This window comes from Mustelus asterias, chromosome 7 (genome assembly GCF_964213995.1).
Source record: "Mustelus asterias chromosome 7, sMusAst1.hap1.1, whole genome shotgun sequence".
NCBI classification, from domain to species: Eukaryota; Metazoa; Chordata; class Chondrichthyes; order Carcharhiniformes; family Triakidae; genus Mustelus; species Mustelus asterias.
This window is the reverse complement of record NC_135807.1, coordinates 87664558-87786453: the sequence shown is the minus strand read 5'-3', so window position 1 is coordinate 87786453 and position 121896 is coordinate 87664558. Positions and strand designations below refer to the sequence as shown.

Below are 121896 nucleotides of genomic sequence, written 5' to 3'. Positions count from 1 at the left end.
AAGGGAGTGGGGGTTCCAGCCAGGTCAGAGCATCGGGCTGGGTGTGAGGTTCTAGCAGGATCAGGAAAGGTGGGGGGGGGGGGGGGGTGGTGGAGAAAGGTTTTCCAGTCGGGTCAGAGGTTCAGTCAGGGGGTGGCAGCCAGCAAGTGTGAGCCAAGGGGAGGGGGTGGGGGGTCCACCAGGTCAGGGGGTCGGGTCAGATCAGGTTGGGGATGAGAGTTGGGCTCATGGTTGAGAGGGTGGCGTCGCATGCAGGTGGGGAGGGAGTCAGGGGTGCGGAGAATCCCATGGGAAATTAGGTGTTGGGGAATACAATGGGGGATGATTAGTCAGGGTGCGAGGACTCCCTGTGGGCGGCGGGGGGTTGGGGGTGTGGGGCGAAGTCCCATGCAGTGATCAGTCTGAGTATTTAAAATAGTTACGTAGAAGTTGAAAATGGTTTTATTTCTGTAACGCTCTCTGAGTAACTATTAGCGCAACCCTGGCAGAACTATCTGAATGCAAAAAATTGACTTGCTTTGTCAGATGGTTCCAAACGCAGTGCAATTGCCCCGGGGGGTGAGGAGGGGGAGTGAGGGTGGTGGAGGAGACTGTTAGTGCCATGGAAATGCCTACCTGGGAACTTTGGGAACTTCCAGGATGGATTCCCCAGTGCATCTTTGGGGTACAACCCAAAATCAACACTTGGCAGCCAGAAAGTTACTGGTTATGTTTGATAAAGTTTCTGTGTAATGCATTGGGATATTTTACTACGTTAGTGATGCTATATAAATGAAAGCTATTGTTATTGTTACAGTTACTACAGTTATTACTATTTAATAAGCCTATTAAAATACTTTATTGCAAAGACAAGCAAACATATTATTGACATAAATCAAAGAAAAACTGCTGAAGCTGGAAATCCGTTTCAAGCATTTTCTGTTTCTGTTTTACTTCTGCAAGTTCACGATCGTCAACAGAGAGAATTCTCAGAGGAGATAACGGGACGGATTCTCCAAGCTCGCCCGCAGCCCAGATTCTCCTGTCCTGCAGCAATGAATGGGGATTTGGCTCAGCGCCAAGTTCTCCATTCTCACCAGAAGAAGAGGAATTGCCCAATGAAAGTTAACATTTCCCAGACAATTCCCACAAAGGTCAGCAGCTCTGCGTGATCCCGACACCCATCTTGGATCATACATTCAATTTCCGATGATCCGCAGGCTGGAAGATCTGAGCCTAATGTATCCCAGAATTCTATTTGTTTTTATTGTCTCTCCACCTTGGCACTGCATGTGAGTAGCATCATGGTACTTTTCTGTTCCTTTTTGGATGTTCTGTGCCAATTCTATAGTAAACATCCAAGAACTGACCTTTCAGATTACTGTGTCAAATTCCTAAAACTCACTCCCTAACAGCATTGCAGATATACCTATACCACATGGACTGCAACGGTTTCCAAAAGGCAGCTCACCATCACCCTCTCAAAGGCAATTATGGATGTGCAATAAATGCTGGCCTTGCTAGCAATGCTGACAAGAGTTGCACAGGGTAACAAACTCCCACCACTTCCATCCCACAAGTCTGACAAGACACCTAGGGCGGGTTTTTCCGGCTGCGTTTGCTCCAAGGTCGGAAACTCCCGCCCGAGGTCCATGAACCTTTTCATAGTCCGTGTCCCGCCCGCTCCGATTCCCATGGTGGGCGGGACAGTAGAATTCTGCCCCTTGTCTAACCTCTGTTCCCTCCTTTTTGTCCAACTATTTATATTCTATGTTAGATTTTAGGTTTATTGAAAATCTTTCATGTGGAACCTTGCCAAAAGCTTTAAAAATCCAAATAAATATACCATCAGGAATTTTAATTCCTTTATTTGTGATATATTCAAAGTCAAGATTGTAAATCCGTGCTGGCTTTTTAAAAAAACTACTGATTTATGTCTCCAACTTAATCCTTAAAATGGTTACTATTGATGTATCCATTATTGATGTTGGACTAATTGCCTGGATTAGATTAGTTCCCCACTTTTCAAATGCAAGTTCCGTATCTGCCTGCATCCAGTCCAGTGGAACTCTACCAGTACCAAATGATTCTTCCATGGTTTTTGAAGTGTGTGAAAATGTCCCTCCATAGTCTCCTTCAATACTCGAGGAGGTTTGTTATTTGATCCAGGGAGTTATTAGTTCTTTATTGCAGAATTAATAGAATCTTGCTTTGCATATTCTACATCACAGAACAAACTGATTTTGCAAAAATACTGAATTTTGACACATCAATAAGTCACATTGTCATAAATATTCATTCTGTCGCTGCTAGAATTTGAAATATTATTGGTGTATAACATCTCACATAAACTTTATATTTAAACGTGTCTATCACGGTAATCAAGAAATAGGTAGGACAAGAAAATTAGATCTGTAAAGTATAATATTTATGAAAAAATATATAGTTTTTTAAAAATTTGACCAACAATCTACACAATCCGGACCTGACCACCAAGCAATTCCAAAATTAGATTTTAAATAATCACAGTTTAAAAATAAGAAATGCCAGTCAGTTCCATCATTCTCTCTGTGCAGTCATGACAGTTGTCTGTTAAAACATCGTAATCTTCACCACAGGCATAAATAAATTCAAGCATTTTTCTTCTATATGTTGGTCTTTCTTCCTCCACCTGCAACAGACAATTAAAATAAAAAGTTAACAAAAGAATATGCAATCAAAGTTTTCATGATGCTTGAGTTTGTGGGCCTAGAGTTTCAGGCTTGCACAGTGAGGGAGGTGCAGCATACAATCCCTACGTCTGAATGGTGAGGCATGAGGTATCGCTGCCTTTAGGGCCTCATTCCTCATTCCCATGGAGCTGGCAGAGTTTCCAGCAAAGCAGAACTGAAGACCGGTCCACTGCTGGTATTGTAGCAGCCTTCATGTAAGCAAGGAAGGGTTTGTCACTGGGACAGGAGGAGATGTTGGCTGAGGAGGTGAGTGAATGCAGAATGTTGCAATAACAGGCTGACCCATGTTTGCATGGTGTAGGGTCAGCAGCAACTGCTCCTAGAATCATAGAATCCTACAGTGCAGAAGGAGGCCATTTGGCCCATCGAGTCTACACTGCCCACAATCCCACCAGAGACCTATCCCCATAACCCCATGCATTTACCCTAGTTAGTCCCTCTGACACTAAGGGGCAATTTTAGCATAGCCAACGCACCTAACCCGTACATCTTTGGACTGTGGGAAGAAACCGGAGCACCCGGAGGAGAATGTGCAAAATTCGCACAGACAGTGACCCAAGCCGGGAATCGAACCCGGGTCCCTGGCACTGTGAGGCAACAGTGCTAACCACCATGCCACTGCGCCACCCAGCTTCCCATCGATACAAGGGCCTTTCTGTCAGTTAGAGCAACATTGCGAGTTAAACAAGAGAATCCCTGGAAAATTGAAAATGAGTTCCATAAGATTCCATTTGACTAAGTTATTTCAATGCAGTTCTGCTATTGGTACATCTACGTTACCCAAAATGGCTGGAAGTGCTCTTCTGGCTAGAAGTCAATGGCTTGCACTTTTTGAATGCTCTATTCGGAGTTAAGCAACCAGTCAGTGCCCAAAACAACAAGAGCTGTGTGAATCAATTCTGAGGCCATGGTTTTTAGGTTTACGAGAGATCAAGAAAGGGGTTCAACTCTACCTTCCAGGTATGTGCCAAGTGCTTGGCGTCCTCAACCACTGTCTTAGATTTCCCAATCCTCGCAAGTATTTCCACTCCCTTGTGAATCAGACATTTTTGTCCACCTGCTACTGTAACCCTAAAAACAGAAACAGCTTCAGTTTGAACATAATAAAAATCATGGCATTTTTATATGAAAGATAACCCGTGAATGCTAAGATTATTCTGAACATCAATGCCAGTGGTGCTTAACAACTCATCTCAGTTTCTTATTCAATTGTTAGAATTGGATTTTCCAGAAAGGGATTTACCTGGAAAATCTCAGCTCAGCAACAATGAGATCACTACAATTGAATCATGAGTCCTATCTTAGAGAAGGAATAATCAGTCGGTGTTCTCACCCTGGATATGACCTAGTGACATCAGGAAAGTCCGGATTCAGATGTACTTGTGACTTCAAACTCTTTTGGTTAAATAGTCTGCTGATAATTCATGCCACATCAAGGTTCATAGGCAGCGGGCATTTTGAGTGAGATACTGGATGGCCAGTGGCGGATTAACCATTAGGCTGGGTAGGCTTAAGCCTAGGGGCCCGGAAGGGAGGGGGGCCCCGAGAGCAAAAAAAAATCACTAACTGTTCAGGTGAGCGTTCATTTTCAGCACTGAAGAGGATCAAAATCTATTTGCGCTCAACAATGAGCGATGAGAAACTTAGTCATCTGGCGTTCATGCACATTGAATCAGACATGCTTCGATCTGTTGATTTACATACTGTTATCGACACTTTTGTAAACCAAAAAACACGGAAGCTTTTTAAAGTACAAATGTAAAGAAAATGAAAAATAAATGAATAAAAGGGCTGTATTTGATTCATATAACTTTATGATCGTATACATGTAGTACATTATACATAGTACAACGATATAAGTTATCTAACATCACTTAACGTCACTTTATTCTATTCAACGAAGGGTGGGGCAGGGGGCAAGGTCAGGGGGCCTTACTAAAGCTCAGTCTAGGGGTCCGGGAGGTAGTTAATCCACCACTGTGGATGGCAACTGATGACTGTGCTGTGTACCCTAACAAGGAATCAGGGGAGGAAAAGTGTTGGATCGCTACTTTTTAAAATCAAGTACGAAGTGGGACTGGCAGGGCAGATGAAGAGCACGAGTGGAATTTTGACTTGAACTTTTAATTTTGCTGGGCTGCTGGCTAAGATTTATTGGGGATAAAAATTCAGCTTCAGTAGAAATGCAGAAATGCAAACCAGGCAATGAAAACAACAGCATCTTTCAGTTATACAGTGCCTTTAATATAGTAAAACATCACAAGGTGTTTCACAGGCGCATCATCAGGTGGTGTCAGATTGGTTATTGTTATAGCACGGTGGCACAGTGGTTAGCACTGTTGCCTCACAGCAAGAAGTCTCACAACACCAGGTTATAAAGTCCAACAGGTTTATTTGGCAGCAAAAGCCACAAGCTTTCGGAACAGGCTGTCCCTTCGTCAGGTGACTGGGAGTTCTGATTACAAGCAGGGCACAAAGACACAAACTCAATTTACATGAATAATGATTGGAATGTGAGTCTTTACAGCTAATCAAGTCTTAAAGGTTGATGCACCTCAATGAGCACCCGGAAACAAGGCTTTAGAACTGAAGGCTTTAATACATTAACAATGAAACTACTAACACAAATTCACCCGTTCAGACTGAAGGGGTCCTGCCGGAGCAGGGGGTCTTATACCCTGCCACCGGAGGCGGGACCCCACTGGAGTGTGCCATGATAACACCCAGGACAGGTAAACACCCTATCCCAACAACATAGTACAACCCCCATAACAACAACACCCTAGCCCAACAGTAATACAATAACAACCCCAGTGGTGAACCAACGATGGTTCACCACATTCACCCCTCCTTTAGGAACCAAAGGTGGCGGGGTGGATGAAAACAGACAATGACAAAAAAAATAACAGGATTCACAAGTCCAGACGGTCTGGAGGACCACACCGACGCTGCGATCTTCTCAACACCGGTTGCGAAACCGGAGCAGGTGCTTGCGGTGGCTCTCTCAAAACAACATCTGGCTGTCCCCTCAAAGACTCCCGGGCCGGCCGGCCCTGATGAGGCGATGGTGTAGGGGATCCTGGAACGTTTGGTGGTGGTGGTGGTGGTGATGATGGTGGCGCCGATCTCCGAGTCTCAGGCAAGCTGTACATGGGAGTAAAAGTGTTATGCACTGGTCCCGGTGCTGACCGCGCCACGTCTGGGGAAGTAATGAGGAGTAGTGGATCTGTGACTGGGGGAATAGGAGCGACAGGAGTTGCTACGTCCCCTGCGGGCGCCAGGTCTCTAATGGAGACAGTGTCCTCTCGCCCGTCAGGATATGCCACATAGGCATACTGAGGGTTGGCGTGGAGGAGTTGGACCGGTTTGACCAAGGGGTCGGACTTGCGAGCCCTCACATGGCGCCGCAGAAGGACGGGTCCTGGGTACGTCAACCAGGCTGGCAATGAGGTCCCCGAGGACGACTTCCGAGGGAATGAGAACATCCTCTCGTGGGGAGTAGCATTGGTTGCCGTACACAGGAGGGAGCGGATAGAATGGAGCGCAGTTGGAAGGACCTCCTGCCACCGGGAGACTGGAAGGCCCTTGGATTTCAGTGCCAGTAGGACAGCCTTCCAGACTGTAGCATTCTCCCTTTCCACCTGTCCGTTACCCCTAGGGTTGTAGCTCGTGGTTCTACTAGAGGCAATCCCGAATGAGAGCAGGAATTGCCTCAAGTCGTTGCTCATGAACGACGAGCCCCTGTCGCTATGAATATAGCAGGGGTACCCGAACAGGGTAAAAAGCTCACTGAATGCCTTGATGACGGTGGCAGTCGACGTGTCCGCACAGGGGAAAACAAACGGAAACCGGGAAAATTCGTCTATTATGTTAAGAAAATAGACATTCCGATCCGTTGAGGGAAGGGGGCCCTTAAAATCTACACTCAGCCTCTCAAAAGGGCGAGTGGCCTTGACCAAATGTGCCCGGTCTGGTCGATAAAAGTGTGGTTTGCATTCTGCGCAAATCCGACAACTTCTAGTAACTGACCTGACCTCCTCCACCGAGTAGGGTAGGTTGCGGGCTTTTATGAAGTGGTAGAGTCTGGTGACTCCAGGATGACACAGATCATTGTGGAGAGCCTTCAAGCGGTCCTCCTGCATGATGGCGCATGTTCCGCGCGAGAGGGCATCCGAGGGCTCATTGAGCTTCCCTGGACGATACATAATATCGTAATTATAGGTGGAGAGCTCAATTCTCCACCGCAAGATCTTATCGTTCTTGATCTTGCCCCTCTGCGTGTTACTGAACATAAACGCCACGGATCGTTGATCCGTGATCAGGGTGAACCGCTTACCTGCCAGGTAATGGCGCCAGTGTCTGACTGCCTCCACAATGGCCTGAGCCTCCTTTTCCACCGCTGAGTGCCGAATCTCTGGGCCTTGAAGGGTGCGGGAAAAAAACGCGACGGGCCTGCCTGCCTGGTTTAGTGTGGCGGCTAGGGCGAAGTCCGATGCATCACTCTCCACCTGGAAAGGGATGGATTCATCCACCGCGTGCATCGTGGCTTTCGAGATGTCGCTCTTCAAAACCTTGAAGGCCAATTGGGCCTCCGGCGTAAGTGGGAAGGTCGTGGACTTAATGAGCGGACGAGCTTTGTCCGCGTAGTTGGGGACCCACTGTGCATAATACGAAAAGAACCCGAGGCATCTCCTCAGTGCTTTCGTGCTAGCGGGCAAGGGAAGTTCAGTGAGTGGGCGCATACGGTCTGGATCAGGGCCAATGACCCCGTTTTCCACCACGTATCCGAGGATGGCTAACCTATGCGTACGGAATACGCACTTCTCCCTGTTATAGGTCAGATTCAGGCGAGATGCAGTGCGTAGAAAGTGTTGGAGATTCGTGTCGTGGTCCTGCTGGTCATGGCCGCAGATGGTGACGTTATCCAGGTACGGGAAGGTAGCCCGCAACCCGTTCTGGTCCACCATTCGGTCCATAGCACGCTGGAAGACCGAGACCCCATTGGTGACACCAAATGGAACCCTGAGGAATTGGTATAGACGACCATCCGCCTCAAAAGCCGTATATTGTCGGTCCTCTGGGCGGATGGGGAGTTGATGGTAGGCGGACGTAAGGTCTATGGTAGAAAACACTCGGTACTGCGCAATCTGATTGACCATATCAGAAATGCGCGGGAGAGGATACGCATCCAGCTGCGTGTATCTATTAATGGTCTGACTATAGTCGATGACCATCCGAGGTTTGTTCCCGCTTTTGACTACCACGACCTGCGCTCTCCACGGACTAGCACTGGCCTGTATGATCCCTTCCTTGAGGAGCCGCTGAACCTCAGATCTAATAAAGATCCGGTCCTCAGCGCTGTAACGCCTACTTTTAGTAGCGATGGGCTTGCAGCCAGGTACCAGATTTTTAAAAAGGGATGGTGTCGTGATCTTCAGGGTGGATAGATTGCACGCGGGGCGCTTTGGGCAATTTGGAGGCTGCGGCTGGTTCCCTACTGCCAGTGAAGGGAGTGGCCCACCGTACTGTAGGATCACACTCCTCATGTGGGCCATAAAGTTTAGTCCGAGGAGAATTGGCGCGCAAAGGTGAGGTAGCACAAGGAGCCTGTATTGCTCGTAAACTGTGCCCTGTACCTCAAGAGTTACCATACATTGTCCTTGGATCGGTACAGACCGGGACTGTGATGCCATGGAAATTGTCTGTTTGGCAGGGAGAACCCGGAGTCCACACCTTTTAGCAGTTTCAGGGTGTATGAAACTTTCGGTGCTCCCACTGTCAAACAGACAATTTACAGTTCTGCCACTAACCTTTACCTCCATCATAGAATGTTCCAGTCTGTAATGCCTGGTCTGATCCAGAGAGATCGACGCCACCGTTGGCCCCTGGGCGTCACTGCATGCTGCCGATGTGGATGCTGAGGACCCCTGCTGGTCGCTGCTGCATGCTGCCGATGTGGATGCTGAGGACCCCTGCTGGTCGCTCCTAGTCGTCGTGGACCATGATGGCCGCCCCCATGAATCGCATGTGGCCGAGGGCTCCAAGCGCAGCGACTCCTGGTGGTCTTCCTCCTCCTCTGTCTGCCACGATGGCGCCGTCCTGAGATCGCACGTGGTCGGACCTCGTGGGTACTGCAGCGCCGAAAGAGATGGTCTCCGTTCTGGAGGGTTACAAGCTGCACTGCCGTTTTTAGGTTTGGACCTGCAGACTTTGCCGTAGTGGCCTTTTTTACCGCACTGGCTGCAGATTGCCGTTCTTGCCGGACACTGTTGCCGTGGATGCTTGGCCCCACCGCAAAAATAGCATCGCTGGCCACCTGGAGCTGCCGCCGTCGTCGAATCGATCTGGGAGCGCGGGTTCGCGGGGCGAGGAGGGAGCAGAGCTTGCTCCAACCACGTTGACTGCACGTGGTCCTCGGGGTACAGCGCCAAGCTCTTCGACGCCGCCTCCAACCTCACGGCCATCCCCATTGCCTGGGTCAAGTTGAGTTTCCCCTTTTCTAATAATTTAAGTCTGATGTACGAGGACCCTACCCCTGCTACGAACGCGTCTCGGGCGAGGTCTTGCATGTACTGCTCGGCGGAGACATCCTTACAGTCACAACCCCTGGCAAGCTGCAGGAGTTCATTGGCGTAGTCTTCTATGGTCTCGCCCGACTGCCGACGTCGTGTAGCGAGGAGATAACGAGCGTGAATCTCGTTGGGTGGCGTAATGTACCTATTCTTTAGGAGCTCGACGGCACCCTGGTAAGTGGAAGCTGCACGAATGGCTAGGTAAATCGTGTCGCTTACCCTTGCGTGGAGGACCTGGAGTCTATCACTGTCTGTAGTGATAGCTACCGAGGCTGCCAGGTAGTCCTCGAAGCACTTCCACCAATGTTCGAACGTGTTAGCTGCACCGACCGCACGTGGGTCCAGTGTCAGACGATCCGGTTTTAGGATCTGTTCCATATTCTCAGTTAATGTATTAAATTGATGCACCTCAATGAGCACCCGGAAACAAGGCTTTAGAACTGAAGGCTTTAATACATTAACAATGAAACTACTAACACAAATTCACCCGTTCAGACTGAAGGGGTCCTGCCGGAGCAGGGGGTCTTATACCCTGCCACCGGAGGCGGGACCCCACTGGAGTGTGCCATGATAACACCCAGGACAGGTAAACACCCTATCCCAACAACATAGTACAACCCCCATAACAACAACACCCTAGCCCAACAGTAATACAATAACATCCCCAGTGGTGAACCAACGATGGTTCACCACAAAGGTACAGACAATGTGAGTGGAGGGAGCATTAAGCACAGGTTAAAGAGATGTGTATTGTCTCCAGACAGGACAGCTAGTGAGATTTACCAGGGACCTGGGTTCGATTCTCGGTTTCGTTCACTGTCTGTGTGGAGGCTGCATGTTCTCCCTGTGTCTGCGCAGGTTTCCTCCGGGTGCTCCGGTTTCCTCCCACAGTCCGAAAGACATGCTGGTTGGGTGCATTGACCCGAACAGGCGCCGGAGTGTGGCAAGCAGGGGAATTTCTCAGTAACTTGATTGCAGTGTTAATGTAAGCCTTACCTGTGACTAATAAATTAACTTTAACTTTTAACTTTAGTTCCTGTCTGATTTCCCTTTCCATCGACCTCCCTGTGCCTTATACCCCTGCTGTTCTATGTGATTATGCGATCAGCCGAGAAAAAACAAGATTTTTATGTTCCATCCACACCTCACACTTGAATGAAATATTTCTTCAGTTGTTCCTGGCTCCCTTCCAAATGTATCATCTATCTCTGCATCTTGCAGCCGGCAAGTCCCATTTTTTTCTCTCTTAAGCACGTGTTTGTTCATCTCATTAAAATTGTAATTGTTGAAAAACATGGAAAGTCCTTAATTTTAAGAGACACAGCCCATGTTATTTAATCTTGGTTTTGTAACAGCTTTGCAGTACAGACAGCCAGACCGAATGCTGAATAAAGTATCACTAACGGTAAGGTGGCTCGGTGCCAGAAGACGCCCGGCATGCTGTTATGTCTTCTCTTGCACTTAATGGACCTTAAACAAACAGCCAATTTTGTATTTAAGCTGTGACCAAAATTACCACTTCAAGCAAGTTGGAGAAACACCTATGACAAAGGCATTCAACTGTATCTATCGTTCGCCGGGAGGTAAGGCATCTGGGGCAAGTACTTCATTTCTAATGGGCTGAAAGCCCTACATTTCCGGAAAAAGCAGCTTGTGTTGCTCTGCAATAGGCTGTGAGTTGGCATTCTCTGCCTCAAGGAACAATACAGCACAGGAACAGGCCCTTCGGCCCACTAAGCCTGCACTGATAGTTGGTGGAAATAAAGTAATTGACCTTTGCAAATAAATGTGACAGTCTCGAGTGGTGACAGTAACCGGCATGGAATAGGAACCAAAATCAAATTCCACCACACCACCTGCCAGTATGACACCCAACCGAGGCCTACGACTGTCACTGGATCACAGGCCCCCACGTCAGATGGAGGTCATGATTTGGGGGGGATCAGGGGAGTGTGGTCATTAGTAAGGGATGCGGGGTGGGGAGGGGGGCTGCTCTCAGCAATCCTCCCCATTCTTAAGCAGGTGCTGAGTCCCTTTGAACAAGGTACTCCTCACCTCCTCCGGGAGGCTGCAAACAACCCTGTACAGGTTTGCTCGTCATGCTCCGGTGTGGCAGGCCACCCGCCCCTCGCTGGGCTAATGCCCTGGGCCCTCCCAAATACAGGCTGCTGTTGTTGAGTCGATGCAGTGACCTCCAGTCTACGGTGGCACAGTGGTTAGCACTGCTGCCTCACAGCGCCAGGGACCCGGGTTCGATTCCCGGCTTGGGTCACTGTCTGTGGGGTTTGCATGTTCTCCCCGTGTCTGCGTGGGTTTCCTCCGGGTGTTCCGATTTCCTCCCACAGTTTGAACGACGTGCTGGTTAGATGCATTGACCTGAACAGGCGCCAGAATGTGGCAACTAGGGGAATTTCACAGTAACTTCATTGCAGTGCTAATGTAAGCCTTATTTGTGACTAATAAATAAACTTTGCTTTGAGTCCAGAGGAGTAGGAACACTTTGTGCAGGGAGAACTGTGTAAGGGGAACGCACAAGCTACCAACAAGAGGAAGTAGGCTCTCCCAAATGTAGGCACGATCCAATATACCTGCTCACAATCATAGAATCTTATAGTGCAGAAGGAGGCCTTTCGGCCCATCGAGTCTGCACCGACAATCTCTTTCTAAACTGTGGAAGTCTAACAGACCTAGTTTAGTCCTATTTGTTAAGATTTAATTTATAATTAGCAAATTAAAATTATAAATATTTAGTTTACCTTACTCCTGAATGTTTCAAAGGTCCCATCATTATCCAAGGAAGGTATTTCAAAGGCCGCACAACCTTTTCTGCTTTTACCACATATTGATTGTACATTGTGCTGCACTGAGGTACTCTTTCGAGGTAACTGGGGAGGTGTTGATCTATACAATTAAAAATATAATTATCAGAACAAATTCATTGTCTTCGTATTTGTTAATAAAGTGGCAGAAACAGCTAATCATCAAGCAATCAAACAACGTAATTAGCAGCTCTGGAAAGCTGTATTCATTGGAATTATATTGCAGCAAGTGGCTTAAATTAAATCCCAATTAGCCGAGATGAAAAGAGTCAGAAATGTAATCTTCTTTTACAAATCACTGTGATTTTACAATATAATGATTGTTTGCAAGCTTGTAAAATTTTAGGATTACCTTTAACACAATGGGTTGGATTTTAGGGTTTCCGTCAGGATGAGGGAGGTGGAATGGGAAGTGTATGGTCCAGTCATTTCAGCATGGTGACACAAGCATCGGCTGGCCGATTAGCAGCCACCCGGTGAATCATAGAGCCAATCGAATGTGTGGGTGAGATGTTTGGTGGGAGTGGGGTTAGGTCATGAACCGGAAGTGGGTCACAGCCACCCATTTAAAGACACGTTGGTTTTGAGCTAGTGGCAGATGCATGAAAAATCCAGTATCTCATTCAGCACCCTTGAAACACCACCTGAGAATACCTGTCCCATTCCCCTTCTGGATCAGAAATGTTCAGGAAAAAGAGCCCCATTCTACCTTTTAACTTGGTCACTCCACAGAGGCTGAAAAATCATCTATTCCCAATGCTTTCTGCGTTGAGTCCTCACCACCTCTTACAGCTGCCGGCCTAACTGGTGGGGCTCAGAGCACAGGCAGCCACACAGTTCATTGGTGACTTCCTGCTCATCCTCAGACTCTCCTGAGATTCATAGTCAGTGGATTTGGCTTATTTCATTAGAATATCTCTGCCCTCTGGAGTGCCAGGCTGCATATGGCATGAAGATTAGTGAGTAACAAGCCAGGGAATGTTGCAGATGCCTGGCTCCTATTGTACCACATATCAGACTCTGTCTGTGGAGTTCTCAATGAGGTCACAGCCATCTCTTCAGTGGTTGTCCCGTCTCTCCAAGAAGCCATCCCTTCAGTAGCCCTGGTGGACAGAAAAGCCTTGGCATCTGGGAAAATCTAAGGATGTAAAAGTTGTGACTACTCCCAGGATAACAGGCACACACTTATATGACCCTGTAACGATGGTGACAGACAAGTTGGACATTGATGGAATGAAAACTTTGTGATTGACACACGGCTCCAGGCTGGCCTGATGGAGCTTTGATAGCCATGTGTGTACCATCTATAACACCTTGAACTTTGGTGAATCCAGCCACACACACAAAGCTTCTGTCTCTCTCAACTCGACTTAATGTCATTAGTGGTGAAGGAGATGAAGTCATTCACTCGTTTAGACATTGCATCCAAGATTATATTTACACAATGGTAATCTGAAGCTTGAGATATGCCATAAAGTTTTCCAGCTGATTCCTGGAATGACCCCAGTGCATAGGGTGGCCACAAACACAATTTCAACTGATCTACCCAACCAGCAATTCACCAAGGGAGGTCACTGTCTCCCAGGAGAGATCCCGGCCGGAATTTTACCGGCATGCCCACCCGAGGCTCGTAAGATCGTGCCCGAGGCCAACAGAGAATGCTGTTCTGCGAACCTCGCCTGCCCCGAAATTGGGACAGGCGTACTAGTACATCTGCAAAGGCACTGGCACTCATAGCTGAAGGTCATTCATCCTCTGCCTGTAGACTCTCCGCACAGGGTAGTGCTTTCTGTTACCATGGATCCCCATGGGACAGTGATCTCTGGTGCACCTGCTGGAGTCCTCAGTTTCCAAGGAAGCCCTGTCTCCAGACTTCTTTCCTTCTCATTCTCTCCTCATTTGTAACATCAGCCTATAAAATCTTAAGAAATAAATTCTACTGACAGCCAGATGCCGCCACCTACAGCAGCAGACTCTGCTACTATAAGCAGCCATTATCCCACTTGTAGGCTTTTTCATCAGCCCTCGTCTCCTTATAACTGATAAATCACTCAAGAGGTTTTCCTCTTTCTCAGAAAAGAGATAGAGAATCTGGTGAACTGGTGCAACAACAATAATCTCTCCCTCAATGTCAACAAAACGAAGGAGATAGTCATCGGCTTCAGGAAGCATAGTGGAGAACATGCCCCTGTCTACAGGAATGGGGACGAAGTAGAAATGGTCGAGAGCTTCAAGCTTTTAGGTGTCCAGATCACCAACAACCCGTCCTGGTCCCTCCATGCCAATGCTATAGTTAAGAAAGCCCACTAACGCCTCTATTTTCTCAGAAGACAAAGGAAATTAGGCATGTCAGCTATGACCCTCACCAACCTTGATGTGGAGATGCCGGCGTTGGACTGGGGTAAACACAGTAAGAAGTCTCACAACACCAGGTTAAAGTCCAACAGGTTTATTTTGGAGCAAAAGCCACTAGCTTTCGGAACAGGCTGTCCCTTCGTCAGGTGGGTGGGAGTTCTGATTACAAACAGGGGGCACAAAGACACAAACTCAATTTACATGAATAATGATTGGAATGTGAGTCTTTACCGCTAATCAAGTCTTAAAGGTACAGACAATGTGAGTGGAGGGAGCATTAAGCACAGGTTAAAGAGATGTGTATTGTCTCCAGACAGGACAGCTAGTGAGATTTTGCACATCCAGGCAGGTTGTGGGGGTTACAGATAGTGTGACATGAACCCAATATCCCGGTTGAGGCCGTCCTCATGTGTGTGGAACCTGGCTATCAGTCTCTGCTCAGTGACTCTGCGCTGTCGTGTGTCATGAAGGCCGCTTTGGAGAACGCTTACCCAGAGATCAGAGGCTGAATGCCCATGACCGCTGAAGTGCTCTCCAGCAGGAAGAGAACAGTCTTGCCTGGTGATTGTCGAGCGGTGTTCATTCATCCATTGTCGTAGCGTCTGCATGATTTCCCCAATGTACCATGCCTCGGGACATCCTTTCCGGCTGCGTAACAGGTAGACAATGTTGGCTGAGTTGCAAGAGTATGTACCGTGTACCTGGTAGATGGTGTTCTTGCGTGAGATGATGGCATCCATGTCGATGATCTGGCACGTCTTGCAGAGGTTGCTGTGGCAGGATTGTGTGGTGCCATGGTCACTGTTCTCCTGAAGGCTGGGTAGTTTGCTGCGGACAATGGTCTGTTTGAGGCTGTGCGGTTGTTTGAAAGCAAGAAGTGGGGGTGTGGGAATGGCCTTGGTGAGATGTTCGTCTTCATCAATGACATGTTGAAGGCTCCGGAGGAGATGCCGTAGCTTCTCCGCTCCGGGGAAGTACTGGACGACGAAGGGTACTCTGTCCACCGTGTCCCATGTTTGTCTTCTGAGGAGGTCGGTGCGGTTTTTCGCTGTGGCGCATCGGAACTGTCAATCGAAGAGTCGAGCGCCATATCCTGTTCTTATGAGGGCATTATGACACCATCCACCAGGTATACGGTACATACTCTGGCAATTCAGCCAACATTGTCTACCTGTTACGTTGCAGGAAAGGATGTCCCGAGGCATGGTACATTGGGGAAACCATGCAGATGCTACGACAACGGATGAATGAACACCGCTCGACAATCACCAGGCAAGACTGTTCTCTTCCTGTTGGGGAGCATTTCAGCGGTCACGGGCATTCAGCCTCTGATCTCTGGGTAAGCGTTCTCCAAGGCGGCCTTCATGACACACGACAGCGCAGAGTCGCTGAGCAGAGACTCTTAGCCAGGTTCTGCACACATGAGGACGGCCTCAACCGGGATATTAGGTTCATGTCACACTATCTGTAACCCCCACAACCTGCCTGGATGTGCAAAATCTCACTAGCTGTCCTGTCTGGTGACAATACACATCTCTTTAACCTGTGCTTAATGCTCCCTCCACTCACATTGTCTGTACCTTTAAGACTTGATTAGCTGTAAAGACTCACATTCCAATCATTATTCATGTAAATTGAGTTTGTGTCTTTGTGCCCCCTGTTTGTAATCAGAACTCCCAGCCACCTGACGAAGGGACAGCCTGTTCCGAAAGCTAGTGGCTTTTGCTACCAAATAAACCTGTTGGACTTTAACCTGGTGTTGTGAGACTTCTCACCAACCTTGACAGATGCACCAAAGAAAGCATTCTTTCTGGTTGTATCACAGCTTGGTATGGCTGCTGCTCTGTCAAAGACCCCAAGAAACTACAAAGGGTCATGAACGAAGCCCAGTCCATCACTCAAACCAGCCTCTCACCCATTGACTCTGTCTACACTTCCCGCACCTTCAGAAAAGCAGCCAGCATAATTAAGGACCCCACGCACACCGGACATCCTCTCTTCCACCTTCTTCCATTGGGAAAAAGGTACAAAAGTCAAAAGTCTGAGGACCCGTCCCAACCGACTCAAGAACAGCTTTTTCCGTGCTGCTGGTAGACTTTTGAATGGACCTACCTCGCACTAAGTTGATCTTTCTCTGCACCCTAGCTATGACTGTAACACTACATTCTGCACTCTCTTGTTTCCTTTATGTCCAGTATGCTTTGTTTGTGTAGCACATATACTGTATATTAATACATGGGACAATAATAAATCAAATCAAAAATCAAATCAAATCAAAGGTTTTACCCATGTGACTACCGATAAATGGAGTGAGCAATGTAAAATTGCAGTCAATTACCTCTTTAACACGTTTGTTTCTGCTAATTGTTATTTTCAAAATGGCGGGTGGATTTCCAATTTTGGCGCCTGTTCGCCTTCCATTTTATGGGAAACTGGCTGGATGACAACAGATTGCCGACCCAATGTCATTACCATATTTAATGTGAGTGCAGGGGCTCTGATTTGCAGCTGTAAAATCCAACCCAATATGATTTTCAGCACAAATTTCCAAACAATCTTTAAATGCACCAAATTAACAGATTTAGAATCATAGAATCCTACAGTGCAAAAGGAGACCATTCAGTCCATTGGGTCTGCACCGACCACAATCTCATCCAGGCCCTATCCCCATAACACCATGCATTTACCCTGGCTATTCCCCTGACACTAAGGGGCAATTTAGCATGGCCAATCCACTTAACCCGCACATCTTTGGACTGTGGGAGGAAACCGGAGCACCCGGAGGAAACCCATGCAGACACGGGGAGAATGTGCAAACTCCACACAGACAGTGACCCAAACCAGGAATCTAACCTGGATCCCTGGCGCTGTGAGGCAGCAGCGCTAACCACTGTGCCACCGTGCCGCTCACAATTTAAAACTTAATCTAGAACAGAACCTTATCATCAAATTAAATTGTGTTCCTCAGAAATGATACAAACTTTATAATGACCATAATTCTGGTAAGGTGGTAGAGCAGAAAATGTGTTTCCTAAATCTGTTTCGATTTAAGAAATGACCCCAGCTCTGCTCTTTTGGGATTGCTTCTTCAGACAGTTGATCTTTAGATTGAAAGATTCATCTTCAGTTATTTGCATAAGCAAGTTGGACAGGCTGTTCGCATGATTCACACATCCTGTCAGTGGGACCAGTGGTCCACATTTAATGTGACTCCTCAAGGTGTCCTAAGCACCTTACCAGGCATTGTCGTCCCGCTAATAACTCTTGAGGTCAGAGGAATCGTAAGCATTCCCAACAGCATGTAGTTGTCTAGTTAATGAAAGTAGAACCATTGCAATTTACTCCAATTTTCAAAGGTGGAATGGCCATGCTGAATCGCCCCTTAGTATGCAAAGATGTGTAGGTTAGGTTGATTAGTCACCATGGTAAATGTACAGGGTTACAGGAATAGGGCGGGGGTTGGGGTCGGGGGGTGGGGGGGGGGGGGGGGGGGGGATGCCTGGGTGAGTTCCTCTTCAGAGAGTCAGTGCAGACTCGATGGGCTGAAGGGCCCCTTTCTGCATTGTAAGAATTCTATGGTTCTTTGCTCCTCTCGATTCTTTAAAATGTTCTACTTCAGTGAATTGGCTTAATTGCAGTTTATCATTTTAACTAACTTAGTAACTTATTTTTCATTCCTCTCTCAGAGTTACTAAGCCAATGTGCAGAGTGGATGGGGCAAGCCCTGAATCCATCTACTTGCTCCAAAAACCAATTCAATTCATGGTCCCCAGGCGAGGGACATACCAGATCCAAGCTGACAAGAACAGGTAGTACACCTGATCACAAGCGTGATCTTACGCTTGACCTTAGCCCGATTTAACCAAGTTAACAAATTAATTTTTACTTCCATAGTTCATATTAAGTATCTGCTAAATGAAGTTTGCTGAGTGAGCCAGCTGTTGACATCGGAATATATTGGTCAGTGTTGGATTGGATAACTAATGTCAACAAAGCAAAAACCTGAGGGTGCAATTCATTGAAAAGATCATTTGAATTGGTCATCTTACCGAGGTTTCACTGGACTGAAAACTTCTGATTATTTCAGTTCAGTACATGCGTGCTTGAATACTCACTATTTACTTCCCTGTTACCACGCCGGTGTTTACGGATACTGCGCGTAGTGACACCATCAGAACAAAACACGACCAGGAACACGAGGAGAATGGAGCTGCAAAATCCTGGTAAGAAACACGATGATGTGAAAGATTGTAAGGATTAAGAATATAAGAATTTACTGTTATCAATTATGAACGATCATCAAGAATGCTCCTTTTCAAAATAAAAATGTAGTGCTCTCTTATTTTTCATGTAATTATTTGGACATAGATAAACGTTCATTATTGAGAAGATATGAAGCAAGTTCACAATTTAATAAAACAATATAGATGGTACCTCTGCACACAAATCCCCCCTCAATCTGTTGATTGCTGTTGTATGATAAATACTCTCCTCCATTTATATGTTCTCTGTTTTATTGAAAATACCTGTTACATTTTTTCCATTCTTACATTGGCTTTGTGCTCTCTGTCAGTCTGATATTTCCAGTCTCTCTGGACTAGCTTCATGGATCATTTGTATGCAAATAATTTGTTGCAGTCCCACAACACGCTCCACACTTATGGTGTGTGGCATAACTTCCCAATTAAAATTCTTGGTGGCGGAAAAAATGTGGTTTTGTGAGCAGATTGGAGTGACAACAAAACAAATCATTTGCTCTAATTATAGGTTCGTGACAGTACCAGATAATTAAAGCTTTTCTATGAAAGAATCCCTCTATAATGGAGTCAATTTAAATTATTTTCAAAAACATGGCCGGAGAAAGCTATTAACAACATAAAACATTCCATAAAATATTTCATAATGCAAAAAACCGTTTGAAACATAATGGTTTCCATCCTCAATAAGGACATTGCTGATCATTTTCTTGTGTCACTTTCCACCCACATTCCCCTTTACATCATCCATCAAACCACTTCTCCGCCTCTGGAAAATTTATCCTCCAATTCACTCACAACTTTTAAAATCTCAATTGTATCTTTCAATCCTCCACTCGCCACAACATTCCTGCAGCTACTGATTTGCTCAAACACACTCTCAGCTCCAGCTCTGAAGCCATAGTCTGCACTAAAGCCATTACTCCCTCTCACCATGGCCATTCTCTTGGTACGGCACTCAACTCTGTTAATGGAAGACCACGAAATGCAGACTTGGTCAGATAACAATGACTGGTTTAACCATTCACCTCCAGATCTAGCTGGAGAACGATAGGATCCTGCTCTGGCTTCCTAAAACAGCTCTATATTCCAGAATCTTCCTGGAATGCACAGATAACCCTTGGCTTCTTTCTTCCGCTGCTAAATGTTCCTCTTAAATCCCTTTCCCCTGTCTCCTTTGCAAAACCTCCAACCATAAATGCAAGGAGCTAATGAATTTCTTTGTAATTAAGATTGAGAGCATCCAAGCAAGTGCCTTTGTTGCTTTCCTTCAAATAGTTCACCTAACCAAACCCCCTCTAAAGTTCTTCCCTGCCCCGGCTCTGAACTTTCCTCTTTCTCTTATTTCCCTCCTTTCTGTACTCATCTTGGCCACGATTTTCACCTCTTGCTCTCTCAAATCCTCGAGCTATGAACTTGCTGACCATCCAACTTCCCTTCCAGGTCCCCATATTAATGGTTCTCTCCCTTCAGGTGCTGTCCTTCACTCCTTCCAACACACCACCATCAACCCTCACCTCAATAAATCAACATGTGACCTCACCATCCTTGCAAACGACCATTCCAACTCCAGCTTCCCTTTCCTCTCCAAAGTCCCTGAAAGAGTTGCAGCCTCCGAAATCCATGCCCATCTTTCAGAATCATCGAAGGTTTACAGCACAGAAAGAGGCCAAGTGGCCTATCGTTTCTGTGCCTGTTTGGAGATCTGGAGATCCTGGAGAGCTTTGTTTGAATCCCTTCAATTGGGTTTCCAGGTGTTGTGGTAGGGATGGAAATCCAATTAGAGGGATTCAAACAAAGCAAAGTCACAACTGACATCCTAAGCGATTGCAGCAAAGCTAAGTTTTCTCTCTTTGTTCTTCCTGACCTGTTTGCATCTGCATTTGGTGTGGCTGACTACACCGTTCCCATCCAATTCTCCAGCTGCATGGGACTGCATTCGCCATTCTGATCTATGTATTCATATCCAGAGTGTCACTTACAGTGGCTTCGCTTCCCACTCTGGCATCTTTACCCCAGTGTATCCCAAGGATCTATCCTTAATCCCCCTCCTATTTGGCACTGACATGCTTCCCCTTGGTAACATCATCCAAAAATGTAACATAGGTGTCCTCATGATGGTATATGGCCCTAACATATCACCACCTCTCTCAACTCTTCCATCGTCTCCAAATGATTAGATCGCTTGTCCAATATCCAGCACTGGGTGAAGATAAATTTTCTCCCACTCGAAATGACTAAAGTTGCAAGTCCATATTGAGAGGTATAGATCGGGTGGAGACTTTGTCCCAGGGTGGAAATGGCTGCTACGAGAGGACACAGGTTTAAGGTGCTGGGGGGTAGGTACAGGGGAAATGTTAGGGGGACGTTTTTCACACAGAGGGTGGTATGCGAGTGGAATCGGCTGCCGTCAGTGGTGGTGGAGGCAAACTCAATAGGGTCTTTTAAGAGACTCCTGGATGAGTACATGGGACTTAATAGGATGGAGGGTTATAGGTAGGCCTAGAAGGTAGGGATATGTTCGGCACAACTTGTGGGGCCGAAGGGCCTGTTTTGTGCTGTAGTTTTCTATGGTTCTATGTTTCTATGCTACAAACTCCATTCTCAATTGACTCCATCCCTCTCCCTGTAACTGTCTGAGGCTAAACCAGTTCCTTAGCAACCATGCTGTCATATTTGAGCTGAGATGTGTTTTGACCACATATTCATGCCATAACTAAGACCACCTATTTCCATCTCCGTAACATCACTTGACTCAACACCTGCCTCAGTTTATCTACTGCAAATACCTGGCATTTTTACCTTTAGATCTGACACAAGTTACTGACTGGCCTCTGCCATTCCATGCTCCCTAAATCAAGGTCATGCAAACTTTGCTTCTCATGTCCTTGCTTGCACCAATTTCCATTCCTCTAACACCTCTGTATCCGCTACCCTACCCAGTCAAGCAATATCTCAATTTGAAAATTCTCATCCTTGTTTCAACTACATCCATGGACTTGCCCCTCCTTTTCTCTGTAATCTTCTCCAGCCTCACAATCTTCCAAAATATCCACACTTATCTAATTTCGGCCTGTTTAGCATCCCCAGTTTTAGTAGTCGCCTTTGGTGGCCATGGTTTCAGATACCTAGCACCCAAGCTCTAGAAATTCCATCCATAAATCTCTCCATCTCTCTTCCTCCCTTCCTACTTTTAAGACAGAATCAAAATCATAACCTGGAATCTTATTACCGTTCAAGCCGGTGGGATTTTCCCAACCTGCTGCAGTGAATGGAGATTTGGCCGGCTGCTAAATTATCCGCCTTCGCTGCAACGGGAGTGTGGTGTGAACAGCAGGTATGATCGCATCCTTAGAATTGTTACAGTGCAGAAGGAGGCCATTTGACCCATCATGTCTGCACTGTCTCTCCAAATGAGCATCAAGTGTTTTTCTCCTGCCTCTGCCCCATTAACTTGCACATTGTTTCTATTCAAATAATCAGCTAATCCCCTCTTGAGCAGCTCAATTGAATCTGCCTCCACCACACTTCCCAGGCAGTGCATTCAAGACCAAAACCACTCACTGTGTGGAAAAAGAAATCTCACATACATTTGCTTCTTTTGCAAATCATTTTAAATCTGTCCTCTCTTTCTCAGTCCTTTTACGAGCAGGAACAATTTCTTCCTATCTACTTTGTCCAGCCCCCTCATGATTTTAAATGCCTCCATCAAATCTCTTCTTAGTCTTCTTCTCCGCAAGGAAAACTGTAACAAATTCTCCAATCTATCTTCATAAGTGAAGTTTTTCATCCCTGGAGCCATCTTTGTAAACCGCTTCTGCACTTTCTCCAATGCATTCACATCCTTCCTATAATGCAGTACCCAGAAAGTACACAATGCTTCAGCTGAGGTCTAACCAGTCTCCTATACAAGTTCAGCATATCCTCCTTGCTCTTGTACTCTAAGCCCCTATTAACTTACCTATTTAATGAAGCTTTTGGTCATCAAATATATTGTCACCCTATGTGGTCAAGTGTCAAATTTTCTTTATAATCCTCCTGTGAAACACCTTGGAATGGTTCATTACACTAATACCTTGTTGTTGTTATTGATGAAAGTACAGGTTGATTTGAGCATAGGTAGTACAACGAAAATCCTGCATACTCGTACTGAACGACACTTTCAAGAATGACCTTCCACAAGAAAGCAAGTTCACTTGCTCGAGATTTGATATCCACATTCAAGTAGCCACCATACATACACAATATGGGTTTTACTTGTATTCCATATTTTAAGTATAGTTTTAAGTAACACCTCAGTATGATACACCATTCAGATGATTAGGATCTCATAAAATATGAGCTAAAACTTCTATTCTGCTATTCCTAAAAGGGCTAACTGATGAAAAAAACATCAGTAATGCAAGAATTTGTCCATTTCTCAATTTTGAAAAGGAAAAAAAGAGCTAAAGTATCATTGTATTGCTCTGTGTATCAGCACTCACATTGGTCCACTCCTGATTGGGGCTCCTTCAATTGCCTCAGTCTTATCGCAATGACCTTTGACCCAGAAGCATGCAGTAAGGAAGATTTATAATTTCTTTAAAATGTCTGTGGAATCTGTAATTGATTTTAAGAATGGCCAGAATTCTCCGATGTTGGATGCCCCACCGTTACTGGCAGCGAGAACGGAAAATTTGGCACTCAGCCAAGTGTCCATTCACTGCAGCGGGACTGGAGCATTTCAGCTGCGGGCGAGGTTGGATAATTCCGGCCAATGCGTGGAGCGGACTTGTTTAGAGTTTGCATCGATTGTAAATGGATCCATTTTAATTTTCTTGAATAATGAGAATTACTAGTCTGTGTGACCTGCCAACCCTTGACAAAGGAGTAGTACAAACAGGAAGGAAGTTAAGAAGGAATTTGTGTAGCTGGACACAAGGAGAGCTGCAAACAAAGGAAAAGCTGAAGCAAAAGCGAGAACAGAGAAGGCACATTTCAAAGGAGCTGCATGTGTAAAATACTTTAACATGACAGAAAGGCACAGACAGGGTTAGAGCAGGGATTGTCAATTAGACAGGTTTACTGCTGTTGCTTCAGTTTTGCCTGAGTGAGCCAGGCCATTTAACAGAGTTTATTAAAGAGATTGGACAGAAGAGTCTCTAGGGAACTGCCATTAAGATTGCAGTAAACCTAGCTAAGGAGGTTCTGCAGGAACGTACTGTTCAGCTGACAGCTGTCTCCAAGGATCTCAGATAGAATATGGCTGCAGTGAATGTGACTTGAGGGCCAAATCAATAGAGTGGGAAAGTGAGAAACCTTACACGTCAAAGGCTAAGTTGGAGAATTTTAGAAATTCATATGGTGCCGCTATCTGGAGGGGGGGGGGGGGGGGAGGTGGTGATGAAGTGTTTGTGGTCATGTAAGATGTATCTTTGTTGCATTGACTATTTACAGTGAACGTGTCTTTTTATTTGAAATATCATTTGCCTGCTAATTCATATTTAGATTGTATTGATTCTGATTTGTGTTAAAGTAAGAATTTTACAAAGTGAAATTGTGTTGGTAATTTTGTCATTTGGGCGCCATTTGCTAAATTTGGTTCATGGTTTCCCCCCTGGAGATCGTATCGTTCTTTTTTTGCAACGTCCTTTCTAAAATTCTCTGAATCTGTCCCCCTCTCTCCATCTTTAAAAGCCGTTGTAAAATTCATCTCTTTATCCTAGTTATTGGTTACCCTTCGTAATCCCTTCCACTTTTGTATTCTGCCCACTTAAGATATGATTCAAGGCGCTGGAAATTCTTTACTTTGTCGTCATTGATGTCAGCTGCCCCTTGATTCGAGGGTCTTCATGTGACTGAATAGGCTGATTCTTTAAGCACAGATCCTTTGGCACATGGAGCAGGATATTCCACAAGGGAATGGGAGTGCAACATTTGCTTCTTTTTCTTTCCTTCTCTGTCTCATCATTAAAACTTTGTGACTCAAAGCATGATTCAGCTTGGTGGACAAGCAGTGGCTATTTTGAAGGTTTGGTAGCAAGCTCCTCCCAGTCATTAAGGTCAATGCTGCCGCACTTCAAGGAGAGCTTCAAAGTATCTTTGAAGCATTTTTGTTTTCCTCCTCTGGAACGCTGACCATTTGCGAGTTCAGAAAACAGGACCTAGCAGGGATACGGTTTTCGCCCATCAAGACGTTGGGCGGAATTTTCTCATCCGGCCTGCCACGGGAACCGTAGTGGGCAGGACAGGACCATGCAAAGGTCCGCTGACCTCAGGCGGGATTTTCCTGTCTTGGGGTGAGCGCGGCCAGAAAATCCCACCCACTATGTCCAATCTATTGTGGTTGATTTTGCAGGAGTTTAGCCTGAATTGTTGTGGAGCTGGCTTCAAGAAGGAGGTGCTATGTAAATGCAAGTCATTGAAAATATTAACTGCGCATTCAATTCGATTGTGTTTTTGGGACGATGCTGACAGCCAAATTTGTGCATATAACAGTCACTGCATTTCAATGTAATTCCTGTATCTGGAATCATTTTGAGATGTTTCCATAATACATAGCAAGGTGATTGTTGCCTTTCTGTGACCTTTACTATTGATTATTTCAACCTCCTATTTTAAATTACCCACATCAGCAGTGTTGCCTGTAAAATTTAATTGTGTGCATCCAGTTTTTTTAATCTGTCCTACCTTTGAATTGTTCTGCCTGGTTACACAGTATTTAACCTTCATCAAAACCTACACAATACCTTTCAGGTTGCAGTGAGGAGCGTTACTCATGTGTGAATCCTAATTTCCCATATCATCAAGAATGTCTGTCCTTGCTTGTGATATAGGTAAAATTTTGGAAATGTACCCAAGAGATGAACAAATAAACCAGTCTGGTAATTGCTTTAAGCAATACGACCTGTCCAACGTCTCCACATGCTCCCACACCAGTCCTTGAAAGTAGTATGGCATCACATCAGAAAATATAACAAGTAAATAAATTTCACAGAAAAATTGAGCAGTCAGATAAGTAACAGTTGCAGTCATATCATTGTAGTAGATCTACTTCCATTTATTCCCTCAAGTAAACAAAATAATAAGAGATAAGGTAAACCTTTGTAAATAACATTTAAAAAAATGCAGGATTCATTTGCCTAACTTTTTTTTTTGTAATCATGGGAGCCTAATTATTCTAAACTGGAAATTCAAGTTAATTTTAAGCTTTCAGGAATTTCAATTTGTTTGATTTCTTAGTTACCGAATCTAACAAATCAGGAAGTTGTCATTCATCTCTTTGCTTGAGCATTTCAAGTTACACCTCCCTGCCCTGCTTTCTCCTCATGGCCTTGCATAGTTTTCTTTGAATAATCATCCATTATTTTCCCTAAATAGATACAATGGTCACTGCCTCATTCACTCCTTGTTGTAAAGTATTCCATGTCTCAACAACCTGCTGTATAAAGAAATGCATTCACCTCTTTCCCCACTGTATTATTCGGGCTCTGAAATTGATAAGTCATCATTACCGACTTCTCGCGCAAAGGAAATAATCCTGCACTCTTCATTTAAATCATATCTGTTCATAGCTTTAAAATTCACTTTAGAACCTCCTCTGTGCCTTCTCTGCTCCAATGGGAATAGCTTCAGTATTTCAAGTCTCTTCTCATTACTGAAGTTTCCCATCTTTGCCACTGTTGTAGATTCTTAATGGCTTTAGTGTACTTTCTGTAATACAATAGAATAGAATAGAATCCCTACAATGCAGAAGGAGGCCATTCAGCCCATCGAGCCTGCACCGACAACAATTCCACCCAGGCCTTGTCCCCGTAACCGCACACTTATTTACCCCACTAGTCCCCCTGACACTAAGGGGCAATTAACCTAATCCACACATCTTTGGACTGTTGGAGGAAACCGGAGAACCCGGAGGAAACCCACGCAGAATTGGGGAGAACATGTAGACTCTGTAGTCACCCGAGGCCGGAACTGAACCAGGGTCCCTGGCACTGTGAGGCAGCAGTGTAACCACTGTGCCACCATACCGCCCGTAATGGGGTACCCAGAAGTGTCTACAGTACTTCAACTGTAGCCTTTGTAATTTTTGTACAGATTTATTATTGTATCTTGTTCTCTATGCATATATTGAGAATGTAAAAAAACTGTTGACCTGTTTCACGACTTTACTTACACTCAAACATTTTATATTTGAATCTTTAGATTTCTTATTCATTCATATCCATTCATTATGTGTTTAAACCCATTCTCTTGTTTTATTTCTGTCACTTAGTCACATAAATTGCAGATTCCACCAGCCTGCCTGTTCCACTAACCGAACTACAGCTTCACCATTTGTGTGCCCCCATGTCTGTTATTAGCCAACTTTGAATCTGTGCTCCTTCTGCGCAAATCCAAATCGAGTAACTAGACTCAGAACAAGAACACTCAGCAACACTCAGCCACTAACTGAGAAAATCTAATTCATTCGAAACCTGTTTCTTGCCTGTTGACCAACTCTCCATCCATAGGACTGCATTTCTTCTTATATTTTCCAACAAGATTTTTCTAACAAACTCTTGAGAGACACCTTATCAAACTTCTGAGAATCAATAAACGCCACACAAACTGAATCATTCATATCTCTCCAATCTGTTATCTCTTGTAAAATTTTCTTAAATTTGTCAGCACCACTTACCATTAGAAAATCCATGCTGACTGTCCTTAATTAGTGGACATGTTTTCAAATTATCACTAATTCCATCCCTAAGTACAGTTTCTAATGTCTCAATATTTGCTGGGAGGAAGCATTGGGGGAGAGGAGAACAAAGTGCAGATTTCCGAGGATTTATATGTTTTTACCAGGCTTCCTACCTGACGATCAACCTGATTGACTGGCTGCCTGCAAGATGCCCTGGCCACGCTGCAGTGAGTAGGTATCGAGGGGGAGACAAATCAAGAGGAGTGAATGATCAGTTTCAAGGGGCAGATTATAGTTAGAGGGAATCATGGTTGGCAGGGGAACGGGACACGGTTGAGGGGGTAGATTGTGGTCATGAAAATGAAGGTTGGAGGGCAGGGATCTTGATTGGGAAGGCAGGTTGCAGTGGGGAGAAAGAGATCTTGGTTTGGGGGGAGATTGTGGGTGGAAGGGATTGTTGTCAGCAGGGATCATCAGATCATGGTCTGGGGAACATGGTCTGGGGGTCATAGTCTGGGCATCATGGTCTGGGGGTGCAGATAATGGTGGTCAGCAGGGCAGATTATGGTTAGGGGATCATGGCCAGATGGGAGAGATTGTGGTTGTGGCGGGGGGCAGAATTTTTGGCTGGAGGAGAGATCAAAGTTCATAGCATCTTGTGTGAAAGCAGGGAGATTGCAGGGAAAGATCAGGGAAATAGAAGTAGGTAAACTTATTAGACTTGGCAGGAACACTCCTGCTCATCCTGGTCCCCAAGCAGTGCAGTAAATTCACTTACCTTATGAATATAACACCGCTTTTGTCTGTTAGGTTGCCCGGGGAACTCTGACCAAAATGCGTGATATAGAAAAAACATGTAAAATTGGAGGAGTGTTTCCCAATTGACATCTTTCCTGAAAGCGGATTGATCACCCAAAAGAACCAGAAATGGGTGGATTGGGTTTGGGTTTGAAAGTTTTCAAATTTTGAGTGCCTAAATCTGTAGGCACTCACCCCCAATAAGTTTGCCTGTGATTGATATTAGGTTATCTGCTGACAGTTAGCTGCTTTTATCCTTCACTCCTTTCTTGATCAATAGTATTACTCTGATGGGGAGGATTTTCTGCCCCTGTTTTCGGGGGGGCGGGAACAGCCGAGGGGTTTGAGAACAGCGCAAGAGTCCCAAAACAGCTTTTACACTGGCAGGATTTCCCGATCGATTGTCCCCGGCCCCCGCCAATGACATAACGGGAATCCAAATTTAAAAATTGGGAGAAGCAGAGAACGCGGGCATGCTGATATGAATCATGACAGGTCCCCCATGATGTACACCTGGTGAGCAGGACCTGCCGGAGATGCACAGGTGAGTCCAGTCCCTGGGGAGAGAGGACCATACCTGGGTACTGCCTCCAAGGGGGAAGTTCTGCTCTCTTCCTTCTTCCCCTTCTTTTTGAATCAGCACTCTCCTTGTGTAACTGTGTAAACTCACGTCTGGTAATTAACGGTAATTACCTCAGGGTGTAACATGAGGATTCAGCTTTTGGATTTATTCCCTATCAATACATCCTGACTCACTTATCTCTATCTCTCTCTCTCTCTCTCTTTCTTCCTTTCTATCACTAGAGTGAACCTTCAAGCGAATGTTTCCAATGTGCCATTCAAACATGTAACAACAATCCATTGGCTCGGATTAATTTGAATTTCACCTTGAGTGGACAATAGAGTCTGGGGCAGCATTTTACCAGCAGCAGCCAATTGAGTAGCCACCTAAGGGCTTGAATATTATTAAAGATGATGGCCTATCCCCAAGAGAAGGCGACCAATCAGAGGGCCAGCAGCCTCCGCAGCGCCACATGGAGCTATGACCATTGCTGAGGCATGGAAGAGGCCTAGAGCCTACAGCAGATAGGCAAGAAAAAACTTAGGGTGCAATACTCCAAAAAGATGACTAAATCTTATCTCCAATTCCCCCCAGGTCTGTTGGTGCAATTTCGATCACAATTCTTCCCAACATGGTCATTTGTTTTGAGGGGGCAGGATGATTTGCACTGCGAATGAGGGGAGCGGGGTCTAAACATGCCAGCAAGTTCTGTTCCTCTGAGAACAGGGCACCATCTTTAAAGAGTGCCCCAATCTCTTTATCTAGGTCCTATCTAGGCCCTCTCCCCTCACCCCATCCCCATAACCCTGTGCATTTACCATGGCTAATCCATCTAACCTACACATCTTTGGACTGGGGGAGAAAACCAGAGCACCCGGAGGAAATCCACGCAGACATGGGGAAAATGCCAGTCACCCGAGGGTGGAATCGAACCTGGCTCCCTGGCGCCGTGAGGCAGCAGTGTTAACCATTGTGCCACCGTGCCGTCCTCGCTGAGTGTGAACCAGATTACATGGCGGCCATGGGCAGGGAGAATCTCAAGATGCGATCTTCCTGTTGGAAATCCTGTTGTGGCCCCTCTCAAGAGAATATCTGTCCATAATGAGATGTGCGCCTGGGCGAGCGGGGCCTGGGCATCACCCACTTTGGAAGTGATCACAGCCCTGAGTGTTGGAGGCGAAACCCTGCAGGTAAAATCCCGGCAGCTGGCTTCCCTGATCGTGGGCCCATCCTTGTTTCATAAAGACTTCACTTTGGCCGGTGGCTGGGAGACATTTAGATGGTAACCCCTTTATGTGGTGGGAGACTGATTCGCTTGCTGTTGGCAAAATCCTGATGGTAATCCTAAAATGGGCATTCATTGGGTCCTTAAGAATGGGAGTTGACTGCCTGTTTCCTTGGGGTGGGCGTCTGTCTGCTTCCAGTACCGTAAGAAGTTTAACAACACCAGGTTAAAGTCCAACAGGTTTATTTGGTAGCAAAAGCCACACAAGCTTTCGGAGCTCCAAGCCCCTTCAGCTCCGAAAGCTTGTGTGGCTTTTGCTACCAAATAAACCTGTTGGACTTTAACCTGGCGTTGTTAAACTTCTTACTGTGTTTACCCCAGTCCAATGCCGGCATCTCCACATCATGCTTCCAGTACCACCAGCGTAGAATCCAATCTAATGATTAATGTGGCTTCCCGTGGTTTTATACCCTCCTTCCCCTGACCCAGCCTCCTGTGGGTCGGTTAAACTCAGCCCATGGAGTAACAACCATACTGCCGCTATCAGGATTACACTGGGAGGTGTTCCAGGTGGCAGATGGCAACACTGCAGTTTCTAATAGCATGGGGAATGAATTAAATTGGCGTTCTGTCCCGACAAAGGTGGAGTTAAAACAGCTGTAAATTACCTTCCAGAGACAGGGACAAAAGCCCAATTATGGGGGCATGCTGAGTGCATTCTCACCAACACCCAAAAGCCACATCACAACAGTGTGTATTTTAGGAATAAAGAATAGGTTTAAAAACACAGAGCAGACAGTCTGTAAATGATTATGCTGTAACCTTGCTCCTCTTTCTTTCAGACGCACAGGGCTCCAACTGCAATCGCAGGAAGCCACTGGAAAAGGTGGGTAGGTTACTGAGGTTGCTCACCCGCGTTCAGGATCCTGTGTAATTTAGGGAGTTTCTCCTCGTAAATTGGCAACTCCTCAGAAAACCATCAGGCTGTGAGGCTGAAAATTGGAGGTTTTCCTAATGGGAGACACAAGCTTGTATACCTCCCAACAGTTTGCAATAAAGCCAATTTGGTGAAGAGAGAAAACACAACCACAGCAATTCACACCTGTAATCAAACCAAAAGGCTTCAAAACAACTAGGTACAGAATTCATTTTAAAATGAACCCGCAGAGACCAATGGCATGCAATTTTCTTCCAGATGTGTGTTTACTTCGGATGAAGGTTCACCGATGCAGTAATCAGTCCCCATAAGGCTGGAATATTGTTTCTGTCTCTCAAAATGAATGCTACAATAACGCTATAATTAACAGCAAAGCTTAGCTACCCAGATCTTTTTAATAATCGGTGTTTTGAATAAAGAGAATCATTTTTGAAATCTCACCGAGGCCTCGATTTCACCTCTTCTCGTTCTTGGCAAAGTCTCTCAATGTGTTTGTTGCCTTCCAAATGAACCTACTCCATATTGTTTAGTCACAAGCCAGGGATTCCCATGAGTCGGCAGGAATATTTGACCTTTTTGAGGATGCTTTAAGTTCATAAAGGCAAAACACTGCGGATGCTGTAACCTGAAACAGAGCTGCTGAAGGGTCATCGAAATGTTGGCTCTATTCTCGCTCCACAGATGCTGTCGGACCTGCTGAGATATTCCAGCATTTTCTGTTTTTGCTTTAAGTTCATCCATAATGCATTTCCTCGAATCTCCCAGGAGTCTCCTGCCACGACCGTGTTCTGAATAGAACAAGTGCTGTTCTGAAACAGGACATGAAAGAAATGTCCTGCCCAGCGGAGCTGATTTTAAGTGATTTGTGCCTCAATGCGGGGCATGTTGCCTTGGGGGAAAGATGTTGCTGTTGGACCATCTTTCTTACCACTGGATTGGAGGGTTTTGGTAAAGCATTGCCGATGGTATTTCTCCAGTGCTTTGAGGTGCCTGCTGATGTTTGTTCAATTCTGCAAAGCATATGGAGTGCGGGGATCACTGCTGCCCAGTGACTCTAGTCTTGAGTTTGAGATCCTGGTCCTCAAATACTCGAACAAGGCTGTGTCATTGAACCATTTCTCTTTTCCAACTTTCTCGCTGCAATACTGCACCTCACTCCAGCTAATTACCCACAGGCCTGGAGGTAATCTACAGAACAGATAGGGAAGATAAGGCGGCACAGTGGCACATTGGTTAGCACTACTGCCTCACAGCGCCAGGGACCCGGGTTCAATTCAGTCCTCAGGTCACTGTCTGTGGGAGTTTGCACATTCTCCCAGTGTCTGAATGGGTTTCCTCTGGGTGCTCTGGCTTCCTCCCACAGTCCAAAGATGTGCAGGCTAGGTGGATTGGCCATGCTAAATTGCCCTTAGTGTATGGGGGACTGGCAGGGTAAATGATACAGAAAATAATCCAAATTTTCCAGGATCTCGTCATTCAGCTGAATCAATGGTTTGAAGAGGATCTTAGTATTCCAGATGTTTAATGAAAGACCCATTTTCTCCTCAGCTTCAGAGAAGGAGTCAAAAATAACTCGGTGCTCAGTTTCTGAGTGAGCGCACACAAGCGTTATCTACATATCAGAGCTCAATAATGAGACTGAAGTGGTTTTGGTTTTGGATTGAAGACAGCACAGGTTGAACACTTCCCTATCTGTTCTGTCGCTTACCTCCAGGCCTGTAGGGAATTAGCTAGAGTAAGGTGCAATATTGTAGTGAGAAAGTTGGAAAAGGGAATTGGTGCAGTGACACAGCCTTGTTTGGCCCCATTCCTCAATGAGATAGCATTTGTAATGGTTCCATTTGTAAGCATCCTACCTGGCAAATCATTATGGAGCATGCAGGGAAATTTCTGAAGGTGGTCATATTTAAGAAAGATACTCCATAAATCTTCAGAGTTGACAGGGTCAAAGAGTGGAATTTTCTCATTTTTCGACTAATTCTCAACTCAGGTGGGACGAGCGGGGTGTCGACCACCGGATGCGCTGCCGACTTTCCCGCCATATCTTCTGACACTTAGTCAAGAAATCAAGGAGGCGGGTCTCACAACGTCACACTGGTGTGAGCCCACCCCACCAGAAACCTCAGTCCTTGATAGATCAGGGAGTCATTTTTAGAGGACACCTCGATGTAAAGAAGATAAAAATATGCTAAAAATAAGATAAAATAACCCTCGCCACACCATGGAATCCCTCCCCACCTCACAGAAACAGAATGCCCGGATTTAGTCCCTGGTACTGCCCTCTGGTATTACCCTGGGGCAGTGCCAGTGTACTGCCCTGGCATTACCCGCTTACCCCCAGGTACTGCACTTACCTGTGCACCCCTGGTGGGTTCTGTTTGCCAGTTCCATGTTTTTAAAAACCTGTTGAAAACCCCACTGCCGTGATGACAGACCACCAGGGATGAGACTTTCCAGCGTGGGGAGATGGTATAGTGGGGAAACCCACCTTTGCTGTTTGTAATATATATAAATGATTTGGAGGAAAATGTAACTGGATTGATTAGTAAGTTTGTGGATGACACAAAGGTTGGTGGATTTGCAGATAGCGATGAGGACCATCAGAGGATACAGCAGGATATAGATCGGTTGGAGACTTGGGCGGAGAGATGGCAGATGCAGTTTAATCCGGACAAATGTGAGGTAATGCATTTTGGAAGGTCTAATGCAGATTGGAAATATACAGTAAATGGCAGAACCCTTAAGAGTATTGATAGGCAAGGGGATCTGGGTGCACAGGTACACAGGTCACTGAAAGTGACAATGCAGGTGGAGAAGGTAGTCAAGAAGACATACGGCATGCTTGCCTTCATCGGCCGGGGTATTGAGTTTAAAAATTGGCAAGTCATGTTGACGTTTCATAGAACCTCAGTGAAGCCGCACTTGGAATATAGTGTTCAATTCCGGTCGCCACACTACCAGAAGGATATGGAGGCTTTGGAGAGGGTACAGAAAAGATTTACCAGGATGTTGCCTGGTATGGAGGGCATTAGCTATGAGGAGAGGTTGGAGAAACGTGGTTTGTTCTCACTGGAGCGATGAAGGTTGAGTGGAGACCTGATAGAAGTCTACAAGATTATGAGAGGCATGGACAGAGTGGATAGTCAGAAGCTTTTTCCCAGGGTGGAAGAGTCAATTAACAGGACGCATAGGTTTAAGGTGCGAGGGGCAAGTTTTAAAAGAGATGTACGAGGCAGATTTTTTACACAGAGAGTGGTGGGTGCCTGGAACTCGTTGCCGGGGGAGGTAGTGGAAGCGGATACGGTAGTGACTTTTAAGGGGCATCTTGACAAGTACATGAATGAGATGGGAATAGAGGGATATGGTCCCCGGAAGCGTAGGGGGTTTTAGTTAAGTCAGGCAGTGGTCACTGCAGGCTTGGAGGGCCGAAGGGCCTGTTCCTGTGCTGTAATTTTCTTTGTTCTTTGTTCTTTGTTAACCTGCTAATCATATGTAAGTATTATTAGGAGGTTCTTGTCATTGCATAGCGGGAGGGCGGGTGAATCCCATGAATGTAAATGGAGTTTTGGGACTCAATTCTCCACTCCTTCCATTCTCACCTACCAAAGACAAGGGCAGAAAATCACCCCCAAAGACTTCGGTGAGTTTGAAAAAGGCCATGCTGAGTGTTTGGTGCTGTTTCTTACATTTTTCTTGAATTTGCTGTGCAGTGATACTATTTCAGTGGTGCTTCTTGATGGGTGAACATCACACTGTGACTACGGAAAATAAATCTTCAGCCACTGGGAGAAGGCAGTTGAGGAGGATCCTGGAAATTACCTCTCCTGTGACAGATGACAAAGAGACTCCTCTATAGTTACCATAATCAAACTTCTCTCCCTTCTTGAATATCGTCATGATCACCATCATTGCCCAAAGTGAGACAGGATGTACAACTGAAGGCCAATTGGAGGAGCAAGCCAGCAGAAGGATCTTGCAGAATAGGAATGTCGCCTCCAAGGGGTGGCATCCAACATCAAAACTGAACTTGCTGGCCCCCCGGTAACTCCCCCTGTGGGATAAGTGAGCACCTTATGACAGGCTAGCTCACCCTGATGAGGAATTGGCATGCCATTGTCATCATCACATTCGCTTTTACACCTGAGGGAACAGATAAGACCAAGGAAGAGGGATCTGCATGGACTGCAGTGGTTCAAGAAGGCAGCTCACCACTACCTTCTCAAGGGAAATTAGGGATGGGCAATAAATGTTGGCTTAGTCAGTGAAACCCACATCCCGTGAAAAAAAGGAGGGATTTTACACCAACCTTGAGCAATCCATAGACTGAGTCCCAACAGGCAATAAACTGGCCCTCCTCTGAGATTTCAGTGTCAGAGTTGGGAAGGACCTGAATCTCTGGATGGGGCGTGATAGGCAATGACTAAATAGAGATAACAAACTCCAACTGAGAATTCCTCCTGATACAATATCTAGAAGATGACTTCCTCATAACCAACACCCTTTTCCTGCGGCAAGACAAGTACGAGACCTCAGAGCAACACCTACAATCCAAACACTGCCACTTCTTCAAGTAGGTCATCGTTTGAGCAAGAGACTGCAGAGATGTCCACATCACCACCAACATAATAGGTACCGATAACAGATGGAGGTTCACAGTGAGAGATTGGAATAGACTGATTCATCTCATATTAAACACTCTAATTGCTTCTTTGCAGTCAAAACAGAAAATGTTGCACAACGCAACAGATTAGTCAGCACAAATAAAGAGAAAAGATAGGTTAATGTGTTATGATGCATTCTGCTATAGTGAGGCTCAGGTACCTTCTATGTTGCAATTCCATCCTAAATATTATTGTTTCTCTTTCACCGATGCCATTAGGATTGCTGTATATTTCCAGCCATTTTCTGCTAGGTGCTGGGACATTGCTTTAGAAAGAAGATTCAGCACTGCAGTGAGCAACAGCACTGACCCATTGATAGGCAAGCTGGGCTAGTGAGTGGGCCCCATGTCAGCGGGCCACCAGATTGAAGTCAGGCTTGCTCACTAACCATGACCCCATGAATAAGGTTGAATACATTTAACACATGCCAAATATTTCATAACGAGTTATAGAAGATGCTTAACTATTAATAGATCAACTTCAAATTGTATAAACAAAATAAATATTTTTTGCTTCGGACACAGAGGGAGCACACAGCTCTCGCAGTCAGTGATGTGTGCAATCAGCACGTACCTCACTTCATGTGCCCTTTCTTTACATGTGCATCATTTTAATCATACTGTAGGAAAAAAACTGCAGATAGAAACCAGTGGAATCTGGCAATCCTGCATGTGGGCAGTGGTCAACAAAATGTCTCGCGGGCTGCACTCAGAAGCCTGATGGGCTGCATATGGCCTATGGGGCCAGAGATTGCCCATCACTGCATTAGTAATTACCTACTCCCCTAATCTCTCTCCACATGATATCCTGACCGAGCTCAGTGCTGACAGAATCCAGCCACCCCAGCTTTCTTTCTACAACCGGCAGAACTGTGCTCAGAGGAAAATAATCCTGCATGTACCACTCTGTATCACTCTGTTTGTTTGAAAGCTGGATGTCCTTGGGTCTAATTCTTGGTGATATGGGTTATTCGTGTAGAATTTCCTGGAATGGCCCAATTGGCAGAATGAATCATAACTTATGCCGTTTTGAATGCTGATTTTGTCATTGAAAATATTTACTCCAAAAGTTGCTGCAGTGACAATTTGGAGGAGAGTAGTGGTGGATCTCAAAAATACTCCGCCATTGGGAAACTTCTAAAACAAAGGAGTGTTAAAAGCTCAGAGCAGATGTCAATGAATACCATAAATAGTTCCTTGTACTTCGGGGAAGCCAGCAATCTTGGAGGAATTAATGGCCCTGAAGCTTTGCTTCAGGGAGGTCTATCATATTTAATTAAGTACCGTCCCCTGTGAATGAGAGTATTCTGTCATCTCTCAAATGCAGGCCTTCAAATGCTGCTCTCTGGATGATGCCGCTAAGGTCTCCGGTGGATGACTGGAAGGCCCCAGAGATATAGAAATTGAGAACTTTGGTCACCTGCATTTTGACCGATTTGGTCCAACAGGAAGTTGGACATTCAGGCATTCCTGCAGCATTTCACAGAAGTAACAACTTGTTTCTTTGGTAAGTCCCAACTGGTGGAATGATGTCTGCTCCCTGTGCACTCTCTGGGGGTACTCGACACCAACCTCCTGTATCTGCTTCTCCTCCTCATTCATGGCAATGAAGAATATGGGAATGTCCTATGGGATACTATGGCAATCCTTTGATCTTCTCAATGTAGAGTGGGGTGAGTTTCCTAAAATACTTGTCTTCAGACACACACACAAGTGAGATGAAGGCCCCAGGTGAACTCACCTGATGAAGAGGCAGCGCTCCAAAAGCTCGTGCTACCAACTAAACCTGTTGGACTTTAACCTGGTGTTGTGAGACTTCTTACTGTGCGCACCCCAGTCCAACACCGGCATCTCCACTTTATTTTTAAGGCATACAAGAACCAATTCAGAGCATTATCCTTTACTGTTTTTTGGGGTTAAAAATCCTAAGGGACCAATTCCAGCTTCAGATGGACAAATTTCCAAATCTTTAATGGTCTTCCCCATTGAAGGTGAGAGCCAAAAATCACATTGTCATTAGATGACGAAGGGCACACTACATCCTAACTTTTCAGTCTAACTAGAAGTGGCAAGAAAACGAGTGAAAATCCAATCATATATTTCCTGTCATTGTCATGCCTTGGAGGAGATGTAATGATTAAACTTTCAATGGCTCAAAGGTTCCAAGAACTCAAGTTGCATTCATAGTATAACTCACTGACTCCATAATTCCCTTTGATTTTTGCAATGAAAGTTGAACTCAACAATATAAACAGTCCAAACAGTCTCAACAGTCCAAAGATGTGCGGGTTAGGTTGACTGGCCAGGTTAAAAATTGCCCCTTAGAGTCCTGAGATGCGTAGGTTAGAGGGATTAGCGGGTAAATATGTGGGGGTAGGGCCTGGGTGGGATTGTGGTCGGTGCAGACTCAATGGGCCGAATGGCCTCCTTCTGCACTGTAGGGTTTCTATGATTTCATTTCTATGAATATAGTTGAGTCCAATTTCACAGTGCAGTTTTCCAGTAATTTTCAACCCATTGTATTGAAAATTATTATGGAGCTTCCAGCAATGAGAAGTCAAAATCTAAAGTTAGTCATTCAAGTGCATCATTCCAGAAAGACTTTATGGCCAGAATTCTCTGGTCTCGGATATCCCACTACCGCACTCAGCCAAATCTCTGTTCACAGCAGCGGGGTCAGATAATTCCAGCCGCAGGTAAGGTCGGAGAATTCAGGCCCACAGCTCAGTGAGTGGGATTCTCCCAAAAAAATTCTAAGTGCTGAACTCGTGTAAAAATTGGAGTAAATCCCAGGAATCTGGCTGCTGGAGACTCGCGGAGGCCATGGCGCCCAGCAGGAAACCCGCTACATGGCCTCTGCTGATGTCCCCCCAGCCCGCTGCATTGCTCTAGCAGCGCAGCGGGCTGGGAGAATCGCTCCCAATATACTTTCTCGCGAGAGTCTCCGATCTTGTTCACCCACTACTGCTGCCAGTGAGAACAAAGAATTTGGCACTCAGCCAAAACTGCATATACTGCAGCGGGACTGGAAAATCCTAGCCACGGGCAAGGTCAGAGAATTCTGGCCTGTATCCAAGATTAAGGTCCGAGATAGATTCCAGCAGTAGCTATCAGTACCAAAAGAAATAAATTATAAACGGGAAAATAATCAGAAACTTCGCAGCATAACAAAACATATCATATGGCATGGCATGTTGTGGGCTTCTGGGAGAGTAGATAAGCCACTAAGAGAATCCAAGAACTGAAAAGGGGTCACAGAATTAAAGAAACTTAAGAAAATAGCATCAGAAGTAGAAATAAGAAGAGCATCTAACCAAATGTAAAGTTAATAGGGAGAGTGCAGAGTATAAAGCAATCCCTGATAGCAAGTAAAAATTAAAAAGGGGGCATTAAATAGAAGAAAACTTCAGGAGAGAACACTTGAGTTTTAGAAAGCAAGGTACAAGAATATAGAAGTGGGCAGACAGCAGGAAATTTGAAAGGATTAGTAGAGAGTAAGAGAATCAGTAAATGAGTTACGTCAGCCGAGTGATGTGGTGAGATTTACATTCGACTCAAGATTGAACAGAGGCAAAAGTGCTGAAGGAAGCCAAAATGGAGATATTGGGTGTATTAACCTGGCAAGGAGCCAAGAGAGATTGAAAAAATAAATAATTTACATTTATGCAACAGTATTTTTTTAATGAACTCAGGACACCCCAAAGCAATTTACAACCAATGAAATACTTTTGAAGTGTAGTCACCGCTAATTTGAAGGAAAAGTGACAACCAGTTTAGACTGGAGAATGCTACCTAAGCACTAATGGGATAAATAGCACGTCAATCCATTAAGTGCATACATGAACACAGGAGGAGTAATAGTCGTGGCATGAATAGCGCAGGGGAAATGGAACCACAATGCACAGAGCTAAACATTGGCACAAGGAGTGCATACTTGGCAGAAAATCAGAGAGTGATACGATGGGACAGGAGGTTGATTGGTGAGTGTTATAGTTGACCTTTTTTAGAGTTATGGTTCAAAGAAATTTAGTTAGTGACAATCACCAAACTCTTGCTACCAGTCTCGCCGGTGGGATCTTATGGACCAGCCGACAGCCCACTCCCGCCATGGGTTTCCCAGCGGCAAGGGGTCCATTCAAAGGAAACCCCGTTGAACAATGGCGGGGTCATAGGATCCTGCCACCAGTGAGTGGTGCCCCACTTCCTGCTGCTGCCAAACATGCCACGGAGAGGGATAAAAATCCTAGCCATTGGTCCCTCTAAGCATGCGTGAAGTTTCACAGCTATTGGGAATATGCGGTGCAGGGAACAAATAGACCAATGTTGCCTTTAAGGTGTGCACATACAGGACCAAGCATTCACCTTATAAATTTAGATTGTAATCTAATAAGTAAAGGCATAGCAGGGTGCCCCAGTCCCATTGAATGCACATCTTGTGCCACGTGGAACTCTTTCTTTGCCTAGACAGGAGCTTGGTCTGCTCATAATCCACGCCAATAAAATTGAGGACAGATTGGGGCAAGTGGGAGGGCAGAGGGAATGTTGCCCATGTAATTTAACTGCCCCTCACCACCATTCCCATCCCTCTGTAAACCTGCCAGTGGAGGACTGTTCAATTCTGCCCAAGATGTCATTTGCATAGATTTTAGCAAGGCTTTTGACAAGGTACAGGGCAGACTGGTCAGGAAATTAAAAGCTCATGGGATCCAAGGAAATGTGGCAAGTTGGATCCAAAATTGGCTCAGTGGCAGGAAGCAAAGGTCAATGGTGGGTGGGTGTTTTATAATTGGAAGCCAGATTTCAGTGGTGTCTTGCAGAGCCATCAATAAAGCAGCACTGCCTGCAACCTGCATTTTCCACTCCTTCTTGTATTTGTGGACAAATAGAATTGAGACATCACTGTAAATTGCCTTGAATGGTCTCCCTCTAGCGCCAAGTCAGGAATCCAGTCTCAAGCCAACCTTGCAGAGTAATAACATCCTGGAGGCCCACAAGTGGCTCAGCATCCCTCTCAGCCAAGACTGCACATCCACAATGAGGGTATTGATTAAGGCGAATACATCCTGTGAGGTAGCAATGCTAACCACTGTGCCACCGTGCCCCCTGCCCTGCATGAATGCACACCATTAGTCAAGGAGCAATGTTCCTTCAATGGACATTGACCCTCGAGAGCAATACTCAGCTCGGCCTTGTTCTCCATGGCTTGAGCCGGTTTCCTCCCACAATCCAAAGATGTGCAGGTTAGGTGGATTAGCCATGCCCCTTAATGTCAGGGGAACTAGCTAGGGTGAATGGGGCTATGGGGATAGGGCCTAGGCAGACTCGATGGGCCGAATGGCCTCCTTCTACACTGTAAGGTTCTATGATTCTATGATTCTAACTAATTTCCTGCTGGTGCAAAACAAACTTATGCCATGACTCCTGTGCTGCTGCTTGCCGCAATTCCAGACACTGGCAGGAGTGGAAAATTCCACCCATTGACCTTAAGAGCAAAGGAGGTTGTGCTGGAACTGTATAAAAAATGAGTTAGAGTGCAGCTAGAATAGTGAATACAGTACAGGAAGGATCTGATTGTAACAGAGAGGCTGCTGAAGAGATTGACAAGGACATTTTAGCTGCGAGGTATGATTGCATAGACTGAAGAGGAGGCTGAAGGGAGATTTAATGGAGATGTATAAAATTATGAGGGGCCTAGATAGAGTTGATAACAAGAACCTCTTTCCCTGTGCGAAAATGTAATAACCAGGGGACACTGGTTAGAGTTGAGGAGAAATGTTTTCACTCACAGGGTGATGGGGGTCTGGAACACACTGCCTGTAAGGGAGGTAGAGTCAGAAACTTGTATCATGTTTAAAAAATACTTTGCTATTCACTCGGAGGCATTATCATAGAAATCATAGAAACCCTACAGTGCAGAAGGAGGCCATTCGGCCCATCGAGTCTGCACCGACCACAATCCCACCCAGGCCCTACCCCCACATATTTACCCACTAATCCCTCTAACCTACACATCTCAGGACTCTAAGGGGCAATTTTTTTTTTAACCTGGCCAATCAACCTAACCCGCACATCTTTGGACTGTGGGAGGAAACCCACGCAGACACGAGGAGAATGTGCAAACTCCACACAGACAGTGACCCCAGCCGGGAATCGAACCCGGGACCCTGGAGCTGTGAAGCAGCAGTGCTAACCACTGTGCTACCGTGCCTCCAAGATTACGGACCAAGAAATGGAAGTGTGATTAGGCTGGGTCGCTGTTGCTCAAGGTACAGATACAAATTCTCTTCCTTCTGTGCGATGAATTTTTCATGTTTTCCATTTTTAAATAGATGAGGCCACTCCAGAGATTATGGTAGCTAAAATGTACCAGCAGGGTTATTCAAGTAAAAGCGTCCATGGTCACTGAAAATTAACCAAGATTCCAAACACTATCCAACATTGCAAAAGGAAAGGAGGTCTTTGAAGAGAACGTGCTTAGAAAGCTAGAGCGAACACCATGGACAAAGCTACAGATTGCAGGCCATAGTGATTTTAATGGGTGGCACGGTAACACAGTGGTTAGCACTACTGCTTCACAGCTCCAGGGTCCCGGGTTTGATTCCCGGCTCGGGTCACTGTCTGTGTGGAGTTTGCACATTCTCCTTGTGTCTGTGTGGGTTTCCTCCGGGTGCTCCGGTTTCCTCCCACAGTCCAAAGATGTGCGGGTTAGGTTGATTGGCCAGGTTAAAAATTGCCCCTTAGAGTCCTGTGATGCGTAGGTTAGTGGGATTAGCGGGTAAATATGTGGGGGTAGGGCCTGGGTGGGATTGTGGTCGGTGCAGACTCGATGGGCCGAATGGCCTCCTTCTGCACTGTAGGGTTTCTATGATTTCTATGAATTGTAGAGGATTAATTACAGCAGAAACATCAGTCAGCATGGATTTATACATAAAAGATTTTGCCTAATCAACCTCCATGACTTTAACAAAGCGACAACACTAGTGGATTTGTTAAACCCGATGATGCACAGTGACTTTAAAAGGCTTTTGATAAATTTTCATTTGAAAAGGCGATTGCTTCATTTAAGCTGTGGGTATTCCATATGAATGAATAAAAAGACGGCTAAAGGATAAGAAACAATGGGGTCAATTTAACTATTTTTGCCTCCCTTGCATGCATCGACCAATTCCATGTGCGATGGAGCTAAAGAAACCCACCAAATGAGAGGCAAATTATTTTTGTGAGCCTCAGAAGAGCAGGTTGATCATGACCCCTCACCTCCCCCCCTCCCCCCCTCCCCCCCCGCCCCCCAAACCCCTCCATTCCCCACCCCCCCCCCCCCCCCGCCCCCCAAACCCCTCCATTCCCTAATTCACTGACAGCCTTTCCCAGCTCGACCTTCAGGCCTCAATGCTGCGAGTTACATCAGGATCTATTTGCCACCTCACGGCTCAACTTTAAATGAGGCTGAAGCCAGAATGTGAGACTCACCAGCACCTCCCTCAAGTCAAAGTAGAGTAATCATATGTCAGATTGAGGGGAGGGAAGTAGTGAATCAGGTAAATCGGGGCTCTGGTATTGGGACTGCTGCCGCTTCTCATAAATGACCTCAACCCAGAGACTCAGAGACTCAGTGCAGAAGGTCAAATTTGCAGAGAATACCAACTGGGAGGGACAGCAGAGTTAGAGAAGAAGCAGCTTACAAGTTACGCAATGCGTTGGAGAAGAGGAGGTCAAATTTCCATCGGGTGTTTCTTGATCGTGGGCTCTTAGCCTAGAAATGGGGTGGCATGGTGGTTAGCACTGCTGCCTCACAGTGCCAGGGATCCAGGATGGGAGCATTGTGGTGAGAGGCCAGGGGAAAAGGGAACACCTGCAGGTGCCACATCTTTTGGAGTGGGGGTGATGTTGAAAGGAGGTTTTTTGATGGAGTCCTGGCCCACTTGAGACCTGAGTAAGGTCACTTTTCAGCACCCCACACCCTCCAAACCTCCCCAGTGTTTCTACACCCCAAACCCTCACTCCCACTATTTCTACACCCCCCCATCTCCTCCCAACTGTTTCTACAACCCCCACCCCCTCCCCACTGTTTCTACACCCCCAACCCCCTCCCTAGCATTTCTACATCCCCACCCCCTCCCCACTGTTTCTATAACCCCCCCATCTCCTTCTTACTGTTTCTACATCCCCCATCCCCTCCGACTGTTTCTACAACCCTCCCCCACCCCTCCCCGACTGATTCTGCATCCCCCCCACTCCCTCCCTAATGTATCTACACCCTCTACCCACTTTCCACAGTTTTTACACTTCCCGTCAGCCTAAAAATTGAGGCTGGAAACAGCCCTTAAGTGATCATTAGTTGCCTACTTAAGGGCCTCAATTGGGGCAAGATATGCGAGCCAACCAAGGCCTCAACTGTTCCACCATCAAATTGCAGAGAGGTTGGGGTGGGCGAAAGGCAGTGGGAAAGCTAGCTGAAGAAGCTTATAGCCACCTCCCTGCCTACAAACCTGCAGCTGGGGGGGGGGTTTGGGGTTGGGGGGGGGGGGTTGGGTTGGGGGGGGGGTGGGGTTGGGGGGGGGTTGGGGTTGGGGGGGGGTGGGGGTTGGGGTGGGGGGTTGGGGGGGTTGGGGTTGGGGGGGGTTGTTGGGTGGGGGGTTGGGGGGGGTTTGGGTGGGGGTTGGGGGGGGTTGGGGGGGTTGGGGTTAGGGGGGGGTTGGGGGGGTTTGGGGGGGTTGGGGGGGGATTGAGTTGGGGGGTTGGGGGGGTTGGGAGGGGGGGTGGGGAGGGGGGGTTGGGGGTGTTGGGAGGGGGGGGTGGGGGGTGTTGGGGAGGGGGGGGTGGGGGTGTTGGGGGGGGTGGGAGGGGGGTGGGGGGGGGGGTGGGGGTTGGGAGGGGGGGGGGGTTGGGAGGGGGGGTGGGGGGTGTTGGGAGGGGGGTTTGGGAGGGGTTTGGGGGGGTTGGGAGGGGGGTTTGGGGGGGGTTGGGGGGGTTGGGGGGGATTGTTGGGGGGGTTGGGGGATTGGGGGGAGATTGGGGGGATTGGGGGGAGGGTGGGGGATTGGGGGGGAGGGTGGGGGGGGATTGGGGGGAGGGTGGGGGGATTGGGGGGAGGGTGGGGGGATTGGGGGGAGGGGGTGGGGGGGAAGGGGGGAGGGTGGAGGGGTGGGGGGGGGGAGGGGTGGTGGGGGGAGGGGTGGTGAGGGGGAGGGGGGAGGGTGGGGGGGAGGAGGGTGGGGGGAGGGGGGAGGGTGGGGGGAGGTTGGAAGGGGAGGGGGGGGAGGGGGGAGGGTGGAAGGGGAGGGGGGGAGGAGGGAGGGTGGGAGGGGGAGGGTGGGGGGGTTGGGGGGGGGGGGGGGGGGTTGGGGGGGCGGGTGGGGGGGGTTGGGGGGGTGGGAGGTTGGAGGGGTGGGGTGGTTGTGGGAGGATTGGGGGGGCTGTGGGAGGGGTGGGGGGTTGTGGGAGGGTGGGGGGGGTGGGGGGGCTGGAGGGGGGCGGGGGGGGGCTGGGGGTGTGGGGAGGTTGGGGGGGTTTGGGGTGGTGGGGGGTTGTTGAGGGGGTTGGAGGGGGTTGGGGGCTGGGGGGGTTGGGGGGGTTTGGGGGGTTGTGGGGGTCTGGGGGGGTTGGGGGGTTGGGGGCTGGGGAGGTTGGGGGGGGGTTGGGGGGGTGGGGATTGTTGAGGGGGGTGGTTGGAGGGGTGGGGGCTGGGGTGTTGGAGGGGATGGGGGGGGTTGGCGGGGGGACATTACTCCTGAGAGCTACACAGAAGGACTGCCTTTTCTCTTTTTAAATGCTGGTGGGATCTGCTTATATTTCCAGCGTGTTCTATTTTTGTCCCAAATTGAACAGTGCAGAGTGTTGCAAACACAGTTCTGTTGAAAGAGTCTGCACCACAGACCGTCATTTGATTGTCTGGGCAATAATGAGGTTAATGAAAAGTTAAGGGGTGTGCAGACAGTCCAGGAATGTGGGAGGGGCATGTGTGTGGGTGGCCATTAAGCATCCCTATCGTAATTTAGTTGGTGGTTGCACCCATGTTAGTTTTTATCTCCTGGCACACTTACTTCATCCAAGTTGGCCAGTATTAATCCGGTGGTTACTTCAGATTCCCTGCTGGAATGAAGGTATGGTATTATTTTTGACACTTTCTTTTTGAAGCATCTGTTTATTCCCACATCAGAAATGTCTGAAGGCTACTGATTATTCCATCTTATTATTTCAAAGGATCGAGTATGACTGGGTTTAATTTTAACTAGCTATTCTTGGCATTAACAATCTTAAAATTGTGTCGGCAGTCCTACTGCCCTGTTAATACTGCTGATGTGACCAGCAATATTTTGAAAGGAGCCTACATAGAAATGTAGGCATTATAAGGTGAAAAGAAGACCAAGGTTTTCTCTCCTGCTGATAATTACATGGTATAATGACAATGGAGTTCTTGACTAACTGTAGCAATAAAACTTTTTAAATTAGTCCACAACAAAGAACAAAGAACAAAGCACAGTACAGCACAGGAAACAGGCCCTTCGGCCCTCCAAGCCTGTGCCGCTCCTTGGTCCAACTAGACCAATCGTTTGTATCCCTCCATTCCCAGGCTGCTCATGTGACTATCCAGGTAAGTCTTAAACGATGTCAGCGTGCCTGCCTCCACCACCCTACTTGGCAGCGCATTCCAGGCCCCCACCACCCTCTGTGTAAAAAACGTCCCTCTGATATCTGAGTTATACTTCGCCCCTCTCACCTTGAGCCCGTGACCCCTCGTGATCGTCACCTCCGACCTGGGAAAAAGCTTCCCACTGTTCACCCTATCTATACCCTTCATAATCTTGTACACCTCTATTAGATCTCCCCTCATTCTCCGTCTTTCCAGGGACAACAACCCCAGTTTACCCAATCTCTCCTCATAGCTAAGACCCTCCATACCAGGCAACATCCTGGTAAACCTTCTCTGCACTCTCTCTAACGCCTCCACGTCCTTCTGGTAATGCGGCGACCAGAACTGGACGCAGTACTCCAAATGTGGCCTAACCAGCGTTCTATACAGCTGCATCATCAGACTCCAGCTTTTATACTCTATACCCCGTCCTATAAAGGCAAGCATACCATATGCCTTCTTCACCACCTTCTCCACCTGTGTTGTCACCTTCAAGGATTTGTGGACTTGCACACCTAGGTCCCTCTGTGTTTCTATACTCCTGATGACTCTGCCATTTATTGTATAACTCCTCCCTACATTATTTCTTACAAAATGCATCACTTCGCATTTATCCGGATTAAACTCCATCTGCCACCTCGCCGCCCAATTTTCCAGCCTATCTATATCCTGCTGTATTGCCCGACATTGCTCTTCGCTATCTGCAAGTCCAGCCATCTTCGTGTCATCCGCAAACTTGCTGATTACACCAGTTACACCTTCTTCCAAATCATTTATATATATCACAAATAGCAGAGGTCCCAGTACAGAGCCCTACGGAACACCATTGGTCACAGATCTCCAGCCGGAAAAATACCCTTCGACCACTACCCTCTGTCTCCTATGGCCAAGCCAGTTCTCCACCCATCTAGCCACTTCTCCTTGTATCCCATGAGCCTTAACCTTCTTAACCAACCTGCCATGTGGGACTTTGTCAAATGCCTTACTGAAATCCATATAGATGACATCCACGGCCCTTCCTTCATCAACCGTTTTTGTCACTTCCTCAAAAAACTCCACCAAATTTGTAAGGCACGACCTCCCTCTCACAAAACCATGCTGTCTGTCACTAATGAGATTGTTCCGTTCTAAATGCACATACATCCTGTCTCTAAGAATCCTCTCCAACAACTTCCCTACCACGGACGTCAAGCTCACCGGCCTATAATTTCCTGGGTTATCCCTGCTACCCTTCTTAAACAACAGGACCACATTCGCTATCCTCCAATCCTCAGGGACCTCACCCGTGTCCAAAGAAGCGACAAAGATTTCCGTCAGAGGCCCAGCAATTTCATCTCTCATCTCCCTGAGCAGTCAAGGATAGATGCCATCAGGCCCTGGGGCTTTGTCAGTTTTAATGTTCCCTAAAAAACCTAACACTTCCTCTCTTGTAATGGAGATTTTCTCTAACGGGTCAACACCTCCCTCCGAGACACTCCCGGTTAACACGTCCCTCTCCTTCATGAATACCGATGCAAAGTATTCATTTAGGATCTCCCCTATTCCCTTGGGTTCTAAGCATAATTCCCCTCCTTTGTCCCTGAGAGGTCCGATTTTCTCCCTGACAACTCTTTTGTTCCTAATGTATGAATAGAATGCCTTAGGATTCTCCTTAATCCTGCCTGCCAAGAACATCTCGTGACCTCTTTTTGCCCTTCTAACTCCCCGTTTGAGTTCTTTCCTACTCTCTCTGTATTCCTCCAGAGCTGCATCTGTTTTCAGTTTCCTGGACTTAACGTACGCCTCCCTTTTCATTTTAATCAGATCCTCAATTTCCCTGGTTATCCACGGCTCTCGAATCCTACCTTTCCTATCTTTCCTTTTTACAGGCACATGCCTATCCTGCAGCCTTATCAATAGTTCCTTAAAAGACTCCCACATGCCAGACGCGGACTTACCCTCGAACATCCTCTCCCAACCAACATCCACCAATTCCTGCCTAACAGACCCTGCCAGGGGCGGCACGGTGGCACAGTGGTTAGCACTACTGCCTCACAGCACCAGGGACCCAGGTTCAATTCTGGCCTCAGGTGACTGTGTGGAGTTTGCACATTCCCTCTGTGTGGGTTTCCTCCCACAGTTCAAAGATGTGCAGGTTTGGTTGATTGGCCATGCTAAATTGCCCCTTAGTGTCAGGGGGATTAGGAGGGTAAATATATGGGGTTACGGGGACAGGACCTGGGTGGGATTGTTGTTGATGCAGACTCGATGGGTCAAATGGCCTCCTTCTGCACTGTAGATACTAAGGTTCTATGATTCTATGAAATAATGCAAGGAAAGCATTGATGATGAACACAGGTGCAGGTTCACCTTTGGCTCCCAAGCATGCAATACTCACCAATACTTACCACATAGCAAATTACCTATATTGCAAAATTGTTTTCTGAAATGTATATGATTTTCATTGTCTACTGCTGGCTTTCCAGACTACCCACTCCTTTTAATATGGAAATTGGGATCTTACGATTGGACCCCAATTGCCATTTTAGGTTGGGACTGATCGCAGCTCAAACTCTGACCGGTTTCATAGGCGGCAGGACTGAAGGTGGCCAGCTGGAGGTGAGAGTTGAATTATTTTTGTGAGGCTTTCAGGAGGCAGAGTGCTCCTTCCGGGTTTACCAGACTAATAGCTGGAATGAGTGGGTTATGTTATGAGGAAAGGTTGGACAGGCTAGGCTTGTATCGCTGGAGTATAGATGAGTAAGTGGCAACTTGATTGAAACATGTAAGATCCTGAGGGGTATTGACAGGGTGGGTGTGGCAGGAGAATCTGAAACTAGGGGTCGCTGTTTAAAAATAAAGGTCACCCATTTCAGACTGAGGTGAAGGAGAATCTTTTTTCTTTCAGAGGGTAGTGAGTCTTTGGAACTATCTTCTTCCAAAGACAGTGGAAGCAGAGTCTTTGGATATTTTTAACGCAGAGGTAGACAGATTCTTGACAAGCGAGGGGGTAGGTTGTTGGGGGTAGGTGGAAATGTGGGGTTGAAATTACAATCAGCTCAGCCATGAATTATGAAATGGTGCAGCAGGCTTGAGGGGCCGAGTGGCCTGCTCCTGCTCCTAATTAATCTCTCTGTAATCCAGGTGACTGCCACCCAGAATCCCCACATTCCACAATTGTGACGCCCTCCCTGCAATGTACCCTGTGCTATTCTTGCCTCAATCCAATAGGTTTTACCAGGATGCCTAAAATCATTTGTCAAACTTAAAATAAGCTGAGGCCTCAAAACTACAAGGGCGGATTTGCTGGTGGCAGATGAAGCTGGCCATCGCATTCTATATCACTCAGCCAAAAGTCAAATCTATCCGGGAAAGTTTCATCTCTTTACAAGGGTTGCCGAGATTGCACAACTTACTTCCTCTCCTCACTCCTCTCAAGCACTGTTCCTCCTTTTGCTTTGTAGGTGTAATTTTAAGGATCAACTCTATGAATTTTCTACTCCCCAACCCCAGCCATTATGGAACTCGATGTACTGGGAGCATAAAGCAGAAATAGTGGCAGGGAAGGCAATGCACCCATCTTGTATCATCCATCCATCGACTGCATACCTGAGTATTTAAGGAGGCTTGATGTTTATCTTTTACTATGACTTCCTTGAGCAAAGATTATTTGATGTGCTTTAATCATTATGGAGCTACTTTTTTCCATGATTTCGAATTCTTATTTTGACGCCTCTCTCTGCAGCTATAAAATGAGGTGACAAAGGCAAATTAAGGACTAAAGCGGGGTGGCTAATTCATGATGTGGAACATGTGGAACGATGCCAACAGCATGCGTTCCATTCCCGTACTGGCTGAGGTTATTTATGAAGGCCCCAACTTCTCAATCTTGCCCTTCACCTCTCTCTCCACAAATGCAGTCAGACCAGCTCAGCATTTTCTGTTTTTGCTGCCCTTCAACTAATGGATGTTGCCCCTCAGCTTAAATCACCATCAGTCAGCTCTCTCTCAAAGGGGAGAGCAGCCTCTGGGACTGTGGCTATATTTACAAAGCTCATATTCAGGGCACAGCCAAGGCTTACATGAATAGAAAGAGATGAAGTAAATCAGGAACTATTGGCTTTTTTAGCAGGAAGGTCAGACTGAGGGAGGTAATCTTTGCAACCCAAGTAAAACATGTTACATTCAGAGACAGTGTTTTAAGTTTTGTTGTCCTCGAACTTGGTCAACTGATGCCATGGACAAAGACGCTCAAACCCTCGAGTTATCGTACAAGAAATCCCCTGTATTGTATCTTACCAAGTTACCACAAAATTACACCAGGCATCAAACTTTGTTATTCATAAAGTAACTCACCGCTGACTTACTTGGTTACACACAAAGTAGCTAACCTTTGACCCACTCTATTATACACACAAGTATTAAAAATGTATCAAAACCTCACAAGATATCCAAACTCATGAATTGGACTTAGAGATGCTAGCGTGGTGAGGCAAACTGATCAGATTCCCTGCTAATGGGTTTTGTTCCAATGTCTGAGTCCCAGACTCAGTGGTTGATCCCAGTTTACTGCTGTCAGTGTCACTTGGCCTTTTCTCCTTATAGAGATCCTGCTGGCACTGATCATGTTTCCAGTCACATACTCCAAGGACAAGAACTAATCAATCACTGTCTTTTTGGTCACGAATATTGAGAGTCGTGCCTCTGTCAGGGGGTCATAATTGTCTCAAGAATATGACACATGGGGATCTGTGTTTAATCACTGTTCAAGGCATAGCAACAGCCACTGTCCAATCAATACTCGTGTTTGTTCCAAAGCTGCATATCCTGTTCTTTGCTACTCCCACAGTCCTTAGACTGATCCAGAGTTAGCCCTTTTAACCCTTAGGCTTTGCTGGTGTCTTTATGAATACCCATCAAAGCTACAGTTTGAATTTCAAATCAATGGGTAGTGGGGGCGCTGAAGGGAGGGGGGCGTGGGGTTGGGAATTGCAGTGCAGGGGTGGAGAGGATGTCAAGATCAGGAAAAGTGAAACAAGAGCTAAAAAGTTCAGAGGAGGATGTAGTCATATTTATAAATAAAGAACTATAACAAAAGGAGTTGCAATGCAGAGAGAGGTTGGATGCTGTCAGGGACAAAGAAGGATTGCCAAATGGATGGCAACTTTTGTCTTGTACTGTTTTCAGGATTATAAGAGGCGGGTCTGAAGAACCCCCACTCTTCCCCAAATGTAGTGGCACTACTCAAATCTCATTCAAGCTCGGGATTTATATGACACTAAAGAAAAGAACTAAACAGAAAATCCAGCTTCTTGCAGCAACTTTGGCAAAGGAGAAGATTTGCGTTCTGGTTTGAGTTCTGAGTCAATAATGAGTTCAGGAATTTATTCCTTCCTGGGATATGGGTGTCACTGGCTGGCCAGCATTTATTGCCCATCCCTAGTTGCCCTTGTTCAGAGGGCAGTTGAGAGTCAACCACATTGCTGTGGCTCTGAAGTTAGGTTTCCTTCCTTAAAGGATATTAGTGAACCAGATGGGTTTTTCCGACAATCGACAATGGTTTCATGGTCATCAGTGGATTCTTAATTCCAGATTTTTTTATTGAATTCAAATTCCACCATCTGCTGTGGTGGGATTCGAAACCGGATCCCCAGAACATTAGCTGAGTCTCTGGATTAATAGCCTAGCGATAATACCACAAGGCTATCACCTCCCCCATTGTTAAATGAAGAAGGAAGAGTGGGGTCATCAGGTGGTAAATGTTGAATCCTGTGAGTTCCAATTTAACCTGCTCTTCTGAGCAGGCAAGAGGTTCACCACGGAGAACCGTCAAAAATCTATAAATGTGCAAATTGGACTTCAATTATATTATCAACATTCAACTGCTTTTTTAACAAGAGGCTTACAGTGTCAGAAGAGGCCGAAATATTCTTCTTCATTTCTTTTTCTTTGTGGGATCAGGAAGTACAGGAGTGCTCACCTGAGCTCCATGAGGAAAGTTTCAGTTCCCCTGCACCAGGTACCCCTCCCCACCCAACGTTTAATCATCATAGAATCATAGAAACCCTACAGTACAGAAAGAGGCCATTTAGCCCATCGAGTCTGTACCGACCACAATCCCACCCAGGCCCTACCCCATATCCCTACATACTTACCCACTAATTCCTCTAAGCTGCACAGCTCAGGACACTAAGGGGCAACTTTAGCATGGCCAATCAATCTAACCCGCACATCTTTGGACTGTGGGAGGAAACCCACGCAGACACGAGGAGAATGTGCAAACTCCACACAGACAGTGACCCGAGCCGGGAATTGAACCCAGGTCGCTGGAGCTGTGAAGCAGCAGTGCTAACCACTGTGCTACCGTGCCAGGTCATGATGCCACCCTGAAGCCCTTTCTCGGGACACTGTGCCAAGAACTCCATCCTGCTGGTATTCCCACCTGCTGAGTAGCTGCTTCTCTCCACTGACTCAGGGCAAGAGACTGACTAAGGCCACGAAGGTGGTGTCCCAGGAGTTGAATTTCTCTGGGCCCCTTGCTGCTGAGTTAATTCCCTGATTGTTTTGACTCCTGTACTGAATTCAAATTGTGATAAAAGAAACTAAGAAAAAATCCACAGGGCTGCTCATCAGTTGTAAGTGCCCGGGAGTACACATCATTGGCCTTTCTGATCCTGCTGAAGTAGCTGGGAGTAGGGGAAGGGTGCCCAATTTAAATGCTAACCTGGGCAACCATATACTGAGTCCTTCTGTATTTTTGGGTCAGAGAAGCTGGGGCCAGGAAAATCTTTGGTGTGGAAAGTCCTCCCACTCAGCTCCACACCTCCCCCCCCATCACCTCACCGCCCCCCCCCCCCCCCCCCCCCCCCCTCCGCCGCCCGCTGCTTTCTTTGGCATCCCCTTGGGATATGTTTGAAGTACTCAAGAACTATGCTTACTCCAGGCTTCACTGTGTCTAATAACTCATGGCAGGGAGCTGTTAACAGGTCCAATCAGAATTTCAGCCTCCATCAGAATTACTGAACCCAATTTCTGAAAGGGTTCTGCTATTGAACCCAGAATGTTTTAACTTTTGAAATCCTATGTTAGTCATATTTTCACTGTATCTTGGTATGTGACAATAATAAATCAAATCAAATATACGGTCTTAGCCTTGTCTCCAATTCATAACTCATATTTTATGAAGCACGATTCAGACTCGTGTGGATTTCTTCTATTTTTAGTTTCGGTATTCTGGAGTTTGATTTTAAAAGGTGAGTGTGTGTATCTATCACTTTAACTCATTGACCAAACTAATTACTTTGAAATGCTGACTGTCACTGTCAGCAAATGCAACAGCCATGTTGTACAAATGTAATATTCCACAACAGTTGGAACAGCCCTTTAATCTTCTGTGGTGATCATGGTTAAGGGAGGAGTGTATGACTCTGGGGGAACTCCCTGCTTTTCTTCACATAATTCCATGGGATCCGCAACATCCAAAGGTGGGGATACATCTAACATTGTAGCATTCCTTGGACTGGAATATCGGCTTCCATCCAAACAAACAGACTTCTGACTCACAGCCACGTATGCTCACAACTCATGAAGCAACTATTTCTTTTGCAATTGCTGGGGCTTTTCTCTGTGCTTTGGGATGTTTTCTACATTAAAGGCATTGTGTTAATGCAAGTTGGGGTGTTTGCCTTTCCTATCACAATGCAACTTAAATCTGTGGCACCCAGAATTCTGCTCCTCTACGCAGATTAGTGTGCTCAAAATTTAATTTTTATCCTTCAACAGAGTAATTACTTGAACGAAAGTCTTGACTTTATTCCAAAAAGGACAGGTTGCCAATCGTGCATTTACTTACTGGGGCTGCATATATGGGAGATGAGGGCCAGGAATTTCCTTCCGTACATCCTCAGAGTTTTCACCACACTTCCGATACAGTTTCAGCGGTGGTGTGGCTGTCATTCCAAGGAAATTCCCACCCACATTTACGACTATCAACAGCCTGATTTGAGTGCTAGGCTGTGGGAACTCAGGTTAAAATAGAATAGAATCCCTACAGTGCAGAAGGGTGTGAGATGACACTACTGATTAAAGAACTGCAGCAGTAAATCCACCATAATGTGGTCATTAGCAACGCTCCTTCATTTCTTTATTTTTGCCTATGTCCTTTTTATCCCTTCCCCTTATCCTTGTTATCCTAGCTTGTAATAAGAACAGGGTAACTAGCCGGCTGACTTCTGCCTACTCTTGCTTATGATGTGGAGATGCCGGCGTTGGACTGGGGTGAACACAGTAAGAGTTTTAACAACACCAGGTTAAAGTCCAACAGGTTTATTTGGTAGCAAATACCATTATGGTATTTGCTACCAAATAAACCTGTTGGACTTTAACCTGGTGTTGTTAAAACTCTTACTGAACTCTTGCTTAGTCAGTATAGCAAGCAGGTAGGTCATTTTCACCCTTTGTTTGAAATGACCAAAACCAGATACCTTCAAAGAAATTGGAAATCAGGAGATATGTATAATGCAGAACTGATCCCACCCAACATAGATTGTTTAATATTATTACCACAAGTTAAAATGACCCCCTTTTCAACCCTCAACATGCCAGTCAAAACTTGGTGGAGGAACATTATGATAATTGTCAATCAAGGCTAAGATTCAAACTCAGATTTCTAATTTAGGAGCCGAGCATTGTAATGTTATGTTGACTGAATGACCAAGCTTTATTCATCTTATTTATAAAGCATGGCCTACCTGGGATCTGCATCACTTTATATAAAACAATGACAAAATAAATATCTAAGAATTTCCCAGATAATCTTCATAATCATCTTTCCCTCTTTGGGCACAGAACATTTGCAAACTTGTCATACATTTAACTTCTTGTATAAGACAAATATGTAACCACATTATACACCGACATCAGTGCTGCAAAAATCTTTCAGCCCATGTTTCTCTGTACTCTTGTGTAAAATTCTATAGTTCTAGATTATTTTAATTGATACTTTCAGCATAATTAGCTTTAATATTGTCTTTAAGTGAATGTATTAATCTTGAAACTTTTAGGCAACATGATAATCTCTCTCACTTTTAGATGCTCATTGCACAAATAAGAAAAATAATAATCTATTTTGATGCAGTGTTACATTGTGAATTGCATCTCAAATACATATACAACATTATTGCAGCAAAAGACGTAACGATAAACATTTGGCTGAAGGTCCATTTGAACATTATCTAATTTTCAATGTCTGTTAATCACTGGAGAGAAGGGAAATGAAATCATCGTTTTACCTGAGAAGGAATTCATGTCGTTGTTATCACAAATCCCGAATCACTGGCCTCTTGTTCTGCTACACTGAGCTCCTAGTTCTATGTACCTAGTATATTCAACATTTTATGGAGCAATGCTTCTTATACCACAGGTTTTGGGTGGAGTTAAGCTAATTTTCATTTAGCAGAGGAAGCATATAATAAACAATTTACCAGGAAGTATTAGAGAAGGTCTGTCAGCAGAATCTTTTGGAGTAAATAATGCTTTTGAATCATTTGTGCTGCACCATAAGATTTCACAAGATATGTTATCAATGTAGTGGAAAACAATTAAAAATGGAATGAAATAAGAAAAGTAAAAATAAGAACAAATAAATCTATTCATAATATTTCTTAATACAGATTCCAAAAGGCTTTCTAAGGAAATTAACAACTCTGTTAACTGGTAATTGAAATCCAAGCCTATCCAATATCTTTTGACAAAATTCTTTAAATGATCTTCTTTTGTTAGTCAGTTACCTGTATGGATTTCTTTTGAGTTAGAAATATAAGAAACAGAATAGTACAGAAAGTTGTGATTGCTTCATTTATATGTGAAAGCTCAGCCAATGGCTCACATCTGATGATATTTTATTTAACTTGCCACATTTGGAAGAGTGGAGATTTGTGACAATTAGCTAATGCCTGCAAGTGTGAGCTCATGAACACAAGCACAAACCACAGTCTTCAAATCTTATTCCTTTCCTATCATTTGTTTTGAAAAACCTATTCAAGTCCATCTGATGTTGATAGGAGGTAGTGGCGTGCTGGTATTGTCACTAGTAATCCAGAGACTGAGGTAATACTGTGGGCACCCAGGTTTGAATCCCACTATGGCAATTTAATTCAATTAAAAAAAATCTGGAATTAAAAGTCTAATGATGAGCATGAAACCATTGTCATAAAGTGTTGGGCATCCTTCCTGAACCGTGACCTCTCCCAAAGCATCCCCCCTTCATGACCCCCTGCTCATGATGTCCCCCCCCCCGCCTCTTCATGAGCCCCCACCATGACAACTCTTTCATGACCTCCTCACTCCATGACCCCCCCCCCCACCACCCCACCACCCCACCCCCCCAACAATGCACCAGCTCCCTCATGTCCCAGCCCCTTTGACGCTGCCCCGACACCCTGGCAATGCCTACCTGCCAGTGCCAGCGTGCCACCTTCAATGGCCTCCAGGCCTCCCCCGCACTCCTGCCCAATGTGGCCATCACGCCTGGTCTCTGTGGAGACCAGTAGTGATTCTTGCCATGCTATTGCTGCACCCAAGTGTATGAAAATCCCAGGAGGAGGGAGATCTGGCCTCGGATGGATTCAGCGACAGGAATTCTCTGGCTGTTCACATCAGTGGGATTCTTTGGGCCTGCTGCAGAGAACGGAGTTTTGGCTGAGCGCCAAATGCTCCGTCCTCACTTTCACCGGCGACGGAAATGTTCCAAGAGTGGTGGATGGGAAGAGACCGATGAGGTTTTACACCAGCGCAGAATGCGCTAAACCACTCGCCCACAATTCTCTGGCCACACTCCGTTCTAATGCATTCTGTGCCAGGCATTGACATGGCCAGAAAATCGCAGCTCGTGTTTCTTTCACTTGACTTGCCTCTTTGACGTACTGTGTAAATGTAAGTTGTTGTACTGCCTTTGCCGTTGAGGTTATAAGGCTTGGCAGAGACACCAATCCAATGTTCACTTCTAATTTCTTGTGTGACACTCAAATGTATTTCAAATACACTCACATCTGTTAAAAGGTAAAAATATACAGAATGTATTTAAACACATAATAAATTAATAACTCAAACCTTTTTTTCTCCAAAAAAGGATGTGTAAAATGTCCAAAAGGAATGTCGGTAATCTTTATTGATTATCCAACAATGTTATAACTGAGGAAATGGCATAATCAGTTTTGTTTGTGTGTCTAAGAACTGCTCGGAATGAGATCAGGAATTATATTTGTCAATTTTAATACTGTAAAGTGCTTCTTTTGGCTAACATTATTAGACATTAGGGCTGGGATTCTCCCAAAAAGATTCTAAGTGCTGAATTCATGTGAAAACGGGAGTAAATCCCACTGGACTTTTCAGGTTGAATCTCTCACACTCGGAGCACTACAGAGTGCCTCGGGGAGATTGACTCTGAAAATCAGGAGGTGGGGCCTATTCCTGCTGGAGAGGCCAGAAGCATAGCACTGAGTGGGCCACTGCACATGCGCCGATCTGTCAGCGCCGATCTGTCAAGTCTTAGCTGTAAAGCTTCGCATTCTAATCAGTATTCTGTAACTTGATTTTGTGTCTCTGTGCCTTGTTTGTGAGCCGATATCCACTCCATCTGACGAAGGAGCAGCGCTCTGAAAGCTAATGGCATTTGCTACCAAATAAACCTGTTGGACTTTAACCTGGTGTTGTTAAAACTCTTACTCTCGGTTGCTGGCCAGCCCCGCAACCCGCCTCACTGGCTCTCCGACTCTCAACAACCCTCCCCCTCTCCCCACATAGCTGGCCCCCCAAATCTCTCTGGGCAAGCCCTGATCTCCCGGACATTCCCCCCCCCCCCCCCGCCAATGACAATCCTGACCCATTCCCCTCCCCAACAGTCCTAACCTCCCTGAGCAAACCCGACTCCCGACCCCACCTGGATGGCCCGTCCCGATCACCATCCACCCTCCCTCTGCCTGCGATCCCAATGAAGAGTGGCAGCGGATCCCCCCCACCCCCACCGATTGCCCCCCAACATTCCCACCCCTAATAGGTCATGCTCTCAATAGCCCCCACCCCCAACAGGTCCATTCCCCAATAGGCCCCACCCATTTGGCACTGCCCAATGCCCGGTTGCTAGTGCCAAAGTGCCCCTTAGGCATTGCTAAGTTTACCCCTTGGGCAGTGCCAGGGGGACTGGCTGGCACTGCCCAGGGGGCACCCCCCTCATCCCCGACCTCCTGTGGGTGCCTTCATGGCCTCTGTTCCCTCCAGCGGGGTCAGGCTGCCTGCTCCCGGTTAGCGGGGAGCTGTTTTAAACACCGCTGGAGGGAACCACTCCTGGCGAGGGGGGGAGACGCTAGCAGGCCTGGAGACTTCAGTCTCCTCTGACTGGTGAGAATCACATCAGGGCTTGCATCTGGAGCTTGCTCAAAGAATCAGTGCAATTCTCTCTCGTTTTGGCACATAGAATTTTCTTGGTAAGATTGAACCCAACATGTTTGTTTGTGAAAAGGAAATCATGTTTAAATACAAAATAAACTTTTTGAGTAAATAACAAACAAGGTGGATCTGGGGAACCTTTAGATGTAGTGTACTTGGAGTTTTAAAAGGCATTTGATAGGGTGCCACATAAAAGGTAAGAGCGCATGGTGTAGAGATAACATATTAGCATGAATAAGCTTTGCTAACAGAAAGCAGGAAGTAGAAATAAATGGGTCTTTTTAGGGCTGGTAAGCTGTAACTAGTGGAGTGCAACAGGGATCAGTACTGAGGCCTTGAATGTTTACAATCTATATCAGTGACTTGGATGAAGGGACTGAATGTGTGGTTGCTAATTTTGCTGATGACACCAAGAGAAGGAGGATAGTAAGTTGTCAAGAGGAGGTAGAGAATCTGCAAAGGAATATAGATAGGTCAAGTGAGTGGACAGAAATTTGGCAAATGGAGTATAATGTAGAAAGTATGAATGTGTCCACTTTGGCAGGAAGAATAGAAAATCAGTATTCCATTAAATGGAGCGATATTGCAGAACTCTGAGATCCAGAGGGATCTCGGTGCCCTGGTAAATTAATTACAAAAAAAGTTGATATGCAGGTACAGCAAGTAATTGGGAAGGGAAAGGAATGTTAGTGTTTATTGCAGAGGGAATGGAATATAAAAGTAGGGAAGTTTTACTGCAGTTGTACCCACATAGGGCCTTGGTGAGAGCACATCTGGAGTACTGTGTATCGTTTAAGTCTTCTTATTTGAAATAGGGTATAATTAAGTTAGAAGTGGTTCAGAGAGGGTTCAAAAAATTCATTCCTGGGAGGAAGGACTTATGAAGCCAACTTGAGCAGGTTAGGCCTGTACCCATTGGACTTTAAAAGAATGAGAGGTGATCTTAATTGAAACATATAAGATCCTGAAGGGACTTGATAGTGGGGATGCCAGAGGGGTGTTACCTCTTGTGAGGGAGACTAAAACGAGTGGACACAGTTTAAGAATACTAGGTGTCCCTATTAAGCTGGAAGTGAGAAACAAAAGATTACTCTCAGAGGGTTGCTAATCTGTACAATTCTCTTCCTCAGAAAACAGGGGAGGTTGGGTCTTTGAATTTATTCAAGATGGAGTTAGATAGGTAAGGGAGACAGGAAAGATGCCTTGATGCCACAACCAGATCAGCCATGATCTTATTGAATGGCAGAACAGGTTCGAATATCCTCCTCTTGCTCCTAAATCCCATGTTTCTGTGTTCCAACTACCTGGATGGACGAAGGCCAGACACAGGAAATACCGCCATTTGCAAGTTGCCCTATACATTGCACACTATCCTGATTTGAAACTACCTCGCTGCTCCTTCATTGTCACAGTGTCAAAATCCTGGAACGCCCTGCCCTAGCAGCACAGTGGGTGTACCTACATCACATGGACTGCAGCTGTTCAAGAAAGCGGCTCACCTCCACCTTCTCAAGCCCATTGGTGAAGGGCAATAAATTCCAGCCTGAGAAACATAGAAACTAGAAGCAGGAGTTGGACATTCGGCCCTTCGAGCCTGCTCCACCATCCATTTTGATCATGGCTGATCAGCAAATTCAATATCCTGATCCCCCCTTCCCTCTATATCCCTTGATCCCTTTAGCCCCAAGAGCTAAATTTAATTTCTTCTTGAAATCACACTACATTTTGGCCTCAACTACATTCTGTGGGAGGGAATTCCACACATTCACTTCTGTTTGGGTGAAGAGATTTCTCCTCACATCAGTCCTAAAAGATTTATCCCTTATCCTCAAACCCCTAGTTCTGGACTCCCCAACCGTCAGAAACATTCTTTCTGAATCTACCCTGTCTAACCCTGTTAGAATTTTATAAGTTAATGAGTAACACTTACAATCCATGGATGATTATATAGGTAAAATGTTGAAAATCAGTATGTACCACTCACATGGCACAATTCATTGTTTTAGTTCATTTTTGTAAACATCTGTGAAAGCGATCAGCCAGTTTATGATTAAATGTGTCATGATTCAGCTCTTTTTAATTGTATATTTGATGAACTCGTAAATGTAGCCACATAAATTCCAGTCAGACTCCATGGGATCAGAGTAGAGTAAAAATATATTTTCAAACTGTCATTTTTTCAGCTTGCATTATCTTAATTTGAAAAATTACAGCTCAGTTTGTAAGACTATTTTGGACAGTTTAAATGCTAATGTGTATTTTGCAGTTGTTAGCTTGCATTCTGCAGTGTAGGGGGAATCCTGAAAAAGAAGGCCTAATCTCAAAATTAGAGTTTGAACAGTTAGGAATGAAATCAGAAGGTATTTTTTCACGCAAAAGATTGTATAAATCTGAAACTCTTTCACCTAAAATCCAATGGATGCTGGGCCAATTGAAATTTTCAGGACTGACATTTATTGTTGCGTAGGAATACAAATGAATGTAAAACAAGGCAGGGAAATGGACTTGAGGTATAGTTCAGCCATGATCTAATTGACAGGACAGCCTCAAAGAACTGAGGAGTACCTGAAAGGAACAAAAACAGTAAAACAGGGAAATGTGAAGGCTGGTCTGAACTGGTCTTGTAAACGTTAAAATGGAACACCAGTAATACAAGGAAATAAGAATCGTGGTCCTGTTATCTATTTAAGTGGTTGCATGATGGCTTTAAGAGCCAGTTACGTGATTTGATCATGAGGTCATTGGGGTGTTTCACAGGCTTCTGTCTGAGTTTCATTTTCTGTTCTGTGCACAGAACATAATCTCTTTTCCTGTTGCTTGTTATTTGAATCTTCGCTTGCAAACCACATCTACTTTTTGTAACAGGGGGCGGCATGATGGCACAGTGGTTAGCACTGCTGCCTCACAGCACCAAGGACCCAGGCACGATTCCCAGCTTGGGTCACTGTCTGTGTGGAGTTTGCACATTCTCCCCGTGTCAGCGTGGGTTTCGTCCGGGTGCTCCAGTTTCCTCTCACAGTCCGAAAGATGTGCTGGTTAGATGCATTGGCCATGCTAAATTCTCCCTCAGTGTACCTGAACAGGCACTGGAGTATGGCAACTCGGGGATTTTCACAGTGACTTCATTGCAGTGTTAATGTGAGCCTACTTGTGACACTAATAAATAAAGTTTTTTTAAAACTTTAAGGTCCAAACTATTCTTTCCTTCTGGGAATTCTGTTCCGATAATGTAGTCATGATGTGGAGATGCCGGCGTTGGACTGGGGTGAACACCAGTCCAACGCCGGCATCTCCACATCGTGACTACCATCGACACCGCAAACTGCCGGCTCTAAGTGGAGAGGATCTCCGAGAAGATCACGCATATCGACACAGATAATGTAGCCCACTTATAGCACTTTTGTCTGTCCTACAACCATCTGAAAGTGGGCGTACCCCAGCTCTGTCGATCAATGTTGATCAAGATCCTGTTATGTTGACAGAATCCAAGGTCTTGTTAAGGCTTCCTGACTGAAGCATCCACTGAACAAAATGATGAATGAACGGTTGTTGCACCTCTTGGGCTTGTCTGGGATGATAATAAGGGAAGGACAAAAGGTGACGGGTATGGAGAAGAGTGAACTTAGAGGAGAGAACATCATTTTAATGGTGGGATTATATTGAAGGTAGTGGAAATAGCAGAAGATGATCAGATAAATTTAAGACTGGTGGGATGCACTGCGAGGACCAAGAAAATCTTATCACCATTTTGAGGAAAGACCAGGGTTGGAATTCTCCGGCCGTTCACGCCAGCGGGAATCTCTGGTCCCACCAGCAGTGCACCCCCGTCCATGGGTTTCCCATCGGCATGGGATGACGTCAATGGGAATTCCTATCAATAGCGGCTAGAGAATTCTGCTGCTCGCGAACAACGCATCACCTCCCGCCAGCGGGAAACACGCGGCTGGGAGGCGGGAGAATCTTGCCCAAGGAGTGAGAGGAATGAGTACAGGAAATGGGGCAGTTCCTCTCCCAAGGTGCTGTCTGTCATAGTGTAATACAGTGCTGGGCTCAGCTAAAACGGGGACAATTCAGAATCACCGGTGTAAAAGGTCGCATCATCAGAGCACATGAGCCAAATAAATCGGCAAGAAGGAATGGAGTCTTCAAAAGAAATGGGGTAGTAAGAAGTAAGTTCATCGCCAGCTTTGGGGGAAGGAGAGAGGCAGAGAGAAACGGAAGGGAAGGGAAGAGTCATAGATGGATCAAATATCGTGAATGGATATATGGAAGTTTGAAGCAGAGTTAAGGAAATTAATTCGATCAGACCAAGAGCAGGACACATAAATTGGGAGAAGGAGTCTGCAACTGGGCCTGAGAAAGAGATCAAAGTGTCTGCTAATATAACCTGCGGGAAACAGATATAGCAAGGACCCATGCAGACTTCCATAGTGACACTCTTCATTAGAAGGGTCAAATGTAGCCAATTAAGGGTATGAAACATGGCATTTGGTTGGAGAAGTGCCCCTGGTGGGAAAAGGAGTGTGGTGGGTGCCAGCTCCAATGGGGCTCAGGATTTAAAAACAGCAAAGGCTGATCCCTGAGGGCTGCCAGTGAACACAGAGGGAGCAGTGCTGGCAAAAACTGAAGCTTGGGATACAGTTATGGCCTCTGGACCGACTGGGTATGTCAGGCAGGAGGACAATGCCAGTAGGCACTCTGCCCCTGTTTTTCTGACAAGTACCTATACATTCTGGTTGAGGAAGTATGTGCCAGGAATGAAGTCCTAATGCCACAGGATGGCAAGAGGAGACCATACACCTCACTAAGAAGGCATGGACAGAGGTGGCAGCCTAGGTCAGTGGGCATGATTTGATGCGTCACAGCTGGATACAGTACACAAAAGATTTGACAATCTTCTTCACAATGGTGAGTACTGAGTTGGTACGTAACTGTGCAGAGATGTACTAAGTGGTAACCATTCATCATGGTTCTCATGGGTCTAAGAATCTGTGCCAATGGCACTGAAACCTGCGCCAGCCAAGGCTGGTAGATCTGCCTGCTTGCCTTGGATGCATCGAAGGGTGAGGCGTTCTTATCTGACATGCACCTCAATCTGGTTCTCAGTAGGGTTGGGCCAGGTTGAAATGGTTTTGCAGGTAAAGGTTGGGCGAATGAATTATCTTCTGTCCATTCAGGAGAAGGAAAGCCGTAACAATGTTGAGAAAACACAAACGGCTGGTAAGATGACCAACCTCCTCAGAATGACCAAGTGTGAAATGGAACCCTGGAGCATGAGTGTCATTGTGGAGAAAGGTCCATAGGTTGTGGAGAGGCAGGGGTCTTGGCGGAGGTTAGAGCCTAGTAGACAGGGATGAGACTGATAGAGTGCAATAAATGTAGGGACATCTCATCTCAAATAAGAATTTCCAATGAAGATTGGCAATTAATAATCCAACCACAATGCCTCCAGTCTGTTTGACAGGCACACTGACTATGTGATGATTGAACGCACTGATATATTGTTTTTCTCCTTAGATGAGTCATCCTCAAGAGGCGACTGACATCCTGTGGACCCTCTTTTAACTTCTGAGGACTATCCCAGCCAGATCCACCTGTGTCACACCCTGTCTCGGAACCAGCACAGACATTGGCATGCCGGTGGTCATGAGGTGATCAGCTCAGATGGCAGAGGACAGTGGGGAGAGCACTGCACACTCACGTGAGGAGTTAGCAGAGACAGAGAGTGCCCATTGTGCCAGCAATCAGAGGACTGCTGGAGACCAGCAACGTGCTGAGTCAGGACAGATGCTGAGCCTCTCTAGTCATCAATTTGGCATGTCCCGCAGGACACGTGGAAAAATCTGTAAGAGATCCCTGAGGGTCTGCGTGTCAGGATCTCTGTTATGGAGGAGTCGTTGCAGAACGTGAGCACTGCCTTGACCCTGAACTCTGAGAAAAAAGCCTCCTCCATTGAGAGGGTGGCAAGTCCCATAGAGAGGCAGCTCCGGGAAAAGAATCAGGGGTTCCTGGGGTCGCGCTCAGACCTGCAAGCCCACACACTGGCAGTGACATCAGCAGATCACTGACAGTGTGAGAGACGGACGAGGCACCTCGCGTCTCCGCTAGGTACCCATCCATTAATGGTCAGCAGGGAGGTTCAAACCAACTTCACGCTGGTGGATAAGCTGCTAATCGTCTCTGTATGCTTTTCTCAGAGCACTCTGGATGACAGCAGCATCTCCTCTGTTCATTTGCCAGTGACTGTGATATCTGATGAGGCCACAATGACTGAGACCCGCCCAGCATGGCACTGGACATACCTTAGCAGTCAGCGCTTGCACTGGCTGCACTGACCATTGGATAACCGCCAAGGTCATCAGGACCAAGAGGTCAGCACAGTCAGCAAGCTCATCCATTGGCACCTTGGTGACCACATGACTATAATTCATGGCATCCTGGATGCAGGGAACCCAACAATTGCTGCAAAGCCTCTGATCTACTCAATCTGGATGGCTTTGTCAGACTGGAAATGAATGAAGGTCATGACCTGTTTGAAGAGAGCTTCAGTGACCAGCTTGAAACAACTGTGGGCTGCAGATTGGGACACAATACATCAATTCCCCCAATAATCCCTGGAAAGAACTAGTGGTGAAAATGTTGATGCCTACTGTAACCTTTAGACACACTGGCATAGGGTGGCCACCCACACGGTTGGAGGCAATCTCTGGCCCAATCATCCCCCCCATATGGGGGCTACAGTTTGTCTAGTGAGGCAGAGCCTCTTTCGGGACTGGACCTCAGGCATGTTGAGGTAGCTGGAGCACTGTAGATTCTGGCTGCAGAATAATGGCATCTTCTGCAGCGCCTTCTGCCTTGCACTTCTTGCTGGCCCTGCACCCCAGGACGTGGAGGTTTGCATGAGGAATTTCGAGGGAGGTAAGGACAGCTGGGAGGCCTTCCCGTCTATTCCCACAAATCACTCTCTGGGATGATACCTGCACACACCTGGCCTTCTCTTCCCTCTGCCCCTCTCTCCCTCTTCAGAGGATGTCCCACCCGTGGAGTAAGCAATCCCCATTTGCAGAGATGCAGTTGGCACCCTCTCGTGCACTGAAGGGTGCACTCAGCAGAAAGCCTCCAAGAAAGTTGGAAAAACAGAGGAGTCCTCCAAAAAAATTGTTACCAATGCAGAGAGTCCAACAGAAAACACAGAAAAAGCTATGAAATGTCAGCAATAAATCAGCTGCAAACTCTTACCAAACTGCTAACCATTCACACTGCCAAGATTCCAATCCCGTTTTATCCTGCCTGAAATATCCATCAGAATGGAATGGCCACCTGAATATATTGCCCATGCAGCGATTGTCAAATCACACTGTGTTTAAAAGGGCTTAATTGCCCATTTAATTGTCGGTGGGCATGCTTCCAACTCCCATGCGTGCCCACCGACTGAAATATTGTGTGAGGGCAATGGCCGATATTTTACGACCTTGCTTGGGCGAGGCTCGTAAAATCCCGCCTGAGGCCAACGGAGAATTCCGTGATTCCAGGGCAGGCGTGGCGGTAAAATTCCGGCCAATGCGTTCATTCTCACGCGAGTTCAGGTTGGGTGCATGCACACAGCAGCAACGTTAAAACCTGGCCCTGGAAATCAGGGGTAAATGAGTGCTCGAGGTGCTTTCAGAGTGGCACGGGGACCGCCACTGACATTTAAATCTGGCAACTTCCACTCAGCTCACCTATTGCAACCAGAAAATGTCTAGACCCATATGTTCAACAGGAAAAATGCTGCTTAACCAATGCATCGTTATTTAACATAACCTGGTTTCTAAAATATGTAAGTTTGATCTTTTCTTACATTTATTGGATTTGCTAGAGCTTTGCCGCTTTGGGGGGATGCATTCCCAGATTGATCTTCTACCAGATGATGCTCAAACTGGGGACCCGCCTCAACTGCAGAATAATTGGTTGCTGACTCTAACAAATGAAAGGACTTTGAGATAAAATGTCCCAGCATTTTACAGAGGAGGAATCCATTATGGTGAATAGGCTGACTAGTGAGTCAATCTGCTCCATCAATTGTGTTCAGCTAATTGTGTATTTGGCAAGCCAAAATGTTTATGCCAATCCTTTGCACTTAGTGGATCTTTAGAGACACTTAGTGGATCTTTAGAGACACTTAGTGGATCTTTAGAGGCCACTCCCTATCCACTCCCGGCTAGACTATTACAGCTCAGAACACTGTCGGACACCATTTTCATTTTGAAGAGTTGTGTTTGTTTTTGTAATGTTTGGGAACATTCAGATTAAATCTCACAGGTGCTGACTACGTAGTTTTAGCACTTTGGATTTCAAACATTTGCAGATTTTACTTCTATATTATATTTTCTCAATGTGTCAGTTCCTGGTCTGTTTTTGCTCTGCTTTCTGTAATGAAATAAGTTACAGTCAATTATATTCTGTACGAAAAGGATATATTCCAACAGGGACTAAAACTCCTCATCCTTTTCTGTACAGTCGGGAATGTGGTGGAAGGGAAGATAATGTTTGCCAATTTAATTGAACATTAGAAGGCCCCCCGATGGAAATTGTAACAACGCAACTCTAAGATCTTACTCTTATTTAAGTTTTGTTATTGTTTGTGGGGACTTTTCTACAGGATGTTGAAATGGAAAAAAAAAAGCAGCTAGTTAATACCACACCAATATAAGTTGCTAAGAGTGAAGTTAGATGACATCACGGGGATTTATTATTACCCATTCTGCTCAGTTCCCAAGGTGAATTTATGAGCCAACCACTGAGCAGCAATCAATAAAGCAAATATGATACTGCACCGTACAGTCAAAAGGGCAACATGCACATTTAAACCGCACAGAGCATTTAATTCCAGTGCCCAGTTCTGTTCACAATGACGCAAGGAACCTTGCAAAGAGTTTGTAGAAGAACTGATTGATCTTTCCATAAAGTGAAATTAGGGAAATTTGTACTTTAACGTCATGAAAAAAAGTGATTGAGAGAATTTCTTAGACATATTGGGTGGCACGGTGGCACAGTGGTTAGCACTGCTGTCTCACAGTGCCAGGGACCCGGGTTCAATTCCGGCCTCGGGTCATTGTCTGTATGGAGTTGGCACTTTCTCTCCATGTCTGCGTGGGTTTCCTCCGGGTGCTCCGGTTTCCTCCTGCACTCCAAAGATGTAGGTTGATTGGTCATGCTAAATTGACCCTAGTGTTAGGGGGATTAGCAGGGTAAATGTGTGGGATTACGGGAATAGGGCCTGGGTGGGATTGTGGTCAATACAGACTTGATGGGCCGAATGGCCTCTTTCTGCACTGTAGGGATCCTATGATTCTATGATACTAGACATATATATATATTGCAAATTTTGCAGAGGAGATAAACACTACTTTAAATCAAGTTCTGGCATTAGGACATGGATCACGGGTTCAAACTGATGGACTATAACTAGTTTCTATAACGTTTCATGTGGTGGGAGGCAGTGCACGATTCGCTGGAGGTGGAATCTTCTTGCCCACCACTGTCAATGGGATTTGCCACTGACTGCATCCTACCCGCAGCAGAGGTGTGCCATCACCGGAACCAGAAGATCTTGGCACACTGCGATCAATGTGAAATGCACTTCCGAGGAGTGGAGGTAAAAAAGATGAATTAATTTCAGAAACGGTTGTATTTTGCAATGGAGAGATTAGCTCAGGTGGGTCTAATAGCTTTCCACATCCATTTAAAACACAAAAGCTAATAGACAGAAGTAATTATCAATAGTACTTTCCACTCTGTAATAACACGCAGTTATTACCATTAAATTATTTGTCACAGGTCTGATTCTGACTCACTGTTGCACTGTCTGCAATTAAATATCATTTTTATAATTACTTTTCATGTTCCTTCATACTTGTTTCAGGATGTTGCAAGTCAAAACAAATATCCGTGAATAATTATAATTTTAATGGAGCATTTACCATTTACCCCAATGCATCTCTATACTGACGTCATCTTTATTTATGTCTAAAATATGTCAGTGTTGGTGTTTCTCTGAAATTGGTTCACCGTATTTGGTTTGTCAGGCTGCTTATCTGCCATCCAGCTCTGCATGAGGAGAAATTTCCTCCAATTAAATATTAGTACAACCAAAGCCATTGGGAGCGATCTTACTGGCTCATCCCGCTCGTCCATCGTCATGGCAAGCCAGTAAGATCGGGCGAGAGGCGGAAGATCGGACTCACGCCTGGTTTCTCGCCTCTCCTAATGTTCCCAGCCCCAATCTGCCGGCGAAATCAGTCTCACGCCTGGGAAGAGCGTGAGGCTAATTTAAATATTCATTAAGTAATTTCAATATAATTAGTGAGTCCCAGACGTAATTGTCTGGGCTCACTTGTACTTAACCCCTTGCTGGTCAAGGTACTCACCGGCAAAGATCATGTATGGGTCCCATCAATGAGGATCAGAGATGAGGGTCTCGCCAGTGGGATCGGAGGCCATTGAAGCCCCACAGGTGGTCAGAGGCAGGGCTGGGCAGTGTCCCTTGGGCAGTGCCAGCCTGGCACCCTGACACTGCCCACCAGGAACCCTGGCACTGGGCAGTGCCATGGGGACAGGGCCTAAGGGGAGGGTGGGACCTGAAGGAGGTGGGCCCAAGATGGGGACCGGACCATGATGAGAGGCAGGGGCGGAGCTCCATCTGTATTGAGGAAAATGAATGACCTTGTTCAAGCTGCAAGAGTTAGCGTCCATCTGTCACATCATGGCATCAGTCCTGTCTGTCACACCTGGAGTGTCCACATCAATCCACTCCCTGACAACCCTGCGGCCTCCCAGCACCGAACCCCCCAGCATCTTCCTCAAATCCCTCTGGTACTCCTCGTCACAACCCCTTCCTGTCTAGGCACGGTGCCAACATATGCCACCTGTCCACACCCCCAACTCCAACCCACGCCCACCAGCCATCGGGCTTTCAATCATTCCCTTTTGACACCGCAGGAGAAGATAGTCCACAATAAAAGGGAGAGGGAGAAGACTGGTGGAGGAATTCCTCAGTTGTGTCCCTCACCGCCAACGAGGACAGAGTAATGGAGATCTCAGGGGGGCCATGCGAGAGAGCTATATGTGCTTGTGTGGTCAGCATGTGCCACAAAAGTGAGGAGCCACAGAACCTTCATCCATATAACCTGCCTCAAGTGAGTTCCAATCTGCTCAGAGACCTGTCCCTCCCTGATACTGAACCAGGTTTCTTGTCTTGCTGGATTAACATCTGATGGGGCCGGCCCATCAGAAGTCAACACCCGCACCCCGTCCCCCACCCCTCGCAACCCCCACCAGCACCCCAGTGGAAAGCTCGAAGGAAATCACTGACCAGGTGTCGCAGACATCACCTGCACCATCCGCCAGCGCAGAGACTTCGATGCGTGGAATTAGCAGACAGATTTCAGGGTCATTATCTGTTGAGCACCGCACAGCTGCTGATGCACATCAACTGGAGGTGGGAATGTCCAAAGGATTGGGCAGGCAAAGATCCCAGGAAACAGCTGGCCCCTTTTAGATGCTGAGCTGCTGGAAAATGTTTTCCCAAAGTTGCTGGAGATGCAGAAACAGATAAGGTGACTCAGTGGCACAGTGGTTAGAAATGCAGCCTCACAGCTCCAAGGACCCAGGTTCAATTCCAGCCTTGGGTGACTTTCTGTATGGAGTTTGCACGTTTTCCCCGTGTCTGCATGGGTTTCCTCCGAGTGCTCCGGTTTCCTCCCACACTCCAAAGATGTGTGGGTTAGGTTGTTTGGCCATGCTAAATTGCCCCTTAGTGTCAGGGTGAAGGGCAGGGTAAATACGTGGGGTTACAGGGATAGAGCCTGCGTGGGAATAGTGCCGGCCTGATGGGCTGAATGGCCTCCTTTTGCACTGTAGGGATTTTATGACTCAGGCGGGGCTGTCAGCAACATTCCCGCAACTCCAATGCCGCTTGGAGGATTCCCACAGCCTTCAGGCGCAGGAGATGGTGTGGGCATTGCATGGCACCCAGGCCAACACTGCAAGGATGGAGACCACAGTGAAAAGCCTGGGGCAGGAATTTGTAGTAAGGAGTCTAACAACACCAGGTTAAAGTCCAACAGGTTTATTTGGTAGCAAACGCCACTAGCTTTCGGAGCGCTGCTCCTCCGTCAGATGGAGTGGAAATGTGCTCTCAAACAGGGCACAGAGACACAAAATCAAGTTACAGAATACTGATTAGAATGCAAATTTCTACAGCCAACCAGGTCTTAAAGATACAGACAATGTGAGTGGAGAGAGCATTAAGCACAGGTTAAAGAGATGTGTATTGTCTCCAGACAGGACAGCCAGTGAGATTCTGCAAGTCCAGCAGGCAAGCTGTGGGGGTTACTGATAGTGTGACATAAACCCAACATCCCGGTTTAGGCTGTCCTCATGTGTGCGGAACTTGGCTATCAGTCTCTGCTCAGCGACTCTGCGCTGTTGTGTGTCGTGAAGGCCGCCTTGGAGAACGCTTACCCGAAGATCAGAGGCTGAATGCCCGTGACTGCTGAAGTGTTCCCCAACAGGAAGAGAACTGTCTTGCCTGGTGATTGTCGAGCGGTGTTCATTCATCCGTTGTCGGAGCGTCTGGAATACAAATGAAATTTGTAGCCATGGCCAGCAGACAGGGAAGATCGCAAACTGTTTGGCACTCAGCACAAAATCCATCTTTGGGCCCATACACAATTTCCCCGGATTAACTCAATCTGCACCAGGCACAAGGCAGCCAGAAATTCGTGGCCATTGTTGTACTTTTCATTGAATTATTTTTCTGTCTAACTTGTTAATATAAATGATGCTGTTATATGGGCTTTTAATTTGGGTTTTCTGGCATTAACTGAGCTGGAAGATCAGGGGAACCCTTGGGAAATAGGTGTAAATGGCTAAAGACAGTTACCTATTCCTTGCCTCCAAGACAGTGCCTAACGTCTGCTACAGAATCCTTGCAGAAACTCCAAGAACAGGATTTTATCCAAGATAAAATACTTTTAGACTTTCATCCTTGTCTCCTGTCCAGGAGACAGAAAGGAAAGAGAAGTATATATATCTACATCAGCCTGACTACTTTATAAACTTTATTGTTTTCAATAACGGACAAAGGCTTTACCCTGACTAATCATGATTCATATCAGAGAAACTTCGAGCCTTCAGAAAACCAGTAGGGGCCTCATTATCTTTCAAGAGGCGCTAAAGCCCCACTGTGATTGCATAAGATTGAATTCCAAAGAATTGCACCAATCCCCTTTACATTTCTAAGGCAGAGTTCTGGACCACGTAGATGGTGTGTCGGAAATGACAAAAAGGATCGTCACTCCTCGATTAATCATCTTCAGATTCCAGAACTGGAAAAACACATCCTTTATCCAAAGCCCAGGAGTAGAAGTGGAAGATATGTCACATGACCTCCGCCAAACTGCAATATTGCCGTGTGGAACGGAACCCAGGCAGTCGTACATTTTACCACCCAACTGGTAGCAGCAGAAAGAGCTCTGTCCAGGTAAATTGTCTGGCCCTCATCTACACTGTGAACTACCGGAATATTGGAACACTTGGATCCATGCCTTTAAGACTAATTCATCACTACGTACCTTTTTCCATCCCTGACTCTAGAAAAATGGATCACCCTTTCATAGTTTCAGTCTGCTAATCTCTGAAGGAATGCACCATTAGATTGTTGATTCTGGAACTCACATGAAACTATAACTCTTATTTTTATCATGGTCTGGCCCCGTACCCCTTTCTTTCCCTCATCCCTCTTTTATTGTATGAATGCAAAAGGGGCAGAAGTTGTAGAACCCTCTCCCGCACCATGGGTGGGATTTTCCAGCCGTGCTCGCTCCGAAACGGGAAAATCCCACCAGAGGTCAACGTATCTTTCCATTGTCCGCCCCTCACTCGCCAAGATTCCCGTGGGGAATGGGACAGGAAAATTCCCCCCTATATGTGTGTAAAATAAGCCAACCCTCTTATTTTACCTTATCTAGAGTTTGCTGTGGGATCATCAATACTCCAAAACTGAAGGAAAAGTACGTCAAGGGGGAAATCAAAAACTCTTTTCTGTTAATGAACAAGAGAATGCAGGGCTTTCTAAATTAACCCTCCTATTGTCTGTAACACTTGCTAAATGATTTATTTTCAAGTGTAATTTCTGAACTGGTTAGTGGTTTACAGCAAGACAGTCTTTTTACAGAGGAAGCTGATGGAAAATCCTACCTATTCCGACCAACTTTCTAAGAGATACAAAAAATAATGACCAAGTTTCTTGTTCAGAAATCAACCATGTGTTTAGTATTTGAGAGAGGCAAAGTCAGTAGCAGAGCTTGGCAGACACATGTTAAACAAAGCGCTGTGAGATGTATTTATCTAATGAAATCCATATTGATCTAGATTCCAGGATCCAGTCTGGCTTTGGTGAGAGCATAGTCTTGTGTAACATTTTGTCACCACTCCAAAGAACAAAGAACAGTACAGCACAGGAAACAGGCCCTTCGGCCCTCCAAGCCTGTGCCACTCCTTGGTCCAACTAGACCAATCGTTTGTATCCCTCCATTCCCAAGCTGCTCATATGACTATCCAGATAAGTCTTAAACGATGTCAGCGTGTCTGCCTCCACCACCCTACTTGGCAGTGCATTCCAGGCCCCCACCACCCCCTGTGTAAAAAACATCCCTCTAATATCTGAGTTATACTTCGTCCCTCTCACCTTGAGCCCATGACCCCGCGTGATCGTCACTTCTGATCTGGGAAAAAGCTTCCCACCGTTCTATCCCCTTCATAATCTTGTACATCTCTATTAGATCTCCCCTCATTCTCCGTCTTTCCAGGGAGAACAAGCCCAGTTTACCCAATCTCTCCTCATAGCTAAGACCCTCCATACCAGGCAACATCGTGGTAAACCTTCTCTGCACTCCCTCTAACGCCTCCACGTCCTTCTGGTAGTGCGGCGATCAGAACTGGACACAGTACTCCAAATGTGGCCTAACCAGTGTTCTATACAGCTGCATCATCAGACTCCAGCTTTTATACTCTATACCCCGTCCTATAAAGGCAAGCATACTATATGCCTTCTTCACCACCTTCTCCACCTGTGTTGTCACCTTCAAGGATTTGTGGACTTGCACACCCTCTGTGTTTCTATACTCTTGATGGCTCTGCCATTTATTGTATAACTCCTCCCTACATTATTTCTTCCAAAATGCATCACTTCGCATTTATCTCGATTAAATTCCATCTGCCACCTCTCCGCCCAATTTTCCAGCCTATCTATATCCTGTTGTATTGCCCGACAATGCTCATCGCTATCCGCAAGTCCAGCCATCTGTGTGTCATCCGCAAACTTGCTGATAACACCAGTTACACCTTCTTCCAAATCATTTATATATATCACAAATAGCAGAGGTCCCAGTACAGAGCCCTGCAGAACACCACTGGTCACAGATCTCCAGCCGGAAAAATACCCTTCGACCACTACCCTCTGTCTCCTATGGCCAAGATGTGGAGATGCCGGCGTTGGACTGGGGTAAACACAGTAAGAAGTTTAACAACACCAGGTTAAAGTCCAACAGGTTTATTTGGTAGCAAAAGCCACACAAGCTTTCGAGGCTCTGAGCCCCTTCTTCAGGTGAGTGGGAATTCTGTTCACAAACAGAACTTATAAGACACAGACTCAATTTACATGAATAATGGTTGGAATGCGAATACTTACAACTAATCCAGTCTTTAAGAAACAAAACAATGGGAGTGGAGAGAGCATCAAGACAGGCTAAAAAGATGTGTATTGTCTCCAGACAAGACAGCCAGTGAAACTCTGCAGGTCCACGCAACTGTGGGAGTTACAAATAGTGTGACATAAATTCTGATTCTAGGATCGCATGATAAAGACTCAGGAGGAAAAAAGCAGAAATATTTATGTGAAATAGTGTGACATAAACCCAATATCCCGGTTGAGGCCGTCCTTGTGTGTGCGGAACCTGGCTATCAGTTTCTGCTCCGCGACTCTGCGCTGTCGTGTGTCGCGAAGGCCGCCTTGGAGAACGCTTACCCGAATATCAGAGGCCGAATGCCCGTGACCGCTGAAGTGCTCCCCAACAGGAAGAGAACAGTCTTGCCTGGTGATTGTCGAGCGGTGTTCATTCATCCGTTGTCGCAGCGTCTGCATAGTTTCCCCAATGTACCATGCCTCGGGACATCCTTTCTTGCAGCGTATCAGGTAGACAACGTTGGCCGAGTTGCAAGAGTATGTACCGTGTACCTGGTGGATGGTGTTCTCACGTGAGATGATGGCATCTGTGTCGATGATCCGGCACGTCTTGCAGAGGTTGCTGTGGCAGGGTTGTGTGGTGTCTTGGTCACTGAACAGTGACCAAGACACCACACAACCCTGCCACAGCAACCTCTGCAAGACGTGCCGGATCATCGACACAGATGCCATCATCTCACGTGAGAACACCATCCACCAGGTACACGGTACATACTCTTGCAACTCGGCCAACGTTGTCTACCTGATACGCTGCAAGAAAGGATGTCCCGAGGCATGGTACATTGGGGAAACTATGCAGACGCTGCGACAACGGATGAATGAACACCGCTCGACAATCACCAGGCAAGACTGTTCTCTTCCTGTTGGGGAGCACTTCAGCGGTCACGGGCATTCGGCCTCTGATATTCGGGTAAGCGTTCTCCAAGGCGGCCTTCGCGACACACGACAGCGCAGAGTCGCGGAGCAGAAACTGATAGCCAGGTTCCGCACACACAAGGACGGCCTCAACCGGGATATTGGGTTTATGTCACACTATTTCACATAAATATTTCTGCTTTTTTCCTCCTGAGTCTTTATCATGCGATCCTAGAATCAGAATTTATGTCACACTATTTGTAACTCCCACAGTTGCGTGGACCTGCAGAGTTTCACTGGCTGTCTTGTCTGGAGACAATACACATCTTTTTAGCCTGTCTTGATGCTCTCTCCACTCCCATTGTTTTGTTTCTTAAAGACTGGATTAGTTGTAAGTATTCGCATTCCAACCATTATTCATGTAAATTGAGTCTGTGTCTTATAAGTTCTGTTTGTGAACAGAATTCCCACTCACCTGAAGAAGGGGCTCAGAGCCTCGAAAGCTTGTGTGGCTTTTGCTACCAAATAAACCTGTTGGACTTTAACCTGGTGTTGTTAAACTTCTTCCTATGGCCAAGCCAGTTCTCCACCCATCTAGCCACTTCTCCTTGTATCCCATGAGCCTTAACCTTCTTAACCAACCTGCCATGTGGGACTTTGTCAAATGCCTTACTGAAATCCATATAGATGACATCCACGGCCCTTCCTTCGTCAACCGTTTTTGTCACTTCCTCAAAAAACTCCACCAAATTTGTAAGGCACGACCTCCCTCTCACAAAACCATGCTGTCTGTCGCTAATGAGATTGTTCCGTTCTAAATGCACATACATCCTGTCTCTAAGAATCCTCTCCAACAACTTCCCTACCACGGACATCAAGCTCACCGGCCTATAATTTCCTGGGTTATCCCTGCTACCCTTCTTAAACAACGGGACCACATTCGCTATCCTCCAATCCTCAGGGACCTCACCTGTGTCCAAAGAAGTGACAAAGATTTCCGTCAGAGGCCCAGCAATTTCATCTCTCATCTCCCTGAGCAGTCTAGGATAGATGCCATCAGGCCCTGGGGCTTTGTCAGTTTTAATGTTCCCTTAAAAACCTAACACGTCCTCCCTTGTAATGGAGATTTTCTCTAACGGGTCAACACCTCCCTCCGAGACACTCCCGGTTAACACGTCCCTCTCCTTCGTGAATACCGATGCAAAGTATTCATTTAGGATCTCCCCTATTCCCTTGGGTTCTAAGCATAATTCCCCTCCTTTGTCCCTGAGAGGTCCGATTTTCTCCCTGACAACTCTTTTGTTCCTAACGTATGAATAGAATGCCTTAGGATTCTCCTTAATCCTGCCTGCCAAGAACATCTCGTGACCTCTTTTTGCCCTTCTAACTCCCCGTTTGTGTTCTTTCCTACTCTCTTTGTATTCCTCCAGAGCTCCATCTGTTTTCTGTTGCCTGGACTTAACGTACACCTCCCTTTTCATTTTAATCAGATCCTCAATTTGCCTGGTTATCCACGGCTCTCGAATCCTACCTTTCCTATCTTTCCTTTTTACAGGCACATGCCTATCGTGCAGCCTTATCAATTGTTCCTTAAAAGACTCCCACATGCCAGACGTGGACTTACCCTCGAACATCCTCTCCCAATCAACGTCCACCAATTCCTGCCTAATCCGGCTATAGTTAGCCTTCCCCCAATTTAGCACCCTGCCCGTAGGACAGCACTCATCCTTGTCCATTACTATCCTAAAGTTAACAGAGTTGTGGTCACTATTTGCCACATGTTCCCCTTCCGAAACTTTGACGACCTGACCGGGCTCATTTCCCAGAACTAGGTCCAGTATAGCCCCCTCTCTAGTCGGACTATCTCCATACTGTTCCAAAGAACCTTCCAGTATGCATTTTACAAATTCCTCCCCGTCTGGAACCCCAGCTCTAAGCACTTTCCAGTCTATACCAGGGAAATTAAAGTCCCCCACTACAACAACCCTATTTTTTTTCTCTGCACCTATCCAGAACCTCCTGACATATCCTTTCCTCCACTTCCCATGGGCTGTTGGGTGGTCTGTAGTACACCCCCAGCATAGTGACTGCACCCTTCCTGTTTCTGAGTTCCACCCACAGTGACTCAGTACATGACCCCTATAAGTTGTCTACCCTCTGCACCGCAGTAATATGCTCCCTAACTAATATCGCTACTCCCCCACCTTTTTTAGCCCCTCCTCTGTCTCGCCTAAAACACTTATACCCCGGAATATTCAGCTGCCAGTCCTGTCCTTCTTTTAACCAAGTCTCCGTCACCGCAACCACATCCAAATTCCGCGTAAGCATTAAGGCCCTAAGTTCATCTGTCTTACCCGTTACGCTCCTCGCATTGAAGCAGATGCACTCCAGACCTCCAGGCTCACTCAGGTCATCCTCCTCCAGAGTGCTCCTCTTCTTAACTAGCCTTGCCCTGGCCCCCAGCTCAACCCCAGCCTCAGTACTTACTGACCTACTGTTTTGTTCCCCACCCCCCTGCCACACTAGTTTAAATCCTGCTGAAACACTCTAGCAAAACTCCCAGCCAGGATATTTGCTCTCTTCCAGTTAAGGTGTAACCCATCTTTTCTGTACAGTTGCCATCCTGACTTGAAGACTTCCCAGTTATCTATGAATTTGAAACCCTCCCTCTTGCACCAGTCCTTTCGCCATGCGTTCAACTGCAGAATCTAGACACCGGGAACAGTCCAGAGATTGCTACGCTGGAGGCCTTACTTTTTAGCCTAGCACCCAACTCCCTGAATTTCTCTCGTATGACCCCCCTGCACCTTCCTACCTACATCATTTTCACCAATGTGTATAATCACATCCGTTTGACTACCTTCCTTTTTTAATATGCTTCCTACCCTCTCGGAGACATCCAGTACCCCGGCACCAAGGAGGCAGACTACCATCCTGGATTCTCGTTCGCTCCCACCGAACCGCCTGTCCGTGCCTCTAACCATTGCGTCCCCCACCACTATCGCTCTCCTAATCCCCTTCTTTCCCTTCCGGACCCCTGAGTCTGTCTCCGTGCAGGCGATCTGGTCCTCATGGCTTACCCCTGGAGGGTCATCCCCCTCCACAGAATCCAAAACAATATACCTATTTTGGAGGGGGACAACCACAGGGGATCCCTCCACAGACTGCTCACTCCCTTCCCTTATCCCATCTGTTGCCCATCCCTTTCTTTTATGGGAGACTGCCACTGGGGTACCTTCTGGCACATCACCCTTCTGACTATTACCCCTCCTAACTGTGACCCATGTGTCTTCCTTCCGAGACCCTGGTGTCACTACCTGACTATAACTTCTATCTAATAATCTCTCATGTTCCCTAACTAAACTGAGGTCATCGAGCCGCAGCTCCAGCTCCACCACCCACCCCTCTCTGAAGAAGGACAGCTTGACTTTGGAGAAGGTACAAAGAATAATAACAAAGCAGACTCCAAGTTTAAGTGCAATAAGTCCTTGGAAATAGACTTTGAGTGTGAAATACATTCACCCAATTTTCCGGTCCAGTGACTTGAAGTGTACCCACGCCCATAGGAAAGGACGTGAGTAAGGTATAACATTCATCTCCCCACCTCACCTCTACAGTTGGTGTCTGGCCATGGGCTGCTGCTGGCCAGACCGATACCAGATTACTTGTCAGATCCACCCTGCTTTATAGGGGAGTCACAATTAGCTCTGGGGGGTGGAGTCAGTATAGAGTCAGACCTGCCGACCCTGGAGTGAGTGGTGAGGTGACCTTGTCAGAATGCCCAGCTCGGTTCTCCAGAGCTTGTTGTAAAAACTGTTGGGCCCTCTAACCCTCACCCCTAACTCCCCATCAACCCCCTACCCAACTGCCATGGCCCCTCCATACCAACTCAGATCCTCCATTCACCATCCACACCCCCCTCATATCCACCATGAACCTTTACATTCCTATGCCACTTCCATAACCACTCACCCAATTTCCACGAGGGACAGACATCAGGAGCAATGGGGTGTTGAAAAGGAAATAAATTAATGTAACTCTCAGTGACAGCTTAAGCTTAAACATAAACCTCGGATCATGACACTTAAGCAGACCTTATCCACCTTTCACAAGTAATTGTGTCTCCTTCAGCAATTTGTGACTCTCGCAGTGCAGGTTAAGTTGCTTGGAACGGCAAAAGCTTTCATTTAAACTCAGCAATAATTTCCAACAGCCCTGCTGAGTTTGGGATCCCTGTCTGCATGATTCATGGCAAATCAAATCAAATCTCTTGGAAATGGGGGCAGGACTTCTGTATTTGGGTCCCGCCTCACATTTTTATAGCGCTCCAGGCCTGGTCTGACTCTGTGAAAATCCAGTCACCAGTCTCCATATCAGTGCAAGTGCCCTCTTCACACTTGTGGGGACCCAGTAGCATTGTGAAGAAGACAAGTGCTCCAGACAGACCTTCACTTTTTAAAGGTGCAGTCCTTCTAAAGGTGAAGCTGCAGTAATACACTGCGGGATGGTCACCTGTTGCTTCTGAGGCTCACCAGGGGTAGGAGAAGGCTGTCACTTCAATCATGCCAGTCTGGACACACGGGGAGGTTTTCCCAAAATGTTTCTAAGTGTCATAACAGCGTGAAAACGTGAGTCCTCCACGCTGATCTTTTGGGCGAGCTCGACATTGTAACCTTCCAGCACTCTGTCAATTTTATCGACAGTTTGGAGATTTGTGCCGGTAGCAGCGAGCAGGGGTTCTGAAAGGTGAGAATTTTAAAAAGAAGCATCATGAATGAGGAGCCAATGTCAGCGAGCACCCGAGTGACGGGTGAACTAGTCTTGGTGCAAGGTTAGATGTAGACAGCAGAGGTTTGATGACTTCAAGTTCATGGAGTTTAAGTTTTTGGCATGCTGGCCTTCATCAGTCAGAGCATTGAGTATAGAAGTTGGGAAGTTATGTTGCAGTTGTACAGGACGTTGGTGAGGTCGCACCTGGAGTATTGTGTTCAGTTTTGGTCGCCTTGCTATAGGAAAGATGTTATTAAACTGGAGAGAATGCAGAAGAGATTTACAAAGATATTGCCAGGATTCAAGGGACTGAGTTATAGGGAGAGATTGGACAGACTAGGACTTTTTTCTTGGGAGCGTAGGAGGCTGAGGGGTGATCTTATAGAGGTGTATAAGATCATGAGAGGCATGGAAAGGGTGAATGCACTCAGTCTTTTTCCCAGGGTTGGAGAATCAGGAACTAGAGGGCATAGGTTTAAGAGGGGAAAGAATGGGAACCTAAGGAGCAACTTTTTTACACAGAGGGTGGTACGTATGTGGAATGAGTTGCCAGAGGAAGTGGTTGAGGCAGGGACATTGACAGCATTTAAAAGGCATTTGGATAGATACATGGATAGGAAATGTTTAGAGGGATATGGGCTAAATGCAGACAAATGGGGTTAGCTTAGATGGGCTTTTTAGAAACATAGAACATAGAAACATAGAAAACTACAACACAAAACAGGCCCTTCGGCCCCACAAGTTGTGCTGAACATATCCCTACCTTTTAGGCCTACCTATAACCCTCCATCCTATTAAGTCCCATGTACTCATCCAGGAGTCTCTTAAAAGACCCTATTGAGTTTGCCTCCACCACCACTGACGGCAGCCGATTCAAATGGGTCCATGCCGACTTTTTGGTCGGCATGGACCCATTTGGGCCAAAGGGCCTGTCTCCGTTCCATACATTCTATGATTCTATGGAGGGTGGAAGATGGGACTCCAGTTAGGACAGAATTCCAATTGTTCTGTCTCGGGGTTACAAAGGCATAGAGAGTTTTAACAGAATATAAGCTGATGCAGGAATGGAGCTGAGTAATGATACAATGGTGGACGTAGACATTCTTAGTGATGAAGTGGATATTGGGTTCAAAGTTTATATCAAGGTCAAATATGATAGCTTCAAAGAACCTATCTTATTCTGTTCAGCATATCAAATCCATCCTAGAATTTGTGGAAATGTGAAGGAAAATCCAATCCACTTGTTTTTCATGAAATACTTTTTAAAATTTTGTCAGTCACAATATTTAACCTTACCTATAATTAATCATTTTGACTTTCAGTACATATTGTAATTCCTCCCTAGGCGGTGTCATGGACTCACTACCTGTTCTACTCATACGGTGTCCTTCATTAATATCATTGAAATGTGAGGCAAAAACACTTCTCTGTCCCAGTGCTTTTAATAAACCTGTATCATTCTGTGTCAGAAGGATGCAAGGCAATTTATTCCCATTGCTTTTCCAAGGGAAGCGAAGTATTTGAGGTGAAAATTTGCACGGGCATGAGACACTTGAAACAAGAGTCAATTTGTTCTATGTCCAAAGCATGCTTGAAAACTATTTGACCTAATACTGAAACATGGCTAAGGGAGGGGCAGGACTGGCAGCTCAATGTTTCAGGGTAAAGATGCTATAGGAAAGATAGAACAGGAGGGAAGAGAGGAGGGGGGGTTGAGTTTTTGATTCGAGAAAACATCATGGCAGTACTGAGAGGGGATATTTCTGAGGGTTCTATATGGGTAGAACTGAGAAATAAGAAGGGAGAGATCAATTTGATAGGATTGTACTACAGGCCCCCAATAGTCAGCGGGAAATTGAGGAGCAAATATGTAAGGAGATTACAGATAGCTCCAAGAAAAATAGGGTGCTAATAGGAGGGGACTTTAACTTTCCCAATATTGACTGGGACAGCCATAGTATTAGGGGCTTGGATGGAGAGAAATTTTTTGAATGTATTCAGGAGGAATTTCTCATTCAGTATGTGGATGGCCCGGCTGCAGAGGGGACAAAACTTGATCTCGTCTTGGGAAATAAGGAAGGGCATGTGACAGAAGTGTTCGTGAGGGATCAATTTGGGACCAGTGACCATAATTCAATTAGTTTTAAGATAGCTATAGAGAATGATAGGTCGGGCCCAAAAGTAAAAATTCTAAATTGGGGTAAGGCCAATTTTGATGGTATTAGACAGGAACTTTCAAAAGTTGATTGGGGGAGTCCGTTGGCAGGCAAAGGGATGTCTGGTAAGTGGGAGGCTTTCAAAAGTGTGTTAACCAGGGTTCAGGGTAAGCACATTCCTTTTAGAGTGAAGGGCAAACCTGGTAGAAGTAGGGAACCCTGGATGACTTGGGATATTGAGGCCCTGGTCAAGAAGAAGGAGGCAGCTGGGATCAAGTGGATCCCTTGAAAAGTATAGAGGGTGTCGGAGTAGAGTTAAAAGAGAAATCAGGAGGTCAAAAAGGGGACACGAGAATGCTTTGGCAGATAAGGCAAAGGAGAATCCAAAGAGATTCTACAAATACATAAAGGACAAAAAGAGTAACCAAGGAGAGAGTAGGGCATCTTAAGGATCGACCAGGTCATCTATGTGCGGATCTACAAGAGATGAGTGAGATCCTAAAGGAATATTTCTCATCAGTATTTACTGTTGAGGAAAGCATGGATGTTAGCAAACTTGGGGAAATAAATAGTGATGTCTTGAGGAGTGTGCATATTACAGTGAAGGAGGTGCTGGAAGTCTTAAAGCGCATCAAGGTAGATAAATCCCCAAGACCTGATGAAGTGTATTCCGGGACATTGTGGGAGGCTAGGGAGGAAATTGCGGGTCCCCTAGCTGAGATATTTGAATCATCGACAGCCACAGGTGAGGTTCCTGAAGACTAGAGGTTGGCAAATGTTTGTTTAAGAAGGACTGCAGGGAAAAGGCCAGTGAGCCTAACATCTGTAGTGGGTAAGTTGTTGGAAGGTGCTCTGAGAGACAGATTCTACAAGCATTTAGAGAAGCAAGAATTGATTACAGACAGTCAGCATGGCTTTGTGAATGGAAAATCATGTCTCACGAATTTGATTGAGTTTTTTGAAGGGGTAACCAAGAAGATAGATGAGAGCAGTGCAGCCAATGTTGTCTACATGGACTTTAGCAAGGCCTTTGACAAGGTAGGTTGTTGCATTAGGTTAAATCTCACAGGATCCAGGATAAGGTAGCCAATTGGATACAAGATTGGCTGGATGACAGAAGACAGAGGATGGTTGTAGAGGGTTGTTTTTCAAACTGGAGGCTTGTGACCAGTGGTGTGCCTTGGGGATCGTTGTTGGGTCCACTGTTATTTGTCATTTATATTAATGATTTGGATAAGAATTTAGGAGTCACAGTTAGTAAGTTTGCAGATGACACCAAGATTGGTGGCATAGTGGACAGTGAAAAAGTTTATCTAGGATTGCAATGGGATCTTGATCATTTGGGCCAATGGGCCGATGAATGGCAGATGGAGTTTAATTGAGATAAATGCGAAGTGATGCATTTTGGTAGATCAAACCGGGGCAGGACTTACACAGTTAATGGTAGGACACTGGGGAGAGTTATAGAACAAAGAAGTCTAGAGGTACAGGTTCATAGCTCCTTGAAATTGAAGTCACAGGTGGACCAGGTGGTGAAGAAGGCATTCAGCATGCTTCGTTTCGTTGGTCAGAACATTGAATACAGGAGTTGGGACATCTTGTTGAAGTTGTACAAGACATTAGTAAGGCCACACTTGAAATACTGTGTACAGTTCGGGTCACCCTATTATAGAAAGGATATTATTAAACTAGAAAGAGTGCAGAAAACATTTACTAGCATGCTACCAGGACTTGATAGTTTGAGTTATAAGGAGAGGCTGGATAGACTGGGACTTTTTCCCTGGAGTGTAGGAGGCTTAGGGTTGATCTTATAGAGGTCTATAAAATACCGAGGGGCATAGATCAGCTGGATAGTCAACATCTTTTCCCAAAGGTAGGGGAGTCAAAAACTAAGGGCATAGGTTTACGTTGAGAGGGGCGAGATACTAAAGGGTCCAGAGGAGCAATTTTTTCACACAGAGATTGGTGAGTGTCTGGAACAAGATGCCAGAGTTAGGAGTAAAGGCGAGTACAATTTTGTCTTTTAAAGAGCAGCTAGATAGTTACATGGATACGATTGGTATAGAAGGATATGGGCCAAACACTAGCTAAATGGTAAAAACTGGGCGGCATGAACAAGTTGGGCTGAAGGGCCTGTTTCCATGCCGTAAATCTCTATGACTCGATGGGCAGGATTTTACAGCCCCGCTTGGGCGGATCCCCGCCTGTGCCAATTCCATGGTGGGCAAGGTAGTAGAGTTCCGTCCTCTGACTCTACTGGACTTACAGTAAAAACCACTACCAGTGAGGCAAGCAGCCTGAGATTCAACTTTATAAAATGGCTAAGACTTGTGAAGGAATCTCTAACCCATAGAGTTTAAACACTTCAAATGACTTTAAACGTTCAATTAAGAGCAAAGTTTAGTAAAGTGTTAGTTCCTTTCTTTCTTCAATGACAACTTTTGGTTAGAATTCTCATTTTCATATTACTATAACTGGTTCTTGCCTTTTATCAGTCAAAGTATTGGGATGTAACAGTCTGGTATAAAAACTCACTTACGGAATTATGTTGTCATCAACTTTACCAATCAAAAATACTCTACTTCCAGTAAAAGACAAGGTCAATACTTTCCTGTTATCTCTTCAAAATATTGCATCATCTGTCTTTCACAAATACCTTTTTTAAAATCTCTTTGGAGGTCACTCCTTTTTTCAACATGTTGACAGTTACATTTCACTCGTTCCAAGAGTTAAAAATAATTTCCAAGGTCTCTGTTAGGTTTCAATTCCATTTAATTCTTCCACGCGGTATCTTCACAAATTACAAATAGTTGGAAAGAAATGTTTGTAAAATAAAGCTCTTCTACCACGCTAAACACCTTAACACTCCAATATCCATTCCTTACAAACAGTTGTATAAAACTTGTCAATCCTTTTGAAAAATCGAATGGTTTAGAAATTTGATGGGTGCCAGTCTGTCCGATTTTGTACAGCATCGAGAATGACCCTTCACTAGAACAGGGAGACCCAAGGCTCACCCAGTATTGGGCATTGAGCATTGCTCACCTGAGATGGAGAAGCTACAGTTGCCAGGTTGGCACCCGCAGGTAGCTCGCATAAATGAGACACTTGAGGCTCAGTATGATGCCATGTCCCAGTTATTCATCTGACCCCCAAGAACAATAGAAATTGTTCCACAAAGCAGGCAGGCATGGAAAAACGGAAATATTTCAGGAGCAAAAGTGAGAAATTCTACCAGATTAAGTCCAGTCATTTGGGGATTTAATTAGAAGAGACCACAGAATTGTAATTAAAATTGCACGCAATGGTCCGGATGTTGCCAAGATCTTCAAAACCCCAATATCAGGCTCAATCCCATGTAAGGCCCAGAATGTCAGTTGCGATCTTTCCAGAGACGTCCAATTAATGTGTCAGCTCCAGGAGCCCCATTAAATTAATGAGCAAGGTGGACACAGGTAATCAAAAGGCCAGGTAGGAGATCCTGCAGGAATGCCTGGGCAGCAGGCCCACTGGTAGAAGTGGAAGCTTCCAATGTCGGTAGGAGAATGCAAGGATTTTTCAAAATGGAGATCCCCATTGAAGAATAACAAAGGTATTTTTAAAACAAGAGGAGAGCTGCTTTGTCATCAGTGTGGTGGAGGATCTCAACAACAAGAAGACCTGCAGCTTTAGCTGTGTGACCATCTGTTACCCACAGCTCAGGCAGGGAAGGGCCTGGGGGAGGGCTAGGATTTAAAGAGGCCAGACTGGCCTCTGGCCTGCCACTAGGAAGCTACCTCCAGTTAACGGCTGAGCTTCAGTCGCATTGAGAGGCCATATATGTTGTCAGGCATATCCTGCCGCTGTCATCAAATTGACCCTAAATGGAGACTTAAGTGATCTTAAGTAACCACCCGCCATTTTTGAGCCAGTCAGGCCCCATCTAATGCAAGAGAATTTCACTTCAATGCACAGAATAATGTATCAACTTGAAACATGATTTGTAGCAATCTGATCTGAGCTAGTAGTGAGCACAATGTGAAAAAAGCGTTGTTTTGAAACATTCATGTACACAAGGTATATGTCAGCTGAATTCTTCAACTGAGAACCAAGCTAAATACAATAAGTTGAGAGGGAAATGACGAGGAAAGTAAGATTGGCAAAGAGAGAATATGAGAATAAAATGGCTGTTAACATAAAAGGGAATCCAAAAATCTTCTGCTAGTGTGTGAGTAGCGATGAGGTAGCAAAAAGCAAGCCCCATGAGACAAAGAAGGTGATATATGCCTACAGGCCCTGGGGGATGTTCACCTGCTTAATAATTTGTATTGGTGTTTAAGAATGCTGACAAAATATAAATAGGAGCAGAAAAGTTAGAGGTAATGGATGGGATGAAAATTGAAAGGCAGAATACATTGCAAAGACTGCTCAGAGTGGATTAGTCACCTGGTCCAGATGGCTTCCATCCCAGGTTCCTAAGAGATATATGGCTGGAGATAATATGGAAGATTGCCATAACCTTTCAATCTTCCTTAGGTAGGGGGGAAGTGTGAAAGTTTGGAAAGTAGAAAATATGACACTCTTGTTCAAGAAAGGATATAAGGGCATTCCTAGGAACTACAGGCTAATCAATTTAACATCAGTTATGGGAAAGGTTTTAGAAACAATAAGCAGGGGAAAAAGTTAAGAGACACAAAGAGATTTGCGTAACAGGCATATTCATAAAAGGCAGCTTGTCCTTGACTAATCCAATTGATTTTTTGATGAAGTAACAGGAAATTCATGAAGGGACTGTAGAGGATATCGTTCATTGGATTTCAAGAAAGTATTTAACAAAGTAGAACATAAAAGGCTGGTTAGCGCAACTGAGATTCATTTGGTCAGCGTCAGTTTCATTTTAAAAATTGGCTTAAGACGGTAAACAGTGAATCATCGCAGGTAGTTGGTCTTCAGTTTGGAGGAATGATAGACAAATGTTTCCCACAGTACAATGCTAGAACCATTGTTTATTTGCTGTATGGAAATGGAATACAAAGTAAAATTTCAAAATTTCAAGATGATACAAATTGACTGCAATAGAACATAGTTAGACTAGTAGAATGGACAGACAAGTGACAGATTTAATACAGATGAATGTGTGGTGATGCACTATGCCAGGGGTGGGATAGGGAAAGGCAATATAGACTTAATGGCATAGTCAGAGTCACAGAGCCCCAGAGGTTCATACACATTGATCTTTGAAGGGGACAGGACATATTGAGAAAGTATTAAGAACAAAGAAATGTGCAGCACAGGAACAGGCCCTTCAGCCCTCCAAGCCTGTGCTGATCATGATGTCCTAACTAAACTAAAAATAACCTTCTGCCCTTACTCGGTCTGTATCCCCTATTCCCTCCCTATTCATGTACCCATCCAGATGCCTCTTAAATGTTGCTAATGTGCCTGCTTCCACCACCTCCTCTGGCAGCGCGTTCCAGGCACCCACCACTCTCTGCATGAAAAACTTCCCCCTTACATCTCCCTTAGACTTTCCCCCTCTCACCTTGAACCTGTGCCCCCTTGTAATTAATACTACCACCCTGGGAAAGAGCCTCTGATTATCCACCCTCTCATCGTTTTGTAGACCTCTATCAGGTCTCCCCTCAGCCTCTGTCTTTCCAGTGAAAACAATCCTAGTTTATTCAACCTCTCCTCATAGCCAACACCCTCCAGACTAGGCAACATCCTGGTTAACCTTCTTTGCTCTCTCTCCAAAGCTTCCACATCTTTCTGGTAGTATGGTGACCAGAACTGAAAATACTCCAAATGCAGCCTAACCAAGGTTTTATATAGCTGTAACATGATTTCCCAACTCTTGTACTCAATGGGGGCGATTTTACCATTTTCATTCTAAGTGCTGGCCAGACTTGAAACTGGGAGAGTTTCAGATCTGATTTTTAGGCCCGATTTACTCCCCCCGCACCCCCCCCCCCCCCCCCCCCCCGATATGCATTCTGCCTGCAAAACTTTGAGCGCATCAGATTCATGCTGCAGAAGCTGGTGGGCGGGGCATAACGCACCCGAAAGGCTGCAGAAGGAGGTAGTACGCATGTGTAGGCCTCTGATGCTGTACATGCACATTAGCAGTAGCAGGGGTCTGACAGACAAGAGAGAGCTGTCAGGCCCCTGCTAGTGCAGGCAGCCTGAAGCAACTCCTCCCACCCACACCCCCCCCCCACAATCACCAGGGGCCCACGGCCCGAGATACAGTTCCTGCTGAACCCCCGGCACCTAGACCAATCGTGGGCCCCCCTTCCCCACCTATCACAGATCCGCCACCCTTCCCCCACCAATCGTGGATCCGCCACTCTCCCCCCACTGATCGAAACCCGTCACCCTCCCCCCCCCCCCCACCGATCGCGGATCTGCCACCCTCGCCCACCAATCGCGGATTCCCCACCCTCCCCCCACTGATCGAAACCAGTCACCCTTCCCCCCAGCGATCGCAGATCCGCCACTCTCCCCCCACTGATCGCTGCAGAGTGGCAGCGGGTCCCCTCTCCCACCCACCTCCCCCCCCACTGATCCCTGCAGATTGGCAGCAGGACCCCTCTCCCTGCCTCCCCCCCAATGATCCCTGCAGAGTGGCAGCGAGCCCCTCCACCCATTAGCCCCTCCACCCATTAGCCCCTCTCCCATTAGCCACATTGGCCCCATCCACATTGGCCCTGCCCCCACTGGCCCCACCCCCACTGGCAACAACCCCATGGGTCCAACCCCAACTGGCCCCTCCTGATTAGGCCCACCCATTGGCATTACCCAGGCATCTGGCGGGCATTGCCCAGGTGCCAGGGTGGCATTGCCAGTCTAGCACTGTCCAAGGGGCAACCCCCCTTGCCCTCGGCTTCCCTGGAGGATCTCAATGGCCTCCGGTGCCACCAGCGAGGCCAAGTCGACTTTCCCAGAGAGGTCATAAAGGGGGCCGAGCCTGGGCGATTGAGTGCCGGGCTCGGTAAGCAGATGCAAATGTTCCTTTTAATAGATTTAAATATATTAACCTGCCTCTCGCCCACTTCCAGCAAGAGGCTGACTGTGCCGGATATCTGGTGCTCATAAAATGGCGCCAGCTGCGAAAATCGGCGCCCATCGCGCTCAGCGCTTTACGGCCCACATTACCATTGCGTCGCACCCGAAAAAGGGTGCAGCGCGATGGTAAAATTGCCCCCAATGCCCCGGCTGATGAAAGCAAGCATGCCATATGCTTTCTTAATCACCTTGGCCACCTGTGTTGCCATTTGTAGGGAACTGGAACCATTTTTAGGGAACTGGAACTAGGGAACATTTTTAGGGCACACCCAGAACCCTCTGTATGCTAATGTTCCTGAGGGTTCTGCCATTTGCAGTATAATTCGATCCCCCAAAATGTATGACCTTGCATTTGTCCGGATTAAACTCCATCTAGGGGATTTTCACAGTAACTCCATTGCAGTGTTAATGTAAGTCTACTTGTGACACTAATAAATAAACTTTAAAAAACTGCCATTTCTGTGCCCAAGTCTCCTATCTATCTGTATCTGACAATCCCTGGCACTATCAACAACATCCGCAAACTTACGAATCAGAACACCCACATTTACCTCCAGATCATTTACACATACGACAAACAACAGAGGTCCCAGCACTGATCCCTGCGGAACACCACGAGCTACAGATCTCCATTCTGAAAAACACCCTTCCACCCCTCCTCTGTCTTCTATAACCAAACCAGTTCTGTATCCATCTAGCCAGCCCACCCTAAATTCCACGTGATTTCGGTTTTGAGCAAAACGTGTGTGATCCTGGGTTTCAGAAATAGAGAAGCTGGACGGGATTTTACAGCCTTGCTCATCCCGAAACCGTAAAATCCTGCCCGGGGTCAATGGACCTTTCCATGGTCCGCCCCCTGCCCACTCCAATTCCTGTGGCGGACGGGGCAATAAAATTCGGACCACTGAGTTCCAAGACAAGGAAACTATGCTGGACCTTTATCATCTCTGAATAGACAACAACAATAGCACTGTCCAGTTCTGACCATCATACTTTTGAAGGATGTGAAAGTCCTTGAAAGGATAGAGGAGATGTATCAGAATGGCTTCAGGAATAAAGGAATTTAGTTACAGGACTAGGTAAGAGAAGCAAGGGTGTTTTCTCATAGGAGAAAAGGAGGTTGAGGAGGTCTTACAGAAATGTACAATATCACAACAGGTTTAGGTAAGGCACACAAACAAAAGTCGTTCCCTTTAGCTGATGATCCATGGACAAGGGGACGTAAGTATTGATAAAAGTAAAATACAGCGAATGCAGCAAATCTGAAATAATAATAGAAAGTGCTTGAAATGCTGAGCAGGTCTGACAGCAACTGTCGAGGAACACAGTTACTGGTTCGAGTTGAATGTGACTGCTTCAAAACTCTTGAGCAAAGAATACAGGTGGGATATGAGGAGGGAGATCTTTATCCAGTGAGTAGTAATGACCGGGAAGAGCAGACAATGAATGATTTCAAAAGGAAATTGGATAAGCATGGAAGGAAAGTAAACTTGCAGGGTTCAGGGATAAAGCAGAGGAATGAGTTTGATTGGATTGCACTGCAGGCAGCCAGCATGGATTCGATGGACTGAAAGGCCTCCTTCTGATTCCATGACAGATGTCTTCTATCTTTAAATAAAAGCCTGGGGAAACAGTCATTTCATTCAGCCTTCATGGAACAAATGAGACAATCTGTTGTGATACAAAGAATAGAAGACTGAACTATTCTGAGGTATTGAAATCGTCCAGATGGCAAACATGGGCATCACTTTAACAGAAGGATTAAAGACAAATGAGGGTGAAAGCACCTTCAGAAAATTTGGGTACTACAACAGAAGGCAAAATTAGAACAAAGATAGTGGGAGATTAACACTGCCGTGGCCGATCGTTAGCCTTCCACTGATTTTAATGAGGTATTTGCCACATTTCTGAAGGTATGGGACTATGACAGAAATACTTTCATCCTACTTTTTATTGACCTGGCTACCGAATTTAACATTTCTGCAACAAGTTTATATTTGTATTGCATCTTTAATAAAATCACAAGAGACTTCACAGGAGCAATATAAAGCTATAACACAGAGTCACACAAGAAATTGGGCCAGATTCTCCAACCTCGCTCACAGCTGGGATTCACCTGTCCCGCTGAAGTGAACGGAGATTTGGCTGAACGCCAAATTCTCCGTCCTCGCTGGCAGGAGCGGTGGGGCATGAACGGCCGGAGAATTCCAGCCATTAGGTCAAATAACCAAAGGTTTGGTCAAAGTGGTAGATTTTAAGGATTGTCTTAAAGGAGGAAAGTGAGGGAAAGAGGTGAAGAGGTGCAGGGAGGACATTCCAGAGCTTAGGCCCTAAGCAGCTGACAGTGTGGCAAATGATCGTGGAGCAATTAAAATTAGGGATGTTCAACAGGTCTGCATTAGAGGAGTATGAATATCTCAGATAGCTATGGGGCTAGAGGAGATTACAGATATAGGGAATAAGGCCAGAAAAATTCAACAACAAGGATGAGAATTTTGAAATCAAGAATTTGTTTGATCTTGAGAGAAGTAGGTCAGTGGGGACAGGGGTAGTTGATGAATGGGCCTTGGTGCAAGTTAAGATATGTGATATGGAGTTTTGGAACTCAAGTTTACAGAAGGCAACGTTTGAAATGGGGCGTAACATTTTAGCTGACAACCAGACTGTAAGCTGACAACTGCTCTGGCATGGATGGTTTATGAAATTAATTCTCCCGAGATGGTTGGAGGATATAATCTTTATCAATTAATCCATGGGTGATATCACAAATTGCCTTTTGTTCTTTGTGGAAGTCCTCCCGCTCTAGAACGTATTACAAATTAGTTCAATTTTACCATGCTTTGCACGCAGGAAGACAAGCTTCCATCAAAGCTGAGGTCTCAGAGGACATCTGTAGAGCCCTGCAGCATTATGCTAGTTCATATAAGTCAGAGTTCAATTCGGGAGATTTAGTATAAGGAGCAGTGTTATAAGGAATGGAAAGACCCTGGTAAGGTCATGATGGTAAGATAGCACTCATGGCAATGAAACTGTAACTGTTCATTCTCACAATTCATCAAATCAATGCAAAATCTCAGACTTTTAACAGCCGATAGAAGTAAACAAGGAACCCTGTACCTTAAAAGCTCATGACAGGGTTGAGTATGCTGCTGTTGTTTCTGGTGCCATATCAATGTCAGGTGGTCTGGTTCCAAGTCTTTTCGACTTTTTAAGAGTTAACTACAAAATGGCTTGTGATGTGGGAAATTTCTAACAAATCACTAAGGTTTTTAGATAGTAGGCATTAAGGCACTGACAGAATTACTAGCAAAGAGTTAAATGATTCTTAAAACAAGATTATAAGTTAACAAGAGAATAGGTTACACACATGTGAATGCAGCAAGAGAACTAAACAAGTAATTATGATTTAAAACATATATGCTGATATTTTAAATGCATTTTAAGTATTGTATGAATTATTGTTCACTTTAGCCGAAGGCAAATTACCACAAGGTATCATGGGAAAGGTGAATAGTTCAGAAACAAAACCCTGGGAACCCTATAGTTAGCAAAATTCATATCAAGAATTCATATCAAAATTCATATCAGCTATATAAGTCCCTCGTCAGACCCCACTTCGAGTACTGTGCTCAGTTCTGTTCGCCTCATTACAGGAAGGATGTGGCAAAGATTGAAAGGGTGCAGAGGAGATTTACAAGGCTGTTGCCTGGATTGAGTGGCTGCCTTATGAGGATAGGCTGAGGGAGCTCGGTCTTTTCTCCTTGGAGAGACGTAGGATGAGAGGAGACCTAATAGAGGTATATAGGATGTTCAGAGGCATAGATCGGGTGGACTCTCAGAGGCTTTTTCCCAGGGTGGAAATGGCTGCTACGAGAGGACACAGGTTTAAGGTGCTGGGGGGTAGGTACAGGGGAAATGTTAGGGGGAAGTTTTTCACACAGAGGGTGGTGGGCAAGTGGAATCGGCTGCCGTCAGTGGTGGTGGAGACAAACTCAATAGGGTCTTTTATGAGACTCCTGGATGAGTACATGGGACTTAATAGGATGGAGGGTTATAGGTAGGCCTAAAAGGTAGGGACATGTTCGGCACAACTTGACGGGCCAAAGGGCCTGTTTTGTGCTGTAGTTTTCTATGTTTCTATGTTTCTTATGCAGGAACACATATTGCAACTTTATGAAGAGGTGTATTCATTGTCCAGACTCAGGCTGGAAACGTGCCCGGACATGGGATCACGTGTCTATCCAGTTTGGCACTGAACCGGTGGGAACATTGACTTTGACCCCTATGGTGAACATCTAGGATAACCTGGTAACGGGGAAGTGACTTTAGCCAAGATGGGAGTTAGCATCCGGATTTAATAGACAACTGAGATATCATTATGCTGGATGGTAAAATGCAATTGGCTGAGGTGCATGACAGGGATTATTATTGATATGTGTATATTAAAGGTAATTTATTTTAAGCTAATGTAAGGCAGGAATGATTGATAAGAAAACATATAATTGATCTGTTTTGAATTGTAAATATTAGATCTATTCAGAGTGGTCTGATTGCTCCATCTGAGCGCTGACTCGACCCTCTGGTGATCTCCTAGTGGCTGCTGGTTAAATAAAGTTATGTCTTTGGTTCAGAAACACTGGCTTCGTGAGTCTTGTATTGTCTGAGATTTTCTGACAGTACTGGTCACCTCGGATACATCACCAACAGCTTGCTAGGCCATTTCAGAAGGCGGTTAAGAGCCAACCACATTACTGTAAATCTGGAAGTCACGTGTAGACCAAACCAGATGAGGACAGCATATTTCCTTTCCTTAAGGCATTAGTGAGCTTTTTGGAACAACCAACAACTGAGACAACCTTTTAATTCCTGATTTATTAATTGAATTTAAATTCCACCAAATTCATGTCCTTAGAGGTTTAGCGTGGACCTCTGGATTACTAATCCAGTGACATTATTGCTGCGCCATAGTCTCCCCTCCATTTTTCATGGTAATCACATGGTGGGCGTTAACTGGGGATTGACATTTTCCCCTATAATTAGAAAACTGGAACTAAGGTGGCTGGATTTGAAGATGCATTTCTCTGAATAAAAGCTTATAAAATGTATAAAGATAGGGATCCAAGTCCATGATTCACCACCTGACTTTCTGCAATTAAGCACCTGCTGTGTCGCTACAATCTGTGCAATGTAACAGTCCGGTACAAAAGCTCACTTAGGAAATTATTTTTTCAAACATATTGGCATCAACTTTAGCAATCAAAAATTCACAGTTTCCAGTAAAAGTCTAGGTCAATCCGTTCCTATTATCTCTTCATAATATTGCATATGTTTTCGGTAAGTATCATTTTTTTTAAATCTGTCTTTCTTTTTGTGTTTGTTCTTTCATTGGGCATTGTTGGCTAGACCAGCATTTATTGCCCCCACCAGGAGAGGTGGAAACTGCTAACTCAGGTAGGAGAACACAAGGATACATCAAGGAGAGGCACCCTCTGAAGAAAGATCGAAGTGTAAAAATCACACGTGGCTATGAGTGTGGAGGGGTGAACTCCAACACAGGATACAGCTGTGGCCCTCCGGCACCAGTTCATGGAGTGAGGGGAGGGGGTGGGGGGGGGGGGGGGAATAAAAGGAGGTCTCACTAGCTGCCTACATGGAATTCTCCTCCAGGTAAATGCCATGTTTTGGCCTCAGGGGGTTCATACGTTGTCAGGAAGATCCTGGAATTACCACTAATTTGACTCCAAGTGGACATTTAAATGACCTTAATTAATCTGCCACTTATTGGTCAGATCATTCCTCTGGCATAATTGCTTGGAAGCAGGGTTACGTCAGGAAGATGTCTCCAAACTTAACTCAGTGCGACTGGTAAAATTCAGCCCAATGTATTTTCGCAGCGGCAAAAAAATTAAATCTAGATCATTGCATGATATGATTAATACCTTTCTTCCACTGTATTTGACCTTTATGCAGAGAATGTCATTCTGATGGCACAGAATAAGATGGGAATGCAGAAAATGCTGGTCGCAACATGACTTGATCGAGTCATGAGTACAAAGTGAAAGAAATTGTTCTAAGAGCTTTTATTGAGCACATGGAGAGAGACTGCAGCTGGCCATTCAAGAATAGCATAGATCCTGCTGTGAACTTTCTTGCCACTGTGTCAACTCATTAGACCCTATTGTTGCAAATACATTGTGAACGCATTATTCACCTCTTGAATCATTCATTTAAGCCTATTGGCTTTCCAATGACATTGGCCCAAGCCCCTGCCAGTGGCATTGCACTAAGAAGAAGCATCAGGTAGCTATTTTCATGATCTCCAGACACAATTACTCAAATAATTACCTGGACAACCTCCCATCCACTACCTTCCATAAACTTCAGTTTATCCAGGTCTCTCTATTTTAACTCCTGTCTTTGTGAGATGTTACCATATGTATGTCAATGAATTGGTAGGCTATTGTGCATCTTTCCTGAAGTCAATGAGAATACAAATTGGCGGAGCAAGCTCTCGATTAGCTACCAACCATTTTACACCATTTCAGAGAGTCAGGTTGTGGTGAACCATCGTTGGTTACCACTGGGGGTTGTTCTTATGTTACTGTTGGGTTAGGGTGTTGTCACTGTGGGGGTTGTATAATGTTGTTGGGTTAGGGTGTTTACCTGTGGTAAATGTTATTATGGCACATCCCGGTGGGGCCCCGCCTCCGGAGGAGAGGTCTGACCCTCTGCTCCGGCAGACCCCTCCAGTCTGAACTGGTGTACTCGTGTTAGTTAGTTCCATTGTTTGATAATAAAAGCCTTCAATAACTGAAGCCTTGTTCCACGTGCTTGATTGTCGCGCATCAATTTTATTATCAAACATAAAACTCTCAACAGTAAAAAGGGAGTATGGAACAGATATTAAAACCAGAACGTCTGGCGTTGGACCCACGTGCGATCGGTGCCGCTAACACCTTCGACCACTGGTGGAAGTGTTTCGAAGACTACCTGGCAGCCTCTGTAGCTATTACTACAGACAGCGACAAACTCCAGGTCCTCCACGCAAGGGTAAGCGACACGATTTATCTTGCGATTCGTGCGGCCACCACTTACCCGAGGGCCGTCGAGCTCTTGAAGAAACGATACACGAGACCACCCAACGAGATACACGTTCGTTACCTCCTCGCTACACGACGTCGGCAGTCGGGCGAAACCATGGAGGACTACGCCAATGAGCTCCTGCAGCTTGCCAGGGGTTGCGATTGTAAAGACGTATCAGCCGAACAATATATGTACGACCTCGCCCGAGACGCGTTCGTAGCAGGGGTAGGGTCCTCGTACATCCGGCTTAAGTTACTGGAGAAAGGGAACCTCAACTTGACCCAAGCGATGGAGATGGCTGAGATGCTGGAAGCGGCGTCGAAAAGCTTGGCTCTGTACCCCGAGGACCACGTGGAGACAACGTGGCAGGAGCAAGCACAAATCCCTCCTCGCCCCACGGGCTCGCGCTCCCATATCGACCCGACGACGGCGGCAGCTCCAGGCGGCCAGTGGTGCTATTTTTGCGGTGGGGCCAAGCATCCACGGCAACAGTGTCCTGCAAAAACGGCAATCTGCTGCCAGTGTGGTAAAAAGGGCCACTATGCTAAAGTTTGCAGGTCGAAGTCCAAAAACGGCAGTGCAGCTTGTAACCCTCCAGAGCAGAGACAATCTCCTTCGGCGTTGCAGTACCCACGAGGTCCGACCACGTGCGAATCCAGGACGGCGCCATCGTGGCTGACGGAGGAGGAGGAAGACCACCAGGAGTCGCTACGTTTGGCGCCCTCACCCACGTGCGATTCATGGGGGCGGCCATCATGGTCCACGACGACTAGGAGCGACCAGCAGGGGTCCTCAGCATCAACATCGGCTGCATGCAGTGACGCCCAGGGGCCAACGGTGGCGTCGATCTCCCTGGACCAGACAAAGCACCACAGGCTTGAGAATTCCATGATGAATATCAAGGTAAATGGTCGTACTGTGTATTGTCTGTTTGACAGTGGGAGCACCGAGAGTTTCATACACCCTGACACTGCAAAAAGGTGTGGACTCCGGGTTCTACCTGCCAAGCAGACAATTTCCATGGCATCACGGTCCCGGTCTGTACCGATCCAAGGACGGTGTATGGTAACCCTAGAGGTACAGGGCACAATTTACGAGCGATACAGGCTCCTTGTGTTACCTCACCTTTGTGCGCCAATTCTCCTCGGACTAAATTTTATGGCCCACATGAAGAGTGTGATCCTACAGTACGGTGGGCCACTCCCTTCACTGGCAGTAGGGAATCAGCCGCAGCCTCCAAATTGCCCAAAGCACCCCGCATGCAATCTTTCCACTCTGAAAATCACCACACCTTCTTTATTTAAGAATCTGGTACCAGGCTGCAAGCCCATCGCTACTAAGAGTAGGCGTTACAGCGCTGAAGACCGGATCTTTATTAGATCTGAGATTCAGCGGCTCCTCAAGGAAGGGATCATACAGGCCAGTGCTAGTCCGTGGAGAGCGCAGGTCGTGGTAGTCAAAAGCGGGAACAAACCTCGGATGGTCATCGACTACAGTCAGACCATTAACCGTTATACGCAGCTGGATGCGTATCCTCTCCCGCGCATTTCTGATATGGTCAATCAGATTGCGCAGTACCGAGTGTTCTCTACCATAGACCTTAAGTCCGCCTACCATCAACTCCCCATCCGCCCAGAGGACCGACAATATACGGCTTTTGAGGCGGATGGTCGTCTATACCATTTTCTCAGGGTTCCATTTGGTGTCACCAATGGGGTCTCGGTCTTCCAGCGTGCTATGGACCGAATGGTGGACCAGAACGGGTTGCGGGCTACCTTCCCGTACCTGGATAACGTCACCATCTGCGGCCATGACCAGCAGGACCATGACACAAATCTCCAACACTTTCTGCGCACTGCATCTCGCCTGAATCTGACCTATAACAGGGAGAAGTGCGTATTCCGTACGCGCAGGTTAGCCATCCTTGGATACGTGGTGGAAAACGGGGTCATTGGCCCTGATCCAGACCGTATGCGCCCCCTTACTGAACTTCCCTTGCCCGCTAGCACGAAAGCACTGAGGAGATGCCTCAGGTTCTTTTCGTATTATGCGCAGTGGGTCCCCAACTACGCGGATAAAGCCCGTCCGCTCATCAAGTCCACGACCTTCCCACTCACGCCGGAGGCCCAATTGGCCTTCAAGGCTTTGCAAAGCGACATTTCGAAAGCCACGATGCACGCGGTGGATGAATCCATCCCTTTCCAGGTGGAGAGTGATGCATCTGATTTCGCCCTAGCCGCCACACTAAACCAGGCAGGCAGGCCCGTCGCGTTCTTTTCCCGCACCCTTCAAGGCCCCGAAATTCGGCACTCAGCGGTGGAGAAGGAGGCTCAGGCCATTGTGGAGGCAGTCAGACACTGGCGCCATTACCTGGCGGGGAAGCGGTTCACTCTGATCACGGATCAACGATCCGTGGCGTTTATGTTCAGTAACACGCAGAGGGGCAAGATCAAGAACGATAAGATCTTGCGGTGGAGAATTGAGCTCTCCACCTATAATTACGATATCATGTATCGTCCAGGGAAGCTCAATGAGCCCTCGGATGCCCTCTCGCGCGGAACATGCGCCATCATGCAGGAGGACCGCTTGAAGGCCCTCCACAATGACCTGTGTCATCCTGGAGTCACCCGACTCTACCACTTCGTCAAAGCCCGCAACCTGCCCTACTCGGTGGAGGATGTCAGGTCAGTGACGAGAAGCTGTCGGATTTGCGCGGAATGCAAACCGCACTTTTATCGACCGGACCGGGCACAATTGGTCAAGGCCACTCGCCCTTTCGAGAGGCTGAGTGTGGATTTTAAGGGCCCCCTTCCCTCAACGGACCGGAACGTCTATTTCCTCAATATAATAGATGAGTACTCCCGGTTCCCGTTTGTTTTCCCCTGTGCGGACACGTCGACTGCCACCGTGATTAAGGCATTCAGTGAGCTTTTTACCCTGTTCGGGTACCCCTGCTACATTCATAGCGACAGGGGCTCGTCGTTCATGAGCAACGACTTGAGGCAATTCCTGCTCTCATACGGGATTGCCTCTAGTAGAACCATGAGCTACAACCCTAGGGGTAACGGACAGGTGGAAAGGGAGAATGCTACAGTCTGGAAGGCTGTCCTACTGGCGCTGAAATCCAGGGGCCTTCCAGTCTCCCGTTGGCAGGAGGTCCTTCCAAATGCGCTCCATTCTATCCGCTCCCTCCTGTGTACGGCAACCAATGCTACTCCCCACGAGAGGATGTTCTCATTCCCTCGGAAGTCGTCCTCGGGGATCTCATTCCCAGCCTGGTTGACGTACCCAGGACCCGTCCTTCTGCGGCGACATGTGAGGGCTCGCAGGTCCGACCCCTTGGTCGAACCGGTCCAACTCCTCCACGCCAACCCTCAGTATGCCTATGTGGCATATCCTGACGGGCGAGAGGACACTGTCTCCATTCGAAACCTGGCACCCGCAGGGGACGTAGCAACTCCTGTCGCTCCCATACCCCCTGTCACGAATCCCCCACTACTTATTTCTTCCCCAGACGTGGCGCGGTCAGCACCGGGACCAGTGCATAACAGTTATACTCCCATGTACAGCTTGCCTGAGACTCGGAGATCGGCGCCACCACAGAAGGTTCCAGGATCCCCTGCACCATCGCCTCACCAGGGTCAACCGGCCCGGGAGTCCTTGAGGGGACAGCCGGACGCTGTTTTGGAGAGAACGCCACCGCAAGCACCTGCTCCGGTTTCGCAACCAGTGTTGAGGAGATCACAGCGACGGTGCGGTCCTCCAGACCGTCTGGACTTGTGAATTTTGTACATATATGACCTGTTTTTTGCACCCCGCCGGCCTTTGTTTTTAAAGGAGGGGTGAATGTGGTGAACCATCGTTGGTTACCACTGGGGGTTGTTCTTATGTTACTGTTGGGTGAGGGTGTTGTCACTGTGGGGGTTGAATAATGTTGTTGGGTTAGGGTGTTTACCTGTGGTAAATGTTATTATGGCACATCCCGGTGGGGCCCCGCCTCCGGAGGAGAGGTATAAGACCCTCTGCTCCGGCAGGACCCCTCCAGTCTGAACTGGTGTACTCGTGTTAGTTAGTTCCATTGTTTGATAATAAAAGCCTTCAATAACTGAAGCCTTGTTCCACGTGCTTGATTGTCGCGCATCACAGGTCAATGTCTCCTTCTGCTACTTATATCAGATCTCAAAACACGTTCTGTTCACCTGTCACCCCTGTGCTTGCAGACCTACTTTTGCCGCTGACTCCACTTGAAATTGAAAATGATCATTTGGTTTAAATTCCTTTATGACGTTGCTTCTCCCTTTCGCTGTAACCTGATACAGCTGTACAACAGATTCAAACGCTCTGTTACTCCAGCTTCTTGTGCACCCCACCACCCACTGCTCCATCTCTAGCCACCATGAGTGTCCAGATCCCAAGATCCTTAACCCTTTCCATCCCGTCTAGTCCTTTAAAACCTCCTTAAAAAAACTTTGTAAACCTCTGGTTCTTTTGCTCAATGTCCATTTCCTTTTTCTCAATGCGCCATGTGAATTGTCCTAAGACTCTCATCTATATTAAAATCCCTATATACATGCAAGCTGCTGTTACCAAGGAATTGAAAGTGGCACACAGCCTACACAGTGGGCGGAGAGATGGCAGATGGAGTTTAATCCGGACAAATGTGAGGTAATGCATTTTGGAAGGTCTAATACAGGTAGGAAATATACAGGAAATGGCAGAACCTTTAAGAGTATTGATAGGCAAAGGGATCTGGGTGTGCAGGTACACAGGTCGCTGAAAGTGGCAACGCAGGTGGAGAAGATAGTAAAAAAGGCATATGGCATGCTTGCCTTCATCGGCCGGGGCATTGAGTTTAAAAATTGGCAAGCCATATTGCAGCTTTATAGAACCTTAGTTTGGAATATCGTGTTCAATTCTGGTCACCACACTACCAGAAGGATGTGGAGGCTTTGGAGAGGGTACAGAAAAGATTTACCAGGATGTTGCCTGGTATGTAGAGCATTATCTATGCGGAGAGGCTGCAGAAACTTTGGTTTGGAACGACGAAAGTTGAGGGGCAACCTGATAGAAGTCTACAAGATTATGAGGGGTATAGACAGAGTCGATAGTCAGAAACTTCTTCCCAGGGTAGAAGAGTCAATTACTAGGGGGCACAGGTTAAGGTGTGAGGGGCAATGTTTAAAGGAGATGTACAAGGCAAGTTTTTTTACACAGAGGGTGGTGGGTGCCTGGAACTCGCTGCCGGGTGAGGTAGTGGAAGCAGATACAATAGTGACTTTTAAGGGTGTCTTGACAAATACATGAATAGGATGGGAACAGAGGGATATAGTCCCCAGAAGAGTAGGGGGTTTTAGTTCAGTCAGGCAACATGGTTGGTGCTTGGAGGGCCGAAGGGCTGTTCCTGTGTTGTAATTTTCTTTGTTCTTTGTACACCAATTGTTTGAAGGAGGAAGCATCATGTTAGCAGGCAGTTGGTACAGAGATAGTTTTTCACCTTTTGATTAGTAATGGTTTGCAGGTATCACTGATTGAGATAGCAAACATTCAGTCCAAATATAAGAGTTGAAAGTATGCAGACAAGAATCGTATTTCTGGAAGAGAAAGAGAATGTATAGCAAGCAATATGAATCTGTCCATGTTTGCTATAGCAACTATCTGAACAAACATAATGCCTCTATTGTAAAGAATTCTGCTGAAAACATCCCAGGAGTTGTCACTTTTCCAAGGCTGACTGCATTCTTTTCATGAATTAGCCTGACACTTGGTACCCTGTGTTGACAGCTCCAAGATAGACATCCCAATGACTCTTATTAATAACTCCGCAAACTCTGAAACATTCATCTTTCAGTGACAGCAAGTCTGAGACAAGAGAGATGTGTGCATGATGGACATAAAGTTTTTCGGCAGGTTGTCACTGGACAAGCTTGTGCTGAAGGAGGAAGAGCTGAGCAAAGAAAGCAGTGGGATGTGCTGTGCAAAAGCAATCATGGGAAGGAGGAGAGATGGTGAAGGAAGCATAGGTACGAGGTAAAAATTAAAAATTCCCCGCAATGTAACAATTTGAAGGACCGTATAAGAGAAGAGTATTCATACTCACTATTCACTCCGATGAAAGAAAGTTTGAATTATTTCTGAGTAAGAATTCAGAAAGCACAAAGATTTTTAAAAATTGCAGAGAGCACTAAAGTTGCAATTTGTAAGTAGATCATAGAATCCCTACAGTGCAGAAGGAGGCCATTCGGCCCATCGAGTCTGCACCGACCACAATCCCACCCAGGCCCTATCCCCATAACCCCATGCATTTACCCTGCTAGTCCCCCTGACACTAAGGTTCAATTTAGCAAGGCCAATCCACCTAATCTACACATCTTTGGACTCTGGGAGGAAACCAGAGCACCCGGAGGAAACTCATGCAGACATGGGGAGAATGTGCAAACTCCACACAGACACTGACCCAAGCCGGGAATCGAACCCAGGTCCCTGGTGCTGTAAGGCAGCAGTGCTAACCACTGTGCCACCGTGCCTGATTCTATGATTCTGCCCAAAATTATATTGCTTGTACTCATGTCTAATTTACAAAATTATTCAGCAAAATAAAGTATGGTCTTTCTCATTTACAAGTAAGCAAACTTGTTTGACTTATTTTCCAGTTTCTGTTTGGTATTAACTATATTAACTTCAATAATGGTTTGGCACAAAATGTGAAAAACTGCGTCCAGTAAATAAGGAGGGAGAGATATTGAGCCATGCTGCACTTGTTATTTAGACACTTTTGACCTCCCAATGTTGAAATGGGATTTGAGAGGTGCAAATGCACATTTCGAATGAAAAGTGCACCAGATACCGTCTTGGCAACAGGGATTGTGCTCCCCATTGAGCCACTGCTGGAAACATGCAGAGAAGGCAGATTACGGAGACGTGGGTAGAACAAGGACAGGAATGGTTGTTGGACGTTCTGGGGTATAGATGTTTCACTAAGTGTAGGGAAGCTGGTAAAAGAGGTGGAGGAGTGGCATTGTTAATCAAGGATAGTTTAACGGCTGCGCAAAGGCACTTCGAGGGGGATCTGCACACTGAGGTAATATGGGCTGAGGTTAGAAATAGGAAAGGAGCGGTCACATTGTTAGGAGTTTACTATAGGCCCCCAAATAATAATAGAGATGTGGAGGAAGAAATTGCTAAGCAGATTATGGATATGTGTGGGGGTCACAGGGTAGTTGTCATGGGGGACTTTAACTTTCCAAATATTGATTGGAACCTTTGTAGGTCAAATAGTTCGGATAGGGCAGTTTTTGTGCAGTGTGTGCAGGAGGGTTTCCTGACACAATATGTGGATAGGCCGACAAGAGGTGAGGCCACATTGGATTTGGTACTGGGAAATGAACCGGGCCAAGTGTTAGATTTGGTTGTGGGAGAGCACTTTGGAGATAGTGACCACAATTCGGTGTCTTTTGTTATTGCAATGGAGAGGGATAGGGCCGTATGGCAGGGCAAGGTTTACAATTGGGGGAGAGGTAATTATGATGCGATTAGGCAAGAATTAGGGGGCATAAGTTGGGAACAGAAATTGTCAGAGAAAGGAACTAATGAAAAGTGGAACTTTTTCAAGGAACAAATATTGGATGTCCTTGATAGGTATGTCCCTGTCAGGCAGGGAGGAAATGGCCGAGTGAGGGAACCATGGTTCACGAAAGAGGTGGAATGTCTTGTGAAAAGGAAGAGAGAAGCTTATGTAGGGATGAGGAAACAAGGTTCAGGTGGCTCAATTGAGGGTTACAAGTTAGCAAGGAATGAGCTGAAAAAGGGGCTTAGGAGAGCTAGGAGGGGACACGAGAAGTCCTTGGCGGGTCGGATCAAGGAAAACCCCAAGGCTTTTTACTCTTATGTGAGGAATAAAAGAATGACCAGGGTGAGGTTAGGGCCGGTCAAGGACAGTAGTGGGAACTTGTGTATGGAGTCAGTAGAGATAGGCGAGGTGATGAATGAATACTTTTCTTCAGTGTTCACCAAGGAGAGGGGCCATGTTTTTGAGGAAGAGAAGGTGTTACAGGCTAATAGGCTGGAGGAAATAGATGCTCGGAGGGAGGATGTCCTGGCAGTTTTGAATAAACTGAAGGTCGATAAGTCCCCTGGGCCTGATGAAATGTATCCTAGGATTCTTTGGGAGGCAAGGGATGAGATTGCAGAGCCTTTGGCTTCGATCTTTGGGTCCTCGCTATCCACGGGGATAGTGCCAGAGGACTGGAGAATGGCGAATGTTGTTCCTCTGTTTAAGAAAGGGAATAGAAATGACCCTGGTAATTATAGACCGGTTAGTCTTACTTCGGTGGTTGGTAAATTGATGGAAAAGGTCCTTAGAGATGGGATTTACGATGATTTAGAAAGATGCGGATTAATCCAGGATAGTCAGCACGGATTCGTGAAGGGCAAGTCGTGCCTCACAAATTTGATTGAATTTTTTGAGGAGGTAACTAAGTGTGTTGATGAAGGTAGGGCAGTTGATGTCATATACATGGATTTTAGTAAGGCGTTTGATAAGGTCCCCCATGGTCGGCTTATGATGAAAGTGAGGAGGTGTGGGATAGAGGGAAAGTTGGCCGATTGGATAGGTAACTGGCTGTCTGATCGAAGACAGAGGGTGGTGGTGGATGGAAAATTTTCGGATTGGAGGCAGGTTGCTAGCAGAGTGCCGCAGGGATCAGTGCTTGGTCCTCTGCTCTTTGTGATTTTTATTAATGACTTAGAGGAGGGGGCTGAAGGGTGGATCAGTAAATTTGCTGATGACACCAAGATTGGTGGAGTAGTGGATGAGGTGGTGGGCTGTTGTAGGCTGCAAAGAGACATAGATAGGATGCAAAGCTGGGCTGAAAAATGGCAAATGGAGTTTAACCCTGATAAGTGTGAGGTGATTCATTCTGGTAGGACTAATTTAAATGTGGATTACAGGGTCAAAGGTAGGGTTCTGAAGACTGTGGAGGAACAGAGAGATCCAGGTTCATATCCACAGATCTCTAAAGGTTGCCACTCAAGTGGATAGAGCTGTGAAGAAGGCCTATAGTGTGTTAGCTTTTATTAACAGGGGGTTGGAGTTTAAGAGCCATGGGGTTATGCTGCAACTGTACAGGACCTTGGTGAGACCACATTTGGAATATTGTGTGCAGTTCTGGTCACCTCACTATAAGAAGGATGTGGAAGCGCTGGAAAGAGTGCAGAGGAGATTTACCAGGATGCTGCCTGGTTTGGAGGGTAGGTCTTATGAGGAAAGGTTGAGGGAGCTAGGGCTGTTCTCTCTGGAGCGGAGAAGGCTGAGGGGAGACTTAATAGAGGTTTATAAAATGATGAAGGGGATAGATAGAGTGAACGTTCAAAGACTATTTCCTCGGGTGGATGGAGCTATTACAAGGGGGTATAACTATAGGGTTCGTGGTGGGAGATACAGGATGGATATCAGACGTAGGTTCTTTACGCAGAGAGTGGTTGGGGTGTGGAATGGACTGCCTGCAGTGATAGTGGAGTCAGACACTTTAGGAACATTTAAGCGGTTATTGGATAGGCACATGGAGCACAGCAGGATGATAGGGAGTGGGATAGCTTGATCTTGGTTTCAGATAAAGCTCGGCACAACATTGTGGGCCGAAGGGCCTGTTCTGTGCTGTACTGTTCTATGTTCTTTTACGACATCCTTCAATGCGCAAAACTAAATTGACATGAGCGCTGCTGCTTTCAAACTCCACACTCTGGCCCTGTCTTAACCACACACAGTATTTTTTGTTCAATTAAAACGTTGTGTAGAAGCAAATTGCTTCCAGGCTTGAGTGGGCTAGTCGGGCTTTCTTTGGGAACTGAGCATGACTCAAAGAATGAATAGATTCAGCATAGAAGAGCAAGGAGGAGTAGGACCCTCAGCAGACATGGTGGCACAGTGGTTTGCACTGCTGCCTCACAGCACCAGGGACCTGGGTTCAATTCCAGCCTTGGGTCACTGTCAGTGTGGAGTTTGCACATTCTCCCCGTGTCTGTGTGGGTTTCCTCTGGGTGTTCCAGTTTTCTCCCACAGTCCAAAGACATGTGGATTAGGTTAATTGGCCATGATAAATTGACCCTAGTGTCAGGGGGATTAGCAGGGTAAATATGTGGGGTACGGGGATTAGGGCCTGGGTGGGAATATGGTCGATGCAGACTCAATGGGCCGACTGGCCTCCTTCTGCACTAGAGGGGTTCTATGGTCCAGGTGGCAATATCTGCCTTTAAGTAGCAGTTCTCTTTCTTTCCCTGTCATGGGTTGCCGGCATCACTGGCAAGACCAGCATTTGTTGCCCTTCATGAAAATGTTGACGAGCTGCCTTCTTGACAGCAGATTTCCTTCTCTATTTGGATATTAATGAATTAGATGGGCTCTGTGGACAATTGATGATAGATTCATTGTCACAATAGTTGAGACATTTTTTGATGCTTCTAGCCCCAAAACAGCATCCAACCCCAAAATCTATTGAGATAAAAACAAACTAGCTAGCCAGATTAGAATGAAAATGTATTTTCTTGTATAAACAGAATCCGTGCATTATTTTTCTAAGGCTTTGTTAATCAATTATTTTTTATTATGACAGTGGTCCTTATCAGCATATTTCTCTTGTTTACATAGGTTGGAATGGTCACTCCTACAATATGTGATGTAAGGGAATCAGCTCTTTAAATCCAGGCTCACAAAGTGCTTTCCTACAGAGGATTGGAGATCAGAGACAAGAGCAAAGAATCTGCGCAGAAACACAGCCTCTGTCCTTTTAATTCTTGGGTAAGTTGACAAATTAAAGGAATGTAGAAATAATAGGACCATAATAATGAGCCATGGGTCAACGTGTGAGCTAAATCAAACAGCAAAAACCTGTCGGATGCTGCTGCAACTAGGAATGGAGTGAAATTAATATATGCATAGGACTTTTACAGGTAAAAACTGGTATTTAGGTATCATAGAATCCTATAGTGCAGAAGGAGGCCATTCGACCCATCGAGTCTGCACCAACCACAATCCCACCCAGACCATATCCCCATAACCCCATGCTAGTCCCCCTGACACTAGGGTTAATTTAGCATGGCCAAACCTCCTAACCCGCACATCTTTGGATTTTGGGGAGAAACCAGAGCACCCGAAGGAAACCCACGCAGACACAGGGAGAATGTGCAAATTCCACGCAGACAGTGACCCAAGCCGGGAATTGAACCCAGGTTCCTGGCGCTGTGAAGCATCAGTGCTAACCACTGTGCCACCATGCCACCCATGAATAAGTGAATAAGTGTTTCAATTGGAAACAAAGCAAAATGATAACTCTGTTGAGACTTCAAAGAATTTGGTTTGTTACATGTTTAATTTAAAATCCATGTTAATCCGATTATTTAATTGAGTTTTCTACTCATCAGGTACTTATAGTGGAAAGACCATGCAGCTGGTAATCCTTGTTGCATTTTGCTTCAGTGCTGCTATCGCAGCTCCAAGTGAGTTTTTAAGCATTTATATTTTATTTATTAGAACTCTAATCCTCTTGATTAAAATTATTGTCACGGTTTCAATCGCAATGTAGCCTATAATGTGATACAGCCAGTGTTCACTACATTGTAGCGTATTAGGTACAAGAACCCCATATTATAAAAGGGCCTAGTCTGTACACAGAGGCATAGGCATGAATTATCCAGCCTCTTCCCCTCCCCCCGTTTCCTCCCACCCCCCCCCAACACCCGCTGCTGCTGCTAGAAAAAAATAGAGAATTTGGCACTCCGCCAAATCTCCGTTCACTCCAGCGGGACCGGAGAATCCCAACTGCCGGTGAGGTTGGACAATCCGGCGCTTTGTCTTTGTCAGATGTGCCTATTACATCAAAACACGACAGGCCAGTGTGTAACATGCTGGAAAACTCCATACAAAGTCTCATTGAAGCTGTAGAACTACTATAAATTGCAACTGTAGCCACAGCAGCTGATCAATATTCCAGGTTCAGAACCTGCTAACAAATGCAACTGAAGAAGTTATTTAACTTATGTTTGCCTTATTGAGGAGTAAGCACACTCAGGTTTCAGAAACACCCAGGGTAATTTTGATATTTGGTGATAATATAAAACAGTGAATATTGGACTCGCTGTCCTTTATTCAGTAATCCTGATTCTTTTTCTCAATGATGTCAACAGAAATTAAGTAAGAAGTTTAACAACACCAGGTTAAAGTCCAACAGGTTTATTTGGTAGCAAAAGCCACACAAGCTTTCGAAGCTCTAAGCCCCTTCTTCAGGTGAGTGGGAATTCTGTTCACAAACAGAGCTTATAAAGACATCTCCACAACAGAAATTAAAACAGGGACAGATGGACAACCTGTGGCTGATCCGACATCAGCAAAAATAAAAATCCATTTGTGGTCTCAGTTCTCGAGGTTGACCAATCAACCTCATTATTTACATTGAAGTGAAATATTTTATCGACAAAATTTATAAGAATGGTTGTTTCAAATAATTAATTCCTTTGCTCAGACAATGAGTTGAAGCATTCATCGTGTAGAGTCATAGAAGCATGGGGCGGCACGGTGGCACAGTGTTAGCACTGCTGCCTCACAGCGCCAGGGACACGGGTTCGATTCCCGGCTTGGGTCACTGTCTGTGCGGAGTTTGCACATTCTCCCCGTGTCTGCATGGGTTTCCTCCGGCTGCTTCAGTTTCTTCCCCCACTCCAAAGATGTGTGGGTTAGGTGGATTGGCCATGCTAAGTTGCCCCTTAGTGTCAGGGGGACTAGCTAGGGTAAATGCATAGGGTGATGGGGATAGGTCCTGGGTGGGAATGTGGCTGGTGCAGACTCAATGAGCCAAATGGCCTCCTTCTGCACTGTAGGATTCTATGATCTATGAAGTCCACAATACAGAAAAGGCCCTTCAGCCCATTGTGTCTGCATTGGTCAAAGACAACAACCTAACTATTCTAATCCCAGTTAGCACTTGGTCCATAGCCTTGTATGCCTCAACATTGCAAGTGCACATCTAAGTACCTTAAATATATCTTCCAGTTGGCCTATGCAGTTTATCATACTTGCACTTGTGTTACATTGAACTTTGATTAACTTGGTTTGGAAGTTCCACACTCTGGCACTTACTTCCAAGCCTAGTACCATCAAATGGTCTTCCACTTGAGATTTGCTCTGAAATTATTCAATTGTGTTTAAATTGCTAACTCATTCCCTCAGTCATTTTGTATTATTGCCAAGTTGCTATCTCTCCCATTCTGACCCATCTCCATGGGCTGGATTTCCCATTTTAGGTAAGACACTGACATTGAAATCATTTCTTGGTCCCAAACCAGGTCTGGGACGAGTATTGGGAAGCGATCTCGGTGAATATCACTTTTGACTGCCAAGAGAGTGGATTTGACTGCTAATTTGGGGTGGGTGTGGAAAGGAGGTGGAAGGCTGAAACAGCAGCCCTGATATGAAGGGATGATGACAGTCATTATAGTGGCTGTCTTTTTATAATGCTATGGTAGGGAGAAGCAAGAAGCAGGAAAGGCTGAGGCCAAATGCCCATGGCAGAGCAGCTCCAAGATTCAGTGATGCTACCCTTAAGGTGATGCTGGAGGTGTGAGAGTTAATCAAGGTCTGTTGTTCCCAGAGAGTTGCAAGAAAATACCACTACGCCAGATTTCATTCTTAATCCTCTTCAAGTTCCATACCTCTCTGGAGGACAATGTTATAGCGAGGACCCTTGCAGGAGTGCAGTGAAGAGTGCCACCCAACAGTTCAGGCACAGAAACACATCTTCAAAAGCCCAACCCCATTTCAATAGTCATTCCTGTGAGAAGGTGATTTAGATTGTAGAATCTCTGTTACTTTGTCGCTGAGTCACATAAAGATGGGAGTAGCCATAGTTTCAAGGGATATCTCTTGTCCCCCTAGAAACCATCTAATGAGTCTTTGTGGTGACATGAGTTAGGTTGATTGGCCATGCTAAATTGACCCTAGTGTCAGGGAATTAGCAGAGTAAATGTGTGGGGTTATGGGAATAGGACCTGGACGGGATTGTAGTTGGTACAGACTCGATGGGTTGAATGGCCTCCTTCTGCCCTGTAGGGATTCGGTGATTCTCTGATCCTCAGAATGAGCCAGAGGTGAAGAAACTCAAGGTCACAGTGGGCCCTATTTTACCATTTGGAGTCTAAGGGCCGGATCCGGGCGTAATAGGGTCAAACCTGACCCTCAAATGCCAAATGATGAAGGCATTGTGGTACCTGCCAAAATGCACAAAGCTCTTGTTCTATTTACATTTTGGCTGAATGTTACATGCCAGCTGAATCTCGCTGGCTGCTCACATGATGTCTTGACAATCACAGGAGTGCAATTGGTAGTGCCCTGTCTTTGTGGAAATCTTGCAATGTATGTGCCAATTATGCTTGTGAGACTCCATCTGGCTGAAACTGTATGGCTTGCCCTGCTTTCGCCAATAGGTCATCAGAGACCTGTGAGGTGTAGCGGAAAGCTGTTGCTTGAGAAACACCACTAAAGTCTACTACTGATTGCGTGTCTGTGTGGGTTTCGTCCGGGTCCTCTGGTTTCCTCCCACAGTCCAAAGATATGCACGTTAGGTTGATTGGCCATGCTAAATTGACCCTAGTGTCAGGGAATTAGCAGGGTAAATGTGTGGGGTTAGGGGAATAGGCCCTGGACAGGATTGTAGTTGGTACAGACTCGATGGGTTGAATGGCCTCCTTCTGCCCTGTAGGGATTCGGTGATTCTCTGATCCTCAGAATGAGCCGGAGGTGAAGAAACTCAGGGTCACAGTGGGCCCTATTTTACCATTTGGAGTCTAAGGGCCGGATCCGGGCGTAATAGAGATCCGAGCCCGGAATCCTCTTTGTAGCGCGCCCATACGCTTTTTGCCGGCTCCGGTCCGATCCGCGCAGTGGGCGGGGCTTAGCGCTGCCAGAACAATCGGAGCTCTGAACTGTGCATGCGCAGTTCGAAAAAAATCTGAAGCAGTGCTCCCGGGCGCAAAAGAAAAAAACAGCAGAGAGCAGAGAGGGGGGGAGGATGGACTTGGGAGAATCTTGCAAACTGAAAATAATGCAGCATGTTCTTTGTGCTGCCTAATTATCCATGGGAAAGGTAATTAAACTACAGTGTCCTAGTGAGCAATTAGTGACCTGTATAATACATTTGTGATCTGTAACTGGATTGTTGATGTCCCTGTAGCCATGAGCCAGGTGCTCAAATGTTCAGAGTCATGTCGTGAACTTGGAAGAATTGTCCCCGTGGTGGAACTTGGTTGGAAATAAGATTCAAGGAGATGACTAAATCTGGGAAACCAACCATAGTGAAAAGAAGTTTGTATTGGCAACTCTTCTCTCACATTCCATGGCAGATGTGCCCCTACTTATGAATGTGATTTGCATGGGCAACGTTGGGTGCAGCTAATCTGCCTCTGGAGCAGCCTTGGATCCTTCCTTTCATCTTGTTTTCATCTGAACATTGCACTAAAAACCTGACAGTCAAAAATTTGGGAAAATATTTCAAAATATGGATGGGGGGATATATATTTTGAAATATTTTCCCAAATTTTTGACTGTCAGGTTTTTAGTTCCTGCGATTATAATTTTGACATTATCTTCCAAAGGGAATTCCTCTAATTCTGTGCAATGTTCAGATGAAAACAAGATGAAAGGAAGGATCCAAGGCTGCTCCAGAGGCAGATTAGCTGCACCCAACGTTGCCCATGCAAATCACATTCATAAGTAGGGGCACATCTGCCATGGAATGTGAGAGCAGAGTTGCCAATACAAACTTCTTTTCACTATGGTTGATTTCCCAGATTTAGTCATCTCCTTGAATCTTATTTCCAACCAAGTTCCACCACGGGGACAATTCTTCCAAGTTCACGACATGACTCTGAACATTTGAGCACCTGGCTCATGGCTACAGGGACATCAACAATCCAGTTACAGATCACAAATGTATTATACAGGTCACTAATTGCTCACTGGGACCCTGTAGTTTAATTACCTTTCCCATAGATAATTAGGCAGCGCAAAGAAGATGCTACATTATTTTCAGTTTGCAAGATTCTCCCAAGTCCATCCTCCCCCCATCAACCAGAGATCCATCTGAGCCCGCCCCCCTCCTCCGGCGGACGCAAGCGGAAGGCCAGGAAGGTGTTGCATGCTCTCGAAGGACTGCAGAACAGAAATCCGCTTTGGATTTTTATTCTGCAGGTCGCTTACAGCACGGGTCTGGAATGGACCAGAAGACGATAAAGTGGGATTTGGCGGTAGAGTTGGGCGCACGGTTCATTAAGTCGATTTAAATGCATGCTAAATCGGACCGGACCCACGCCTGAATCGGGTGTCGGTAAAGCCGCGATCTGCTCGGATTCAGGTGCAGATCACATTAAAGGCCCGACGCCCGACTTCACCGCGATTTTTGGGCGTGAACGTTTGGTAAAATAGGGCCCAGTGACTTTAACAGCAACTGGCAGAGCATTATCAGTGCTCAGAGGTCTTTCTCAATGAAAGCAGAAATGTCAGATACCATCCACTTAAATGTGTATATCCTCCTGCAGCACTGATTCTCTGATATGTCCAGGTAGCTTCTTCTTTGCAGGCACACTCGACACTGAGGGTACAGCCAGTGTCAAATTTAAAAATGTGCTGACAATACTAAACTTGGAGGTGTGACAAACTGCGAGGATGATACCAATTAACTGCAACAGGACATAAATAGGTTAGAAGGATGGACAGGCAATTAATAGATGGAATGTAACACAGAGAAGTGTTAGGTGATACATGTTATCAAAAGGAATGGGGAGAGGCAATGTAGACTTAATCACAGAGCTCTAAAGAAAGTGCAGGGTCTGAGGGAAAAGAGGGGTTCCTGTGCATAGATCTTTCAAGGGGGCTGCATATTTTGAGAGAGTAATTAGCAAAGCAAATGGGATCTTAGAGTTTGAGTATAAAAATAAAGAAGTTATTGAGAGTTACAGAACAAAGAGATCTAGGGGTACAGGTTCATAGCTCCTTGAAAGTGGAGTCGCAGCTGGACAGAGTGATGAAGAAGGCATTCAGCATGCTTGATTTCATTGGTCAGAACATTGAATTCAGGAGTTGGGACGTCTTGTTGAAGTTGTACAAGACATTAGTAAGGCCACACTTGGAATACTGTGTACAGTTCTGGTCACCCTATTATAGAAAGGATATTATTAAACTAGAAAGAGTGCAGAAAGGATTTGCTAGGATGCTACCGGGACTTGATGGTTTGAGTTATAAGGAGAGGCTGGATAGACTGGGACTTTTTTCTCTGGAGCGTAGAAGGCTGAGGGGGTGATCTTATACAGGTCTTTAAATAATGAGGAGCATAGATCAGCTAGATAGTCAATATCTTTTCCCAAAGGTAGGGGAGTCTAAAACTAGAGGGCATAGGTTTAAGATGAGAGGGGAGAGATACAAAAGGGTCCAGCGGGACAATTGTTTCACACAGAGGGTGGTGAGTGTCTGGAACAAGCTGCCAGAGGTAGTAGTAGAGGCACGTACAATTTTATCATTTAAAAAACATTTAGACAGTTACATGGGTAAGATGGGTACAGAGGGTTATAAATGCAGGCAATTGGGACTAGCTTCAGGTTTTAAAAAAAGGGCAGCATGCAAGTTGGACCAAAGGGCCTGTTTCCATGCTGTAAACCTCTATGACTCTATGACTCTAAGAACCTTTATAAGAAGTTGGTCAGGACACAACTACATCATTGCATCCAGTTCAGGTCACTGCATTTTAGACAGAAGGTGAGGATCTGTGAAGGGTTCTATGGGTGTAGAGGAGATTTACCAGAATGCTTCCATGGATGGGGGGGTTTTAGCTACAAGGTTTGCTTTGAGAAGCTGTCTCCGAGGAAGAAAAGAGATTGAGAGGAGATTTGATAGAGGTATACAATAGTATGACAGTTTTAGATAAGCTGGACAAAGAAGTGTTGTTCCCATTAGCTGACAGCATAAACAGGAGAGGCAGGGTGGATGTGAGAAAGAATTTATTTTCACAGGGATTGGTAAAAACCTGAAGCCCACCACCTAAAAGATTGGTGGAAGCAGAGATAATCAATGATCTTGAAAAGAAATTGGATGGGTACTGGCAGAGCAACCAGGATAGATTGGAGTGGGGGTGGGGAATGGGTCAGACTGGATCACTCCAAGGGACATCAGTTGGGACTTCATAAGTTGAATGGTCTTCCTCTGTGCTGTAATGACTCTGTGGGCAGCATTTTTAAAAATTCTTTAATGGGATGTGGGCTTCACTGGCTAAGCCAGTATTTGTTGTCCACTCCTAATCAGCCTTGAGAAGGTGGTGGTGAGCTGCCTTCTTGAACCGCTGCAATCTATCTGGTGTAGGGACACCCACAGTGCTGTTAAGAAGCGAGTTTCAGCATTTTGACCCAGTAACAGTGAAGGAATGGTGATGTAGTTCCAAGTCAAGATGGTGTGTGACTTTGAGGAGACCTCGCAGGTGGTTGTGTTCCCATCCATCTGCTTCCCTGGTACTTCTAGTGATAGAGGTCACGTATTTGGAAGGTCCTGTTGAAGAAACCATGGTCAGTTCCTGCAGTACATCTTGTAAATGATATACACACTGCTTCCACTGCGTAGGTGGTGGAAGGAATGGATGTTGAAGGTGGTGGATGGATGCTAATCAAGCGGGCTACATAGCTCTGGATGGTGTTGAACTTCTTGAGTGTTGTTGGAGCTGTACTCATCCAGGCATATGGAGAGTATTCCATCACACTCCTTGTGCCTTGTAAATTGTGGATAGGCTTTGGGGAGTCAGGTGTTGAATTACCTGCTACAGGATTCCTAGCCTCTGACTTGCTCTTGTAGCCACAACATCTATACCGCTGGTCCAATTAGTTTCTGGTCAATGGTGAGCCTAAGGATATTGAAAGTAGCTGATTAAGTGATGCTAATGTCATTGAATGTCATGGGGAAATGGTTTGATTCTCTAAAATAAGAAAACAAATTACTGTGGATGCTGGAATCTGAAACAAAAACGGAAAATGCTGGAAAATTTCAGCAGGTCTGACAGAAGAGAGAGAGATTAGAGTCAACGTTTCGAGTCTGGATGATTCTTAATCAGCTCATGACCAAAAATGGATAATCCACTCAGCACGTCTGGCTGAAGATTGTAGCAAATGTTTCAACCTTGTCTTTTGCACTGATAAGCTGGGCTTCGCTCTCATCGAGGGTGGGGTATTTGTGGAGCCTCTGCCTCTAGTGAGTGGTTTAAAGGTCAATCACCATTCACGATTGGATGTGCAGGACTGCAGAGCTTAGATCTGGCCCATTGATTGTGGGCTTGTGTAGCTCTGTCTATTACTTGCTGCTTCTGCTCTTTAGCCCACAAGTAGCCCTGTGTTACAGTTTCATCAGGTTGACACTGTATTTTTAGATATGCCTGGTTCTGCTTCTGGCATGGCCTCCTGCACTCTTAATTGAACTAGCTTTGGTCTTCTGGCTTGATGGTGATGGTAGACTGGGTGAATCTTCAATCTATGTGGTTACAGATTGTGGTTCCATACATTTCTCCTGCTGATGATGGACAACTAATTCCTGGATCCATTCAAAATCTCTTTTTGTTCCCTCAACACCTGCCCCACCCAGTCTAGTAGCTATGTCCTCTGCTTGTCCAATCAATCATAGTGCTACTGAGCCACTCTTGGTGATGGTCATTCAGGTCCCCCACCCAGACTATATTCTGTGTCTTTGCCATCCTCAGTGTTTCTTCCAAGTGGTGTTCAACATGGAGGAATACTGATTCATCAGCTGAGGGGGGGACGGTTTGTGTAACCAGCAGGAGATTTCCTGGCCCATGTTTGACCTGATTCCATGAGGCTTCATAGTCTCCAGAGTCAATGTTGAGGACATCTAGGGCAATTCCCTTCTGACTTCTGGTAGATAGAATGATAGAATCGCTACAGTGCAGAAGGAGACCATTCAGTCCATCAAGTCTGCACCAACTCTCTGACAGAGTACCTTACCCAGGTACCTTCCCTCACCCTATCCCCATAAACCCACACTTACCATGGTTAACCCATCTAACCTACACATCTTAGGACACTAAGGGGCAATTTAGCACGACCAATTGACCTAACCCACACATTTTTGGACTGTGGGAGGAAACTGGAGCACATGGAGGAAACCTATGCAGACATGGGGGGAATGTGCAAACTCCACATAGATAGTCACCCGAGGCCGGAATCGAACCCAGGTTCCTGGCGCTATGAGACAGCAGTGCTCACCACTGTGCCACCGAGCCATCCCAGTAGGTCTGGTCTGTCGTTGAGACAGGACATATTCAGAAATGGTGATGATGGTGTCTGGGACATTGTAAGTTATGATTCTGTGAATATGACTATGTCAGACTGTTGCTTGACTTGTCCCCAGCTGGAGAACTTCTTAGAGTCGATAGGCCTTTCTCATATCCGGTTGATGCCAAATGGTATGTCTTGGTTTCATTCCGATTAGTCCATAGCAGTTTGATACAACTGATTGGCTTGCTAGGCTATTCCAGAGGGCATTTAAGAGTCAAGCACATTGCTGGAAACATATGTAAGCCAGGCCAGGTAAGGATGGCAGATATCCATCCCTAAAGGATATCAGTGAACCGGATGTTTTTTTACGACAATGGTTTCATGGTTATTATTACCAAGACTAGCTTTCAATTCCAGATTTATTAATTTAATTTAAATTCCATCAACTGCTATGGTAGGATTTGAACCCATGTCCCAGTGCATTAACCAGGGCCTCAGGATTGTTGATCCAGTGATATCACCACTCCATCACAGTCTCCTGAGAGCTAGACCCAGCAGATCAATCAAGAGTTTCTGGGTTTGCATTAGACTCACAGAAATAGCAGCTCGCTCTGAAACACCCCATGGGTTTCAAGAAATTTCCGCATTTGCAGACTAAATATGATTTAAACTCAAGACAGAGGGTTAGAGCTGGTGCTTAATAATACATGGACACTTTTCATAAGATAAGAGGCAGCACAATGGCACAGTGGTTAACACTGCTGCCTCACAACACCAGGGACCCGGGTTCAATTCCAGCCTTGGGTCACTGTCTGTGAAGAGCTTGCACATTTTCCCTGTGTCTGTGTTTCTTCCGAGTGCTCCAGTTTCCTCCCACAGTCCAAAGATGTGCGGGTTAGTTTGATTGGTCATGCTAATTTGCCCCTTAGTGTTCAAAGATGTGTAGGTTATGGGGATTAGTGGGGTAAATGCTTGGGTTACAGAGATATGATGGGGAGGTGGGCCTCTGTTGGAGAGTTGGTGCAGACTCGATGGACCAAATAGCCCTTTCTGCATTCCGTGATTCTATCTGCCCTCTCTAAAGGACATGTCACATGATTCCGCCCCCCTCCCCACCAAGCAAATTTTGGGCCATTTTGTCGTTCATTGTTAAATAATACCCTTTAATACCAAATGCCAATAACATGTTAAAAAATCCTTTGAGAATTCACTCATTCTTTCCTAAAGTAATAATTTTTATTACCATTGTTAAGAACACATTGATTTTCAATGTCATTCATATGCTTTATGAAGGCAATAAATAATTTATGTTATATAAAGTTTAAGAATATTATTATTTAGGTATTAGTTCGGGTGGAGATGGCTCTTTTCCTCATGACGTTACAAGTCAGTCTGGATTGACAGCCCTGTTCAATACGCCAGTGGTAAGAGCTGAGAGAGTGCGGAGGCCAAAGTTTAGAAGCATTGGTATCCCAAATAATCCATTTTTGCGTTATTTGACAACACATTCAGGAGTCAGGTAGGTTCATTGCATTATGTTTCAGTTTTTGATTTGGTTGAAGTTAACAGTCTTCCAAAATTACGTCATAAAAGGGAACTCTCCAATCTACTTCGAACATGTAAAAAAAGTCTTAAAACTGCTGTGGTGATATGCTAAAATTCAAAGATACTGGGCGCAGCCTTTCCAGCCCGCTGAGCCAGTCAGTCGGCGCAGCGAGCCTGGAAAATAGTGTGGGGGCGGGAAGTTGTTTTGTGTCAAAAGTCATCTTCCCGGCCGTGTTTTGCTGGTGCGAATTAAATGTTAATAACATGCCTGTCATGTAGGAGCAGTGATGGACTGAGGCCATTAATTGTGCATTAATTGCCCATTAGGAAGGACAATCCCAGTTTGCGCCACTAGCAAGGGACTGCAACGATGGCAAATGTTTGGCGCCAGGTGCGATGCCGATTTTTAGGCCCCCACACTATTTTCAGGGGTCGCCGCTATCTGCGCCAGGCATGGCGAGGTTGGAAGATCGCCCCCCATGTCTCCAGATCTTGGTTCAGGCCTCTGGATTACCAACATGCAACTGTTAACATTGAATTACTTGTGTTTCTGATTATTTCATTTCCACACTGTTTTCACGTGGACAATAGGCATGTTGGAAACGTAAAAGTTAATGTAGCATTTTCAATGCAGGGAGATTAAAAATAGGTAACACTGCCTGATTTAATAGTCTTCAGACAAAGCAATAAGAATAGCAGAAAAGCGTCAAAGCATAAAAGCAGAAAAGCATGAGGTAGCAAAGTGGTTAGCACTGCTGCCTCACAGAGCCAGGGACCAGGGTTCGATTCCTGGCTTGGGTCACTGTCTGTGCAGTCTGCACGTTCTTCCCGTCTCTGCCTGGGTTTCCTCCGGGTGCTCTGGTTTCCTCTCATAGTCTGAAAGATGCGCATTAGGTGCATTGGCCATGCTAAATTCTCCCTCAGTGTACGCGAACAGGCATGTGACGACTAGGGGATTTCATAATAACTTCATTGCAGTGTTAATGTAAGCCTACTTGTGACAATAATAAATAAACTCTAAAAACTTAAGTTTGATTTTGCTACATTGGAGTTTAGAAGAGTGAGAGGGGTCTCATAGAAACTTATAAAGTTCCAACAGGATTAGACAGGGTAGATTCAGAAAGAATGTTCCTAGTGATGGGGAAGTCTAGAACTAGGGGTCATAGTTTGAGGATAAGGGGTAAACCTTTTAGAACTGAGGTGAGGAGAAATTTCTTCACCCAGAAGGTGGTGAATGTGTGAAATTTGCTACCACAGAATGTAGTTGAGGCCAAAACATTGTCTGATTTCAAGAAGTAATTAGATATAGCTCTTGGGGCTAAAGGGATCAAGGGAAATGAGGGAGAAGGGGGGATCAGGATATTGAATTCGATGATCAGCCAGGATCAACATGAATGTTTCGAAGGGCTGAATGGCCTACTTCTGCTTCTAGTTTCTATGTTTCCAGAAGCCTTGGATCATTCATAGAAAAAGTTCTCTATGTTTCAGAGTGTTCACAGACGATAAACAGCAGTTGTTGATTCACAAAGGAAGTGGATATGGACGTTCATCTCAGACGGTCGTTACTGATGCTGCTCACATGTCAGATCAGTGGAGAGTAAGCACAAACTATTTTTGAGAGCTTTATTTAAAGTCCAAATTATTTTTTTCAGGGATGGGATGTTGACATTATCTCTTGTTTTCACTGTGCAGGTGGAGAGTGAGAGGCCAGTAACAGGACGCACAGTGGGAGATCTTGTTCGAACCGGTGGTGAAAATTATAATCTGTTATTTGACAATTGTCATCGTGCTGCAACCAACATCATGGAACAATTAGGCAACTGATCAATTATGACTAAACTGTGATCGGAGTTCGAATTTATTCAGCCAAATCAGACTAATTTCCAGGTTCTTAGCTCATCTAAAACAAAAGAGTTTTTAAAAAATCTGCTCATTCCTTATTATGTTCTACTTTCCATTTCACACATAAGCCTCACGGGCTGCTCTGGGATATTCAGATTACAACTCTATACGGAATGCTAATACATATGATACGTATAAACACAGTATGATCAGATCACTCAACTATATGTTTAGAGAAATTCCACTTTTTTGAATGTAAAACTGGCTTGAGTTTCTCCAATAACAAAGTATTAAAATGTTCTAATGATTACAAAGTGGGTATTTTGACTGCATATTATACCGGCGGGTCATTCTGGAACCTGAAATTGAGGACCCTTTCATCATTATTGACCATTAGTAAAGCCTTGGAAGTGTCTTCTCTCAAAATACAAAAATGCTTTCAAAGTGTTATATTTCATCAAGTGCCTTTGGGTTTATTTCTACTTTTGTTTCTCAACTTAATCCATGTTATTAATGCTAACATTCTTCCGAATTCTGTTTGCTACTGTAGACAATCTATTAACTCTGAAATCCTGAGTAATCCTGATTTACACCTGATAATGCCAGTTTCACACCTCTATAGTTTAGTTGCTATTAGTAAATGTCCTACCCAATGAATGATGGCAACTGGAGTTCAATTTTGATGTTACTGTGTTTTCATTGCACAAAAAAGTTCACCTGATGAGGTGCTCTTCAATAATCAAAAGAGCTGACACTTATCATAGAATCCCTCCAGTGCAGAAGAGGCCATTTGGCCCATTGGGTTTGCACCGACCCTCTGAAAAAGCAGCCAATCCACTGGCCTAACTCTGTAACCCCGCATATTGATCATGGATAATCCAACTAATCTGCACATCCTGGATATTAAGGCGCAATTTAGCATGGCCAATCCACCTAACCAGCACATCCTTGGACTATGAGAGGAAACCGGAGCACCCAGAAGAAACCCACGCAGAAGAATGTTCAAACTCCACACAGACAGTCACCCAAGGCTGGAATTGAACCCAGGTCCCTGATGCTGTGAAATCAGGCTAACCACTGTGACACCGTGTCGCTTTGTCACACAATCACAATAGCACAAAACACTATAACCAAGTAATTATTTTCAAATTGTTGGCAACCAATTACTGTACAGATGATCTCACAAGTAACAAAGGGGATGAATGACCAGACATCTGTTATTTGGAAATGCTGCTGAGGGATAAATGTCAATGAAGGACCAGTCATACTCCCTATTCATCTATAAACAGTGGCCTGGATTTTCCACATGACGCTGAACAGCAAACATGCCTTTGATTTAACAACTCATCCAAACTGTGATACATCTGACAATGCAGCACTACCTCATCACCCCACTGAGTGTGAGCTACATATAATGTCCCATGTTTACCATGGGGCTTAAAATCCACAATCATCTATTTCAGAAATGAATGTGCTCTGAGTACAGAGCGATCTATTCAAAGCCCACAGGGGCTGCCTGTCAGTTAGCTTATTTCAAACAGATTCCCGCACCTTCAAATAGGTGGTAATAAACAGGAACCTCTGATGCGCGACAATCGAGCACGAGACACAAGGCTTCAGTAATTGAAGGCTTTTATTGACAAACAATGGAACTATTTAAACACGAGTACACCATTCCAGACTGGAGGGGTCCCGCCTGAGCAGAGGGTCTTATACCTCTCCCAGGAGGCGGGGCCCGACTGGGATGTGCCATAACAGCATCCACCACAGGTATATTAATCACACAGTGTAAACACCCTAGCCCAACAACAACCTTATAACAACCCCACAGTGTCAACACCCTAACCCAACAGCAACATTAGAATAACCCCACAGTGGTAACCAACGATGGTTCACC

The 121896-nt window shown here is 45.8% G+C and overlaps 1 protein-coding gene and 1 pseudogene across 1 annotated transcript; both read right to left on the bottom strand.

Moving 5' to 3' along the window:
* Positions 1-820: 820 nt before the first annotated feature.
* Positions 821-55556, bottom strand: LOC144495843 (uncharacterized). The gene is made up of 5 exons (XM_078216459.1): positions 55460-55556; positions 18573-18677; positions 12040-12184; positions 3665-3782; positions 821-2650 (listed from the first exon to the last, which is right to left on the bottom strand). The coding sequence occupies exons 1-5, from the start codon at positions 55473-55475 to the stop codon at positions 2510-2512; spliced, it is 525 nt and encodes a 174-aa protein (XP_078072585.1). The 5' UTR covers positions 55476-55556; the 3' UTR covers positions 821-2509.
* On the bottom strand, positions 18141-18294 carry LOC144496219 (U2 spliceosomal RNA; annotated as a pseudogene).
* Positions 55557-121896: the final 66340 nt, after the last annotated feature.

Coding starts and splice junctions, on each gene's coding strand:
- LOC144495843 (XM_078216459.1), bottom strand. Junction 12,185..18,572: donor TGGTAACAGGGAAGTAAATA/GTGAGTATTCAA, acceptor TTAATTGTATAG/ATCAACACCTCCCCAGTTAC. Junction 2,651..3,664: donor ACTTGGCACATACCTGGAAG/GTAGAGTTGAAC, acceptor TGTCTGTTGCAG/GTGGAGGAAGAAAGACCAAC.